This window comes from Lemur catta, chromosome 7 (assembly GCF_020740605.2).
Source record: "Lemur catta isolate mLemCat1 chromosome 7, mLemCat1.pri, whole genome shotgun sequence".
Lineage (NCBI taxonomy): Eukaryota > Metazoa > Chordata > Mammalia > Primates > Lemuridae > Lemur > Lemur catta.
In genome coordinates, this window is record NC_059134.1 from 91893963 (window position 1) to 92035831 (window position 141869).

A 141869-nucleotide genomic window follows, 5' to 3' on the forward strand; every position below is an offset into this window, starting at 1 on the left:
ACAAATGTGGGAGTCTCTGGGGCCATCAGCTACAAACTCAGAGATACCCACTGACCCCCTCAGGCTTGGTAATTCCCTAGAAGGACTCACAGAACCCAGTAAAGTACTATAATTACAATTACAGTTTTATTATAGCAAGAGGATACAAATCAGAAGAGATTCCTAGGGCAAAGTATGGGACGGTTCCAAATGGGAAGTCTCCACTGCTCTTGGGAACACGTTGCCCTCCTGGCACAAACGTATGACAGTACACAACGCGCATCACCAGCCACGGATATTTAGCAGTTTCAGTGCTCACGGCTTTTAGCGAGGCTTCACTGCGCAGGCGTGATCGTGACTCACTGACCACGTGACTGAACTCGATCTCCAATCCCCCTTCCTTCCCCGGAGTTGGGCTGGCATCACGTGGTTCAAAGCCCCAACCCTCTAATCACGTGGTGGGTCTTCCTGGCGTGGCCAGCCCCGTCCTGAGCAATCCCGTGAGCCCAGACCACCCAGGGCACCGCTGCGAGTCACCCTGCAGCATAAACTATCAGGCGTGGTCTGAGGGGCCGCCAAGAAGAGCAAAGACCCTCCTATCACTGGGGAAGTTCCAAGGATTTAGAGGTTCCTTCTCAGGAGCTGGAGACAAGGCCAGCCAAATTCATTATCACATAATATGTATGTGACGTAGAAAAAGGCAGGAAGAGAGATCCCGTCCCTCAAAACCTTTCACCAAAAAGTCCTCCTGCTGTGTGCTGGACCTTCGGTGGTTTCAGAGTCGCAGATTTAGGCCTGAGGCCAGTCCCCACCCCCACCTACTGGGGCCTCCCCAGGGCCTAGGGCCCCAAGGACCCCCTTCCTGAGGGTAAAGTTTCGATTTAATTTCAAAAAACCCTGCTGAGGACTCCCCCTTTCCCATTTTTCATTCATGAGGTAGCTGGCACTGGGCATAATTTTTATTGTCAATAAATATGGGATCCTTGGAGACCCAGCTTTGAGTTCAGCTTTTCTTGACAGGTAAGACATCACTCCCCAGGAGAATTGCAGCAGATGGTAACCGGTGGAACAGCCACCTGCTAAATGCTGCAACTATTCCTATCACCGCTGCGTAGAAGTATCTAACAAGCACCCAGCTTTCCAGCACCCCACGTTGCCACCGCTGGCCAGCCTCCTCCTGGTCTCCCTATAGTCCGGCCTCCCAGTACCAAGGTCTGGCCTCCACTGCAGGGCAGCGGCATCTGGTTCTGCTTTGCTTGGGAAAACAGCTTTGTTTACAAATATTTGGACTGTGGAGCTTCTCTCCCCACTCGGCCTCAGCTTGTGCCTGGAAATGAAGCCTTCCTGTAAGGGACCCGAGTTGGGGATGGAGGCTGGGAAGCAGAGAGGTCTCTGTCTAATTCTCAGCATCTTCCCTAACGGAAAGCACACCCCCAACCCAGCAGGGCTGTTAGTCGTCTGGGGCCCCGAGGTGGGCAGTGTTTCTGGGTAGCAGGCCTGAGCTGGCCGGGGCTCGCTGACTGCCTGGCACACTGAGACCCAGGGCCCCTCCAGTGGCACCTCCATGAAAGGGCCTTCGTCTCCCCTCCCCCGCCCCTCCCCGCCCAGGTCCTCCCTCCCTTGCTGCAGCACCAAGGCCCAGAAAGCAGATGACTTGGAATGAAGGGTCTGGCAGGAGGAGACCAGCAGGGTTCTTCCAGAGAGGAGTGCCAGGTGGAACCCGGGCAGAGCTGCATCTCAGCCAGGCACCTCCCCTGAGGATGCACAAGCAAGAGGCAGAGCAGTTCAAAGGCGCCAAAAAATGTGATTCATTCACTCACCAATTACTGAGTTCCTACTCAGTGCCAGCTCTGAGCTAAGACCGTGCTGAGACCAAGTGAACATAGCCCCTCCCTCCTAGCCCCTCCCTTCCTACTGGCCAGTTGACCTGATCCCAGGCACGTTGGTCCAGGGCTGCTGAGAGGCACTGTAGGGTTTTTCTGGGAGAGTGGCACTGCCCTGGTGCCTTAGTGGCCTGGAAAGCTGCCCATGAGCAGGCTGACACAGGCAAGGAGCCTCCACCCCCTACCATGTGGCTGATGGGCCCGAGAGCAATAGGTCAGGGCCAAAAACTGAAACCAATTTTCAAAAGAGAGAGAAAACTCCAACCATCCACCGCAGTGTAATGAAATTCGCATTTGAAAACCAGAGAACCTCCAGGGCTGGTCACACCAAGTCAGCGTCTGGTCTCTGCCCTGAAATTCATCTCCCGACTCTGTACTTGGAGCCCGCACAAAATGCACTGCCCTGAGGATCCAATATCCTGGGCTGCCTGGAAGGCTGAGAGTCCCTGACCTCCCAGGGTGGCCGAGTCAAAGGACATGCAAGAAGGCGGCAAATCCTGTGGTTAATCTGGGTTTGGGATTCAGAGCTTTGGGTAAAGAGCAGATTTATACCGAGTTAACCCCTATTACCGCAGTGGCTCTGGGCAACCAATTAGAGGGTTCAAATCCTGGCTCTACCAACTGAAAGCTATATGACCTTGGGCAAGTTGCTCTAGTGTTCTGTGCCTCAGTTTCTTCATCTGAGGATGGTAATGGTACCTACCTCAAAGGAATGTCTTGAGTATTGAATGAGAGAATATATGTAAAGTGCCCATGACAATTTCCAGCACACAGCTAGTGCTGCTTCAGTGTTTGCTTTTATTCATATTATTATCCTTTATAGACACTGATCGATTTCCCATAATACAGTGTCAGAGAGTAAATCATGATAATATCACATCTCAAGGAATTGAAGGTTTATGTTCCCCCATGGCCAGTTCAAAAGGCAATACTTCTAGATTCTTGTCAATTAACCTGAAAGTTTTGAATTCCAACATAGATTATTAGAAAGAAAAAATATTTGGTAATGATAGGCCAGTCGAAGCTCACACCATACTCTGCCTCCAACCTCTCCCATTCCAATATTTCCTGAAAAATAATCTTTCCATACACAGATCTGGGAGGCAAGAAGATTATTTTCCTCTATCTGGAAAGATAATTAAAAACTATTATAAGCAATAAGACAGCTTGGTATAGTGTCTAGCTATAAAATAAGTATACAAAAATTAGTAGCATTTTTATGTAGCAGCAATAACATTATAATGGAAATAAAGAGTCTGTTCACAAAGGCAACAAGAACAAAATAAAATATCTAGGAATAAGATTGATAAGAAATGTGCAGATTTAGGCCGGGCGTGGTGGCTCACACCTGTAATCCTAGCACTCTGGGAGGCCGAAGCCAGTGGATCGCTGGAGGTCAGGAGTTCCAGACCAGCCTGAACAAGAGCAAGACCCCGTCTCTACTAAAAATAGAAAGAAATTATCTGGCCAACTAAAAATATATATATAAAAAATTAGCCGGGCATGGTGGCACATGCCTGTAGTCCCAGCTACTTGGGAGGCTGAGGCAGTAGGATTGCTTAAACCCAGGTGTTTGAGGTTGCTGTGAGCTAGGCTGATGCCATGGCACTCACTCTAGCTCAGGCAACAGAGAGAGACTCTGTCTCAAAAAAAAAAAAAAAAAAAGTGCAGATTCCTATAAAAATTATATAACTCCCTTGAGTATAGAAAAAAGGACTTGCGCAAATAGAGATGTATCTTGTCCTTGTCTAGATGGACACAAAATTATACAAATGTCAATTCTTCTAAGACATATTTTAAAAAACCCAATCCCAGCCAAAATTACAGTGTGGTTACTTTTGGAGCTTGATGATATGGTCCTAAATTTTGTCTGGAATAATAAATAGGAGAGAATAAATATCTGAGAAAAAAAATAAGAAAAGGAGAAGTTGCACTAGCAGATGTTGAAACATACTACAAAGATAGAATAATTATGATGCTTTAATATGGGATGAAAAATAGGTCAATAGAATACAGCAGAAAGTCCAAATTAATATGGGAGATTAGTATGCTAGAAGACATATTTCTAATCAGAGGGGAGAAAGGTATTATTTAATAAATGGTATAGGGCAACTGGCTGGCCACTGGCAAAAAAAATAAATATGGATTCATACTTCTCCCACCCAAATAAATTCCAGATGGGATGAAATTTAAATATAAAAACCAAAACCATAAAAATATTTTTAAAAACTATGAATAATATTTTATAAGGATAAAGCCTTTATATGTGGCAAATGAAACCCAAAAACCGTAATGGAAAAGATAGGCAGTTTGAGGTTTTACAGATTTTATAGTAAAATACATTTCAAATAAAGGTGAAAGACAAGCTTCAATCAGGAAAAAATATAGCATGCATAAATTTACTATCCATAAGATAGAAAGAGCTCTTACAAATCAATGAGGCGAGACAAAGGGGAAAACTTGAATAACATTCATAAAGATGATCAACCTCTCTAATAATAAAAGAAATGAAAATTAGAACAAAGAAATATATTCCTCCCATATCTCATTGACAGTTTGCAAAGGTTGAATACTAAAAGTTGGCTAAGAGATTGGGAAATAGGCTTTTTTAAACATTGCTGATAATATCAATTGATTCAAGCTTTTTGGAGATACATTTGGCAATATCAATCAACATTTTAAATCTGTAAAACATGTAGAATACATTCTGTTCTTTTTGGACCCTTACACTTCTTTTCACGTGAGAACAAGCATGCTGTAGTGGATGCTGTGGTGTGTCACCCAGACCCCCTTCAGCTGCTAATAGAGTTGACAGCTGAGAGCTCACAGCTGGTACCACCCCCACCCTAACCACCCCAGGGATGGCTCTTGGTTTAAAAGAGACATCTTGCTCAAGGTCATGCCCGCTTCCTGGGACAGACCCCATCCAATGACTGGTTGATACAGGAGTATAAAGGCCCAACTGCCTTGCCCCAAGCTGGGGTAACACCATAGGGCTATTCCAGCTCCAGCTCCCTGTGGGCTTGGCTGAGGCTCTGTCTGTGTTGCAGCCCAGCTTCTCCCACCATGCTTCCTTCACTCTCTTGAAGATGCTAATGCTAAGAATGGCTGAGTCAGGAGACGACAGCCACCCCGTTATCAGCCACCCCAGTGCCTGTGTAACTGTCACTTGAATGGGGTAGCTATGGTGGCAGGGACGGGGGCTGTGCATGGGATCCCATCATCAATGCTGATCTAGCCGTTGCCACTGCCAAATATCCAACCTGCCAGTCGCTGGACCCATGCTGAGCCTCTTCCCTCAAGGAGACCGGGTAGCCACTCGGTGGCAAGCGATGACACTGGATTCCTTCCACCCTGAAACGAGCAGAGATTTATCTTGACTCAAATTGACATGTAGTCAAGGTATGAGTCTACCTTTTCTGCCCATAGGGCCTCGACCAAGGTCTACCAGTCTGTCTGTCCATCCACACAGGAGCTGACATCACATTGTGCAGGGCCCAGGGACCCCCTTTGGAGTAAAGGAGGTGCAGCCTCCTCCCTTCACCTCAGACTGCATCGTTCCAGCCTCTGCCTCCATTGTCCCATCTTCCCTCCGACTTGGACCCCTGCCTTCTTGCGGGTCTGTGTGATTGCCTTGGGCCCATCTAGATCATCCAAAATGACCTCCCCATCCCGAAATCCTTAACTTAATCATATCTTCAAATTCTCTTTTGCCAAAGTAACATACTCACAGGTTCTAGGGGATTCAGACATGGCCATCTTGTGGGGAGGGCTTTGTTCTGTCTACACAGTGATCGTGACAGCGGAGTATGAAGCCCTTCCTGTGGTTCTTCCACACACTAACGTTTGAAATCTGGCGAGCTGGCCGGGCTGGTCTGGGCTAGGACAGAGGGCAGAGGAAGCCTCGTCTGGTGTAGAGCTGCAGAAGGGCTAATGGTGTGGCGAGAGCTGCGGGGTGGTGATGGTGACGCCGGCAGAGAGAGGCTCAGGGTCCGCACAGGTGGGTGACGGCGCATGCGCAGTGCAGACTGGCGGGACCGCACCAACAGCCGGCCTTCAAGGGAGGGCTCAGAAATGGACCCCAGCCACCTTGCCAGCACACTTAGCAGGACGCAGGAGAAACCACGGCTTCTGAGGGCCAGAGCAGCAGCGAGGGGTCATCTCTCATCTCATCCTTGGCTGGAAAACGGGGATGATAAGAAGGATGCCTCCCTCTTAGAGTTGCCTTGAGCATCCATGAATGACGGTGGCAAGGGTGTCAGGCACGTGGTGTCAGGCATGTGGCCGGTGCTCAGGGAGTGCTGGCCATTGAGGCAGAGATGGCCATCTGTCTGCAAAGGAGTATGTTCCCCTGCACAGTCATTGCGGGCAAACAGCAGCCCAGCAGGGACTACATTTCCCAGCCCCCTTTGCGTCTGGGCGTGGTCACGCGACTGGTTCCGGTCAGCGGAATGTGGGCGGAAGTGATGAGCCACTTCCAGCTGCGTCCATTGATATCTCCTGTGCTCCTTCTATTGCTGGCTGATGCCCAGGGTGACCTTTGAAGCTAGAAGGGGAAGACGGCAGAGCCCCCATCAGCCTAGGTCCCTGAGCACACATAGCCAGCATCCCCGCAGGCCCCCACTGCCATTTAGATTTTATGGGAATGAGAAATCAACTTCTATTGTGTTCAACCACCAAGACCTTGGGATTTCCTACATCCATAACATCAGCTTGCTCTACCTGAACTGGTACAGTTGCCAGTGATTACTTAGCCGTCTGATTAGCCTGAGAGTACAGCCTAAGAAATAAAATCAGCCTGAGGCTCAGAGAAGAGCCTTAGAAAATCTGACAATGGAAGGACGGGACCGTGCATCAGCTATGACCTTGAGGTCCCAGGACTGACCCATATTGGGACAGTTTGGGGTATACAGGATAAATGTTGTGTCTGGGGAAAATGGACCTATTAATAATAACAGCTACAGATCATTAAGCACTTGCTATGGGCTGATCCTTCCTCTGCTTTATTTTGCTGAACCCTATGAGGCAGGTACCAAGTTTATTCCATTTTTCCAAGAAGGAGCTTCTGTAAAAGCCTCCCAGAAAGGTTCTGTGTTTGCTTGAGGTTGCACAGCTGCAGAACAGGGGAGCTGGGACTCAAGTCCAGGGTGCCTGACGCCAAGTCACGCTCTCGACCTTTGCCCAGACACCCTGCAGCCCGGTGGGAGTTAAGATTGCAGACGCATAAGGAGATTTCAGCGATGAAACATTACCCAGGATTTGGCCAAAGCCATCATATTCAGATGTTTTAGAAGCAGATCTGTATAATAAGCAGAGAAGGTCCTCAGGCCTAATTTATAATTCTGGGGTCAAGAAGTCTACAAGATTTGGGCTTGAAGACATATAAAGAGAGGTGACCTGGCCTCTCTTCCCCTCTCAATTTCTCTGTCTGGCCAACGTCGTTAATGTTTCTGGCATTTTTATTTCTGGCTCTTTACTTCCAACAAAACAAAACAACAAAGCTTATTTATTATATTTTAGATTTTGACATTTATGGGTGCACAGTTAAATAATTTTATGGAGATTAAGACGAGGGTGAACTCTCATTACAAATGTCAATGTCTTGGGTCCCACATCCCTTAGGAGCCATTGAGAAGAGCCTATATTTCGTGAGCAAGCATCACCAGTATCGCATGTTAATGTCTACAGCCGTTATCTCTCCCACAATAGTGCTGAATAACCACAAAGACTCAGAGACATAGGACAGTGAACATATATTTGGCTCAAAAGTCTGTGGCTTTCCGCTGATGTGGGCGGGACTGGGCTGACCTCGCTGGCCTCGCTCATGCATCTGCCATCAGCCACGGGGGCTCTGGTTGGCTCTGCTGATCTTGGCTGGGCTCACGCACGTGTCTGGAGTTGGCCAGCTCCCAGATGATCTGGGATGGCCTCGTCTGCGATGACTGGGCTGAAAGTCTGACCCTCCAGCAGGACAGCCTGGGAATATTCTCAAGGCAGGTGCAGGGGTGCAAGCGAGAAGTGGAAATGTGCAGGTGCTTTTTTTAAGCAGGTGCTCGTGTCACATCTGTTAACATCCCACTGGTAAAAAGCAAGCCACATGTCTGAGCCACAGCCAAGAAGGACACTAAAAAGTTATGTAACAGATGGCGAGGACACTGGAAGAGCAGAGAACTGGGGAGTGGGGACATTGACACAGTTGATCTACCCAGTATCTATCGTTTATTGTGCATTTACTGAGAGCCAGGTGCCGGGCCAGGTCCTTTCCGGCCAGCATCTTCAACACTCACAGGTATCTTCTTCCTGTTCTTGATTCAGAGCCTCAGAGAGCTTGCCAGAGGTCACACGGCTAGTGAACACCAAAGCTGACGTTAGAATTCAGTGCCTGCTGCTGCAGTAGGTTGTCTTTCCACACCAGCAAACAACTTGGATACAAATATTTTTATGGCTGATTTTGAGAATGTAGCATACTGTAACTGCCTAAATTTCTAACTTAAGCAGAAGATGAATGTAGTAGTTTCAGCGTTTGTTGCTTTGTCAGTGTAAACATTTTAAATATAAAATTTTAATACAAAATGATTATCCCCAAATAACAAGAGTAACAGTAACACAAACTTGTCAAGAACTTACCACACGACAAGCACCGTGTTATGAACTTTAACACATCCTATTCAGGTCTGACAACCACCTTATAAGGCAGGTATTTTTTGTCCCCCTATTTTACAGACAAGTTATAATAAAGAATCAGGTCTGGGCTCTAGCCCAGGAAGGATAACGCCAGAGCTTAGGCTTTGAACCATCTTGCTAATGGCCCCTTCTTTGTTATTAAATAGAACTTGACGTGTTTGGGGTCACTTTGGGGATGATCAGCTGTGTGCCTGTGAACCTCTCCCTTTCTGCTTTCATCTCTTCCTCTCGGGGGTCTGATCTCCCCAGGCAGGATTAGAGCAGGCCTGGGGCGGGGGCCTTGGGTGGAGGGTATGGCTGCGGCGGGAAATTGTGCCGGGGAGGGGGGCTGCTGGCCACAGGGACCTGGCTTCTTGGCAGTGCAGCCTCCAAGATGGATGGCCGTGGCCTTCAGGGCCGGACAACCACTTCTCGGGCCTTTGATGCTGAAAGCAGAACAAATGGGAGCCGGCGGCCTGGCCACAGCTGCCTCTCATTAGGGCCTGCTTCCTCCAGCCCCGGACAGGGTGGACCCGCGAGGTAAGCGGGGCAAACACCACATGTGTCCGCCCAGCTAGCTGCACAACCTTGCTCTTGACTTCTCGCCCCCAAACCCACCTCCCAGCCCCCACCCGATATTCCCCGGGTTCCTCAGGCCAGAATCTGAAGTCTGAATGGGTCTTCCCTTCCCATCCCCATGTCCCCCACATTCAAGACATCAGCAGATCCCATCGACTCTGCTTCCAGAATATATCTTCCATCTAAAATCTCTTTCCTTCTCCACCGACATCACCTAAGTCCACGCCACAGTCTATCCGGCCTGGGCAAGAGCAGTAGCCTCCTGTTATGGGTTGAATGGTGCCCCTCCAAGTTTATATGTTGAAATCCTGGCCCTCTAGGACCTCAGAGCGCAACCTGATTTGGAATAGGGTCATTGCAGATGTAATTGGTTAAGATGAGGTCAGACTGGAGCAGGGTGGTGTCCTTATTTAAACGGGAAATTTGGACACGGGCCGGGACACGGGAGAGTGCCGTGTGAAGGTGAGGGCGGAGATCGTGGTGATGCTTCTACACACCAGGGAATGCCACAGATTGTGAGCAAACTACCGGAAGCTAGAGGGTAGGTATGGAACAGATTCTCCCCGTCCCCCCCGCCCCCAGCCTTCAGAAGGAACCGACCCTGCCGACACCTTGATCTCAGACTTTTAACCTCCAGAACTGTGAGAGGATGATGAATTTCTGTTGTTTAAGCTGCCCAGTCGGTGGGACTTGGTTATGGCAGCCCTAGACAGTTGATGCACCACCCACCCGGATTCTCCACCTCCTCTCTTTCCTCCCTCCCCACCACGCACACTGTGCTCCACACACTGAAAATGCCGGTTTAGACCGTGGAATTCCCCTGCTTAGAGTTATGTGCAAGCTGATCATGGCCTGCCAGGCCCTGGAAGTTGCGGCTCCTGTCTTCCTCCTCCTCCCTTCCTTCCTACCCCATCCGCCTTGTCAGTCTTGAGCATGTCAACCCCGCCCAGCTAAGGGCCTTTGCACATGCTGAGCCCTCACCGCCCCCCCCCAGGTCTTTGCATGGTTACCTTGTCTAAAGAGCCAGGGAGACATTAGTGGGAGGAGGAAGGGGACAGTGGGGTGAGGAGGGAGGACCCGGATGGAAGGCTGACGGGCCTGGGCCCCGCTCATGGCTTCTGAGAGGAGAGGGCTGTTCACCAGGAATTTGAAGTTTTGATGTACAGACCTAGACCTTACGCTAGCTCTTCTCTAGGGATGTGCAGAACCTTAGACGAGTCTCTGGTGTAACGACGCAGACCTTGGTTTGCCTGTCTATAAAATGGATCCATATGTGACCTCATTTAATGTGCCCAACATCAGGGTGAGGCAGGTGTTGTCTCAACAATCGGTGCCATTTGTATCTTCATTTTTTTTTGGAGGGGGAAACTGAGGCTGGGATAGAGGAATTAACTTGCCCAAGATCAGTGTGAAAAATGGTAGAGCTGGGATTCGAACCTGAATCTCTCTGGCTGCAGAGTTCACATCTGTGCTATGGTGGCTCTGAGAAGCTGGGGCACTGTCCACATCTGTAAAATGGGCAAGTGTCTGCAGAGGTGAAGTTACCAGGCTTTGGGTGCATCTGTACGATGTAACTGCATGGAGCCTTTACATGGAGCCTTTCCAAAAGGCAAAGTCCACGCTGATGTGCTATGAGGTGACAAACATGCATGCACACACAATACAGGTAACGTGCACACTGAAGGCATTACGTGTCCTCTGCTCTGTGACTTCCGCAGGGCAGAAATTCCAAAGCCACACAAGACACCCAAGAGAAACCTCTGGGCTCTCCCCAAAGGCCATCTCAGCTGTTGCTGGGGAGAGGGAGAAGTGGCTGGGATGGCCTGTGGACTTCATCAATGTGGGATGTTCCAGCTTCGTACCAGCTCCGAGGGTAAGAGGAAGTAAGGAGGGTAACAGGCAATATTGCAAGATCAGTGTGATTTTAGTAAAGCCTTAACCAGCTGTAAATAAACTGCTGTGAAACATTCCTAGTGCAAGTTGAGTATTAGTAACGGGAAGTCCCCAAATACAGCTTACCTGTCACCTCCGAACAACAGCTACTGACCTATGTCCAGTCCAGCCTCTCGAGGGGGCCGGGCTCTGGGCCAAGATCCTTAGATGCTTACGCATCTGCTCTCGTTTAACCTTCAAATGACCCTCCGACGTAGATAGCGACATTCCCTCCCCTATTTTACAGGAAAGGAACCTGAGCTTCAGCAAGGGCAGTCACTGGCCAGCGTTGGCTGAGCTGGAGGTGCGGCCAGATCTGGGGACTGCGAAGCCCAGGCCATCAGTCACGCAGGGAGTGTGGCAGTCTGAGACAGGACCTCTTTATTAACATGTTTTTCCATAACTTTCTTAAGGCTTAGACGCTCCCCACCTTTCACCTGCAAATAACATGCCATTAGCTTTAAGGAGCCATGTGCCTTTGTCCTGGCCTGGAGTGGCGGGGACAGGTAGCATGGATCACAAGCAACTGAGAAAGAGCAGAGTCCCAAATTCAGCTGTAATTCTCTTCCGTTCAGGTGAAAAGCTGAGCAGTCTGGGAAGAGCGTTTCTTCAATGCGCTTGGAGAGGCAGAGCCGGGGAGGGAGCAGGAGACTGTCTCAGGGTGAGGTCTGCCTGGAGGAGGTGGCAGGAGTAGCAGCCCCTCACCTGGGGAGGTGGCCAAGCACAGGGTGCTCCCTCCCTCCCAGGAAAGCCCGGCGAGTGTCCAGAGCCAGCAGGGCTTGGAGCAGGAGCGCAGCGCCGGTCACGTGGGGTCCCCTGTGGCCCAGGGACACTGCCGCACAGGGAAGGACAGAAAGGCGCGGCCCAAAGCAGGGCCTGGTCAGCAGGGGAGGAGACCCCCTCCTGGGAGGAGCCCGGAAGCTGAGCCGCCTGCGCGGTTCCAGCCTGAGGGGCTGGCGGAGCACGGCACACGCCGCCGTCGTTGCCATCGTCATCGTGGAAAGGACCGAAGGCCCTGCCACGGCCCGGACCCGAGGACGCCCAGCCTCCCGCTCTGGCCCAGTGAAAGCTGAGAAAGTCACTGCAGTGACGCGACTAGGCGGGACCACACCAGCACAGGCGGCTCCAGAGAGAAGGGAGGTCCTCACAGGAAAGTAAAGAGGTTACCTTTGCGCGCCCAGGTGCATAGCCTGCAAAACGCAGCCCTGCTCCGTGCGCCCACACTGACCGGGCCTGCTGCAAGGGCAGCTGTGTGCACGCCACACGCCACACGCCACACGCCGCACGCCACACGCCACACGCCACACGCCACACGCCACACGCCACACGCCACACGCCACACGCACACTCTGAGGTTCAGCTGAGGAGGGTGTCTCTCGGACCCTGTGTGATCAGCACAATAACACGCCCCAACGTGTCTACATCCCAATCCCCAGAATCCGTGGTATGTTCTGCTACATGACAGGAGAGTTAAGGTCTGTCTTAGTCTGCTTGGGCTGCTGTGACAAAAATGGCATAGACCACTGGCTCACACAACAGACACTTATGTTTCTCACGGTTCCGGAGCCTGGGAGTCCGAGATCCAGGGCCAGCAGGGTCAGGGTGGGCGTCGGGGAGGGCTCGCTTCCTGGCTTGTGGACAGGAGCCTTCTCGCCGAGTCCGCACGTGTTGAGAGCAGAGAGCGGCCCCAGCTCCTTCCCTCTCATGAGGACACTAGTCTCAGGAAGGGTCCTTACAAGTGAAAGAGCGGAGGGGGAGAGTCAGTGTCAGCTGGAGAGAGATTTGAAGATGCAACTTTGCTGCCTTTGAAGACAGAGGAAGGAGCCACGAGCCAAGGAATGTGGGCGGCCTCTAGAAGCTGCCAAAGGCAAGGGAATGGATTCTCCCCAGGCACCTCCAGAAGGAAGGCAGCCCTACTGACACCTTGATTTTAGCCCAGCAAAACCCATTTTGGACTTAGACATCCCAAACCATAAGATGACAACTCTGTGCTGTTTGGGGCGACTGACTCCGTTGCAGCAGCTGTAGGAAACAGTACGTCCACTTGCTCAGGACAGCCCTTGCCCTCGCTGGCCCACTCTCTTCTGCTGTTCCCCCACCCGTCTCACCACCACGTCCCTTGCTTTCCCGGTCCCCCAAGGCAATCGCTCGCCCTTCTTGGACCTCCAAACCCAGGCCAGAGTTGGGGACATCCTGGGCTCTTTTTCACCGGTTTGGGGCCTGGCAATGAACAGCTGCCAAATTCCAGTTCCCAGGGCGCGGGGCAAGAGCAAGTGGCCTGGGACAGGGCCCTGGACCCTCCTAGACCCCCTCGGTCTTTTGTGAGGCAGGGCTGAGGGTGGGCGTGCAGGCCCGGGGTGGACGGGGAACAGGAAAGGGGGCGGAGGGGGCTGAGCAGGGTGGAGAAAGAGGTCGTCTCAAAGGTACCAGAGTGCATCGCACCTCGTAAAGCAGTGTGAACTGGAGCGTGCAGAGTTACTGCCGTGGGGACTTTCATCTCCTGTCAATAAAGCGCTATCAGCACTGAGCCGCGCTTTCGGCTCTTAATTCCAGATGTGGCCCACAGCCCACCCCCTGCAGGGCCTCCCGTTCCCTGCCTTCTTCCCACGCAGGCCACTCAGGGCAATGCTGGGCCAGATGACGGAGAAGGACTCCAGAGAAGCCTAAATCGGCATTTCAGGACTTGTCCTGGGGTCGCTGGAGCCAGGCAAGCCCAGCTGGGTTGGTGGGATGTCATGGACACAGTGACTCCTGCCCCGTGATGCAGACAGAGAGCTGGGAGTGGCTCCACCAAAGGTCTGGCTGTTCCTGCTGAGATGTGGGGAGGGGACACACCCTGGCCCAGTGCTGGGAGGCCTGGACCCTCACCCCAGGGCTGTCCTTGACCTGCATGGTGATCTCGGGCCAGTCGATTTTCTTTTCTGGCCTCAATAACCTTGGCAAAATGAGAAACTTGCTCTAGTTTCTTCTGATAATTAATCAGTGATTATGTGCTAAGCCAGTAGTGCATGCTGGTTCTTGTTTTAGTCTTGGGAGATGCAGGGTAGCCAAAGAGCAAGGCTCTCTGCTTTTGTAAAGCGTTCATTCTAGCAGGAAGAGGCAGACGAATCCCAAGTAAACATATGCAAAGGCCAAATAGCCACAGATGTGATCAATGCCGTGCAAGACAGGAAAGCAGATGATAAGATAGAGGGAAACTCTGGGGAAGGGTTTTCCTTAGGAAGGTGGGCAGGGAGCCTTCTCTGAAAGGAATGTTTGGGTTGAGCCAATTGGGAGGGCAGTCCCACAATCAGGGGTCAAATTTCCCTGTGTTAATTAGGACAAGGTCACATGCATATCAAAGAAGTCTAGAGGTATGCAGTTTGGGGCTGGAGCAACACTCCTTGGTGTCACATCCCCAGCCCCTTCCATGTTGCTATTCCACATCCTCAGCATGTGGCTCACTCTTCATGGTCCGAGATGGCTGCCTGAGCTCCAGACATCAAGTCCACTCTCCAGTTATACAGAAAAAGGAAGGAAAAGAGGAAGGCAACCTTTCTTCCTTTTGGGGTACTGCCCAGTAGTTGAACACAGCATTTCTGCATGCATCTTGTTAGCGAGAATACTGGGAGATATACTCTTTATCCCAGGTGGTTATATGCCCAGCTAAGAACCAGGGTTATATTACTGAGGGGATAGAGGAGAATAGGTTTTGGGGGAGACAGCTGGCAACTCTGCCACCCACCTACAGTGTCGGGAGTTCACATGCAGAATCTCCCAGCTGCCTCCACCATTCAAACCCACATCCAACGACAAGCTCATCAGTTATCCCCATAAACTTGGTCTTTCCCAGCTCACGAATTGGTCAATTGCCCAAGACAGAAATGTGACAACTCTCTGCACCTCCTGCAAAGACTCACATGCACCACATCACCAAGGCCTGCCCAGCCAACCCCCAAATATATGCTGAACTGTCCTCTCTGGCCATCTCCACTGCCACCACGCTCATCAAAGTCCTGTCTCTTTCTTCACCCACTGCAGTAGCCTCCAAGTTGGTCTCCCGCTTCCTGGCCATCAACGCTCCACAGAGCAGCCATCACCATCAGTCTAAAGGTTGTTCACTGGCTCGGCCACAATTCCTTCAAAAATACTGAAGTCCCAAACCTGTGACGCGGCCCTGCTATGACCAGGCCCTACTCTGTCCCTCCTGCATGGTCTCTAGCTCTCCATCTCTAGCTTTCTGTCTCTCTCGTCTCTCCCCTTCTGACACACCAGCCTTCTTTCAAGTCATCAAGTGCTTCACGCTCCTTCCAACCCCAGGGCCTTTGCACAGGCATGTCTGTCTGCCAGGAATGCTCTGCCCACCTCCTTGCTCACGGGACTAAATCCCATTTCAGAGGGCCTTCCTTGACCTACCACTCAACCCTAGACCGGGTTGAGTCTAGCCCTGTATATCTCACACACAGCAGGGGTCACAGCTGCAGCTCATCCATCGTTTAATGGCTTCTCCTGTCAGAATATCAGCTCCCTGGGGCAGGGAATGTATTATGCTCACTGATGGCTCCTGGACCCCAGCACAAGGGGGCGCCTAATAAATGATGGCTCGATGAATACATTTAACTTCTCTGCCAATCCCTGCACCCCCAGCCCTACACCAGCTGATGCCTCTTGATCCCAGAGAGGGAAACTCAGATATCTGGGAGGTGAGAAACTGTGCATGTCAATGGTGAGGCTGCATTCGTATGGGCTACACATGGTGTAATAAACATGCACATAAAGTCTGCTGAGTGTCAGCTGCATCACGTGGAACACGTGGCCTCCAAGGTCAAGAGGCAGGGGAGAGAAAGGCAAGGAAGGCACATTGGCTCTAACTGCCTTTGCCTGGAAGTGACACTCATAGTTTCCATTCAAGTCCGCTGGGCAAAGAAGTCACATGGCCCCACCCCAGCTGCAAGGGAGTCTGGGAGGTGAGAGGAACACTTGGAATATTTGGTGAGTCCCAGCTGTCTCTGACACATTCCATGACATGATGTTGGTGTGAGAAAAACCTCTACATTCACGTGCATTTGTTGCAACACACCAGCATCGAGTACCTTCCAGGTTTGTGCCCTGAAACTGGGCTTCATCTGGGCACTCTCCTTTGCTCACACTTGCATTGCAGCTGCCATGCAGAGACCCCAGCCTCTCCTCCACACCCACCACTCCTCAGCTGAGCAGCCAGCTCCCCGAAAACATCTGGAATCCCTCCTTCCCAGTGGGAGATACGGCACTAGCCACAGATGGTGTCTCGCCAACTGTGGGGCATCCTTGGTATGACTAAGGGGACATCTGGCCTCCCTTTGTCTTGAATACAGTCAAAGTGAGTGAAAGAGGAGATCGGTCTCTCAACCAAAAAGAAAACATTTGAAACATTTAACTGGCTACATCTGTCATTCATTCTCCTACTATACGGCCCCTGTGCCCATCCATTCAGTTATTCCACGGGTATTTCATGCCAGACAGGGATGAGACGTTGGGTGCAGAGCTCCTAAAACGTTCAGAGTAGTGTCAGGGCACAAGGAGTATGATTTAAGGATCTTGCCCTTGGGGCAAGTCTAACTGGCTTGCTGGGGCTGATACTAAGTGGGGAACCGTATGGTGAGGAGGATGCTGATGACAATGGTGACAGCTGCCATTACCTGAGTGGTTGTGATGTGCCAAGCCCTGGGCGCTGTGCTAGGTCTCTTACAGGTATGATTGCTTCTGATCCTCAAAACAATCCCAGTGGAGCAAGAACCATTATCCCCACTTTCTTGATAACTTGGCATCCCAAACCAGCCATGGTGTCCAGCTACAGCCAAGCTGCCTGTGCACCAGCCAGGTCTACTCAGGGATGCTGGTGACATCTCCACCAGGCCAGTTCTGCTGTGTGATCGAGGCATTGTTCCTCACTGTGCAGCCCCTAAGCCTGTTTTTCCAGCCCTGTGTGCTTAAATTAGTCACATTTGCTTTCTGTCGCCTACTGCAAGGAGCTCTGCACACTTGGTGTCAACCAGCAGGAAAATGTCCCGGCAAATGGAGGATAAATCCACCAATGCATCAACAGTGCCACCTTTCCCTTCCCCTCTGCCTCTGCCTGGGTTCAAGTCCACATCCACTCTCCCTGGATTATTAAAATTGTCGGTACGTGGCCTCCCTGTGTCCACGGCGGCTCCTCTAACCGCTATCCACACAGCCGCCAGAGGGCGCTCTCTGACGTGGAATTCTGACCCTCCGGCCAGACCTAAGTGTCTACAGCTCCTGGTGACCAGTGGGTCACCTCCTCCTCTACCAGGCCTGCCAGGCCCTTCAGGTCTGTCCCTGCCTGGCTGCAGCCACAGCTCCAATCATGCCCTCTTGGCCACCTCTGGACCGTTCTCCAGCCGTGCCCCCGACCCTCGAGCCTCTGGGCCTTTATTCGCATGGTTCCATCCAATAAACGGTTGTTGAATGTTGAGCCCTGTGTCTGTCCTGCCTGCATCCCTAGTGTCTAGCACAGGACCTGGCACATGTTGATTTCCCAATAAGTAGCTGTTGAATTAATTGAACTAAAATTAGATGGGACCTGAGTATTCATCTAATTCAGAGTCTCAAATGGGTTTTCCAAAGGCTGGATTCAGCCAGCATCATTTTATATCATTTTATTTTAGCAAGCTGTCAGCATTTTTGAAAGTGGAGATTCTGCATAGGAATGGGTCCAAGCTTCTGACTTCTCCTCAATAAGTAGAGAGCTGCCCCCACCCCCTTCCCAGCCCGCATTCTGCTCCGACAATAACCCCCATGATTGTAGCTGAGTGGTGGATGCTCCTCACGAACAGGCAAATGTTCTCCATTTTCCTACAGCTCTTACCCAGCTCACCTCTCTCATGTTGGCAAAATCTGTCTTGGTCCCTGACAAGCACTGAAATTTTCAGTCCCTGAACTGTTTGAAATCTTCTGCAAGTGGACAGAGATGCCTGCTAGGGATTTGTCTAAGGTCTCAGTGAGTGGCAAAGCTGGGACCGTGTCCCCAGGTCCTCGCTCTGCTCTGCCATCTGCCTCACGCTCCCCAGACGATGGAACTGGCCCGTGCACAACCCACACGTGCTCGGCATCTCCGTTTGGGATTTGCCTTAAGCTCATTTTGCTACAAGGTTGGGGATGTTTTAGAGCCTCCTAAGTCTACATAAACCCCTCCCTGTACCACCCCCAGCAAGATCGGCCAGTGCCCCCTAGCTCGGCGTCCAGAGCCACATCCATCACGGACACCGGGCTGTCAGCACGGCCACGTGCCCCTCTCAAAGGCCCGAATCCAGAATGGATTTATCCCGGGGGGAACCTTGTTATGCTTTTATGTCTTCCATTCATTAGACTTTCTGTCAGCAGCATAAATCTGCTCACGGGGGAGCAGGGAAGACACGCAGGGAACAGATAGAAAACTCACCGAGGGCCAAGCGCGGCAGACCGTGACTGTCCGCCTGCTGCCTCCTCCACCCCTGTATTTGTTTTTTCCTTTGTGCTTTTTTAACCAAAAATAGACCTGAGAGAGAACCTTGGAGGAGGAGGAGGAGTGGACAGGGAGGACGGACAGGGACACTGAGGTTGACAGTGTTGGTTTCCCCATAATCCTGTGAGATTGCCCTTAATTCACCCCAATCCCATAGTCCAAAAAGCTTTCCTATTATTCTGCTGTAGCACACCTAAGGGGACTTATTTTTTAAAAAATAAACCAAATCTTTTTAAACTCTTCAAGAGCTCCCCATTGCAATTAGAACAAAATACAAACTCCCTGCCAAGGTCTCCCAGGCCCCCGAAGGTCTGGCCCCTGCCTTCCCCTCCCATCTCATCTTGTACAACTCTCTTCCTTTGCTCAGTACGTCGCAAAAATGCTTTTCATTCATCAAACATGAGTTTAATGAGCATCTAGTAGGTTCCAGGTACTTTTACAGGCCCTTAGGATACAGTAGTAATAAGCAAACAGAGAAAATCCCTGCCCTTGGGAAGCTTACATTTTAGTGGAACAGAGGCAACATTATAAATGAACAAATCCATATATAATATATCAAATTGTGACAAGTGCTATTTAAAAAGGAACTAAGGGCTCACTTTTAATCCCAGCTACTTGGTAGGAGGATCGCTTGAGCCCAGGAGTTTGAAGCTAATCTAGGCAACATGGCAAGATCCCCTCTCTAAAAAAGAAAATTAAAAAAAAAAAAAAACAAGAAAAGAAAAAGAAGAAACTAGCGAGCGGGATGGAGAGTGAAAGGGGAGCTATTTCATTCGGGGTGTCTCAAGGAGGCCTCTCTCGGAAGGTATCCTTTGGGCAGAGACCAGAGTGGAGTGAGGGGTGAGCTGGGGAGATACAGAGGGAGGGGTGCACGTTCCAGGGAGAGAGAACAGCGAGCGCAAAGGGTGGGAGAGAGCAAGGTGTGTGCAAACAAGTGCAAGGAGGCCTCGGGTGTTTGCTGTTTGCCTGCACGCACACTGTGACATCACGTCTGTGCTACATTCTGACATCATCATTGCCTCCTCGAGCCATCCCTCTGCCCAGAAACCACCAGGGGCCTAGAATCTCACGCCAGACTCTGTCTCTGCTTCCCACATTGTTGTGCACATCTGAGGGGGCATTAGGTTCACACCACCATGAAGCTGGACTCAGTGTCATACTTGTCTAAGAATGGAGAGTGAAAGCAAAACAGTTTTGTTCCTTCTATCCCCAAACGCATTCCCATGTCAGGACCTTTGAAGCAGCCACCGCTTCTAGAACATGGACTCTTCTTCCACCCAGCACCTTCACCTTTCACCCTTCGCCCTTCACCCGGAGCCTCACTCTTCCATTAGAAGAATGAGCAGTGAGAGTGAGCAGTGAGTGAGAGAGAGTTAGAGCAGTGATGTGTCACCCCAAAGTTTGAATGTTGAATCCCTAATCCCCATGAGATTGTACTAGAAATAGGACTTTTAGGAGGTAATTAAGGATAAATGAGGTCATAAGGTGGAGTCCTAATCCAGTAGGATTGGTGGCCTTATAGGACGAGGATGAGATCTCTCTCTCTCTCTCTCCCTCTCTCCCCTCCCCCCTTCTCTCTGAAAAGGCCATGTGAGGACATAGCGAGGTGACTGTCTGCAAGCCAGGAAGAGGGCCTTCACCAGGAACCAAATCAGCCAACACCTTGATATTGGACTTTCCAGCTCCAGAAGGCTGAGAAATCAGTGTCTCTTGTTTAAGCCACCCAGTCAGTGTTTCTTACGGCAGCCCACGCAAAGACAAGGGTTTCCCGATGTTTTGATCACGCATCCCTCCCCAGCAGTAGAAACATGGCGCGTTCCCCAACTGTATGCACGGTTATTTGTAAATTTCATCCATATTCACACACTCTACCGTCAATCGATCCATATAGAAAACATCAGAGAAAGTTTTAGTACCTTATTTTTAAGACTGAGAAATAAAAACAAATAGAAGTTTTATTATTTTCTTCATGTAGCTCGCTGGATCCTCTCATGCACTCCACTCTGGAGGCGTCATTTTAGAACTCAACCTCTGTCCTTCAGGAAAGCCTTTTCTGAACTACAACTCATTCATTCATTCATTCATTTATTCATTCACTAAACAAACATTCATAAAGGACCAACTGGGGACTGTTTGTTGATGCATCATACACGGTTCTGCTCTGGAAGGCTACAACTCAGTGTTGGGGGGACTTGCTGGAAAGCAGTCTCCTCTGGAATTAGCTGTAATTAATTAAATGTTGAATAACCTGTTTACAAGACACCTACCTCACCTACCAGCTCTATGAGGACAGAGGCCTTCACCGCCTGTACCATTCACTGTTGCCTCTTGAGTGCTTGACACATAGTAGGCCTTTAATAAATAGGGAAGGAAGAAAGGAACAATAAGCGAATGATTGTGTTCACTCTCCCTTTTTTCTCCCCTTTCCTCGGGTCAGTTTTGCCATGAAAACATGCCGAAGTAGCTCGGGACCGGCAGGCGGGCCGGTGAGTGGGAGTGATGGCGGAGATTTGCGAGCAGGGGCCAGGTTAGCAGTGGTTTTATTACATCCCATTAAGCATATGGTCATGATTATAATAAGCACATGAGTTATGGCGAGTGACACATGTTTCTTAAAAAAAAAAAAAAAAGGAGGAAGAGAAAAAGAAACACTGCAAGCCCCCAGAAGTGGCCTGGCCGGCTGGGCCGGGTGTGGGCCTGCCCCGCCCCGGCTTTTTCACCTCTCCGCATCCTGGGCGTGGCCTGCGGCAGAGGGAGGGCGGCCAAGGCTGGGCTCCGGGCAGAACAGGGACTCCCGGGGACAGGGAGGATCTTGCCCACTTGTCTGGGAGCCACCACAGGACAGGAATGCGCCAGCTAGCTGGTGTCCCAGTCTTCCGGCTAGGACCTGGCCCAGAGCAGACATTTAGGGGGAGTGTATGTGGAGGGAAGAGTGGAAGAGGGAGAGGAGGAAGGAGAAAAGAGAAAAAAATGAAGAAAGGAAGGATGGTGGGAGTGAGGAAGGGAGGAGATTAAAACTTCTCAATGAACTTTCATTCATTCATTTATTCAACAACCAGGCCGTCTACGGCACGGTGTAGCAGGTGAGCCCTGGGCTGGAGTCAGGACACCTGCGTTGCTCCCTGGGCTTTGCCATGCACATCCTGTGTGGTCTTCGGTGAGTTGCTTTCCTTCTCTGTGCCTCATTTGTGAAAGGGGTGGCCACTCCAATCTCTCTTGGCTTGGACTTCATGGGGCTGCAACTCTGGTGGGAAGGGGCCCAGAGAAGTCTGCCTCCTTCAGGAGATGCATCAGGGAGGTCTACAGCGAACCTTCAGCCAGCAGGTTCCTAACAGTTCATCTAATCAAATTCCTTCCCACCCATTTTACAGGTGTGGACACAGAGGCCTGGGTGTCTGCGCTACCCTGCCATGAATTGGCATTATTCTTTTCTTTTCCTTATCCCACAGTTAAAAGGGATTATAGCCAGAGAATCAGACACAAACATCTTCAGCCCACCTTCTGTGGTCCAGGAGGTCTCCGCGTCTGGGAAGCAGCAGAAGACAAGGAACCCCATTCTGGGAAGCTCCACCCCACCCTGGCAGCCAGATCTGGGCCCCTAGAACAGGCATCAGCTGCTGCTGATGGAGGCTGTGGGAACTGAGGACCTTGGTCACCAGAACTGGGGTGTCAGGAGGAGCCAGACCCCCCCTCTCTGAAAATGTGCACCAGAGCCTCATCACCTACAGAACAGCTCATTCATTCATTCACTCATTCATTCATTCAACAACGAGGCTGTCTATGGCCGGATGTAGTGGATGAGACCCGGGCTGGGGTCAGGACACCGGGGTTGCTCCCTGGACTTCACCATGCATGTCCTGTGTTGTCTTGGGTGGCTCCCCCCTTGTGCCGGATGAGGAGATATGATTTGCTCAGAAGTCTCCCAGCAGCACACGGCAGGGCCAGGCTGGGACACGGGTCTGCCTGACTCCCAGGCCAGGACCACTTCCTGCACTGCCTCCTCAGGGGGGAGCCCGGCCTGGCCTCCGCAGCGTGACCACAGGCAAGTCAGGTCTCCTCTCTGATGCTCAGCCTCCTCCCCCGTACTGTGGGGACCGTCCTGTTTGCACAGCTTGGGGCCTGACCAAATTAGAGCTTCCCAGCCTTTTCCCCAAGGGAGGCAGCTTTTATTATCCTGTGTTTTGAAAGATTTTATCTCTTGAACAAACTTTGTTTTAAAGCAGTAATTAATTTCTTTCCCCCTTCTTACTCCTCAGAGATGGCCCTGCTCATCCCCGGAGATGACTGTTGTTTCCATACTGGGCCATCAGAATTCCATTCACCTCCAGACGGATCACTCTTACCCGGCCAGCACTCTGACCACGTCTGGTCTGGAAGGGCTGCTAAACTGTCGGGATGACGGGATTAAACCCACCACTGTCAGCCTTCTGAGGGCCCCAGACCAAGAGCCCTGAGAGCCTGACAGTGACAGTAACCACAGCCACTGGCCTCTATGGAGCTCACTGTCTGTGCCCCACGTGACTCCAAGAAGCTTGCATATGTGACCCCAAGGGCTTTAGTCCTTGTCCTCATCTGCAGAAGAGGAACCGAGACTCGCAGACATGACAACTCCCCCAAGTTGGGAGGTGGCAGAGTCAGGGCTCAGGCTCTGTCTGATTCCAGAATGACCCTCCTGTTTAGCTCACCTATAACCAAACTCCATAGGCTGATGGCTTAAATAACAGACATTTTATTGCTCACAGCTCTGGAGGCTGGAAGATCAAGATCAAAGCTCCAGCAGATTCTACTCCTGGTGAGGGCTCGGTTCCTGGCTGGCAGAGGACTGTCTTCTCACTATGTTCTCACAAGGCCGTGAGGCTGGGGCAGGGGAGAAAACACTCGTGTCTCTTCCTTTCATTACAAGGGCACTAATCCCATAATGGAAGCCCCACCCTCATGACCACTTCTCGACCTAACTACTTCTGAAAGGCCCTGCCTCCAAATACCACCACTTTGGGATTTAGGGCGTCAACATATGAATTTTGGAAGAACACAAGCATTCGATGCTTAACACCCACTAAACCCCAACACTGCGTCCCCTTCCCATGCCTGAGTCCAAAATGCTGTGACTGGGGCCTTGCCCTGGAGGACTTTGCAGTCTGGCAGAGGATGCCGGACATGAATGGATTTGACCACACCTGCAGGGTGGCCACGCAAAGGCTCCACGAGGCCTTGTATGATTTGGCCAAATATCAGCCTCTGGCGCCTGCATCAGAGCCAGGCAGCCAGGAGAGCCGTGAGCTGTCTGCTCTGTGCCTCAGTTTCCACCGCTATGGCGCACAGATACTAACGCCTCAACGGGCTGTTATAAGGCTTCCAAGAAATAGCAAAGGCTGAGCCGCCCAGCGGGCTGTGACTAAGAGGATCTGCCCGGCTGCAGGCCTTCTCCGAGCGCTGCCGGGTGGGGGCGGGAAAGGAAGCTGGAGGAGGATTGCATTCCGGGGACCTGTCCTGAGAACTGGGGCCGCCCCGCGAGGGCCGCGGGGGACGAACCTCCAGATAAATAAGAACAGTCCGCTCATCTTAACACTAAGCAGAGGGCCCTGGGCGGACTTGAAAGTCGGCGGCGGAGATGGATGGGCTGCTGCCGCGGCGGGGGCAGCTGTGCGCGGGGCGTGAGTGATGGGGTGTCGGGGCGCTCAGGCACCGCGGGCCAGAGATGCCGGCCTCTGTCCAGCCGCCGGGACATGTGCAGCGCCGCCGCCCCGCCCTGGTCCCGCCAGGGGATTTATGGCTTCGTTAAAGGCCAGCAGAGGGGCTGAGGCCAGGCCTGCGGTGGGAGGGTTTGATGTCCGCCTGGCTGCCCCTGCTGGGTTTCCGCCCCGCGCAATGGACGGAAAACCAGGCCGGGCCCTAGGGGGCAGTGGGGACTCGGGGGCGTGCAGAGGGACGGAGGGGGCTGGGAACCTCCCAGGGACTCTCTGTGTTGCCCCCGCCCTCAGCCAACAGGTAGCCCGGGTGCTTCTCTTGCTGTCTCCAGCCGCCTCGCCTCTACCCGGCCAGGTCCCTCTGCCTGGAGTGCCCGGTGCCCTGGGAGATGCCATGCGAGCTTGCAGCTTTGACGCCTGTGCCACCGCTGTTGGCTCTCTTTGGCACTCCTGCTCCCTCCAGGCAGTGTGGGGCTGCCTCTCAGGGCACTGCCCCCTTGTTGTCCCTACTAACCTCTTCCACAATCGTTTGGGATTTGTTCCCAAGTGACCGTGAGCTTGAGGCCCATGGAGGCGGGGAGCGCATTGTTCCTCACCTCGACAGCCCAGGAGATTTCTGTGTGATGTTAACTGAAGCATTTGCTGGGCTCTTACAATGTGTGGGGTGTGCTCGGTGTTTATCAATTCATTTCACAGACACGAAAACTGAGGCTCAAAGAGTCATCAGTTGGGATTGAACCACCGTCTGTCCGATTCCAAACACGAGGGTGCCTGGCTACTCAGTGAGGCCCCAGTCTGAGGGGAAATCGGCAAACACGGAACGAGTTTACTCTTCTTCCTCGCCCACCGTTTTTCTGAGTGTGCCCACCCTTTGTGTTGGTGCAATAATGTGGCTTCACCTGTGTTCTCCCATTGGTCCCCACAACAACTGTGTGAGGTCCGCATTATGGTGATCGCCGCATTTTACAGACCGAAAACACTAAGGCCCAGAGAGGGGACGTGCTCTGCTACAGTCACAGCAAGCAGGTGGCTGAGCCAGAGCTCTGGGATGTCCTGTCCTCGCTCCGTGGCCCTCAGCTGTTCCCACACCTCCTCCCTCTCGGCCTGTCTCGGCTCAGGAGGGTGGGCATCTGGGACGCTGAGACTCTGCAGGTGGAGTCCTGGCCCTTCCTGCTGGGGGAGCAGAGGGGCCTTCAGGCACGAAACTCCTGGGTCACCCTCAAGCCTCCCCAGGGCCCAGGCCCTTGCTAACTCTCCCCCTCCCGCCCAGGAGGGGTCCTTCCCTTTGGTAGAACGAAGCCCCTGTCAGCTAGGGAGCCCAGGCTGTCCTGGGCTGGGGATGCTCCGGAGCCACCCTGTCCTCCTGCCCACTGCATCCATCTGGGCTGGGGTTGGAGGTGCTGCCTGTCCAGACCTGCAGCTCTGGAGTCAGCACAGCTGCTAGGAAGCAGCCTTCTCCCTCCACCTCCGTCCCCAGATGCGGACCCTGCTTCAAACAGGGGTGTGGATCACGGCCCATAGAGGCTGTCTCGGGAGGGCTGGAGCGATGCAAGCTGGCTCCCTCTTCACCCTCGATGCTTGCTGGGTCTCTTAATCATCTGTTTTGGGTCCAGATAGTTAACAAGTTGGGATTCTTAACACCTGTCCCAAAAGACCAGTCGAGATCCCCATTCATTCCCTGTTTTGAAGGGAGGGAGGCTTTGAAGAGGAAATTGATGTGTCTACCTCACTTCAGGGCAGGACCAGGGCTAGCACTTGAGCCTGCAAAGATTCTCTGCTTCCATCATTCACTCATTCACCTACTGTGTGCAAGGCTCTGTTTGCTGAGCATCTACCACATGCAAGGTAATGTTCTAGACATTGGAATATCTTCATGAACAAGACTGGCAAATATTTTGTCTTTGTGGAGCCATAGCCCAGTAGGGAAGATGGACAATGGACAGAACTTCAGAGAATGATTCATTCATGCTGTGATACATCTCTTTGCTCACATCTTGGCCCAAATGTCACCTCTTCTGAGTGACCTTTCCCCATGTCTACAATCCACCCTGTAGATCTCCATCCCCTTTCCTGAATTTTTTTAAAAATAGCAGAATGAGTATTTGGTATGAGGTTATGTGCTTCCTGGTTTGTCTTCTGTCCTTCCCAGTAGAAGGGAGGCGCCATGCCCGTGGGCACTGTCACTCTCTGTGCTCCACCTCCAGCACTGGCGTGCTGCAGGCGCTCACTGGGTACTTGTGATTGAGACAGGCATGAATGAGTGAGTGACAGCTACGAAGAGGAACACGGGGCCTCTGAGAGGACAGACAGGGAAATCTAGCCTGGCCGGGGTCCCAGAGGAGGTACCCCACACAGCCGTAACTGACTTCAGGCTGAGCCCCAGGGCCGGGCAGAAGGAGAGTGGGAAAAGTGACAGGAAGAGCATTGCAGGCAGAGGAACAGCAGCATGTGCAGAGCCCAGGATGTCAAAGATCTGAAAAGGTCCCTGTTGATGTCCCCATAAAGGACAGTCACAGGCAGCTGCTTCAAGGGCACACAAGGAGTGGAGCCATCTTCCAGCAAGCCTTTGGTGGCACTTTGAAAGAGGTTCTCTATCCTTGGATTAAAATCCTGGCTCTGCTATGTGATCTGGGGCAAGTCCTTTTACCTCCTTTATCCTCAGCTTCCTCATCTGTAAAATGGGGATGAGTGTAGCACCTGCCTTGTGGGGTTACCGAGAGGACCAACAGAATGACAGCTTCAAGTTTTTTAAGACTAGAGCCTGACCCGTGGTGACCGTTTAAGAAATGCTGGCTATCGTAGCACAGGGCTGCTGCCCTCGCCCGTGGAAAATTAGGCCAAGGTATTCAGGCTGTCAAAGGCGCGGTTCTTGGCTGGCTTCAATCTAGAAATGGCGCGATGGAAAGTCCAAAGGGCTCCCAATCTCCCCCTCGAGCAAATCATCCCTTCTCAGCCTCAGTGTCCCCATCTGCTCAAGGAGGCCTCAGCCGGTTCCTCTGTGTGGCGGAGCTTCCCTCCCCCAGCCCATTCCCAGCCAAGCTCCTTGTTCCCTGAGGCTTTAACTTCCCGTCAGAGACCTCAGGGCCAGCACATCCAAGCCTTTGCCTCCTGCGTGAATATTTTGCACCTTCCCCCAGCCCAGATGTCCTGGAGTCTTGCCTCCCTCGCTCTCCTGGGGCCTGTTCTCTGTCCTGGCCTGGCCTCTCCCCGTCCCCCCAGCCCCTGTTGTAGGGGCCACTCTGCCCTGAAAAGCCCACAGGACCCCAAACACCCCCCAAACTCCTGCCTATCTGTGCCCTCTGCAGCAGGAGGTCACGCCCACATTGTGGTAACTGATTTTAGGGGGGTTGACTTGCAGTGCGGGTTGAGGGGCTCCCCTAGTCTTAAAGAGGACGCTGTTTGCCCCTCACCCCACAGCACAGGGGAGACGTGCCCCAGGTGAGCACGCGCTTACACACACCTACATGCGCGTGCACCCACACCTCTCAGGAGTGCTGGAAAAGCCTCCCCCGAGCCGGAGAGCGAGTTTCAGAAACTCAGGACATGGGAGGGGGTCACGGAGGGGGCAGGCGCTGGCAGCGGGCCCGGAGCTGTGGTTTCTGATGCTGCCTCAGCCGTGGGGTGGACGGAAGCTGGGAGGGGAGGAGGGAAGCACTGAGTCTGCAGCTGAGCAGCGACATGGAAAATGTGACAGGGCAGAGGCGGCCCCGGCATCCGCAGTGGGACAAGGTGACCTGGCTTCCCCTAGTTTGGTGGCCCTGGGGGAGTCACTGTCCTTCTCCAGGCTGATTTCCTCCTCTGCAGAATGTCGGTTCCAGCCAGTGGTCAGCATGGACCTGTGACAAAAAGAGCAGACAGACCTGGGTCCCAGTCACAGCCCGGGCTCCTCGGGCCGTGTGGCTTGTGGTTGAGGGCTTCCCCTTGCTGGGCCTTCATTTCCTCATCTATGAAATGGGGACGCTAGCCCTTACCTTGCAGGACCGCCACAAGGTCAAGAAATGGTGTGCAGGAAGCATCTAACACGCAGGCTGTGAAACACGTCCCTTCCTCTGGGTGCCCCCCCAGGCCCCCCCTGAGATCTAGCTCCCTTCGTAGGGTCTTTGCTCGCAGGCACCGTCCTTCCCAGCGCTGCGTGCTGCCTGTACTTCTGTACATCTTCGTGCAGTGATTTGATCGATGTCCTTTCCCCCTGGGTTATAAGCTCCCTGGAGGCAGGGATCTGACTGGGCACATAGCAGGGGCTGCTATTGGTCAAGATCGGCTTGGGAAAGCAGAACTCACGCCAGGTATTTCAACAGAGAGAATCTGATACAGGGAGCTAATTCGCAAGGGGCTGGAGGAGCTGCAGGGCCCAAACAGGATGGCGCACAGCCCAGGGACAAGCAGCAGCAGGAAGCTGTGACACCAGAGCCCAGGAGCCAGGCTCTGTGGGGCACCTGGGACCACAGGCAGGCAGGGGCTGCCCATAGGGGCTGGAGCCAAGTCAGTGACCCCAACACTGCCCAAGATGCCACCAAAACAGAGAGAGAAAGAAGGACCCTGGCTCCTCCCTCCCCCTGCCAGCTGATGTCTCCAAGGCTAACAGGAAGTCGGGTGGCCAGGCAGTTTGTAGTTTGGTGGGAGTCAGCCCTGAGATACTGAGGACAGATCTGAGAGGGGACAGAGGAACGGTGGGCACAGGGCTGAGCTTGTATACTCATTTACAGATACAAGTACCGCAGTGAGGAGGCACGGCAGTGACTCATTTAATAAGCATTTGTTGAATGAATGAACAGCAGGAGTTCTGTAAATAATACCTGTCCTTGTTGGTGGCGATGCTGTTGCTTTGGTTGTTAGACAAGCTCCAAGGGGCTCAGGCCTGCTGTGATTCCATGATTTTTCTGTCTCAGACCTCAAGATCCCCACCCCCACCCTGGCCTTCTTGGGCCCAGTGAGCCCAGATCCAGCCCCCACCCTCAGGGCCCCCCTTGCCGAGAGCAGGGGGGTGGGGAAGAGCAGAGGAGCAGCCCCTGGAGCCCGGGCCCCTGCAGAGCCCTCCATCTCTGCCCAGGGCTCCGCGGGGAGCCGGCGCTCCCTTCCCAGCCTGTCAGTCAAACCCTGCTGCTTGGAAGTTCAAGCGTGGCCAAAAGGAAGCAGATTTCAAAACACACCTCTGCCTGCCCCCCTCCCCTCCCCGCCCCTCGGCTGAGCTGATCTCGGCTCCCTGGGGACTCCCTTGCCCCTGGCCTGTCCCAGGCCGAGCTGACACTATATGGATCTGGGGCAGAGGTCAGGGGTGGGGTGTGGGAGCCGGAAGGTGGGGAGGACAACCAGCAAATGTCCGCCCCAGCAGGCTCAGCCCACCCGGTCTGGGGGCTATTCCTGGCGGGGGACAGGCACCCGAGGCAGCCCCAATGAGAAGGTGCCCCGGGGGTGGCAGAGAAAAGGGTTGTGACCCCTGAACATCAGTGAGGCTGGGGCCCGACTTCCAGTTTTCCACACTTGCTGCTTTTTTTATCAAGCCATCCCTGCACTAGCACAAGCCTTGGCTTCTAGAAAATTCTCCACAAGTATCTGTTGGATGGATGGATGAACGCATGAATTCCTGCTAGGGAGAAGCTGGCCCGACTTTGCCTCTGAAGGTGAAGGGGGATGCAGGGTGGGAGGGGCCGCTGACTGCTCGGCCAAGTGCAGACTGGGGGAGGGGGGCCTCCCCTCAGTCATCGCCTCCCTCCCCCTTCCTCTCAGCAAGGGGGTCGGGGTCAGAGCACTTGGGACCCCATCCTGACCCTGTCACCTTCTAGCTGTGTGACATTGGCCAAGCCAGTCCCTCTTCAAGCCTTCACTTTCCTCACCTATAAAATGGGAAGGGACCTCCCCACTCCATAGGGTGCCGTGAACCCCAACTTGAATGAGGCCCCTCAAATAAATCCCAGCACAGCTCCTGTGTGCAGGAAAAAAGGCCTCACAGGTATCAGTGACCTTTGGAAGGTAGAGAACTCACTGGAATGTCTCTCCACGGGCTTGTCACTGGGGTTAAAAGGACAGCCAAGGACAGTAACAACTAGGCATTGCTTCTTGCAGTTTCTTTGCAAAAGCAGACAGAAATGAGGCAGGGCCCAGTTGCGGAGGCCGATTTGAGAGACAGTGGGAGTTCGTCCTTCCGGGCTGGTTGCGAGTTTTTACTTGTCTGGCCTGGCGCCCCCTGCTCAAAGCCCAGCCATAAAAGCAGTGGCAGCCGGGACCACATCGCACTTTACTGAAGTGTTGTTTTCCATTTGCAAAGTCTCCCCCCAGAATGTGCTTGAAATTTTGAAGAGGTGAGTTAATATATTGATGATGTCTTTATTGTCAGGACACTTCCTGAATTAGAAATAAAAGGCTCTGCTGAACTCAATCAAGTGGCCTGGGGGAGAGGGTCCCTTTCCCAGGATGAAAGCCCCCCTTTCGGGGCCAGCTTCCAGGGGGCGGGGCCCAAATTTCCCGAGGCTCAGAGCTGAAGACTCCTCTAGTTTAGGAGCCTGTCTGACAGTCAGTGCTCGGTTTACCCCCAAAGGCAAAGGAGAAATCCCTGCCCTGCAGGGAGCAAAGAGCTAGGCGTGCGGGTGCCCAAGCTGTGGGCCATCCCTGGCCTCCTGGTCTTCCCAGCACCCCCAGGTCCCAGCCTGTTCCTTCCCCAGGATCCTCCTTCCTGAGAGTCACGCAGGAGCGTGGCACAGGCCCTCCCTCCGCACAGCCTGGCAGAGACGTGACCTCGGTGCCCCCTCCCACATGAGGGCCCCTCTTCTGCCCCAGGCCTCTCCCCTGCTGCCACCGCCTTCTTACTGTCCCGTTTGATGTCTCTGGCCTTTGGAGTCTCAAGTCTGTCTAGGGTTCATTAGAGGAGGCCGACAGCAGGGCAGACTGGAAAGCCCAAGGCCTTGGACTTGCACAGATCTGGACTTGAGTCTCCTTGGTCTCTTAGCTGCTGAGTGACCTTGAGCAAGTGACTTTGCCTCTCTGTGCCTCAGTCTCCTTACCAGTACATCCAGCACAGCACCTGGTAGCTGCTGTTGCTACTTAGTCACTTTGCTAAACTCTGTGACCACCGGGGAGGAGCCGGTGGGATCCTGGCAATGGACGATGCCAGGCAGCAGAAGTCTCCTTTCCGGTGGAAAGAAAGGACAGGGATGGCCATTTTAATAAACACCTATTGTGTGTCAGGCATACTGCAACCTCGTTCTACAGGCTCAGAGAGGTTGTTACTTGTCTAAGGTCACACAGCTGACAAAAGAGGTCCAGGTTTCTCCTGGGGCCACCAGACTTCAGTTCATGGTAAGTTTACTCTACTCTGAGAACCCCTCCCCACGGCCACGCACAGGAATGAATCTTGAAGGGTGGAACGAGGGCCCCGGAAACCGGTGGGGCAGAGGAAGTCCCTATGGTAGGAATCCTCAGGCCACCCCTGCTATGAAGGAGTGAAGGGTCGGAAGCTGAGGACAGAGACCCCACCGCAGTCCCTCCCTCTGGCCGCCGTTGTGGGACGTGATGGGAGGACCCACCTTCACTCGCAGCAGTCAGGCGCTGGGCAGTGCCCTGTTTCCCCAAGGCGGGGTGTCTCAGGGCCCCTCAGGACAATCGCCACTCCTTGTTCCCTGGCTGTCTGGAATATAGCCTGAGCTACTGAGGCCTGAGTCACCCCCTTGGTGCCCAGTCATGCCCAGTGCAGGGGGCCGAGAGCAGCCTCTGGTTTCAGGCTTGCTCTTTAAGTTGTTGTTGGCTTCGCGCACATAACTCTATGACTTTGTGCCTTGATTTCCCCATCTGAGCAATGAGTGTCCCTCCTCTCCACCACCCGCCTCTTGCACTGTCCCAGACCTTCAAAGGGGCCAGAATGGAGCAGGTTTCACGGCTGCTCCCTGATGGGGACAGCCAGCCCAGCTTGGAGTCCCCAGGGAGGACCAAGAGGCTGGGAGGAGGACGATGCGCTCGGCCCCTCCCGAACCCCGGACATCGCGGCGGGCACATCTGCAGCCCCATCTGGAGCAGCAGGCCCCGCCCACACACACAGTCTGCAGCCAGACCTCCAGCTTGTCCCCCACCCCATTGGCTGCCTTTCCTGCCGCCCCCGGATTTGTACCCATAATCTGCATATTTAGCAGTTCACCACGTTGCAGCCAAACCATAAATTCTTCTCAGGCGGGGCCCTGGGAAAGAGCTCCCCATGCCTCTGCGGAGCCCCAAGCCTGGCATCTGAGACCCCAGTCCCCAAGTCCTCCTGGCCTCCGGAGGCTGAGCCAGGCAGCCAAAGGAGCAGAACAGTCAGAATAATTATAAGAAGAATAAAAAGGAAACACAAACGATTTCATTTGACTTTCTGGACACTGAGTGAGCTGGGCTGAGCAATACTAGTTTACCCAGTTCACCCCTCCCCATTCTGCAGAGGGGTAAACTGAGGCTCAGGTTCAAGTGCAGAGTCATTTAGGGCCAACTCAGCAACAGTGCCAGGATGAGCTGTCACATCTGTCTCAAGGGCCAGGCCAATGCAAGTGAATTTCCAATTCTCGAGTCTGGAAGCAGCTAGGAGCAGGGGTAGGGGACCCACACACCTGGCCTCCACTCCCAGCTCTGCCCCCAACCAGTTGTGTAGTCATGGAGCAGTCATGTGCAGTTGACCCCTCAGAGACTTTGTTTCCACCTCCCCTTTACCCCTGGGCTCCCTTCAGCCTCCTGACTCAGCCTCTCAGCCTCCTACCTCCCCAGCCCCAGCCCCAAAGGACTGGGGCCTTTGTCACTGACTCTTCTCAAAAATGGAACTGGACGCCCTGAGAAGGCTGTTGCCAAGAAATGTGCAGAGCAGATGTCCCCGTGCCCTTAACCCATCCTTGAACCTGACCCCTACCCTGAAATACCAGCCATTCGCACTTTCCTGGCTCTGTCTACGGACCAGATGGTGCCCTCAGCAGTCTGTGGGGACTGTCTCATCTAGTCCTGACATCAGCCCTTTGGAGAGGGAGGAAGATGATGAAGATGACAACAGTGATGATGATAAAGAAGATGATGTCGGCGAGTGGCAGAGGCCAGGCTCAGAGCCAGAGCTGTCAGCTGCGGGGGCTGAGCCTTCGCTACCCTACGGCTCTGTACAGCCCGAGGCCACAGGCATCCTCAGGAAGAACGAGTCCTCCGCTGTCTGCTCCTCCTCCTCCCTGCAACCCAGTCAGCCCCTGGGGCCCACACCTCTCCCCAGATCCCAAAGGATGTGCCCCTCCCTGTTTGCCGCAGCACCACCTCCACTGTCCCTCTGTACTGGGGTGACCTCCCCAGCCCGACTGTGTGCTGTGGGGCTGGTCTTGTCTCCTCAGGGCAGAATTTGGGGTTCCAAGTCTCTTGTTCTTTCTTCTATTCATGCATTCAATATGGGTTTGTTGAGCTGCTGTCTTGTTTGAGGCATGGAGATAAAGCCGTTCAGGAAAAAAAAATGCCCTCGATCCTACCATCTTCAGCACAGCCTGGCACCAAGGCAGCCCCTTCCCCGAGTGTCCACTGATGGATGGAGCGGAGAATTGAGAAGGAAAACAGCAAAGCCACACCCAGAACAGGAGACCAGCGTGCAAATGCTCACCTTGCCATTAGCTTGCTGGTGACCTTGAACAAGTCGCTGCCCTCTGGGCTTCATCCTCCCCATCCGATAAATGGGCACCCAACACAGCCTGGGTTCCTGTCCCCACCGCCCTAATTTTTGCCATGTCCGTATGCCCGCCTGCAACCTTATTTATTAAATATTATTCTTTAAATAAATGTACTTTCTCCATTTAAATATATTTTAAAGGGAAACTTTGTATGACTCCTACAAATAAAAAAATCAGTATCGTTTGCCATAAGAAATAAAATGTAACAAGAAAAAGAAATACAATGAAAACAAACTACTGTTATTAACCTCACTGGAAACTGCTCCCTGCCCAAGGCTGTGGTTCCAGTGCCCAGCTGTCTCTTCTGATCATTCATCTAACAATGGTCACCAAGCTTCCTCTGTGTGCTCGGCACCGTCCTGGTGCTGGAGATAAAGCAATTAAAAAGAAACAGACAAAATCCCTGCTTAGCTGACACTCTCATACTAGGGGAGGAAGACAGAAAATAAGTGAAATACTGTATGATAGCGCACACACCTGGAAAAGTAAATGGGGGAGGGGCCCCCACCTACCCAGGATGGTCAGGGAAGGTCTTGATGTGAATCTGAGTATATGGAGGAAGGAAGTGAGGGAGCGAACCATGCAGGTATCTGAAAGCAGCATTCCGGGTGGAGAACACAGCAAGTGCAAAGGCACTGAGGCAGGAGTGTGCCAGCACGTCCTGGGAACAGGAGCTGAAATCGGAAGGGTAGCAGGGAGGCTGCCATTGGCAGGGAAAGTTTAGAGCGTTGAGAGCGGTTAAAGTCAGAGACGCAGCAAATTGAGATGTCCTCAGTGGCTTAATTAGAAGGAACAGAAAGGACTAAAGGGAGCAGCTCTTCGGCTTGGTGACTCGATGCTGAGTAGTGCTGGGTTTCTATGCTACTCTGGAGTCATCCTCGGAGCTGCAGGGGTGGCTCCAGGGCACACGTACTAACCTTCCGCTGAGCACGCTGTGGGGCTCTCTGGGCTTCTTTCCTGCTCTCGCGGTTCATGATCCTTCACACGCGAAGCTGGGCACAGAGGCATCCACAGCTGCTCGAGAAGGGTCTGAAGTGGTGATCGGGGCTGAGGTGGTACAGGCAGGATGGAGACAGGGTCAGATCAGGCACCCCCTTTGCATGAGGATTGATTGAAGTTTGGAATGGACCGGCTTGTGCCCCTGTGGGTGCATTACTGGGGAATCGGGGTGCCTCGAGGGCTGGACTGGGTTTTGGGCTACTGCGTCTTGTGTCCCCTTCAGAGGCTTGCACACCTGGTGGGTGTCTAAGAAGGTAACCGGATAGCCCGCAAGCCGACCCGAGCGCAGGTAATTCGCAAAGCGGCCGCAAGATGGCAGAACTCCATCGAATACGGGAGACGCCGGCAGGAGCCTCGCAGGGCAGGGAGCCCCACCCCGCACCCTGGGCGAGATAACGGGTGGTGCAACTCCAGGGGGCACCCCTGGTGGTGCATTCTGTGTGAACCGTACCTTCTGGGGTTGTGCAGTGCTCAGCCTGGCTGGAGACTACACCCCGCCCACGGCAGGAAGAGCTCAGGCGGGGCTGCGGCTGAAGGCCGGCTCGGCTAAGCACCCACTCTAGGATCTCAGACCGACTGCTTAATCGCTCCGTGCCTCAGTTTCCCCATTTTAGATGGGGAGGGTAATAGTACCCGCCTCATAGGGTTAGGTGGGCAGATTAAAAAAGCTAATATTTTAAAAAGTGCTCAGAATAGGGCTTGGATCACTGTCAGTCCTCTGTGAACAGTTAGCTTTTACAATGAGCGCTGTGGCCACTATTTCGTTCTTGGGCAAGTGAGCTGGGGAAGGAATTTGGCTCAGGAGGGACAAGGTGTGGTGGGGAACGGCAGGGATGCCCCCCGAGAGAGCGGACGGACACCTCCTGGGTGCCCGGCCCAGAGCTGGGCACGGTGAACACACACAGGAGGGAGGCTGGGCCCTGCTTGCAAAGCTTCACGGTCAAATGGGGGACACTCGGGCACAGAGACTGTCCCACCGCAGCAGGGGCAGCTGGGGGAGGAGGGCAGCCAATAGCAAGTGAGCCGGGAGGCCTCCTAGAGCAGGTGTGGTGGGGGAGCAGGGACGCCAGGCAAAGAAGAGGGAGGGACAGGGCCCCTGATTTGAATGGAGGTAGAGTGGTAGCTCAGGGACAGCAGAGGCAGAGGTGTCACAGCAGGGAAGAGCTGGGTGGTGGCTGGAACAGCTAAGGGGCCAGTACCTAGAAGAGAGGGGTCTGGTGAGGAGGGGGCGGAGTTTAGACAGAGGGCTGGGGCTAGACTCAATAGTTTCGAATGCTGAGAAAAGAAATTTCCATTTCTTCCACTGGGATCCCCTGAAAAAATAATAATAAAAGGCTTTAACAATAGCACATAATGTGCCAAATGCTTATGCATATTATCTCATTTAATATTCAGGACAACCTTTTATTATCAACAACTATTATTATACCTGCTAGGGATGAAGAGACTGAGGGTCAGAGAGGGGCAGTGATTTTCTCAAGGTCACTAGCTGGGAGGTGGTGGAAGCAGGAGCAGAACCGTGGTCCACCCCCCGGGGTTGCCCTCCACAGGTAGGGAGAGTGGCTGTGGTGGGCTCAGAATCAGGGCAGGTCTACTCTGGGCCCTGCCTCCGCTTTGATGTGTGACCTTGACTCAGAGCTTCTTGCTCCTTCTCTGCGGAATGAAAGGGCAGCTACAAGAGAGGTATCCGGAGGGGAGGTGTGAGAATGGGCTGGGGAGGAGAGGCAGGAGGAGAGGCAGGTAGGCCGGGTCGTGACCTCAGGGAACTGGGCAAGGTCCCAGCTCAGGAGCATCCTGGGAGCCCCCGCAGGCCTGGCCTGGAGTTAATTAGCCACTGGGAGGGGAGTGCAAGGGCGGTGACATTGCAGGGTTGGGCTGGCGTCCCGCTGGCCCCGACACCAGGCCCGGCACCCACAGACATCCGGCCCACTCTCACTGGGCCCTGGAAAAGAGGTTGTCTGTGAGGGTCAGAGGTGTGGAGCAGATTGGCAGAGAGGACCCAGCTCTGCCCTGAGAGTCACAGAACCTGGGACCAGTGTTCCCACCCATCCTGGTGATGGATGAAGCCAACGGCCCCTGCCATAGGCTCCCTTCCAAACCTCACATTCCCTGGGCCTGTGAGCGTGGGGAGAGGTCAAGGAGATGGCATATCCCCGGGGACTGGGGGCGGGGGTGGTTTGGGCTGTGAGAGGACAGCCGAGGTGAGCCGGGGAGAGGACTGCAGAGTCATCAGGACTTGCACTTGGCCTTGTTGAAGGCCCCTGGAGCCACTTAGGGTCCCTGCAGGGGAGGGGCGGTCAGAGGAGTGGAGGTCCTCATCTCGCCACCCCAGACTCTGACAGCTTGGTTTTTTCTGCTCCCACGTCCAACTTGTACACAATAAGTGGCTGAAGCAGGCTTTTCCTGCTAAAGGTCAGCCTGAAAATACCCAACATGGGCCTGCCCCACTTCTCAGAGAGAAAAAGGCCCAGAGAGAAGGGCCTGAGTCACCCACCCACGGAGGGTGAGGGGACAGAGATGAGAGCACCAGCCCCACCTCCCTTATCCCCTTAACTCTAGTGCATCTGCATCTCCAGGAAGAAAGATCTTCAGTCTACCCAAGATGTGCTCCTATAGGTGCAGAAGAGTCACCTAGAGGTGTGGTCCACCTGGGCCACAGGCTCTCCTGGCATCTTCTGTAGAAACCTACATAGTTCCATTTATTTTGCATGCCTGGCCCCTCTTCCCTCAGAATTCCAGGCTACTGGAATTTTCATTTTATTTCTACTCAGCCAGAATCTGTGATGTAGGGGAGGTCTGCAAATTCCCCTGGCCATTCCCAGCAAATGCAGAGGAAAGAACAACCTAAAAACAGACAAAGAAACAAAAAAGCAAATCAAACCCTTGTCGACTGTCAGATCAGGCCTGGCAACTTGCCTGTATCCCCATTTTGCAGGTGCGGACACTGAGGCTCAGAGAGGTGGATAGACCTTCCTGCTGTCCCCAGCCTGAGACCTGAAGACCTATGTGGCCTGCTATGGAGAGCTTTCCACACCTCTCCCAGCGCCGCCTCCTGGATGCAGAATAGCCCTGACCTGCTGGGCCGCCGGCATCCCCAGGTGTCATCTGCTCCTCCGCGGGCCTGGACCGCCGTGAGAGGGGCCCCACGACAAGTTTCAGAGACAAGAGCGACACCTGGTGGGGACTCATGAGCATGACATGCTGCTACCTGTTACCTGGAAGATGCCAGGGCACCTTCGCTCCCTTGCTTCCTTCCTCCCTCAGTGCATATTTATTGAAGGCCTACTATGTGCCAGGCAGGGTCTGAGGTGTCAGGGACACAAAACTAAACCTATTATTTTCCCTCAAGAAACTTTCAGCCTAGGATAGAATGTACAGAACAATAATTGCAATGTCGAGTATGAAAACCAACGGTCTTCCCATTTTTTCCTATTTATCAGAGGAAATGAATTCCTATGTGAAAATGTAATTTACAATAATAACCAACACTTAGTGGGCACTTACTGTGTGCTAGGCACAGTGGTAAGTGCTTTATCCAAATTAACTCATTTATTCCTCCCCACAAGCCTTAAGAGGCAGGTACTATCATTAGCTCCATTTTACAGGTGAAACTAATGATCAGAGAAGGTGAGTAACCTGGCCAGAGCACGTGCCTGGTAAAAAGCTGGGAGTTTTGTCCAGGATGGTAGGACACCATGGGAAAGTTTGGGGTGGAAACGGGAGAGGGTCTGATTTGCATGTTTGCCATACCCCTCCGACTGCAGGGTGGAGAATTATTATAGGTAGCGAGAATGGGCACAGGGGGTCCAGACGGGAGATGATTGTCTTCATCAGTGGGGAGATGATGGTGACTCGGAGTAGGGTGGATGTGGTAGACATCAAAAGAAACAGAAGGATTCCGGTGTATTTGAAGGGAGAGTCGTCTGGGCTCACCGAGGGGCAGGAAATGGGGGCGCATGGGAGAGGGAGGAACCGAGGATGTGTCCTGGAGTTTGGATTGTGGAGGAAGGGAGCTGTGATTTTCTGAGATGAGGACGGCAGGAGGAACCGGTGTGGGCCAGAGAGAGGGGGCTCTGCCAAGGAGGGCAAGAGTTCCAACTGTGGTTATTCAAGAAGAGATGAGATGTAAACAAATGGATGTGTGATTCCAGGAACTGTCGAACAGATCAGATCTGGAATTATAAACCTGGGTGTCATCTCATGAAGAAAAGGTGACCCGTGAACTGGGAGAGATTATTTACAGTTCTATATCCAGGCATATAAAGAACTCCCATCAGTATCACTATGAACACTAGCAACATCAACACCATCCTCACCTGACCATTACAGTCACCACCATCACCATCATCGCCAACACAACCGGCACCATCACCAACACCACCATGACAATCATCACCATCACATCACCACCTCCTCCTCATCACTGCAGCCTTCACCATCATCGTCACCATAGCAACGGCCATCACCATCATTGTCACCATAGCAACTGCCATCACCGTCATCATCCTATGCCATCAGCAGCAGCATCATTACCATTGCCATCATCATCACCACCTCTACCACCAGTGTCACTCATAGCACCAACACTGTCATTCTCATAACCCTTACAGCCACCACATCCCCCTCACCCCCAACTCCACCACCACCAGAACCTGCAGAATCTCCACCTCCATTACTGCCGTCATCATAACCATTACCATTTCCATCATCTTCATCATCATCTATTCTTGAATTTCATCCTTCTTGTAAAGTCTAAAGCCCTTGACCTGTGACCTCACTCATCTGCACTATTTCTCAGTGGCGTTGAACTCACTTTTCCTACTTTACAGATGGGGAGTAGCTCAAAGAGGGGGAGCACCTTGCCCCAAAACAGCCATGGAGTAAAAGATGGAGGATTTGGTTCGGGCAATGAGGACTAAAGTCGGGTGTCCCTAGAATTTGAAGATGACTTTAGGGAAATGGTCACTCTCAGAATCCATATAAACCAAATGAAACTAAGACAAACTGCAAGAATATAAACTCGTCTGCTGTTAACAAAAGACCCTAAATTCAGCGCTTCAGCAAGATGGAAATTTCTCTCTCTCTCAGGCCAGGCTGACATGGCTGCTCAACGTTGGCAAGGAGCCAGGCTTTCTACCTTGTCTCTCATCATCCTCAACATGCGGTTTCCATTCACAGTCCAAGAAATCTGTCTGCACTGCAGGCGTGGGAGCGGAGTGGCAGGAAGGAAAGGCATTCTCCATCGCCCCGTCTCTCCATCTCCTTTAAGGATGGGACTTGGAAGCTGCAGACATCACTTCTGCTCACACCCACTGGCCAGAGAGAGGGGGCTCTGCCAAGATAAGAGTTTGTATTTCATTATCTTCAATTATTATATTAGCAAAATCTGCTGTTTATTGGCTAACTACTAAATAGTAAGTTTTATGCCAAGAACTGCACACATACCATTTCCAATCTTGTGACACAGATACGACTGCTCCTTTCGTTGCCTTCATTTTACACATGAGAAAAAATGCTGCTCTAAGAAGTTAGGGCCAAGATACCTGTGAAGAGCTGTTTGGCTTTGCATGCAGACCCTCCCTGGGGGAGGCAGCAGGCTGGCAGTCAGACGTCGGTGCCATGCCTAGTCACCCCTTTATCCAGTCAAGGGTAACAGGACTCTGCACTCAGATTGCCTGGGTTCCAGTGTTACTCCTGCCACTTCTCAGCTGTGTGCCCTTGGGCAAGTGACTTAGACTCTATACTTCTCCATGCTTCAGTTTTCTTATCTGTAAAATGCAGTATTTGGGGATTAGATCTTAGCATGGCACACAGTAAGTGCTGAAAAAATATTAAGCACAGTCATCCCTCAGTATCCATGAGGAACTGGTTCCAGGACCCCACACACAGGTACCAAAATCCATGGGTGCTCAAGTCCCTTATGCTATAATCAATGGCATAGCAGTTGCACATAACCCTATGTACATCCTCCCGTATACTTTAAATCATCTCTAGATTACTTATAATTCCTAACAGGATGCCTATACATCACTTCATTCATGTGGATTCAAGGTAGCACTCAGCATGCAGCAAATTCAAGTTTTACTTTTTTGGAACTTTGTAGAATTTTTTCCTCCAAATATTTTCAGTCAGCAATTAGTTGACTCCAGGGATGCAGAGCCCACAGATACAGAGAGCTGGCTGTCATCATGCTAGCAACAATAGCAGTGGAGCGGCAGCAGCAGCAGCAACAGTAGCAGTGGTGGTGACTGTAGCAGGAGCAGCTGTGACAGTATCTCTTAGTGGACATCACTCCATGACTGGGAATGGCGGTGGTGATGCCCCTGCTTCTGCTCATGGTAAGGATGGTGCTGATGATGTAGACAGTGATGATGATGATGATGACGGTGATGATAAGGGCAATGGAGGTGGTTGTGGTGATTGTGAAGGTGGTGCTGGTGGATCGTAATGGTAATGTGAGAATGATGATGGTGTTGGTGGTAATGCCGATGCTGGTGGCTGATAATGATGATGGCAATGGTGGTGGTGGTGGTGATAGTGATGTTACTGCTGATGCCAATTTCTCTCTTATGTAAATGGTTAGGTTAGGGGGCCCTACAGAGTGTACGGGTGAAACCCTCTCTCTTGTCTTCTTTCCTCAGCCTCCTCAATGTGTAGCTGCTATCTTGAGGTCTAAGATGGCTGCGTCAGCTCCAGCCATCACACCTCTATTCTAGCCAGTGGGAATTCAGGGAAGAGGAGGAGCAAGAGGCACCCTCTAATTGTTTCAAGGGCATAACCTGGAAAGTTTTGAAATGGAGCTCAGATAAAATGTTTTTTTAATTACTTGCTATCATGAATAAAGTTCATCATACAGCCCAGTGTCCCTATACCTAAAGACCTACAAGCAAATTCCTCTTAGATCCAGGAAAAGGGTGTTCTGTCCTGGTGAACTGGGAGGTTTTTCTCCTTCTAGTTCTTTCTTCACTTCCAGCAAAGTGCCTGAGCAGCCCACAGGCTTCCTGGCTGGGCTGGTGTTGGTGGGGCCAGACTTGGATCTGTGACTGATACCGCAGACTTGGGGCCCTCCTAAGGAACAGGGAGGGGAGGCTTCTAGCAGGACGGAAGGGAGAGATCTTGGCAGATACTGTATGTTGCTTCTGCTTCTTAAAACCCGTTCCTAGTGGGCTGATATTAACATGTGATGTTACTATTTGTAATACTGGGGCTATGATGTGACTGTGTGTCCCCTCTAAAATCCATGTTGAAACGTAATCCCCCCTGTGGAGGGGGCGAGAGGCGGGCCTTGTGGGAAGTGACCGAGGCACGAGGGCTCCACCCTCATGAGTGGATTAGCGCCTTATAAAAAGGCTGGAGGGAACCAGCTTAGGCCCTATCTGCCCGTCCATCTCTTCTACCACGTGAGGACTCTAGATGATGCTATCTATGAGGAACAGGCCTTCATCAGATACCAAACCTGCCGGCACCTTGATCTTGGATTTCCCAGCATCCAGCACTGTGAGAAATAAATTTCTATTATTTACGGACTGCACCGTCTCGGGTATCCTGTGATAGCAGCACAAATGCATAAGGCACCTGGTTAAGGCAATGGAACGAGGAATCATAAAGAGATTGGCTCCAGCACAAACTGTTTTACAGCCTTAGGTGATTCTCTGGTTCTCACTTTTCTTTCTTTTCTTTTATTTCTGATAAAACTTAGAACGCACACTGGTGTATACAAAAATATACATGTCCACTTTAAGGACACTATTAAAAACAAACGTCTGTCTAGCCATTACCCTAGTCAAGAAATGTAACCTCTCTTCACCTCCCTCTGTAAACTAGCATTAATTATAAAAAGTGTATCTAACATATAAGCCGGTTTTAAGCACAAATAAATTACAACATATTAAAGGCTTAGCACAGTGCCTAGGACATGGGAAGTACTCATTAATATTAGATATTATTATGACCAAGTCTTTAATTTTTTATATACAGGTATGCTTCAGTATAAAATCTACTATGCCTGAAGTGTTAGATAATAAATTCTGCATAGTGAGGGACTATAGTCTCCTTTTTTATAAGTAGGAAAAATAATTCCTTCCTAATTGTTTTAGTCAGGTCAGGCTGCTATAACAAAATACTACAGAGACGGTGGCTGAAATAACAGAAATGTATCTCTTCATAGTACTGGAAGCCAAGACGTCCAAGGTCAAGGTGCAAGGTGCAAGGGTTGGTTTCTGGTGAGGGCTGTCCCCGTGGGTTGCAGATGGCTGCCTTCTCCTGTGTCCTCACTTGAGGGGAGTGGGGCTCACGCACACGTGCCCTGGTATCTCTTCCTATAAAGACACGAATCCTATCAGATCAGGGCCACAACCTCATTTAACTTTGGTTCCTTCCTCAGGGGCCCCATCTCCAAATACAGTCACACTACGGGTCAGAGCTTCAACATATGAATTTTAGAGTGACATAAGCTTTCAGTACGTAATACTAACCCATCCAAAACTCCCAATCAATTTCCCCAAATATCATGCAAACATATACAGTATAGCAATCCGCTAAGGACTTCCTCACAATAGAAAGCACCTAAAACACCAACTGCCTAATTAGTCAGCCCTAATGGAGTCGCTAGCGGGTTGGTTTGCCGGCTGGACACCCGCTGTGTGGACATGGTGCTCAGGGCGCTGGTGGGCGAGAGTGTCTGCTCACCGCTCAATCCGTTTCTCTGTTTTTCAAGACCACCTGTCATGCTCAGGAAATGCAGCGACGCTTTCCAGAATGAACAACCCTTCTGCAATCATTCTTTACTGCTTTATACATGAAAAAAAAACCTCACATGGTAGATGGAGCACACGCAGGGCCAAATGTGGGCTCCTCAGTGCATTTCTTGCATTACCCAGCTTTTCTACAAGCGATTAGATTTTCCAGGTCTCCTGGTTCATCTAGTAATACTTCCTCTGCAGGCTTTTCCTCTTTCTTTGTGTACACCTAATTACGTGGGGAAGCCGCTAGTGGTGCTAACACATTACGCTGGGAACACAGGACGCGGACCTCCCGGAAGAACTGCTGAGACACAACCGCCACTCACACACGTCTTCGCGGGAGACCCACCCACAGCATAGATGTTCTCACTGCCCTTTCTGTGTCCAGTCATTGGAGCAGGCTTTTTGTTCATCAGTCAGTGCTACAGTCTGAATGTTTGTGCACCCCCCATTCATATGTTGAAACCTAACCCTCAATGCGATGGTATTAAGAGTTGCCGCCTTTGGAGGTGATTAGATGGAGAGGGCTCCATCCTCATGAATGGTGATACGGTTTGGCTGTTTGGCTTCTCCAAATCTCATATTCAAATTTGATCCCCCGTGTTGGAGGTGGGACCCGGTGGGAGGTGTTTGCATCATGAGGGTGGATCCTGGTGGTGGTTTCCCGGGGCTTGCAACGTTGGCTTCCCGGGGCAGAGGGGTGTCAGATGGAGGACGGTGACAGCAAGGGTGGCCTCATTAGCCCAGTTCTGCAGTGCGGTTTGAAGCCTTATTCCTGGAAACTGATCTTGAGCCTGACTCTCCAGCCGACCCCACCCCCTGCTTGACAATGCAGGGGGCTTTGCAAGAGGCCCTTTAATAAATCTTACTGCACAAACAACTAGATTCCACTTGCCTGCTTATAACTAACGCATGTTGCAGTTAATATTATTTTATCACCGTTATAAATGAAGAGTCATCAGGTCCTCTAGGCCTCCCCTCCCAATAGGACTTCAGGCCAGCTAGCATTGGCTTGTGAATCCCACATCTCAAGTGTCCTTGCCTGAGCTGAGTGTCTGCAGTTGGAACCTGGTGTGCAGATCTAATTCCATGCCTGCCCTCACCTGGCCCTCCAGCCTGGGGAATTAACCTGAGACCATGAGGGATGGGAACTCCCTGCCCTCCCTGCCAGTCGGTCATCTCCATGTCTCTCTGCACGGCACTCTTGCAGTGGGCACCATGGACACCAGAGGGCGATAAACACTCATTTTTGGAGGGAAGAGCGATGCGAGTTTCTCTCTCTCCCCGCGCGCCAACCCTCCCCCCAGCCCCAATTTCTGTTGATGGAAAAAATGACTTTGACACAACTAACTAGTCCATTTTATAGCTCTAAAGTAGCAACTGTTGTGGGTGCATTGCCCACAGCTTACAGGTGAGTAAACAAGCCCAGAGAGGCAAAGGGACATGTGCAAGGTCACATGACCAGAAAGTTAGCAGAGCAGGGACCTGAGCCTAAGGCATGGCTCACAGAGGAGGGCTGGGCAAACACTGCAGCTTGCAGAGGGAGGGTCACCGAGAAAAGGGAAGAAGGGAGTGTGGTGTCCCTGTCTTCTTGCAAAGGTCTGTAGCACTGTGGCTACTCAGAATGCTCTCAATATGAATGTGAATTCAGCTAGGATTGGTTGATCCCTGGATTGCAAACTCAGTTGCCCACAGGAGCCAGGCAGGTCACAGAAGTGCAGGAAGCAGGCGAGTTGACAATAGGGAGTGGTGGGGACTGTGGCCAGCTGGAGGGTGTATGTTGCAACTGGAGGGGGCAGCCACAACTCAGGTCCGGCCGGCTACTGCCCTGTCAGAAGGCACCTCAAGATGTTTGGATGTTCCTATTTTTCAACAGAAGCTGTAACTATAAATGTCAACATGAAATTTCCCGATTTTCCAATTGTGGCAACCAATTCAAAAGTTTTTCAACTCAACTCTCTGAGCCTTGGCATTCTCAACTGTACAATGGGGAGAATGTCTACACCATTGGCTTCTTGGGCCACAAGAGTGTTCTTTCTAACCCTGGGCCTGATTCAGCGAAGGATCTCCCACTGATTTTGTGCAGCTCCCCCCAATAGCTGGTGTGAGAACTTCCCTCTCCACAGCGCCACCTCATCCGTCTCAGGGGCTCATGGGTACGAGTGTACCTCACTTGATTTCACTTCACTTGATTATGCTTTGTAGATACTGCGTTTTTTGCGAATTGAAGGTTTGTGGCAACCCTGCATTAAGCAAGTTCATTGGCATCATTTTTCCAACAGTATGTACTCACTTTGTGTCTCTGTGTCAGCATTTCTTAGCAATATATTTTAAGTAAGTTATGTACATTGTGTATTTTTAGACATAATGCTATTGCACACTTAATAGATTGCAGTATACTGTAAACATAACTTTTAAATGCACTGGGAAACAAAAAAAAAAGTATGTGACCCGCCTTATTGCAATATTCACTTTATTGTGGTGGTCTGGACTGAACCCTCAGTGTCTCCGGGGTGCACCTGTCTCTGGAGACTCTGAAAAAGGCTTATCCAGAGGATTCGTCTCTGTTTTCTGCTTTCTGTGCTATGGGCCCGGAAGCTGTGGTAGATGTTCTCCAACATGATCTCCTGGGGTTCAAGGACAAAATGGTAGGACTGCTTAATGTTTATTACACAGAGAGAGATAATATTTTTAGTAAAGACTTTGATCTTATCTTTTTAAATTTTGTTTTTGTGTATGGTTTATAATATGAAAAATGGCTAGGAAAATAGTCCCTACGTATCATTTATAAATAAATAACATATATTGGGGTGTGGGCTCATGACCGTTTGAGCCCACAATGGTGTTGAGCTGACGTCTGAAGGAAAGGGAACAATGGAGCAGTGAATTGTGGAAAGGGGGACATCATTTAATAGTTTCAAGCAGTTACCCAAGTGCCACAGTTGTAATCTAAATAAATAAGCTTCATAATATGTAAAGGACTGCACAAATGCTGGTTATCAAATTAGTTAAATAAAACTTAAATTAGTCGTTTTAAAAATGCCTGGCCCATGGTAACAGGTTACTTTTAAAACGGTGGCTGCCATTATTATTGTTGTGGTTGCTACGGCAACGTTGCAGTGTACATTCCCCACTGTGCCAAAACCCCCTGAGGCCAGGGCTGGGTGGGATTAACCCCGGGACCTTCAGATGTAGTAGGGGGCAGGGTGGGATCCGGACAGGGGACTAACCCATCTTTGTTAAATGACTGTGACAGGCACAAATCAGTGGCTCAGCCTCTTGGTGGGAACTTGGGCCCTTGCCCCAGCTACAACCCAGCTATAATGGGCTTAGAGTTCAGATCCCCATTAAGCGCTTTGGAGAAGAAAATAAAGGTCACTAGCCTGCTGAGCCCATTCAAATGCAGGCCTTAATGTGCTTAGAATAGAGAAAGAGAGAAAGAGAAAGAGAGAGTTGGAGAAACTGTTATTAACCACTTCCCAGCCTGAGACTCAGCAAGAGCATGGAGCACGGTGCAGAGTTATGCCAAGTGCTTGCTGGAGCTCAGCTCTCAGGGGCCAGCGCTCTTTCTGCCACCCGAGCAGGAAGCAGGGGCCCTTCAAGGCCCTGGGGAAGCTCTTTGACCCAGGGTGAGCCTTTAGGGTAGACCGTGAGCTGCTTAGAATCTGGGTACCTGGGTACTGTCCAACTTGGGCCTTTTCCTTAGGGCTCAATTTCTGCAACTGAAAATTGGGTTGGCTATAAACTGTCACTTCTCTTCCCTCCATCACTTATTAGTTGTGTGGCTTTAGGGAACTTACTTAGCATCTGAGTGTCTCCATTTCCACATCTTGGAAATGGGCATCAAAATAGTATGCACTTCATGCACTTTGTTGCTACGAGGATTAAGTGGGTTGTTGCTATGGGATTGAGTGGGTGCCATGGAAGCTTCTGACTTTAAGGAAACAGTGCAGATTGAGGAGAGGAAGTTGCTGCCTTTATTCTGAGAACTCCTGAAGAAAGAAGATCTTAATCCAAGCACTCAAGACTAATTGTCCATTGCTGGACTTATTCATTTGTGCACAAGTGCTTGTGCAAGACAAGTTTATACCTTTTTCTTTAAATCAATTGAATTCAGACTCTCAGCTCCCATCAGAGGAAATTCTATTCCAGCCATTCCAAGGGCCCACTTGGGGCAGATTGTATTTTCCTAAGGTGGCTGCAACAATATCTCCTGTCCCACAAGCTCTTCTAGACCTTTGCCACCCTCTCATCGAGAGAGAGAGAGAGAGAGAGAGAGAGAGAGGGAGAGAGAGAGACACTATGTACCCTCCCCTTGAATCAGGTGAGCCTTTGTGCCTGCCTCCACTAACAAAATGCAAAGGAAATGATGCTATATGACTTCCAAGGCTGGGTCACAAAATGCCACGTCCTTCTAAGTTGGTCTTTGTTCTTAACCCAGTAGCCCAGTTGTGAGGAAGCCCAAGCAACCAACTGGCGGAGCAGCCTCATAGAGAGGAACTGAGGCCTTTGGTTCACAGTGCTGGCTGTGCTCCCAGCTGACAGCTGGTGACAACTTGCCGTGTGAGCACGCCATCTTGAAAATGGCTCCTCTGAGTGGCCGGCATTGCACAGAGGAGAGAGAAGCCTTCACTGCTGCACCCACCCAGAACTGCAGATTTATGGGCTAAACAACGAGTGGGGTGGTTACATAACAATAAGAAACAGTTATACCCCTCACTCTCCCTCCTTTCCTCCACCAGAGTTGTGCAAAAGTCTTGGACGCCTTACTTAGGCCCAGGTACCTACAAGAAACTGACCCCATGTTCTCGCTAACAAGGACCTTGAGGTCTCCTGCCCCCTGCCCCTGGGCCACCTTTGGGGTGGGAGAATCTTCTGAGAGGCTGGGAAGCCCATGCCCATACCCCTTTGAGGTCTTGCCAAACTACTATCTCCTCCACCTCCAAGCTGGCCATTTGATATCTTCTCTCCAGGCTTGGTGGAGGGAGTCTTCTCTCCCTTTTCCCCACCTCCAGAACTCCTGGCTTCACTTCTGGAATGGACTAAAGAATTTCAAAAAGGTGGAGTCTCCCACTAGAAGCATCACTCTACTCTCTGCTCAGGGTGAGTCATGACAAAGCCATACTCCTACCACAAGAGAGGGAATGAAGACAGATCTGGGTGAGCCAACCCAGTGAGATATTCCAGTGAATGACTCTGCTATGGTTTGACTGTGTCCCCCAAATTTCATGTGTTGGAAACTTAATCCCCAAATTCATATGTTGATAGTATTTGAAGTCAGGGCCTTTGGGAGGTAATTAGAATTAGATAAGGTCATCAGGGTGGGGTCCTGATGATGGGACTGGTGGCTTTACCAGAGGAAGAGACCTGAGTTGACCACCCTTGCTATCTCATCATGTGATGCCCTCTACCGTGTTACGAGGCAGTAAGAAGGCTCTTACCAGACACAGCCTCTTGATCTTAGACTTCCCAGGCTCCAGAACTGTAAAAAATAAAAGTATTTTCTTTATAAATTACCCAGTGACATGGTTTGGATATTTGTCTCCTCCAAATCTCAAGTTGAAATTTTATCTCCAAGGTTGGAGGTGGGGCTGAGTGGGAGGTGCTTGGGTCCTGGGGGCGGGTCCTTCATGAATGGCTTGGTGCCCTCCCTGTGCTGATGGGCTCTCCCTCTATTAGTTCAAGAGAGAGCTGGTTGTTTAAAAGTGCCTGGTACCTCTTCCCTCTCTTACTCCTTCTTTCACCATGTGACACACCTGCTCCCCTTCACCTTCTGCCTTGACTGGAGGCTCCCTGAAGCCCTTACTAGAAGCAGATGCTGGCACCATGCTTCTGGTACAGCCTGCAGAACCAGGAGCCAATTAAACCTATTTTCTTTATGAATTACCCAGTATCAGATATTACTTTACAGTAATGCAAAATGAACTAAGACACCCAACCTGTGGCATTCTGTTACAGCAACAGAAAATGGACTAAGGCAGACTCAGATACACATCTACTCAACAACTGTCCATTAAACTTCCAGGTGCTGTTCTAGGTACTGGGGATACAAGGCCAAATGGCAGTGACACCACAAACCCAGAAAAGAACACACCTGTGTCCATCCACCCAGAGCCCACACCCCACCTTGATCATGCTTCAGGTACCTAAGAACCTGGAAAGCTCTGCCTAACTGGCCCAAGCCCACTTTTAAGACCAGCAAAGCCTCCCACCCAGGTCCATCCTCCTGAGGGTATATCCTGTCCCTGATGTGTGCACTTACATAGGGGTGACAAAGACATGGCTATAGGCAAAGTGTGTGGACAGAGTTTGGGCATGTGGACTGGGGTGTTCACATGCCAAAGTCATAGGCCACTTGTGACTCAGGACAGAGATGGGCCTAGGAAGAGGAGTGGGTGGGCTGAGGGCTGGAGTCAGGTTGACCCTCCCACACTACCATGTTTTTGCATAAAATTCCAAACAGTCCAAGAAGTCTAAATTTGAACACGATCTTCTTGGTCATTATAAAGAATATTTGTCAAGGTAGGATACATATATTTCATTTTATAGTCAGTTAAATGGTTAAATACAAGGTAGGTGGTCCTCCATTTGCATTCTTAACTTGGGCTGCCCTTGTTGGGGTAGGGCTACCCAACAGGACTAGGGCTCCAGGCTATGAGTCCTACAGGGAGACCCTACTCTATGGGACTCAGAGGATGGGGGGGCAGGTATGGCAGAGATTCCAGAAGCAGCCTACAGACTGCCTCCATGCTGCCACAGCTGCCTCCATCTCTAATCTGGAGTGGCAGAGACAGGAAGGGGTAGCAGATGGGACTAATGCAGGGAATGTCTGCATGGGGGGAAAGAGGGCTGACAGGATCCAGCTGTTTTGCCAATTGCCAGTCACCATCACAACCACCTCCAGCTTAGAGGGAGAGGGCATGAAGCAGGGTGGGGGAGGAGGGTATTTTATGCCCATTTTGCATGGGTTGGATAGGGTCAGGAGCTGGAACCCAGCTCATGTCAGAATAGCACAGTGCTTCTCAAAATGTGGACCCTGGACCAGAACCCACCTCATTTGGGATTTTATTAGGATCTTGACCTCTTGCAGGATAGATGGTGTCCCTCTGTGGGAAGGACAAGCAAATGGGACACTGTTGAGTTTAAAGCATTCCCCAGCCCCACTCCCCCAACTTGGTGTGGAGCTTCTGCGAAGGATACATTTCACTGGGAAGAGGACACTTCTTGAGCATGCACACATGCAAGCAGTGGGTCGCACCCGTCATGAACACTGTCACACTGAATCTTCAGCAGCCACCCTTAAGACTGGTATTATCGTTATGGCTGTTGTTATTATTCCCTGTTTAAGGGCTCATCCTAGAGAGGTTAAATACCTCGCCTCGCCCTGGGTTAAAAAGCTAGGAGGAGGCTAAGTCTGTGTGATTCTCAGACCACCCTAACTTCTTTACAGTTTGCTCAGCAGTGGTTCAAACTTGAGTGTGATTCACAATCACCCGGAGGCCTTATTAAACAAATTGCCCCACAGTTTCCCATTCAGTAGGACTGAGATGGGGCCTCAAAATACACAAGTTCCCAGATGACGCTGCTGCTGGTCTGAGGACCATGCTTTGAGAACTACTGTGCTGTGCTGGAATCCAGCTCCCTCCCCTGCTCCACCCAGGCAAAACGGTCATAATCATGCCCTCCCCACAATCTCCCCACAATGCTGCTCTTGTGAGATGCCAGTGAGATAATGGGAAGAAGGAAAGCGCTTTGTCAGCAGCACAGGTGAATGGGCCTGGTCATTAGCTGGTAACCTGCCGGAGGCTGGTCCCCTGAAGCCTGGGAGTGCAGAGGGCTGGGATGCAGGGCAGGACCCCACAGCCACCTAGAGATCTTTTGCAGCCCACTTTAATTCTGGGCCACTTCTTTAGGGGGAAAGCCAGCTTTGAGGGTGCAGGCCCGCAGCCCTTCCTGCCACCTCAACCAACCCCCATCCCCTCCCTCCCCCCAGGCAGCCTGCTGGGCACTGCCCCAACAGCAGCTGGCCTGGGCCACTTCCCCAGGGCCGGGCCAGGCAAGCCGGGGCAGCAGCACGCCTGTGATTCAGGACCTGGGGCCGGATCCCGCTCCCCACCGCCTCCCCCGTGAGAGTGAGAGCCTGGGACTCGTCTTCTCTAAGCTTTAAACTGGGCATCAGCAGAATGGGCGCAACATGAGTACCCGTGAGCTGTGGGAATTCAAGGGCCAGTACTTTTCACAGCGCTTGGCACAGAGCCTGGCCCTGGCAAGGGTTCAATCAATGAGAGCTGTTAGTATTTTCAAAAAGTGCCTGGGTCCAGGCTGCCTCCCGATAGAGGCCCCTGCTGGGAACGCAAACCGCTCCCACGCCGTTCCCCGCTTGCACCCGGATACCCCCGCCCTGGAAGACCAGTGTGGGGGCCCCCAGGGCTCCCTGCCCAGAGCTGGGGTTGGCGGGGCGCGACGGGGGAGGCGCGGAGGCCAGGCCAGGGCGGGGAGGGGGCGTGTCTGGGGCGTGGCCTCCCTGTGGAGGGCCGGGGGCGGGGAGGGGCGATGGGAGAGCCCAGGGGGCCGCCAGCCGCCGGGAGGAGACGGGGGCGAGGGCGGAGGGCCGCAGAGGGGCGGACCGTTAGGTAGGGCTGGGAGCGGGCAGGGCTCGGGCGGCCCGGAGGGCACCGAGTGCGGGAGGCGGCGGGGGCGGGGGCGGGTCTCACCCGCGAGTGGCCTGGGGGCGGGGCTGCCCGGGCTGGGGGCGGGGGGGCGCGGAGGCCGGGTGGGCGGGGCCTCGTCTGGCCCGACCCTCCTGCCTTCCCGCAGGGCTCGGGGGCGGGGCCGGCGGGCAGCCGAGGGGCGTGTCCTCCGGAGGGGCGGGGCCTGGCTGCGGCCGCTGCGTTCCCCAACCGCGTCCGGGAGGGGGACCGCAGAGGGACCGAGCCAAGCGCTGCGCAGTCGGACACTGACGGGGGAGCGAGCGGGCGACGCAGGGTTTGCAGCGCGGAGCAGAAACAGCCAGCAGGTAAGAAGAGGGGCAGGGGCCGGGGGAGGGGCCGGGGCAGGCCGGCCGGACAACCAGAAACAAAGTTAGTTTTCGCCCCCACTTCCGCAGCTGGCTCGGACAGCTTTCTCGCAAACAGTGAATGACAGGTCGGGGCAGCTGGTGGGGAGAAGGAACATTAGCCCGCGAGTCCTGAACCCCCAGTTCTCCGGCTCCCCCATGCACCAGCTCTGTGACCCCGGGTCTGTACCCAGACCTGGCTCTGGACCTCCGGTAGGTTCCAGTAGGAGGAAGTTGAACCAGGTGAACTCCACGCTCCCGTGGGGCCCTTTCTCGCTAAAACCCCGGAAGGACAGGCCTGGCAGGTGAGAGCAGGCTGCAGCTCAGCCACAGGTGTTCGCGCTGTCCAGTTCCTCTCCCTGCAAAATGGGACTGAGCGAAACGAATTGCTTTAAAGATCACACTGGTTCCTCGCATGGGACTCGAACCCACAAGTCCTGGGGAAGGGGAGCTCAAAGCAGGGAGGTTTCGATTCCCCCTTTACTCCCACCTCTCACCAATTCTGACATCTCAACTGAGCCAGGCTCTCTAAGACTTAAAGTCAGAAACTCAGCTGGTCAGCTGGGCTTTTCCAGGTGAGCTGGCCTGAGAGGCTGAGAGGGGGCGAAAACTGGGGCACAGTTCTTACCCTGGTGCGTGGGAAAAGACGGAAAAACAAACCTTGGGCCCAGCGTCAAGCCCTGGGCACCAGGGGCTCTTGCCGCATGCCCAGCGTTCATTTCTTGGGCTGGAGGGCTCTGTCCCTGGTGGTGGTGGGTGTCCTGTGCTGGCCACAGTAGCTGGGCAGCCTAGTTCAGTGGTCAAAGGCTTGGGGCTTTGGGACCAAACTGACTTGGATTCTACTGCCCCTCCAAACTTCAGTTTCCCTGTCTCTAAAATGGGGGTAATGACAGTATCCAACGGTAGTAGTGAGCACTAAATAGAATAATGTGTATACAGTGCTTGCCAAGCACCAGGCACCCAGCAAGGCCTCACTATGTGACAGCTGCCCTGATGTGGATGGGCAGGTGATGGGCTGGCTTCCTGCCAGGGAACAAACCCTTTTTGGGGGCGTGGAGGGGAAGGCTGGGGCTGGCTGCAGGCCCTCCTGACCTTGTGAGAGCCAGAAATTGCCACCTGCCAGCAACATCACTCTGTTCATTTGAGAGTTGGGGAGTGTGTCACCTGGAGCTGAGAGTGGCTGAGTTTTCTATATTGCATGAGATCGGAGAGTGTTTACTGCGTACCTACCATATACCAGACAGAGCTAGAGGATACAGAGGTGAACCAGCCAGACCTGGCTCCGTCCCCATCCTGAGTTGCTGACAATGAGGGCTGCCCCAGGCCCACCATGTCCTTGCAGGAGAGGATCACTCCCACCTAGGGCCCTGGGCCAGATGGGATTTCGTGGGTCTGTACTGCCCTGTGGCTGGAATCCAGCTATACCACTGCATGCTTGGCTTGGGGCTGAGGTGAGGGGCAGTGTGGGCACCTATTGTCTGTTTGAGCAGGGTCAGGCACCTGAAGAACACTGAGGGTGCTGCATGTTGGCTCCCTGCATCTTCCGTGGGGATAAGCTGTACACCGTGGAACCAGCTGGAAAATACTATGGGACAGAGTCTGATGGGAGGCTGCAGTGTGTGGAGGAGACAGTGCGTGTGTGCATGTAGGGCCAGGGGAAGTGTTCGGAAGAGGGGAGACACTTGAGAAACCAGGGTGGGGGTGGGGGAAGGAGATAAGGAGGATTCCTGGAGTTGGTGACACTTAAGCAGGACTGTCTCTTTGGGTTCCCAAGTCCTGGTTTGGCTTGCATCGACAGGGGGCCACAGACTCTCCAAGCATTTAAGTGGCAGAAGATTAGGGTTTGGTAAAGCGTGGACGGAGAGGGCCCGGTAGGTGGTGCCTATGGCGGGGAGGGGGCGATGTTCATTTCAGCAGTGCCCACCTAGTAAGCCTTTAACGGAAAGCCCTCCCAGCACCACCCCTGCCACACATGATGAGTGACAAGTGACCGTACAAGGCCCGCACCCTCAGGTTGCTTACCTTCTTAGGCAAGGGTCCCAGTGACTCTGACAGAAGATAAATGAAGAAAGGATTAAAGGGTCCTCAGGGCCGTAAGGATTGGGAGGGTTTCGGCAGCTAGAGTGAAGATGGTATCTTGGGCGGAGGAAAATGCCTAGGCAAAGGCGAGAAGGACAGCCTGTTCAGGGAATTCTTGAGAAACTACTGGGTTCTTCAGTCTGGCTGAAGTTTGGGACTGCAGCGATGTGTAGTGGGAGTGGTAGGTGGCATCAACTCGTGGAGGGCCTTGAATGCCAAGGTGAGAAGTTTGGGTTTAATTTGTAGAAAGTGGGAGCCCCTTTTGAGCAGGGAAGTAGCCCAACAAAGCGGTAGTTCAGGAAAGGCAGCCTGTGCCAGGAGTGCTGGGAGGAGGATCCAGCAGTGGTAATGAACCAGTGGCTGTGGTGACAGGGAAGAAGGAGTCTGGACGGTTTTGGGGACATCTGCAACTGGAAGTGAAAGAGGAGGCACCAGTCACAGAGAGAGCAAAGGCTCCGTCAGAGGATTGGGGGGTGTTCCTGCCTGCCTCTCTGTTCCCCTACCCTGCCTGGCCCCTGGTACACAGCAGGGGCTCAGGAAGGTGGCTGTATTGGGTGAGTGGGGGGCACTGGGGAAGGTCGTGAATGATCCAGAGGGGTAGGGAGGAGCCACCCAAGAAGGCCCTGTGTTCGCCCATGACCCATGACGGGGAGGCACCTGGGCCGAGTGGTGGAAGCCTGAGCCAGCTGGTAGGTCTGGGAGTGGGGTGGGAGGGAGAAGTGCCTCCCGGCCAGGCCTGGGGAGGACAAGGGTGAGAGGTTAGCCTTCTGCTGTATCTGGCAGGGGTGGCCAGTTAGGGCACAAGTTTCCCACAAGGGGGGCGGGGGTGGGATTCTGGTTTCTTTGGGCTCCTCTGAAGTTTCTGCCATGCAGGCAGCCCCCTCTTGAGGCCTGGAAGCCCTCGCTGGCCATCCCCCTCCACTCTGGGGACCCAACCCCTGTTCCCCTGAGGACTAGACTGTCCCTCCGAGCACACGGCTGAGCAGACCCAAGCCCCGAGCGTCCCTTCAGATTTGGAGCATCTGGGGCCAGCTGGCACCCCCTGGTTTTAACTTGGCCCCCTGCTCCAAACCGTTATACCCACTTCCTCCGCCCTACGGGAAGCTCAGAGGGGGGCGGTTATGATTTAATCAAGAGCATCAAACGGCCAGGAGTTGGCTCCGTGAGAGGCGGGAAGGGAGGGAAGAGCCAGGGCTGCTTGGCCGGGGCTCCTCCGAGGGACAGGACGGGGCCAGGGGTGGGGGGCCAGTTTAATCTCAGCAGGAACTGCCCTGCCCACCGCTTCCCCTCCTCTAAGCCTGGGGCCGAGGAGCTGGGAGGGAAGCCCAGAGGTAAACATGGTCCGCTGATGTGGGACGTGCCTCTCCCCTCCTCCCCTGGCCCGGCGCTGCCTGTGGAGAGCCGGCCAACCACAGGCCAGGGCCTCTGTGGCAGGCCCAGCCAGCGTCTCCCAGGGGCTGCGTGTTCCTGACTCACTCCCGGGGTTCCCCCTCCACTGTGGGTTTTCTGTCAGCAGCTGATTCACTCTGTGCTGACATGGAGGGGCAGCTGAGGGAGGAAAGAGGCCTGCATTGTGGTCCTTGGGGTTAGCTCTGCTCTTTGTGTGCTGTGTGACCTTAGGCAAGTTCCTTCTCCTCTCTGGGCTTCCTTCCCTGATCTGCTAATGGGGAGCTCTCGGGGTTCCGGGACCTGGGATCTATCCTTTGTAAAGTAGGGCACGTGTGTGCATGCCCAAATGTGCGTGCACACACCCCACAGCCTCAACGCGGTGGAGCTCGGCACCTCCCCTCAGATGGGTAGTACGTGGTCCCACCTCCCTGCCCTCCCTCCGTGGTTCCCCCACCCGCGGCGCCCTCACCTACCTTCTGCCCACCCACAGGTTAGGGACAGGGTACAGCATGGTGGCGAAGCGCTGGACTTTAGTGTTGCAGTCTTGGCCCTGCCAGTTCCTAGCTGTGGGACTCTTTCTGAGCCTCAGATTTTGAATCTGTAAAGGGGAATAATAATGGTAACTGCTTCCTAGGGTGGCCTGAGGAGAAAACAAAAACGTGCCGGTGAAAGACTTAGCATTTTTATACCTAGTACACACTCAGTGCTCGATAACCGAGAGCGCCGTTACTTTCTGTGTCTGGCTGCTCTTTCAAGGCTTGCGCCAGGCTCCCAGGGACATTCCCCGAGCACCTCCCTTCTGTCCAGGCCTCTGGCCTCTCCAGCATACATGTGTGCGTCACTTTCGGCCACGTGGTGCTCCCTGACTCTTGCTGGGGGTGGCTGGCGCTCCCCACTGTGACTCCCAGCTTGCTGAGGGGAAGTAGGTCCCTCCTCTACCTTCGCCCTCTCCTCTTGCTTGTCCGCACAGAGCCGGCACCTTCCACTTTGGTCCTGCTGTGTTGTAGCGTACAAAGTGTCTCCGTGAGCCCTGTTGGACAGGCACTGCCCTGTCCATCTCTATATCCTTGATTCCTGGCATGTGGCTTGGGAAATGATGGCTGAATTCTTGGTGGCGGGGGAGCAGGACCCAGCTCAGTGCCAGATACTTGGTGACACCTTGCCAAGGTGGAGCCAAGAAGCAGGGTCCACATGCCTCTGCCCTGCAGGCCTGTCCAGCCCACTCCTAGAACCTGGATCCAGGGAGATGGGAATGGGCCATGTAGCCTGGGATTGCTGGAGTTGGGACTTCCGCTTCCCTTGTGAGACCTGGCCTTTACCCTCCTGGGAGGGGAACAGCTCAACTTCCTCCAGCCCAGTGAGGGGCCACTCTGGCCTTCAGTGAACTCGAGCCAGAAAAGGCATCTCCGAGTCAGCAGTTGTTTGTGGAAGGTGCTAAGACCCTGTGGGGACTCTGGCTAGGCCCGGGGGAATGGGATGGTGCCGTTCAGGAAGTCCATCCCGGACCTCATCCGTGCAGACCTCCTGGTGTGTGGCTCTGGGAAGCACCACTCTCCCCTCTGACTTCTCGCCTTGCAGTGGAGGTTTCTGTCCCTTCTTTGGGCTCAACCCCTGACCTTCCCTGCTGTGTTGAAGGGTGATCGGCATGGGAGTTGCTCAGAATTCTGGGCCTGGGCTCTTAGGGCCGATGCGGAGAAGTGGACAAAACGCTGGAGGCTGGGCGTTAGGAAGCCTGAGCTCAAATCCTGGCTCTGCTGTGGAGCTGCAGAGTGATTGTGGCCAGGGAGGTGACCTGTGGACTGGTTCTCTTACTCTCAGGCAGCAAGTGCTCCAGAAGCCTGCTGGGGTCCCCGGGGCTGGTGCCCAGGGAAGTGGGAGAGAAACCCCAGGCAAGGTCACAGACTCCGGAATCAACCTGCCTGTGACGATTCCCACCTCTGCTACTTACCAGCTGAGTGTGACCTTGTGCAAGTGTCTTAACCCCTCTGTGCCCCAGTTACAGCATCTGTAAAATGGACCCAATAATAGTACTTACCTCGTAGGGTTGTTTGAGAAGGTTTTTGCTTACGATATTTAGAAAGCATTTAGGACAGTGCCTGGCACGTAGTGAGTGCCATGTATATTCCTGCTGGTTTGGGTAGTTTTACTAATAGGAAACAGATGTACGTCTTTGGGAGACAGGAGAGCCTGGGAATAGCTGAGTACGGGGATCAGGGGACCTGGGCTTTGCTCCCAGCTTCTCCTTTATTTGCCATGTGACCTTGGGCAAGTTATGGTCCTTCTTGGGCTACAAAACTATAACTATTATCCTGCACTTGCTATACTTGGCTTTTGTAAATGAGGCACATGTGATGCCACAGTGGGCAGCTGCCAGCTTTTATCCAGTGAATGGACTCCCGGGGGCCAGGCCCATTGTCCTGCATGGAGACAGCCTGGGGAAGAAGGCTGTAGAGGGGCAGGTCCCAGCGGTTGCAGATACTGAATAGCTGAGCCTACTCAACAAAGCCCAAATGGAGATGAATATATTTAAATACACTGAATATATAATTATGTAGATTACATTACAGACCTTTATTATCTTTTTATTTTTCCTACTTTCTGAGTCTTCTGCGGTGAGCCCATATTATTTTTATGCTCAAGAAAAAACACACTCATATGATAAAGCTATAAAGAACTTACCATACATATTTAAATAAAAGTGTATTATATGAACCTGAGATCACATTGAGGTTTGTGTTGTGAATAAACCATATTTTTCTTCATATTTTTTCAAAGGAGGGGTGGGGTGTCGGTTTGAAGTGAGTATCAATTTGTCAAGCCCCAAAAGACTTCGAGAGAGTGTCTTTGGACACCAGCCTCGCAGCCTGGGCGACTAGAGTCAGATAGGGATGGGAGTGTAATCCGGCCTCCCATGCGGCGGACACACCCCGAGTGTTAGGTGGTGTTTAGAAAGAAAGCTTTTCAACAGTAGTTGAGATCAACCGGCTTAATAAACTTTCTGAGCCTCAGCTTTCTCATCTGTGAGGATTAAATGAGCTAAACTCACGTGGAAGCTGGAACGCCAAAAGGAAGCTGACCAGAGAACATGGCTTTAGATCCGGGGCCCGGAGAGTTTGCTGACTGTCTGCCCTGGAACTGGCAGCGTTTATCAGTCCAGCCACAGGCAGTGCTAGAAGGAAGCCAGCGTCCCAGCAGGCCCAGGTGGCAGGAGCAGAGAGCAGCCCAGGTGGAAGGCTCCTTGCAGGTAACCTGGTTCAGCAAGGGGCGGGCCCAGCCCAGCACGACCTGTGTGTCTCCCAGACGGACTAATCAGATAAGCCACTCTTGAGTCCCGGGCTGGGAGTGAAGCCGAGGGGCGGGGCAAGGCCTGAGGTGTTTCCCGGGTAGAGGTCCCTTGATAAGGAAACAAATGGAGAGGGGAATATGTGTTCCTACTGATACGTACAAGGCGTTTCCGATGATACCCGGTGTGCAGTAAGCACTCAGTAAATGTTAACTTGTTGCTGATAATAATTACAATTAGTAATCACACTACTACAGTTGGAAAATCATCTCCCACTCACTGTCTTAGGAGATGGAACACTAGAACACTGTTGCAATGGGACCTGTGACGTGTCATCATTTGTAGAGGAAATAGAAACTTGGTGGGGGAGGATTGATCTGCAGGAAGTGGATGTCTAGATTTTGGGTCACCTTCGGTCATATGGATACTCCTCCTCCCTGACCCCTCACTTCTCTGAGCACACAGTGGCAGAGTCATTGAGGCAGGGAGATTGTGTCATCTACTCTGGCACTAGGCATTTACTGTCTATTCCAAAAGTCCCCTTTCTCTCTGGCCCACACTCTCTCCTGGTAGGGTCAGGCAGCAGGCTCCTCTTTTGCCAGGAGACAGGATAGGATGGTATCACGGTTCTCCAACTGTGTGTGTGTGTGTGTGTGTGTGTGTGTGTGTGTATCAAGAGTCCCTGGGGATTCCTGCAGGTTGCAAGTGGGGAACCCCTGGGGTTGTGTCTGCAGCTTAGAGGTTCCACTGGCCCCACAGGCACTGATGTTGGCCAGACCTAAGCATGGGCCAGCTCTGCCCTGCAGTGTCTGCTTGTGTCTGGGCAAATTTCTCAACCTCTCAGAGCCTTGCCTTCTGTGAGGATTAAATGAGATAATTCTGGTAAAGTGCTTATTGGCAGGCCTAGGGAAGAGTGCACTCTCGATAAAAGCCAGAGATTAAGAGTGATGATGGTGAACAAAGGCTGCTCTTGCCACTCCTTTGGGGGAAATGACAGGGAGTCCTCCTCCCCAGAGGCTGAGGTCCCTGATCTAGAGTGAGGGAGCTTTTCGGGGCTGCCTGGAGCTCTGGGGTAAGCAGGGGCCTTAGGCCTCTGTGGTCTTGATCCCAGTCAGACTCTCTGAGCCCAGCCTAGACCTGGGTGCTCTTGGCATAGAGTTGAGAGCAAAGGTAGGAGCTTGTGTCTAGAGTCACAGGATCTTGGTGTTGTGAGCAGCTCTATAGTTCACTGAATCAACCTACCTACCTAGTCTGATCCCATGGACAACACCCAGCCCTTGCTTGCACACTGCAAGGCTTGGAGAGCTCACGACCTTTCATCTCTAGGCAGATCTGACTCTTAGAAAAATGTGGCATAGAATTTGAGCAAACCCACACTCCCTTAGCTTCCACTTGTTGGTCCTGATCATGCTTGCTGAGACCATGTGGAATGTCGACATTCCCTGGTGGGACCAAATCTTGTACAGGGACCCCAGGCCAGCAATTCTGACATAGGAAAGAGACGTTTTTAAAAACTTTCATCTCCATTTGAACCAAATGGCCATAAAAAGTCCCCCTAAACTTTCTGATTATCGAAGAAAGAGTTTTTGTGGAAAATTTTGGAGGGTAAGGAACATATGTACAAAAGGAAATAACCACTCAGAGATAACCGCAGTGAACAGTGTGGTGTTTTGGCTTTTGGAAACCGCACACACACAAGATTGGGATTATACCACGTGAACCACTTCCTGTACTGCCATTTTTGGCTTAATATTGTATGGGGGGATTTCTCCGTGGGATTGAATGTTCTTCTGGAGCATTTCTCAGCCCTGCAGTATCGCACCCATGAATCCACGGTGACCTGGTTGAACGTTCCCCTGCTGTTGCACATTTAGGTCCCTTGAATTTTTCATTAGTATCCACATTGCTATAGTGACCACCTCGTCCGTGTGTATATTTTGTGCTCAAGCCAAATGAGCACCAAAGAGTGAATTCCTAGAAGCAGCTTTCCCGTCAGGTGGGTTTTAAACCCAAGGTCTGAAGACCAGAATCCTCCACCACAACATGGCCCCCAGTTTAGCTCCAGCCCCACTGTGGGGGAGGGGTGCTGGCTGTCCCTTGTGCTAGGTGGCAAACCCACAGAAGGAAGGGAGCAGACTCTCGGGTGTGCGTGTCTGTAAAAGAGACAGAGATGGACAGAGAAAGACAGATATGGGGGCAGTTTCTCTCTAATTACAGTCTCACTTTTGATCTCCCTCCTCTCTCCTCTCTGGGAGCCTGTGGTGTCATTAACTAATCATGGGCTCTCTTTACTATTTAATGACCTCTCCCCACGGTGACTCCTTCTTCCCCAGCAGCCTTCTGGAAACCAGGGAGTGGGCAGATGAGCCGGTGGGGGGGACTTTCCCCGGAATTGGAGGTGGGTAGTGGGAGTGGTTCTCACGCTGACACTTGGAGGGTTTGTGAAAGCCCAGGTCGCCGGGCCCCACCCCCAGAGTTTGATTCTGTTGATCCGGGGTGCAGCCTGAGAACGTGCATTTCTAGCATGTTCCCGGGAGACGCTGCAGCTGCTGGCCCCGGACCACACTTTGGGAAGCAGTGGAGCGGTGGAACGGGGCAGGGCGGGGCTCTGTGGTGAGTTTTAGCTCCGGGTGCTGCTGACAGGAGGAACCTTGTCCTGTTTAGTAAAGGCTCATCCTGTGAGGCCTGAACCCCCATTCCGCCTTCCATCTCCCCCACCCCCCCCACCCCACCCGCTACATCTCTAATATGTGTTTTGCATGTAGTGGGGACTTCATGTGCAGGAGGGCAAAATGATTATCACCATCCCCACTTCACAGGAAGGGCAACAGGCTCTGACAGGTGACCTGCTATGCCCAAGGATGCCCTGAAAGCTGGCAGGAGCTCTCATACCGGAACCCTGGCCCTGTCCCACCCCCCACCTGCACCCCACCCCGACTTCTCCCATGCACGTCTGGTGCAGAAGCAGAGATGCCTTCCCTGCCCACCACACCTGCCCAAGGAGACCCCAAGTGAGGGGCCCGGGGAGGCAGGTTCCCCCACACCGCCTCTGAGCCAGGGTCTTGCTCCACTTCTTACCCTCCCACTAACCATTCAGTAACGTGATCTTCTTCCAAGGTCTAGTGTTCTCCAGCCAGTTTAGGTTCCCAGTTATTGTTCTGGGCAGGTTTTCTGGGAAGCCGGAAACTTTCTCCTGCCAAGTCTGGGCTCTGCCTGGCGGGCACAGCGGAGGGAGGGGACAGAGCCCTCACCTGTTGAGCGTCTAGTGTGTGTGCCAGGCCCTGCCCTGGGCCCTTTGCAGCCTCTCCAGGCCGAGGTTATTATCAGTCCCTCCCTATTTTACAGATGAGGAATCAGAGGGTCCAGGAGCTGAAACAACTTGCCCAGGGTCACAGAGCTGAACAGGGCAACGCTGGGCTTTCAATACCAAACTCCAAGGCTGGGCCTGGCCTGGGGTGGCAGCAGGCCCTGGGCAGGAGGGAGCTGGGGTGTGGGGGAGGCAGCCTCTGCCCCACCTGCCATCCATGCAAACAGGGTCAGAGCTCTCTTGGGATTCAAGATCTCTCAGTGCAAGAGCCCTGGCCTAGTTATCGCGAGACCCAGTTCAAATTCTGCTCCACTGCTGTCTGGCTGTGTGACCTTGGGCAAGTCACTCCCCCTCTTGGGGCATCTGAGTCCTCATTTCCCATAATGATCCCTTCTGCTTTATGGTTGCTGGCAGTGGGAACTTTCTCACGTACTTCTCCCCTGAAGCCCTCCAGCGCCCTGTGAAATAGGCAGGGAGGGTGTCATTACTGAGCCCATTTTCGCAGACGATGACAGGGCAGTGAGTGAGCTGCCCAGAATCCTGCAGCGAAGGAGGTGCTCAGCCGGGACTCGAAGGTGCGTTGTCTTTGCGCCTCGTCCTGCCCCTGGCCCTCAGGGAGAGAGAGCTCTGGGCTCCTCTCTCTTCTCAGCCTTAAGGTTAAGGATCCCAGGGTTCTTAGCTGGGCTGGTGCAAGGGGCCCAGGACCCCAGGAAAGCTGGCTGGGGGTCCTCACTCTGGGCCAGGAACCCATGGGGAGGGGAGATAAGGTGGTCCAGGCTGTCCCTGTCACCGGCTCCTGCCCAGACCTTGCATTCAAGGCCCCTGGTGATGGGGAGAAGAGGGTCCAGCCCAGGTTCCCCCCTGGCTTCTCCTGGGGACTGCACCTCTCTTCCAAAGTGCACCATGCAGAACTTTCCAGACTCCCACACCTTGGTGCCGGGGCCCTGCGGCTCTGCCTGAATGCCATCACCTCCTCCCATCTCCTGACCTGAATCTTCCTCATTCTTCCAGGCCCGGCTCCAGCCACCTTCCTCCCTCGGGGAAGCCTTGGCTCTCTAGCCGAGCCAACTCAGCCGTCTCAGGTTCTGTCCTGGGGTGAGCTGGCTAACCAGTTTGGTTAACTCCCCGGCTAAGCCTGAGAGCAGGGACTGTGCTGGGTCCAAGCCCCTCCCGGGCCTGGCAGGGCTCAGGGTGGTTGAACCCGTGTGTGCTAGGGATGGGTCAGCCTCAGACCTGTGACTCTCAGGCTGTGACCTTGAGCAAGTCACTTGTCTTCTCTGAACCCTGGCTTCCTCCTTCTAGAAATATTCCTCACTGAACACTTGTGATGCTTGCGGGAGGTAAGTGCAGAACACGCAGCACTGACGTCTGGTGGGCTCCAGGTGCTCAGGAAGTGCCCATTCCCCTTCCCCGCAGTGGGCTCAGGCTACACGCTGCCTCCATCCGCCCCAGCCCCCTTGAGGCCTGGGTTAAGGCCCGAATAGTATCAGCTCTAGGTGGGGCAAGGATTGGGCAGAGGGTCGGAATCAGCTGCAAAAACAGAGGTCTTTAATCGGGCTCTGTCAGCTCCAAGTTGTGGCCCTGACTGGGCACAGCACCAACCTCCCTGAGCCTCAGTTTCCAGATCTGTAGAAGGCGAATGTTCATGTATCGCCTGGGTTGTCCTCGGGATCACACAAGGTCAGCGAACAGGAGACCAGGGGATGGGACCCAGGTGACAGAGGGCTCCCTCCCAGGAGCCTTGAGTCAGGCCAGTGGCTGCTCATTTACATACCCAGTTTCCTCCCGAGAAACAAGCAGTCCCGTTTTCCCCTGGACACCCGGAGGCCCTGCAGGCCTGTGCGCTCTTGGCTCTGGGCCTGGCTCGCTGGGTCGCCCTGGAGAAGCAGCGTCTCTCTTTGCTCCTTTCTTCTTGTGGGAGGTGAGCCCCAAAGCCAGCCCAGGTGTGAGGCCCTGTGTGACCACCTGAGACCACGGTGGTGTCACCGCATGTCCGTGCCTGGCCGCTGGGGACACAGCCCCTGTCCTGGAGCGCCTAGAACCTTTCCTTTCCATTTCGCTCTGTGTGTACCTCTGGGCCCCCTGCCCTTCCCAGCCCTTTGCAGACAGACCTCACAGCGCGATGATCATTGCGCTTCCCTTTACTGTGCTGCGGTGTGTAGGTCCTCGAACCCACACCTCCCTCTAAGACAGGAACGAGCTGTTTCCCAGAGAGGGAGATGAACTTGCCCACAGCCAGCACTCACTGCCCTCTCTGCCAGCTCTCGTGCTGCTCAGCTTCCTGGCTAAACTCCCAGAGGCCTGCCTCTCGCATCAGGAGTCGGAAGTGGGTAGGCCCCTGAGCGGAGGAGAGGGTGGCAGGGTGCTAGGTCTCCAGGACCCGGGGGGAGGGTCCCAGATGTCCAGCCTGCATTAGGAGCTGGCATGGGGACTGTCCCCACTGCACAGACAGGTAAGCTGAGGTTTAGGGAAGGGGAGTGATTGATTACAGGACAGAGCTGTCTGGGCTTGTTCCCTTTCTTTCTTCCTCCCCAGGCCCCCGAGGGCTGGAGTGGAGGGGGTTCCACGAGGCTAGTTGGGACCCGGGTGCTCGTTCTGACTTAGCTGCCGCTGGCAGAGGTCAAGTCCCTTCTCCTTGGCACAGTTTCCCTATGGGGCTCTGAGTGGCCTGGCTCTGAGAACGGCAGCGTGAGAACCAGGGGATAGGCGGGTCCCTCAAGGAGGCCACAGGGGAGGCAGGGCTCTTGGCTACCAGACAGGGTGAGGGGAGCACGCAGGGCAGCCTCGGGGGTGGCCCCACACGGGCCGGGCTGGCTCCGGTTAAGGCCTGAGCTGTGTCAGCTCTAGGTGGGGCAAGGACTGGGCAGAGGGACGGCATCAGCTCCTAACACAGAGGCCTTTAATCAGGCTCTGTCAGCTCCACAACTTGGCACTCATTAAAGGCCACTGGCTCCCGGGCTGGGGGCTGCCTGGATCGGCTGGCCTGGACTTCCCTGCAGGGACCAGAGAGGGCCTGGGGGTCCACAGGTTGGCGCTGTGGATGCAGGGGAGGCTCCATTCACCGGGGAGTCTCTCTCTGTCTCTCTCACTCTCCCCGCCCCTCCCCACCACCCCGGCAGACAAGCCAGAACATCTCTTGAGGCCCTGGCAGGTTGGCAGCCCACGGCCACCCTGGCTGAGCCCACCCGGAGCGGGCTAGAGGCTGCCCAGGCCACTCAGCGATCCCAGAGGAGAGGCCCAGGGCCGTGGGGAGGGGGCCCGACAGGCCGTGCTGGTTCCCTTTTGTTTCCAGCTTTCCTGCCGGAGCTGCCAAGTGTCTGGGCTGGTTGAATAGCCACTGCCCCGCCTGGGAACCAGGGGCCCACTGAGTGGGAGGCGCAGTCCTTCATTCTGTCCTCGGAGGGCCCAGGGCCCTGCAGTTGACTGTGGAAGTGGATTTCCCAGGTCACCCCTCGCCAGAGCTGGGCTCCTGGCATGGGCAGGGCTGGGGTCTGAGGCCTGTGCTGGCGACGTTGCCCTGGATACTCTGGGTGTTCCGGGGCTCTCAGGATGTAAAGGGAGAGACTTAGAAAGACGATAGCAGGAATAGGGAGAGAGGAGGCAGAGGGAGGGCCCAGGGGAAGCACAGACAGAGATGGGGACACCTGCAGAGTGAAGAGACAGGTGAGGGAGGAGAACTGGAGGAGAGAAAGGTGAGGCTCCAGAGAGCACGCCCTCTCCTCCTCCCCTGGGCTGGACTGCCGCTAGCTGGGTCTCAGCCAGGAGGACTCCTGCCCCCACCCCCACCCCCACCTGTCTGTGGCTTTACCCCAGGATCCGTGGAAAGAGCCTTGCACCGTGTGCAGCACTTTGCCTTCCCTGTGTCTCATCACCCCTCTCTCTGCCCGTCAGGTACCCCTAAAGCCCAAATGGCTCTCAGGCCTAGGAAGGTGCTGAGACCTTAGTCTGGGGAGGCAGGAAGCACTAGCCCATTTTACAGACTGAGGAACTGAGGCTCAGAAAAGTTAAGTGACAGGATGAGGTAGACAGAGCCAGGATCGCACCCATGTCTGTCTGACACCCACCTTAAATAATCAAGGTAATTAGGGCTGCCACATAGTGCTCCCTGAGGGTCTGTGCAGGAGAGTGTTCTGGGAAGGCTGCCTGGAGGAGGTGGCATTACAGCTGCCCTGTCCCTAGCTTCCTGAGCTCAGTGACTGAGGGGCCTGCCTGCTGTCATGTGGTGTTCCTGATTAGACTCCCCAGCCCTCTACCTAATCGCCCTGCTAAGGGGCCACACCCTTTTCTTAGCCACCTGCCTGGCTGGGCTCTAGGATGCTGACCGCTGGTGCCTCGTGTGGCCCCAGAGTGTCTCGGTTAGGTCTGGAGGCTTGGCTATAAAACCCAGTTAGCATACGTTGGGCCTTGGTGGGGTTATTTGAATTACTTGTCATTTGCAACTGTTTCTGCAGGCAGCATGGCGTGACAGTGGAGCATGGGCCAGACTGTCGGGGTTCAGGCCCCTGCTCTACCAGCTGCGTGACTCTGGGCAAGTCCTTTACCACCCCGAATCTCAATGTCTACAGCTGTACGATGGGGTTAAAAGCGGTGCTTGTCTCAGAGGGTCATCGCCAAGGATAAACCGAGCCACGTGAAGTGCTTAGCACAGTCTCTGGCAAGTAGTAACTGTGCAGAAGTGTTAGCTTTTAGTATTGCTAAACACCAAGACTGTTACAAAAAGCCTGTCTTCTCCCTCAGAGGGAGTGTTCCGAGGAGGTGGAGTTGCCGTGCTGCTCTGTGATTATGTTGGTGTGTAACTGCTCGTGTTCATGTCTGTGCCCCTGCCGGCCGGCTGCTCCCTGAGGGCAGGGATGGGCTGGAGTCGTTCACTTCCTGCGTCCAGCCCCGGCCCATCCTGGAGTGGGGATTCGCTGCATGCGGTGGGCAGTGGCTCAGGACGGAAGCTCTGAGCAGAGTGGCCACTTGGGAGCCCCCTGGCAGGGCAGGCCCTCTGGACTCATGAGCCATCTGTTGTTCTGGGGGGAAGGCATGCTGTCCCTTTTGAGGTCCCCTCTGAGGGCTAGGCCTGGTCTCATGTCCTGCTGTTTCAGCCTGGCCCTCTGTGTCTGCCTCCCGCATGGCTGGCCGGTGGAGGGTGAGGATTCTGGACTGCTGTGTGTCCGTTACGCCTGCACACCCCTGGCCGCACCCCTGGATGCGCCGGGACCCGGGCATCGCCCCTTTAACACCTGGCTTCAGTGGCGAAAGGCAGCATCACAAATTAGGTAGGACATCGGACTCCAGAGTCAAACCTCAGCTGTGCCACTGTCCGCTGTGTGACCAGGGCAAGTGCCAGCACCCCCTGAGCCCCAGTGATCCTGCTTGGGGCTCGGGGGGTTGAACAAGATTAGTGAAGCAATGTTCACATGGCAGGGGCTTTCATATATAAACGTGCCTTTTGCTTCTCAGTCTTCCCTCTGCCCAACCTCCATTTCGAGTTCTTAGGTGGTGGTGACTTCCCAGGGTGGTCTGCAGGACCCCGTGTCTGCCCATACCTCAAGGGACAACCTCTATGCAACCTCCTTGCTACGGGGCCTAAGAGGACCTCTTCCCAGAGTCCCCTGCCTCCGTCATGCTCGCATCCTAGGGTGAGCAAGCTGATTCTGCCTTCCTCCCAGACTTGCCTAGATAGCGTATTTTACAGATGGGAACACCAAGGCTCGGTGTGGGTAGGCGACTCGCCAAAGGTCACACTACCCCAAGAAATGAGATTGGAATTTAGGTCTCTCTCAAAGTCCATACTGTGATCTGGTGCATTATTCCGCCTCTAGCCATGGGGCCAGGAGAGGGTCTCTAAAGGTGTCTGACACCTGAGAGCCCACCTGGGGATCTGGGTTCTGATATTGTGGCCCCTGGAATCTGCGGCTTCTTGCAGCCTCTTGCATAGTCCCTGAATGTCCCTCTAAAGTAGAGCTTCCCAATCGATGAGCCCAAATGGGTTATAGGTGAGTTGAAATAGTTATCTCCTCAACCTTCAGGGACAGGGCCCTGGGCCAGTCACCTCAGGCCTGATGTAGTCCCATCTACTCTTCCTGGTGTGCTGAACAGATAGGTCTACTTCTCTACATGTATCCTGATGCGAAATAGATAGGGAAGCACGGCCTGTCCTAACCAATCCCCTCCTTACCCCCCAGCATACACACTGAACACACACTTTCCCCAGAAGGGCAGGGGTTCATTGTCTTCTCCGAGCCTCCGAGTCTTTTCATTTGAGAAATGGGGACTGAACTAGGTGATGTCAAAGGACTTTCTGGCAGTGTGAGTCTGAGTGTGTGAGCCTTGGAACCCAGCATTAGGAGGGAGTAGGGGCTGCATGGGGGCCAAGCAGCCTGCTAAGAAAAACAGTCAAGGAGGGAGCTGTGGAGAGCAAAAGGTCAGGGACTATGGCTCAGCCTCAACTTGAGTCTTTGGCTGCATGGGGGCCAGGTGGGAGAGCTGGAGGGCTCCAGGTGCCTGCTCTTCCCCCACTCTGTACCTTCCCATCAGAGTGCCCCCATTCTTCATGCAAAGGCCCTCTAATTTCATCGCTCCAGTTTCAAAGCAAAACCACATCTGTTGACCTCATCAGCTAAACTGAAGGAATGTCCTGGCCACAATCAGTGGAGCTGATCTTTTTCTTCCTGACAGGAAGCCAGAGAGTCAGGCCTTGGGGAGCTGGGGCAGGTTGTGGGGGCCAGGCCGCAGAGGTGCGGAAGGGTGGGGTGGGTGTGCTCCACCATCTACTTTGTTTACTTAGGCAGCAGGTGAGGAAGACGGAGCTCTGGCCTCAGTCAGACCTGAATTTTAATCATGGCTTAGCTTGTGTGGCTTAGGCTAGTCACTGAACATCTGAGCCTCAGTTTCTTCATCTGTTAAATGGGGATAATAATCTCTCAGTCAGGGGGATGTAGAAATTAAATGTGAAACAGTGAGTAATGGTATGACACAGACTATAAAGTGCTGTCACTCTTCTGCTGCAGTCTGCCCAGGGGTGGCCCGTGTTGCTCTCGAACTCCTGGCCTCCTTCCCCCAAATGTCAGGAGTCAGTCCCAGCTCCAAGTGTCAAGGTCCTCAGGAGAGTGGGAGCCTGTCACACTGGTTCATGGGATCATATGACAGGGGCTGTGCCCTAATCTCTAAGACAAACAAGGAGGCCTTTGGGCTCTAAAAGCCTGTGATTCCTGGGAGGGTCTGATGTGAGAGAGTTTCTTCCAGCCCTTGGTGGCGGGTTCAGCTCACTTGTGCTGTGAGTGGCGACAGTGCCCCCAAAGCTCTTTCCGCGCCTTATCTTAATCCTCCAACAGTCCTGCGAGGGGGGTCCCACCAGTGTCTGGGGTGAGGGGTGAGGGTGTTGGGGCTTAGGTTTAGGAACTCCCTTGCTCAAGGTCACACAGCGAACAGGAGGTAGAGCTGGGACTCAAAGCGAGGTCTTAAAGGAAACTCGAGACCCTGATCCTGCTCTGTGTTCTCACTAGTCTCTTGTTGCCTGGAGTAACAGCTTTTTTTGTTTGGTTTTAACAAGAACAACAACAAAGTAAGACCAGAGATTGAAAAATACGATAGTGGTGGGTCAAAGAGGCAGCTCCCAGAGTCAGCTGGGGTTTCAGGAAACAGATCACCTGTCAGACGTGAAAACAAACACAGCCATCCGTGCCCAGCCTCTTTCCAGGGGCGATCAGGACAAAGTCCAGGGAGCCCGAGGGCCAGGAGCCAAGCACCAGCCTGCAGGTGGAGCCTGCGGAAGGGCCGGCGGCCAGAGCAGAATGGCCAGGCCGGGCTGTCGCGCTCCACCTTCTGCCCAGCTGGGCAGGCTGAGCCCCACGGAGTGGTTGCCAGACTCACCAGACTGGCTGGGCCTCTGAGCCCCACGCAGGCCTGGGGGGCACAGCTCAGGGGCAGGGGGCAGAGGCCTCCTTCCTTAGGTGGCCCTGCCCCTGTCCAGGAGCAGTGGTGGTCGTCCTCTGGCACCGAGGCCTCTAGGCTGGGCGGACAGCTGGAGGCTGCATCAGGCCCTCGGAGGGCTTCTGAGTGTGGGTCAGGAAATCAACAACTTCCAGGTCATTGCCATCACCATAATTGGTAACATTTATTTGACACTTACCAGGTGCCAGGTGCTTTACAGGTAATATTAACTCCTGTAAGCCTCACTGTACCCCATTATTAAGTTCATTTTACAGGTGGGAAAGTTGAGGTACAGTGTGGAGTGATGGTCTAAGGCCACACGGCTGGCAAGATGTGGCAGGTGTGGCACCTTCAGGCAGGGAGAGCGGAGGAGAGGGCCAGGCAGCGGCGTGGATGGAGCCCTACTGTGCGCTAGCCCGGGTGGCGACTCCCCTGCATGCCTGTGTGGGGTGGGCGGGGTTGGCATCGCCATCCACTGACGGGGGAGCAGCTCTGCAGCGCTCCCCAAGGTCACGTGGCGGATGCGTGGTGGAGCCGGGGTGGGAGCCAAGGGCGGCTGTGTGATGGATCTAGGGCTTCTCACCCCTCTCAGGCGGGAGCCCCCGTGCACAGGGACGGGGCTGCGGGTAGAGACAGGAGCTCTGGAGCGGGGATCGCCAAGTCCCCACTCCGTGCTCAGCCCGAGCTGTGCCACCTGTGTTACCTGGCTGTCTGCAGGCTCCTCTGAAAAATGCCGTGATCACAAAGGTCTCCTGCACAGTGATGTTGCTCCGGGGTAAACGACCTGAGGGGAGTGAACCTGCAGGCAGGCAAGGGTGGGACAGGGTGCAGGGAGCTCCGTGTGCCGCTGTTTGCCAGACACCAGGGTGCCAGGCAGATTCTCCCAGCCAGGTGCTGCGGCACTGGAAAACCCAGGCCTGCCTGCGTCCCACTCGGGACAGAGGGACTGGGCTGTGCTAGGGACGGACAGCCCTGGGCCTCAGCACACTGGAATCCCCTGGAGAGCTTAACCCTGCCGCCCAGGCTGCACCCAGGGCAGCTCATCAGGATCTGTGCGGTGGGGGCCGCACATCTGCAACTTCTAGAGCTCCCGGGAGAATTCCAGTGTGCAGCCGAGGTGAGGGACGGGAGGGGGGAGATGGAGGAAGACAGAACCTCAGACAAGGTGGGCTTTCTGAGATGGGTGACCCCCAAAACTGGAAAGAGGTGTGTGCCTGCCCGTCTGCGTGTGTGTTTCTAGGGAGAGAAGTCCACAGCTCCTGTCTGCTTTTCTGACCCAAAGGAGGTTAAAATCCTATCCAGGGGGAAAACAACCTGCCCGTGCCGCAAGCCAGCGATGTCATCCTAGGGATCAGAAACCTCCAGTTGCAGGACCAAAGTTAGTCTGTCTTGTCTCCTCCAAGAAGCTTTTCCTGACCTCTCCAAGCCCCCCTTTCCCTTCCTCCCTCCCACAAATACACACCACTTACTATGTGTGAGTCACTGCTCTAGGCTCTGGGATGCGGGTGAGGGAGATGGGTCAGCCTCTCCCCTTATGGAGCCTCCGTTCTAGTGGGGGATGCCGGCACACTAGAGGACAGATAGGATAAGTGCAGTGAGGGCCCATGTGACAGACCCAGGTGTCAACCGTGGCTGCTGGCCCCATTCTGATGACTTGGTCTGGCTGGGGGACTGTGCCTTGTGGGCACAGGGTGATTCTAGCGTGCAGCTGGGGTTGAGGCCTGCTGCATAGATGGGGTGTTCAGGGAAGGCCTCCGGGAGGAGGGATCTCAGCCTTCTGAGCCAAGACCCGCAGGGGCATTTGGGAAAAAGGTGCTTCTGGCAGAGAAACAGCAAGTGCAAAGGCCCTGGGGTGGGTAAGGGCCTGGTGTACTGGGGCAATAGGAAAGAGGCCACGTGAGCCTGTGTGAGGGAGAAGGGTGACAGGCAGAGAGGACAGAGGAACAGCCAACCAGGCCGGGCCCCATGGCTACGTAAGGGGTCTGGACTTAGAGCAGATACATCATTGGCCACATCGCCGCTGGAGGGTTGCAGCAGGGGAGTGACAAGATCCGGGTTGCATTTTTCAAAGTGCCCTCCCTGCTGTGTGGACCACGCAGGGCTGACGGCAGGAGTGGGCCGTGAGCAGCCCGGAAGCTGCACTGGTCACGGTGAGAGGTGAGGCGTGGGCCAGGAGGAGGGGCTGTGGGGACGGGGGTGGGGAGGGAGACCCGAGCGAGCTGTCACATGTTCCATCTGAGCCACTTGGCGGGTGGAGGGGCTGTTTACTCCCCTTCTCTGGATCCTACAGCACTTAGAGTCCTGGAGTGCCGGCCCCGAAGGGACCTTCAAAAGCCTTGGGCTTGGCGTTTCCTAAGATGTGTTCCACATGGTGTTAAAAGCTGTTAAGTTTGGGAATGACTCAGTCGGCCGTGTTTATTGCCGGGCGTCTTGGGGACGTGGATGGGCTAATGTGCGGTGCCTCTTGAGGGGAGGCCTGGTGCTCCACAGACGTGGTGGCAGCAGAGCCTTTTGTTCTACACGATCTCCTAGGACTCGCGTTCTGAGAAATCACTCGGGAAAACGCGGCTGCATCCTCTACATGCGCAAACTTACGGAGCACCCAACACAGAGGAGGGGCTCTCTTGGAGGCACCAGCCTTCCCCTATCCCACCCCTGCAAGGGGCTCCGGGGGAAGGTGAGGGAGGCTTGGCAGCGGGTCCTGGCACTCAGAGCTGGCTCAGGGTGCTCACCCTACACATCCTGCACCGCACCCCACCCCTTGGGCCAGGACAGAAGGGTCTGAAAATATGATAGAGTCTCAGCTGACCAGGGGCAGTGGGTCTCACTCCCCTCAGGTTGCTGAGCACTTAAAAAGTCGTGGTGTTCTTTGTGGCAGTCCTTCCCCCCCCCCATCTGTCTGTCTATTCAGTTTGTCCACCCACCGGTCCGTCCCTCCATTCATCCTCCCATCCACCCATTCATCCATCTCTCCATCCATCCAGTCTTTCATTCGGCAACATTTGTTGGGAGCCTTCTTTGCTTTCATAAATAACACATAGTCTCCCCCTCCAAACGTCACAATCCGCTGGGGAGATGGACAGGTCAGGAGAAAATCATTATATAACATGATGAGTTATAGTAACTACCATTTATTGACAGCCCACCATGTGCCAGGCATTTTACCCACATTATCTAATTTAATGTCTAGACGAATCTGCAAAATGGGTTTTAGCTTCTCATTTCCTAGATGAGTAAAGTGAGGCTCAGAGAGGTTAAGTCACTTGTCCAAGGTCACACAGCTAGGAGGTGATACAACTGCTTTCAAACCCAGGCAGTCAGAAGCCAGAGCCAGAGTGCTACTGGCAGGAAGCGGAGAGAGAGTGCCCCTCACCGACATGTGTCTCGGGAGTCAGGGGGTGGCAGTGGTGACAAGGCTGGCTGGAATAGGGGGTTTCCTGGAGGAGGTGATGTCTGAGGTAAATATTAAAGGATGAGAATAAGTTGGTAAAATATTAGTATAATAATTTCATCGTTTATGTACCCCCATGATGAGCTGAAATAAAAAAAAAATATATAAAAAAAAAATTTCATCGTATAAATGGATTTGGCATAAAATGACATATTTGGTCAATTTAAATTGTAGTTGCTTAGAAATGGTCAATTTATCTGCTATGAAGTATAACTTTAAATCAGCATCTCTGTCCTGCTGTTCCTCAGCTCTCCGTGACTGTTCTGGAATTTTCCCATAAGATGTACTTGCATACCATTCCCTTGTGGTGTTAGTTTTTTTTAACACAGGAAAGCCTGGGCAGAACCTCCAATGTTTACAAAAAGTATACACAAGAAAGCATAACATTGGGGGACATTCTTCTTCTTTTTTTTTCCCAAGCGTGAACCGAAGTTTATTGAGGAAGGACAAAATAGGTTTACAGAGCAACATACATTCAACACGGAACGGCAAACAGACCCCTCTGTCATAACAAAAGGGCGAGGGACATTCTTTTTTGCTTAATTTCATCTGTAAATAAAATGCTCACCCCTTGTTGCTGCTGCAAATCCTGAGCCAATTGCTGACGACAGTAAACACACCGACCCCAGCTCCGGCTCCCTGGGCCCTGACTGTGCCAGGCACCGACCTCACTATCTCTTCCCGACAGGGGGTGCAGTTAGGAGCCCCACTCCCCAGGGAGGAGGATGAGGCCCAGGGAGTCCCTTCCCAGCAGCCACGCATCGGCAGAGCCAGCATTTGAAGTCTTGTCCAGGGACCACGAGTCTTCTCTCTGGGTAGCAAACCATCCTGCCAGCTGCTCCCTGCTTCTCCCTCCCCCACGATCCCAGGCTAAGGGCAGTCCTGACCCTGATGCCTCTCACAGACACACTAGCAGGTAATTCACACCCTTTGACCCCCTTTGCTAGGGCTGGCAAACTTTTTCTGTAAAGGGCCGGACGGTGGATGTTTTAGGCCAGCGGCATGGCTGTGTGCCAGTACAGCCTTGTGTGTGGACACAGAGATTTAAACTCCGTGTAACGTGCATGTGTTTAAGAAGGTTTGAAGAGGTGAAATCTGTCCTTGGCTTACAAAATACAGTCAGGGGCAGGATTTGGCCACAGGCTGCAGCTAGCCGACTCCTGCCCCCACCAACCCTTGTTTCTAGCTCACGACTGAGAGGTGGAGGCTCGGCATGGGAGGGCAGAGCCGATAAACCCCCAGAGCCTCCGAATCCAGCTTCCAGGTCTCCTTGGGGTTTGGTGGTGGTTGTGGGCTCCCTGGAGTTGACGCCACACCCTGTCGTGGGGCGACCTGGGTGTGTCCCCAGCCTGACCTGAGCCGACCTCCTGCCCTTCGTGGAACCACCCATCTCCTGCCAAGTGCAGAGAATGTTCTTCACCCCCGCTGTGGCTGTGAGGTGGAAATGCTGCACTTGCAGGGCAGAAAAACTTGGTATTCTGGATCTTGGCCACCGTGCACCGGGGCTGCCCATCCCAGGTTCCAGTTCCTGGCACCTTCTTCTCCCCCAGGCAATGCCCAGGTAGCCTCTAGGTCCTTCCTGATTGGCTGAGTGGCCTGTCAGTTAAGGGCTGCCAGGCTCTTGCCTCAGTGTCTAACCCCCCCAGCTGCCTCCTGCGTGAGAGGGAGCAGATGGGTGGACAGGTGGCCTAAGGGGCCAGGCGGCCTGGGCCCTGTCCTTGCTGGCCCACCTACTGGTGACCTTGGCACGTTCCTTCACCCCTCTCTGCCTCCATTTGCTCACAGGGTACGGAAGGGCTTAGCCCAGTGCCTGATACAATTTACATGTGTGGCCGAGGGACCAGCCAAGGTTGCGCAGGGTCTGGGACATCAGGGGGATTCCAGCCCAGCTGCGTCCGCCGCGGCAGGGGCCTGAGGCTGCTGAGCCTGGGCCTTGGCAACACGTTTCCAGCCATCTTCTTGCCCACCAAGCCAGAGCACCTTTGAGCAGCCACTTTGTCCTCACACCTGTCTGGATAAAGGAATCCAGGCCACCCCCGGAGATCCCTTTATAGTCCTGGCCACCGCCCAGAAGGGAGCACTTCCCGGTGGAAATACCCTGGACCCTGGAACCCACCGCCATTTGTGAGCTGTGGGACCTGGGCGAGTTACTCGAGCCGTCTGAGCCCCGGGTTCACCGAGGATGGGAATACCCAGCTCCAGGGTGTGCAGATCACAGGGGCTTCTCCCTCAGCAGACCCCACAGCCACTGTTTTCTAAAAGCTGCCCTTTGCTGGACGTCCCCCACAGCCCCTTCCCAGGCTGCCCTGGAGACCCAGCCTGCCCAGAGGACGCATGAGCCGGAAAGTATAGAAACCCTTTCCCGAACGTTCTGAAACTGCACGACAGAGAGGGTCTGATGCAGGGTTACCAAAGAGCTCTTTGCGCATCTCTCCAATTTCACAAGGACACAAACGGCCCCGTCACTCAGGACACGTGGCTGCCCGACTGCGGTCGGATGAAGTTCTGCGGGCGAAGGGGAGGCTTGTCTCTGCTGCCTGGGCGCCGAGCCTGGCTTGGGCCCCTGCCGCCGGCCCCGTGTCGTTTGCTGGGAGGAGACCCAGCCAGGCTGAAGCAAAGCGGGTCTGTGGTAGGAAAGAAAAACACGCCTCGCTCTGGGAGAGACCCTCTCTCCTCTTGCTGTTGTGTTTGAGCGCCTGTGGCACGTCAGGCGCTCTGCTGGGAGGCGAGGGGAGGGACAATAGCCCTCCTTGATGTGGGGCGTCCCCCAGCAGGCCTTCCTCCAGCCAGGCCTGGCTTTGGGATCTCAGATCCCTGGCTCTCCTGACCCGGGGGGAGTCATGTTTTCTCCTCTCTAGGTCTGGGGGAGGCCCCAGGGGGGTGTTGCTGAGACCGGACTTCCCCGCTTCCTGAGTCACCACCGTCTCTGCGATTCTCAGACCCAGGCCTTGGACCCTGCTAGACCGGAAGAGCCATTTAGTCTAATCTCCCCATGTAGCACTTGAATCCCCCATAAGTCTTTGTTTCAGACTTTGCTTCCATGCCACATATGACGGGGAACTCACTACCACTTGGGCAGCCTTTTCCTTCTGTGGGCAGCTTTGCTTCATATTGTGCCCAAATCTGCCCTTTAGAAAGGCAGTTAAGGAAAACTCCCTCTATATCAAAGCTGCCAGGAAACTGAACTGGACCCCCTGGGAGGGCATGAGCCCTCCCTGTTAACCACCTCCCCCATCACTGGAGGTGTATAAAGTGGAAGCTGAGCTCCCATTTGACGAGGATGATAGAAGATTGTGGATTGTTGGTGTGTCCAGAAAAGGATGGGGGTGGGGGGGTGTCTACGTGTAGACTAGGAAATCTGCAAGACTCTGGGACAGCCTTTCACACGGTACACAGGAGGACGGCGTGAAGCCCAGGCCTTCCCTTCCTCTCTCTGTGGCCTGCTCCTCCTCCTCCACTGGCAGGGGGAACACAACCACGCCTAGTGCCTTCCCTCCAGCCCCCAGCCCAGCTCTGCCCATGCAGCTGTTCCAGGCCAGCTGTCCTGGTCCCAGCTGCCTGGTGGCGCTGGCTCCCTTCGCCCTGCAGGGCCTGAGAGCTGGCAATTGTCATTCCTGGACTGTCTGGTCTCAGAGGGGGTGAGGGCAGCCACCTCCCAGCTCTCCTCTTCCTCCATGAGTCTTCCCCTCTCCTGGGATCTTTCGGAGTGGAGGGGGGGGCAGCATGCTCAAGCCTGGTTTATATCATTTCAGAAGCACAACTTATGTCACCCAGGGTGACTACGAAAACTTGGAAACAACCTGTGTGTCCAATCTTAGAGTATTGGTTAAATGCTTTGTGGTATGGCTGTATCTGGGACTTCAACCTGGGCCTATCGGGCTTCCAGAGTGGGTTTTGTGGAGTCTGTGAACCCCCAGAAATTATTTGCAAAATGTTACCTATACACGAATTTTCTGGGGGAGTCTGTGACTCCCAAAATGTTAAGCACTGATTCATCGGATGGAATCTTATGCAACATGTAAAATTATGTTGTAGAAGAACATTTTATCAGCATTCAGAGATTGTATATAGTAGAATGAAAAAGGCAGGCTCCAAACACTCGATATAAGACCAGCCCAATTTTGTTTAAACCCATTTGTTATATATACACACACATTGGAAGTATAACTATTAAAATGATGACCATGTTTACCTCTGGGCTGACATAAACATTTTTGTTTGATTTCTATTTTTCTGTATTTGTTGGGTGTTCTACCGTGCACGTGCATTCTCTTTGTAATGAATACTCAGTCTGTTTTCTGAGAAGCCTCTGCAACCCACCCTCCCAGCCCCCAGACCTATGGAACAGGCATAGGTCTCACCTCCGGGTCCCTGACTTCCATCCGGGAGAGTCTCAGAGCCGAGGGGTGTGGAGGTGAGGGCTTCGCTGTGTGACTTCCCTCTCTCCGGCCGCAGCCCCTAACTGCCAAGCATCCAGCGGCCGAGGCTTCTCACAGGACCACACTTCCTGGCTGCGTGGCTTTTGGCTACTCATTCCGTAAAGCAGGAACAGTGTTAGTACCTACCTTGTGGGGTTGCCGTGAGGGCGACCCGAGATGACCTGGGGCCGGGGTCCCGGTGCCGCCAGCGTTGGCTCCCCTCCTTGCTGACCTGCCCTCTCTCTTCTCCCCAGGGAGCTCCAGGACCGGCGGGATGGGGTCAGCCTGCATCAAAATCACCAAATACTTTCTCTTCCTCTTCAACCTGCTGTTCTTTGTAAGTACGGCCAGTGCCGCCCCGACCGCCCCCAGCAGAGTGTCCTCCAGGGGCCTCCAGCCTGAGCCCCTCCAGGGCGGGGGGCACTGGTGATGGGGTGCGGCTGGTGGGGGCTGAGGACAGACTGTCCCGAGTGGAAGTGGGTGGGGGCAGCGAGGTTCCTGGCATTCCCAGTTGGCTCTTTGGCAAAGTACTGGGTTCCTGTCCTGGAGCACCCGGAGGCTGGGCCAGGCAGGGTGGGAGGTGGGAGTGGGGAGAGGAGAGCCCCCCGGGCATCCCCCTAGCTCATTAGCAGGCGAGTTGGAAGAAGCGTCTTGGCATGTCCAGTCCTGACCGCCCCCACCCCTATGCGGAGAACTTACCCGTGACAGTTCCAGGCCCCAACTGCCCCCAGGACCCCCCACACCTGTTGTGGGGAGTAGCTCCCTGAGCTCCCACAGGGTGAGCAAGAGGAGGCCAGGCTGCGGGTCGTGGAGGGGCACATGCCCGTTCCCCAGCCCCACCCAGGCAGGCCTCCCCAGGTCTCCCAGCCACCGGCTGCCCAGATACAAGCTCCGCGGCACATCTGGAGCCGGGTTTCCTGGGGCCTCAGTTGGTTGCCAGGGGGGCGGTGTGAGTGTGTGAGTGAGTGTGGCCTTCCTAGCCCCAGAGTGGTGGCGGGGGCTGTGGCTTTTCCATGTTTTCTGTTCACTCTATACTGCTAAAAAGTCCGTTTATACAATAGGGTATTTGTTATGATCCAATTTTATTTTTAAAAATGTGTATGTTCCTAAAAACATGAATATTTTTGAGAGGAGAAGAAAATCCCTATGAATGTTAATTTTGGGATTCCTGGGAATTTTTATTTTATTCTTTGTGCTTCTCTGTACTTTCCAAATTTTCTACGTAGATATGAGTTACTTGTGGTGAGGGAGAGTTTTACATTACAAGTTACTTAGGATCATAGGAAGTCTGGAAAATAAAGAATCATTCTGACTTGATGGTACAACGTACACTATTTGGGTGATGGTCACACGAACAGCCCAGACTTCACCACTATGCAGTATGTTCATGTAACAAAACTGCTCTTGTACCCCTTAAAATTATACAAATAAATTTTTTTTAAATCTAAAAAAAAAAGAAAAGAATCCTCTAAATCCCCGTTCATAACTTTAACCCGATGCACAGATATGTACACGTGTGGTCCTGGCACGTGCACACACACGTGCATACACACACACACACACACACACACACACACACACACACACACACACGACAGCCCTGGTGCTGCCTGCCTTGTTGTTTGTCCACCCTGGCTCTGGCCCCAGCTCCCTCCTCGAGGACGGTGCTCAGGCCCCACGGTGGCTGCGGCTGCGGCAGTCTGCTCAGGGCAGCCAGGCCTGGAACCCACCCCGGGCAGGGCCTGGGCGTCCCTGGCGTGGCAGGCAGGTCCCTCCCAACTGGCCCAGGACCTTGGGAAGCAGCTGCTCGTGCAGGCGAAGCCGAGCCTTCCCAGGCAGGCACTTGGCGTCTGGACCGAGACCCAGAGTAAAGGGCCAACGGGCGGGACTGGGGGAGGGGGCAAACCTAGAGAGAGGGATCTGGGCGCTGGCCTAGGAGGCAGCGGGGCTTGAGTTTCAGGGGTATGGAAACTGTCTTCCACGCGGCGGTGGGCACGGGGTGGTGGGGTGGGACAGCGAGACCTACTAGAGAAAGGGGGTGGGGTGGATGGTTTTGGCCACGGTGTCCCTTCCTGTCCCGCTCCCAGGCTGCCCCACAGAACCAGAGACTGGAAAATCTTCTCTCTGGCCAGAGCTCTGGGAGCTGGTCGGGGGCCATCTAGGCCTCGGCCCCCTTCCCGCTCCTCCTGGGGGCTGGCGGGAGTCACGCTTAACTGTCTGTGTGCCGGGCCCAGGGCAACCCTCGGGACGTGGAGTAGAGGGGAGCGCAGGAAGAGGGTTGGAGGAGGCAGTGCATGTTTGTTCATTTACTCATCACTCCAGCAAACGTGTGTCCGACACCTCTGTGTGTTCCAATATTCGCAGGCAGAAGAGCCCTGGTTGTACACTTACAGGGCTTGTGTCCCAGGGGTGGTGGGCTTCAGTCCAGTAACTACTCAAGTGGGTGATACATTGCAGTTGTGGGGTGCTAGGATGGGCCCTAGCAAACTGGGTGACGAGGCACTGGCCTGGTCTGGACGTGACCAAGGGCTTCCTGGGGTTCTGAGTGTGGCTGGGCCAGAGGGGTCCCAGGGGCGGGGCAGGGGCAGTGTGCGCCTCCGGGCACAGACCCTGCGGCCTGCCTCGGGCGGCTTCTGGCCTGTGTTTCATGCAACTGGAAAGGGGTTACGTGATCGGATTTGTGGTTTGGAAAGATTGCTGTCTGCCGTGTGTGCTGGCGCCGGCCCGCGTGTGCTCGTGTTCGTCCTTGCCTGCGCCCTCCCGACCCCACGTTCCCTGGCAAATCGCCCCGTCCACTCTTCCCAGGTTCAAAGACATCCAGAGGCAGCTGGTGCTGTGGGGGGGGAAGGGCGCTCGCAGCCTAACCCCAGCGAGGGTCCTGGAGCCTGGCTGAGCCCCTCTGGAGGTTGCAGTGAGGCTGGGGGTGGTTAATGTGGGGGCCACCCCAGGCCCCACTCTTGGCTCACAGAGAAAGGGGAGCATGGTGCCTTGCCCATGCTGGCAGGCCACGGCCCAGCGGCTGGTCCAGCCACGCTGTGGTCATCAGACCCACAGGGGACTGAACAGGCAGCGCCAGGGACCTCGCGCTCTGGGTCCCTGTTGACGAGCTGAAGAGCTAGCTGGGCAGTCTGGGATTTTGATCTGCTTGGGGTTGTGTTTGCCCAGAAGGAATTTTCTGCCCCACCCCCACTCCCTTTTTGGAGGGGCTGTCCTCGCTCCCGGCCCACCCCGTGAATGAGGCAGGGGGCTCTGCCCACATGGTCTGAGGACTGGGGTGGGCAGGGCTGCAGGAGTCTTTGGGAGCCAAACTCCAGGTCCTGGAAAGCTCCCCTTCCTCCCAGCTGTGCAGACTCAGGGGGCCCCACCCTCAAGGGGACCCCTCCCTTCCCAGTGTCTCAGCTGCTTTCCTGTCCCCAGCGATGGGCTCTTTGGGCTAAGGCCCAGGATAGATCCCAAACATCCCTGCACTCACCTGCCACCTTCGGGCTTCCAGTTCCTGAAGCGTGAAATCAGGGCCTCAGTTTCCCCGTGTATAAAATGAGGACAGTTACAGGGCCCAACTCACTAGGAGAGAGGAGAGGACGCTTGCTGCCTTAATGATGAGTGGGGAAGGTGGAGAACAAATATGGGGAGGTCACCACGCCTTTATGGCCATGGTCTGGTCCCCAGCTGCGGTGGTCTTCAAGGTGGCCGGGCTGAGGGTGTAGCGGAGAGGCGGCACCCCACCCAGCCACGCTGGGGCCTGGGATAAAAGGAAAATCGGTAGTGCCAGTCCGGTCAAAATTTGATTTCAAAGTTTAATAGTTCATGGTGGATTTTGTTGCCTTAATTTTATTTTTGCAGTATTACTGCAAAATATTATTTATCTTGATTACTGAGCTTTTGGTGCCTCTCACATGTTGCAGCCGAGGCAGGTGCCTCATGCCTTGCTGTGGTCCTGGCACTCGTCTTTAATAACAACAGGACAAGGCTGCGAGACCCGGGGCCATGCTAGCCCCAGGCTGAGGGCTCAGTGGCAGCTGCTGGCCTTGGACCTGGGATGACAGGATGGTGGCTGGTGATGGTGGGACCCTCAAGGTGTGTTATCCACCAGGTGGGCCCAGTCCTGGCCCCAGGTGACATCTAGCCTTGTGGAGTGACACAGGACCACCCGCAAAGGGAACCTGGGGCTTTGCCCAGACCACAGACACTTCCCCGCTTAGCCAGCTTTGCAGGATGGTGGATCTTGGCTGGGACTCCACCTGGGGAAGTAAGCTCAGGTTGTGGGCCCCGCCCAGAGGGAGGGAGGAAGGCAGGAAATCCCTGGGCCTGGGGCCCTCATTTGTCACCCTCAGTCACCCCTCATTCATTTTCCTTTCTAACCTGCGTCTGGAGAGTTTGGTTCCTGAGCTCCTTCCTTCCCTCAGCGGCCCAGCACCTAGTGCCGTAGGACTGCCGGGGTGCATTCCTGTCCCCCGCAGCTCACAGTTGAGCCAGAGAAACCAACACAGCAGAGAGATGGGAGGAATGGCTGTCAGGAAGGATCAGGCAGTGGTTGCCACAGAATGGGGGCAGGCACCTTCGTCTGCCCGGGGAAGTCAGGGAAGTCTCCTGGGGAAGGTGGCCCCATCACGGAGACCTGAAGTCAAGTTGGGCTTTGATGTTCAAGTCCACGGAGAGTCTTCCCCAGACCCCGGCTTCTTAGAGAAGCTTCTGGGCCCTGAGCTGGGCTGGAGTGGAGGAGTAGGCACGGGAAGGGCGCCCTGGCAGGAGGCTGCACCAGGAGACCTGGTAGAACGATGAGTTTGTGGGGGTGGGGGAGGCAGGAGGGATCCCTTACACAGGGTCCTGTGGCTGGATTGCTGGGGTTTGGGCCCTGAGGACATCTTGACATCACTGGGCTGGAGAAGAAGGGGGTGGCTCCCTCTATGTCCCCCTAGCCCTTCCCTCCCTGGCCTGGGCCACAGGGGTAATTGGGGAGGGGGGCTCTCACACAGCCTGCTCTTGGCCCCCCCATTAACTGCCCCCTTCTCCTTCCAGATCCTGGGTGCGGTGATCCTGGGCTTTGGGGTGTGGATCCTGGCCGACAGGAGCAGTTTCATCTCTGTCCTGCGTAAGGACCCCTCTGCTTCCCCGGACCCCAGCCCGCGGTGGGGGGAGGGCCAGGGCTGCAGGCAGAGCTGTCCCACAACTACTTTAGCTCCAGTGCCTGTCGCTTTTCCACCTCAGGGACTTGGCCAGGTTCTCTGGCTGACCACTGCACCTTGGGTCCCAAGGCAGGAGTTTCCAGAAGAAATTTTCTCTTCTTCCCCAAACAAAGCTGCTGTTGTCTGGAGAACACTGGGGGATGAGGGAGGCTTGTTTTCCCTTCCTGGCCCCTTCCCTTGGCCGTGACCTTGGGAAAGCCTCTTGCATTCTCTGTCCCTCCACTTTCCCGTTCAGCAGAATGTGGGCAGCAACCCCTTTCTCCCCATTTCAGAGAGCTGTGGGGAGGAGCCAGGGAAGGTGGGGTGTTATGTTAGGTGTTGCCCAAGCACCTGCTACGAGCCAGGCAGCGCTAGGAAGGTCGGGCACTGCACCACGAGGGTGCCAGGCACAGCTGCATTTTATCTTGCTCATCATGTGCCAGGCACTTGCGTGTATCAACTGTCCTAATCCCGCAACAGCCCTGGGAGGCAGATAATATTCTATTCCTGCCTTATCAGTGAAGAAACAGAGGCTCGGAGAAGTTCAGTCACGTGAGCCAAAGTGTGGAAGCCCCTTCTCTCACTCCTTAGGGCAGGAGGCGAGGAGCCATGGTGTTCCTGCATGGATAACAGCCCCTCCGGGTCTGCTGGGCCTCCTCCAGGAAGCCTTTGGGGCTTGCTATCCTGACCCACAGGAGCTCCTGCGGTGGGGGGAGGCCCAGCAGAGGCTCTGGGGAGCACAGCCAGGGAGCACGGCCATGCCCACTCACTGAGTGCAGCCTTGGCACACTTCCCCGCCCAGCAGCTGCCCAGGGCGGCTGGTTTGGACTCTGGCCCATGACAGCTGCTTGATTTGAATAAAACGGAACCTGGCTAGGATGTGGTGATAGAGGGGCCACATCTGTCACTCTGGCCCCCAGGGGCTAGGCCTCCCCTCCACGAGATGGGAAGCAAGGATGATCCACCCTCTAGCCACATCCGATGTGCCCCAGGGCTATCAGTTCCTGCCTCTTCTGGGGTTAGGTTGTGGGGGGCCCACGCTCCCCATGCCCTCCCAACGTGGGACACACCCTCCTCAGCCCTGATCAGGTCTAGGCTCCCCCTTCCTGGGCCACGGCCCACACCCAGCAGGCTCTGCGCCCCAGGGCAAAGTCTAAAGGCGCAGCCGCCCACCCGCATTTCTCATTTCTGCCCTCTGCACCCTGCCTGGGGACTGGGGGCGGGGGAGTGTCCCCGTGCAACCCCAGCCTCCTCCCTGTTGGGTCTGAGAATCTTGAGCTGGCCAGGCCTCAGAGGCTTACGGGATGCAGCAGGGGTGCTTCTTACAAATACCGTGAGCCCCACCCACCCCAGGAATCTGACTCCATGGGCACAGGTGGGGCCCTGAGCACTGGCGTTTGTCAGACGTTCCCGATCCCCAGGGTTCAGAGACACTGGTTTGTGAGCCCAGTCACTATGCACTTGGGTAAACTGAGGCTGGAGGTGGAGAACGACTTGCTAAGAGTCACACAGCCAGCGAGGGTCAGAGGCGGGAACCAGGGGTGTGTGACACAGCGTTTTCCTTACCCAGCGAGTCCTCACCGTGAGTCCACGGGGCTGGGCATTCCTGTCACCGTGTTTCAGAGGAGGCGAAGCACATTGTCCAGGGGCACACAGCCAGCAGGCGGGGGAGCTGGGTGCAGACTAGGTGGCCTGGCACCTCAGCCCATGCCTTGAACCCCCGTGCCCACGGCCCTGCTGGCTGCCACTGGTTAGTGCCTCGGTGAAGGGCAGACTCGAGCCAGACTGCCGGCTCCAGCCATGGCCATGTTGGCGGCCAGCTCTGTGACCCTGAGCACGTTACCTCACCGCTCTGTGCCTGCTCACCTGTACAATAGCGACAACCATAGGATGTACCTTGTAAGGTAATCGCGGGAAATTCAGTCAGCCATTTCTATCTGGAAAGAGTTTAGAACCACTCCCAGTGAATGGTGAACCCTACATAAGTGACTGTTTAAGTTTTAAAATACAAATTTAATCCTTATAATATCTTTAAGAAGCAGGACTTAGTCACGTTTTATAGAGAAAGGAATAGAAAAGGGCTTGCCCAGGTCGGAGCACGTTAGTGACAGAGCTGGGGAGAGAACCCTTCTCTTGGCCCCCAGCCCCTTCCACGTGGCCCGCTTCCTTCCCACCTCCCTAGTCCCTGCCAGGCCCGGGGAGATTAAAGAGTTGTTCTATCGTGCACAGCGGATGGGCTACCCCAGGATAGGCCCCTGCCCCCTTCCTAAGTCAGCTTGCCCAGATTCGGAGTGGACCGGGGCCCTGGATGAGGACAGAGACTGGAGTCAGGGGACTGTTCTGAGATACAGGACCCCGAGGCTCAGCTGGCCTCCCAGGCGAGGGCCTGAGCTGGGGTCTTGCCCAGGCCTCTCCTGCTGGGCACCTCCGGGTCCCACAGCCTCTCTGAGCCTCGGGTCCTTGCAGAAAGTCAGGATGTGAGCGCAGCCTCACTCACATGACACTGAGCAGGATGACTGGATGAAGGGCCTTGTTCGGGGCTGGCACACAGTGGCTTTTTGGGCAGTGCCAGTTGCTTTTTTCTGGGAGTAGTCACTGGGAGGAATTGTTTGAAGGCAAACTCAGGATGTTTAGGAAAAATGGAATAGACGGCCTCTCCCTGCCCACGCTGACTGCTGCGGCCCGGCGGGCGGGAAGGGCCTTGCAGGGGGGGCTGGGCTCAGCTCCAGGGGCCCCCCACACTCACACTGAGGGGCTCCGCCCAGCTTCCTGGGGGCTCTTGCAGGGAGCTGGGTGGGGGCAGCGTGAGAGTGGGGCACTTCCTGAGCTCCAGAACATGCTGTGACCAGGAAGTGGAGCTGGATCAGGAAGCCACCTGCCCCCCCCACCGCAACTTGGTAGTTATACCTTAGGGTGCTAACACCCAAGGGGGCCACACAGCCTCTCCAAGGTCCCCGGGGGTCATGGCCTGCCAGGCCTGTGTTCTCCCTGGAACGGTCAGTGGTCAGCCCTGGCTGTGCCTCAGTCCTTAGGGGAGTGGTTTAAAAATGCAGATTCTTGGCCCTCTGCTGAGAGAGGCTTTGTCTGGCTGTGGTGGACGTGGGCATCGTATCCCTGAGAACTTCCTCTGATGCACACTGCTCTCTAGCCTTCTGGAAACTATGCCCAGCCTCCCGGAGCACCTGGGGCTGTGGCAGGAGCTGTCTGCAGCCACCTGCCTGTCTGGGAGTCTCCACCTGGCCCCCCAGGGGTATCACGGGGGTAGAGTGTCCCCCAAGCCGAGGAGGGGGCTGGACACAACATGGGCTTTTCCCTGAGCGATGGGTTGGGCTTCTCAGGAAATACTGGTCAAGTGGTCTGACCTCCACCCACCGGGTGGGCTCTGTCCACCGACGGCTCTGAAGGGGGTCTCGGCCATCAGGCCCTCCCTGTGTGCCCCAGGCACCACTGCCTGCTGGACTGCCGTCACTCACCCTTGGCGCATTCGTTCTCGCCTTCTTTCTGCTCTTCACGTACACCCAGCTTACCCTTCCTCAGCCCTTCGCCCCCGCTGTTCCTGCTGCCTGGAGTGCTTTTCCCTCCGTCTTCACTTGCCGACTTCTCCATTCACATCTCGGCCGACAGCACCTGCTCAGGCCGCCTTTCCTGCCACCCCACCCTCTCCCTGCCCTGCACGCTCTGCGCCGTCGGCAGCCTCCGTACCTTCAGGGCCCCTGACACAACCAGAAATCCTGTATGTGCACGTATCCCCTACCCCACGCCGAATGTCAGACCTGGCCGGCCTCACTGCTGCCTCCCCAGACAGCAGCACCGTGCCCGGCACGCGTGGGCACCCGGTGAGTATCTGCCGGCTGATGAGTGGGCAAGCATCACGCCTGTACCAGTGCACATGCCCACGCGTCAGGGGACACAGCGTGGCTTGGAGGGCTGCGTATTTCCAAATCCCAGCTCTGGCCTCTGCCCATGCACCTCTCTGAGCCTCAGCTTCCTCCTCTGGGAAATGGCCATGCTGGTGCCTGCAAGGTAGGGCTATGTCAGGGTTGGGGATGGCATGTGTGAACCCCCGAGGCACAGTGAGTAGCAAGAAAGGCTGGTGTTTATTTTATGGATGAGAAGGCAGGAAGAACAGAAATCAGCCTGGAATCTTAAGGGCCCATCATCGGTCAGTTCTGCAGATATTCAGGGCGTGCGGCGCCTCACTGGGCCAGGCACGGTTCTGATTGGCCCTCTGATTTTGTACTTGACGATTCTGTATTTGGTGAGTGGATGCTTCCTCCTTCCCCCTAGAAACCTCCTCCAGCTCACTCAGCATGGGGGGCTACATCTTCATCGGCGTGGGGGCAGTCACCATGCTCATGGGCTTCCTGGGCTGCATCGGCGCCGTCAACGAGGTCCGCTGCCTGCTGGGCCTGGTGAGTACAGCCCCCCTGCCCCCCACGCCCACGCCCTGCCCACCTGGCCCCCTCACCTAGCCACGCGGGGCCTGAGCACTGCGCTTGCCCAAACTCTGGGTGGAGAGCGTCCCCCGAGGCGAGTGGGATGGGTGAGGCTGGTGGGGCCGCAGCTGACTCCAGGCCTGCTCTGTGTCCCCAGTACTTTGCCTTCCTCCTCCTCATCCTCATCGTCCAGGTGACTGCCGGGGTTCTCTTCTACCTCAACGTGGGCAAGGTAAGCTCCCTCCCTCTCCCCGCCCCTCACTGGGCTGGAGTGGTCACATGGGGGGACAGACCCTGGCTGTGGGGATGGACAAGAAGCCTCTCCATTGTCACAGACAGTCCCACCAGGTGCCAGGGACAGCCCCCTTGACCACCGGTTCCTCGGGCCAGAACATCAGAGGAGGAGGAGGCAGGTGTGGGCAGGCTCACTGCTGGGCCTGAATCTCAGCCACCACTTTCCAGCTGTGCAGCCCTGGGTGGGTTGCTTGCCTCTGTGTGCCTGTTGCACCATCTGTAAAATGGGACAACAGTAACACTTCCCTCTTGGGGTGGTTGCAAGGACTCTGCGAGATCGTCTTAGTAAAACACTTAGCACAGTGCGGCACCATAAGCACTCAATAAATGTTGGTCGTCGTTGTTATTAAGACACCTTAGCAAGTGTTAAATCCATGCCACCCATCGCAGATGAGGCCCAGAAGGAGACTATTAATAAAAAGCATCAGTCCTGTGTCAGAGGGAGGTGTTCAGCTTTCAGAAGTAGAAAATCAGACTTCCTGTGGCTTTAACTCTAAGGGCGTTTGTTGTTGACTTAGCCAGAGTCTGGTTTGGAAGCGCAGAGACCCTGGTCCCGGCTATCTGTCCAGCATCCTCACTGTGATGGCTTTTCTGCATCACGCACCCTCACCTCATGGCTACATGATGGCTGCCATAGCACCAGGCACGACATCTCCACTGCCGTGGCCAGAAAAGAAGTGGGCAATGCCAGCCATGACCATCTTTTTTATCAGAAAAGCAAGCCCTCCAACAGACCTCCCCAGACTGGGGTACAAAGGCCCCTCTGGCTGCAAGGGAGGCTGAGAAAGCGAGCGTCCTGCTCTCAGACTCTGAAGACAGAGGCAGGAGAGAGGGAGGAGCCAGGACTGGCTGTTGGGTAAGCCAGTCAATTGTGACCATCACAGTTAGCACACGTGGAGCACCTACTGTGTGCACATGGTATCTTCCAGAAGCTTTATGTACATTATCTTGTCCTCGCAACAGCTCTGCAGGTTAAGTTTTATGTTGACAGATGGAGAAGCAGGTGTTCAGGGGTGAATCGTAAGAACGACATCAGTAACAGTGACGGTGAGCCCCACTGTCCCTACAGTTGATATGGTGCTCACCATGCACCAAGCACGGCGTTGGCTGCTTCACGTTCATTCTCTCACTGACCCCGCTGGGCCCTTGCAGGGTGGAGAGAGAATCTCCATCCTGCAGACGAAGGGGTGAGGCAGCCCAGGCTCTCTGGCTCTGCTGCATGTGGCCCATGGCCCAGCTGAGCCCTGGGGCCCTGCTTCTCTCCAGCGCTACCAGCTCCTGTCCGGTGGTGAAGGTGCCACAGCCAGAAGCCAGACGGACTCCTGCATTTTACCACTTGGAGGTCAAGTTGTCTCAGATCCCTCCTGGAAGGAAGCTGAGAGAACATTACACCAACATCACCAACTAACACTTAATAGAACTTAGAACAAGCCTAGTGCTAAGTGCTCTGCACATCCTGCATTTAAGTTTTCCTTCCAATAATCCTATGGGATTGTGGGTATCGGTACTCTCAGGCACAGAGAGATCAAGCAACTTTCCCAAGCTCCCATAGCTATAAGGGGCAGAGCCAGGATTGGAACCCACACAACCTGGCTTCAGAGTTCATGCTGGGGAAACTTCCACTGTGGTAGTTCCTACCTGGAACTGTTTTACCTATTTATAATCCACACCCAGCTTGTTTCCCAGGAAAATCAAAATATGAGAGAGAGAGAGGGGTGGGGGAGAGAGAGAGAGAGACAGACAGACAGACAGACAGACAGCATGGGCAGAACCTACACTGAGAGAGGAAGACCATTGTTTCTGCAACCAGAGGCTGAGATACTCTTGGCAGCTGAGGGCTAACTTGAGTGGTGCTGAGCTTCCTGGAAGTCAAGGCAAAAGGGGAAATAGTGGATTCAGTAGATGAAAGGAAACTTATTTGGCTATGAAACAGGAAGCCAGTGGTTAGGGGAGGGAAATTTCTTTCCTAGCAAAAGGGTTGTAGGGTCAGGTCTTATTTCTGCCCCACAGCACCTGGGGCTGGGTCAGGGGGATCAAAACCAGGCCCCAGTGAGCTGGTTCCTGTGACTCAGAAGCTGGTTGCCTCTGTAGGGGTCTCAGGCAGTCCACCGTCTCCCCCATGCGATTTACCATCTCACAGTAATGAAGATGGCAGTGACCACGTGCCAGGAGCTGAGCTAGTGATATGAGCTGAAGCACACATTTCAATTGCACAAACGTTTTCCATTTTAAGAAACTGAGGCCCAGGAAAGCAGAGTGACTTTTGGCCACAGTCACACACAACTCTGATGCATCGGAATGGGATGTCCTTCCAGATCCCTCTGACCCAGGGCCAGTGCCCCCCTCCACACCATGCTGCCTCCCCAGCGGCTGGTAAAATCTCTGCTTGGCTGACAATGAGCTGAGCCTCAGAGCGTCCCCCCAGCCCCAGAACACGGCTTGCTTGCAGAATCGGGCCCCCTGACTCCAGTCTAGACTCTGTGCGTTGTACCCTACTGTCCCCTCCCCTCCCATATCACTCCCATCCCTCTCCCCAGGCTCCACACCTCACCCCCACACCCCTTGTCCCAGCCTGCCTGGAAATTTCCCGGCTTTCCTGGGGAAGTTCTGGTGCCGCCATATCAGCTGAGTTGGAATGAATGATTTATTTTTTTCTTTCCTAGCACATTGTAAATTTCAGTGGAAGACTAAACATACCCTTGGTGGTGTTTATTCCTGCAGATGGGCCCAGCTGGGGAGGTGGGACTTGTTTGAGCCTAGAGGATAAAGGCCCTTTGAAAGGAGATGGACCCCATGGTTTCCCGTGGGCCTCCTGGCAGGTGGGTGGGCGTGGGCCTCGGGGCTGCAGTCTGTCCTTCCTGCCCCTGCTCCCAGAAGCCACTGTTCCCAGAGCAGCGATGGGGAGGCTGGAGGCCTCCGGCAGGGCACGTAGCCTCTCGAGCCTTGGGTTCCACTTCTGTAAATTGACCCCCGACCCCTGCCCAGGGTTGAAGGGGGAACAGAGACTGTGACACATTTATAACATACAGAGTGGTGGCCAAGGGCTTCGACTCCAGAACCACTGCTCTGAGATCCTGGCCAAGTTACGCAGCCTCCCTCTGCCTCAGTTTCCTCATTGGTCAGGTGGTAGTAATGACACAGGCCCACTGCCCCTTATCTGCAATTCTGAAATCCAAAAAAATACTTTGAAAACCAAAAGTAGAGTTTGCAGCTCATTTGGTGGCAACATAGAACCTGAACGAACAGCAGCGGGGCTGTTCCTGGTCTGGGCTTACCCCCTTCAGGTGTTCCTCAGGGAAGTATGAATGGAGTCACTGCAGGGGGCGGCCCCAGACCCCGCTGGGGTGTGACGTGTCCCTGCACCCCCTTTCTAAAATCTGAGCCTTTCTCAGCGCTGGGGCCCAGGGGCGGCCTCGTGGCTGTGGCAGAGATGAAGTGCTGACGTGGGAAGGGCCTGGCGCAGCCCCCGGCCCAGGGCAGACGTCGCTGGCGTCGTTGCGAGTGTTTATTAGTATCCCCACCATTGTCAGCTTCGTCAGAGCCTGGTGAGGGCTCAGTAAACGGCAGCTGTCCTCTGTCCCTGTTGGCGTCAGTGCTGAGAGCAGGGCTGTGGGGACCAGGGCCTGGGTGTGAAGCTGAGAGGCCTCTGGCTGTGTCTTCCTCCAACTGTGTTTCCGGCCGCTGTTTAGTGGGCAGAGCCCAGGTCTGGGATTCGGGGGAGGCTCTGCCACTGATTGCCGTGTGGCTTTGGATGAGTTGCCTCGCCTCTCTGAGCCACGTGTGACCTCTTGGGCCATTCCCAGCTCTGGCACTCTGGGATTCTGACTTGTTTGTTCCAAACAGTGGAGGGTTGATGGGGGTCACAGGGAAGGAAGCGAAGGTCACCTGTTTCCTGTGACGTGCTGGGCGCTGGGCCCAGTGTGCTCAGGTAGGCCACACCGCTAACCCGGCGACCTGTGCAGGGGAGGCCGCTGGGGCTCCGAGAGCTTACGATCGGGGGCTTGAGCAGAAGGCCTGGGGGCTGAGAGCTTGGACAGGAAGGGGCTCGCTTGGCCTGGCCGGAGGTGGGGACAGTGACGGTGGCTGGGCCGGCCTGCTCCCTAGAGAGGTTGGTCGGAGAACAGTGATTCCCTTTCTCCTCCTCCCCTCTCTCACCCAGGAGGCCCCAAATCACCAGTGCACACGTGCCCTCCTGGCACAGGCGGTAAGACGGGTTCCTCGTGGCCAACGTGGTTCTCTGTGAGTGGTCTGCCTGCTGGATTGGAACTCCTGGCCCTCTGGCCCAGGTTTCTATGGGCGGGCGGACGGGCTATGGGGGTACAGGGAGAGATGACCTTTCTCTTCCCTGTTAGGAAAGGAAAAGGGGGTGTCCAGGGTGCCCCTCCTGGAAGGGATTATGGAGAGAAACTTGAACAGAGTCTCCCACGCACGTGCTGGGTGCTGGCTCTGAACTCTGGGGTGGCTGACCATGTGGGGTGCAGCCGGGCCTTCAGGAAAGACCCAGTGTTCATGGAGAGTAAACTCCTCCACCCTCGCCGTGGCAAAGGGTCCTGGTTCCCCACCAGGAAAAAGCCTCAGAGCTGGCATATCTGCGTCCCAGCAAAGCATTTGGCGGCATCTCCCGTGGGAAACCTGGAGAGAGGATGGGAGAATGGGGGTCCTTTACGTTGCAGTCGGGGTGCCTCATTGTGAGGGGCGACTTGACACATTAGAGTAAAGAGCATGGGAGAGGCTTGCACACCAACCCCAGGAACAGGCACAGGAGCCTGGAAAGTTCTCCCAGAAAGAGCGAGTAAAGTTACCCTGGAGACCGGTCTCCAAAATCTGACTGATATTTGTCCTGGGAGAGAGAGATTTGATTTGTTCTATGTTGTCCCAGCTGGGACTTACGGGGTTGGGGGAATATGCAAACTGATACAAGTGTGTAGAAATCATTTGGGCACAATGACAAAAAATGAGTCCTCTGCCACCTCTGTTGTGTGAGGTGCTGAGTTCCCCATCACAGGGAGCATTGAAGTAGAGCCCGGAACAGTATGGGAGGACTCGCACCTTTGAATGATGGGCTGGACTCAAAGTTCTCTTCTGTTGCTGACTCTGTGAAAAGTCACACTACACGGTGAAATAAAAGCACAGTGTCACCGTGGGGAGAGAGTAGAGTCACCAGAGGGCAGCGGGACCTCCGGCCAGGTGGAGGCGGTGGATGGCTCGCTGTGTTGAGATCTCAGGACCCGGAGCTGCGCGGATCAGGGTCACGGTCACGTCTCTGCTGCTTGCGAGCCGTGCGATCTTGGGCTTTGTGCCAACTCTGAGCCACAGTTTTCTCTCCTGGGAAATGGGGAGGGGTGGAGGGCAGGACCAGGGCTGGCTTCCTCGGCATGCGGCCTATGGGATCACACCGCGTCCCACGCTTCGAAGGGCTCTGTGCTCCCTTTCATGCTCTGCTGTTGCTGTCTTGAAATTCTTAATCATTTTTAAACAAGGGGCCCTGCGTTTTCATTTTGCACTGGGTGTGACATACGCAGCCGGTCCTGGGCAGGACTCCTCACTGCATGCGCCGAAGCGGCCAGAGCTGGCCGCGGGCTCAGCGGGGCCCAGGTTTCCAAAGGCTGCTGCCAGGACTCAGCCCCTGTCTGTCCCTTCGCCCGGCTCTCCTCTGTTGGCGCCCTTCTCGGGCAGGGCTGTCCCCAGTGGAGCCTGGGGTGAGCTCGGGTCCTCATCCCACCGCAGTAGCAGAAGGGCCATGTGTGTGACCTCGGGTCTCCAGCCCATCCCTGAACCACTCACCACACCCAGGGTGTGGGCAGCCCGTGACGGCAGGGCCTCCCCAGCCGTGGAGTGATGGAGGGTGGTCACCCCTCAGTCTTCGGGAAGAAGGGAGAATGGGTGCAGGGCGGGCAGAAACAGCGAGCGGCCCCCACGGGGATGCAGTGAGATCATGAACATCCGCTCACCCCACCTCCGGGCTCTTTTTGTCTCAGTAGCTACCTGCTTGCCAGGGTGACCTCCCTGGGCTCCCGGCACAGGAGTCCTGGGCACTGGGGTCCCAAGGCATCCGTTCCGAGCTGAACCAGCCCCAGAGGCCCACCTGTGTCCCTCAGCCACATTCTGGCCTGGCAAATGATGTGGTGTTTCCACGGAAACCACCCAGTCTCGGTGGAAACCACCCAGCTTCCGTCACCCTCTCATTTCAGGGGAGGGAAACAGGGAAGTCCAGGCTGCAGTGACAACCGCACTGGGGTATAAATAGAGCCTGAGGGCGGCGTGTCGTGCGGGAGCGCAGCGGGTGGGGGAGGATGTGGGAGAGGTGGCTCTCTGCACAGATGCTTCTGGGGACCCCCTCCTTCCACGCGGAGGGGGTGGGGCTCGTTCGCCTACTGGGACTAGCAGCGGAGCCGAGGTGTTGGGGCAGAAAGACCTGTGACCTGCAGGTAGACGGTCCCGGCTGTGTGACACAAGCAAATCACTTAGCTTCTCTGAGCCCCGGTTAAAACTGCTCTGACCTGCTTCAGCCATGACCATGTGATTTGAATACGGATAAAGCTCAGTGGGTAAAAACTTGGGCTCTGGAATCAGACAAGGCTGGGTCCAAACCTCAGTTCTTCCACACGTTGTCTGTGTGACCTTGGGCAAGTTAATTAACCTTTCTGGGCTTGTTTTCTGTATGTCTGTCATGAGGGATCGGGGTCAATACCTAGGCCATAGATCTGCTGTGAGGATTAAATTGAGATACTACGTTAAAAGTGCTTACCACAACACCTGGTACGTAACCAGCATTTGACAAAAGCTAAGCCACTATTAGTGTTATGATTAATTACTGACAGGAAAGCTTTGTCAATTGCAGAACTCTATATGAGGTATTTTGAGGGGGGTGGTTGTTTGCTTGTATTTTGTTTTTAAAAAGCATCCTGCTAAGAGCGCCACTGCATGGCAGAGGTGCAGGCAGCAGCAGCCCAGGGGCTGGTTTCCCAGTGTTTGCCGAGGGGCGCAGGGAGCCAGGGCCACAGGTCCAGCTGCCCTCGCAGCTTCCCTCCCCTCGGGCTCTGGGATCCCCGCATGGAAGCACCTGTTCCTTTTTCAGGAACCGAGGGGGACAGGTATGTGTCCTTCCCCTTGGCGTCCCTGCCCTCTCGGGTGCCTCACCCTGGGGCTCCCTGCGGCAACCACAGGGGACTGTGACCAGCCCGTCCGTGCTGTGTGCCTGGGAAGGCCTCCGGGCCGGGTCCCCGGGAGAGGCCAGGCGTCCTGCCCGAGGGAGGCCCGTCCTCGGCCCGAGAGGCTGGTTCCAGGTTCGCCTCCCTTTGCGCAGCTGCCCTGGTCCTGAAAAGCTGTCGCCGCAAGGTCAGGTTCTCCGATGAGAGGACTTTGGGGCTGAGTCCTTTTCCCTGAACCCCTCCTCGGCCTCCTTTGTACATCAGTGTTTTCTCTGTGCGGTTAGACGGGTGCCTCACTCCACCACCTCGTGGGCCCCTGAATTCCTGGGCGGGTGGGGGAGCAGCACAGTCAAGGGGTAGATTTTACGGAGCCGGGGGACCAGCAGCCGGGTCACAGAGAGGCAGGACCTGCGCTCCAGGTGTTGCTGCGGGCTGAGGGGGTGGGCGGGGGAGGGAGGGCCGTGTGATCAGCAGGGGAGCTGAGGGCCAGGCCCATCGGGCCCCTACTCCGTGCGAGGCGTGAGGCGTACCTGGAAGAGCGCGTGAGTGTGGCTTTGGTGCCATACACGCATGCATCGCTCTGTGCTCTGCACACCCTCTCCGTGCCGGGCTTCCCACTAGCCCCTGGGGACCTGGTGTATCTGTCTCGCTCTGTGGCAAGCAAGCCAGATACTGTCCCTGCCCCCACGGAGCTGACACGCTAGTGGAGGAAACATGATAAACCCTGAAAACCGGCGAGCATGTAACGTCAGTGCTGTGAAGAAATACACAGCATGCTCACCCTTGCAGGGTTAGGGCAGCCTGGGAAGGGGTGGTAGAGGGGCCGTCGGGGAGGGGATAGAGAGGGCAGATATTTTGTGGAGGAAGGCCTTTCTGAGGAGGTGACAGGTGAGCAGAGCACTGAAGGAAGCAGAGGAGTGAGCTGTGTTAAGATCTAGGGGAAGAGCATTCCAGGCAGAGGGAACAGCAAGTGCAAAGGCCCTGGGGCAGGAACATGCCTAGCACAGAGATACCAAGACCTGTGCAATTGAAGCAGAGGGAGCCAGAACAGAGGAAACGGGGCCTGGGAAGAGCAGGGACAAAAGGAGTAGGGCCTCGCAGGCCATTTGGAGGACATTGGCATTTTTCCTGAGAGTGGTGGAGGGCCACTAGAAGGTTTTCAGCAGTGGAAAAATTGGTGTTTATGGGGCCGGGGGCTGCTGAGTGCAGAATAGACTGGGGGAGGAGTGGTTGGCACTGACTGCATTGGGCACCCAGGGAGCTCCAGGAAAGAGGTTGGAGCCGTAATCATGTCCCCAAGGACAGGCAATCGAAGTGGGGTGACCAGAGGTGGGGCACGGGTTTCGGGAACTCACCCTGATCCTCGCCTCCCCTGCAGCTGAAGCAGGAGATGGGCAGCATCGTGACCGAGCTCATCCGGAACTACAACAGCAGCCACGAGGACAGCCTGCAGGAGGCCTGGGACTACGTGCAGGCCCAGGTGAGGCCGGGAGGGACAGCGTGGGGCTCTCTGGGCTGGGTGTCCCGGGTGTCTGAGACTGGTGTCTGTGGTCCCTGAGTGTGCCCGACAGAGAGAGTGTGTTGGGGGCAGGGAATGCCTGAGCAGCCCCCCCTCCCAAAACCCCAGCCAACACCATGGTCCCTGCTCAGGGGGCCCAGAGACTCGGAGGCGGCTCCACGGCTCACAGCGATCCCGTTTGTGGCCCAGGGTGGGGGTGTGGGGGCAGCTGTCAACCCTCTCATTCATCTCAAGCCAGCCCTGGGGGGTGCTGGGAGCTCCACCCCAGGCGTTTGGAAACGGGGTGCCAAAGCTGATGTGCAGAGAGAAGTCTGAGTAGAGGCTGCCTCTGGGGAGGCCCCAAGGGAACCTTCCAGGGTGAAAGGAATGTTCTATCCAAATCTTGATCTGGATGGTGGTTGCGCCAGTATGGGCACATACGTAACAATTCACCGAGCTGAATCTGTGCACATTAGTGTATGTGTGTTACACCTTAATTAAAGTGAGGTGGACAGACGGACAGATGGATGGATGGACTGACGGACTGACCAACGGATGGGGTTCCCAGCCTGACTCCAGGGTTGAATCAATGGCACACACACAAATGGACTTCAGTGACCAAGTCCTGGCCCCCCTTTCTTGTGGTCCCAGATGCTGTGTGTGCCTGTGGCCGGGGCCCACCCTCTCTGGGCTGCAGCCTCCTCTGTGCTGGGAGGGCACTGGACACAGTGGTCACTTAGGGTCTGCGGGCACCTTGGTGGGGGCTGTGGGGAGGGAGGGGCAGGGTCGGGGCAGCAGGAGGAAGCCCAGCTCCACAACACCAGGAGACTCTGGGGTTTGGAGACAGGACGCTCTGTCCAGGCATTCTCCGAGCTGAGAAAGGGGAGGGTGATGTTTTCTGGCCCCGACAGAGATCAGGTGTGGGGACCCTGGCAGCCAGCAGCTCATTGCATTCAGGGAGACATTTTGGTCACATCTGTAGTTTGACCCCAAATTGTTAAGACTTTGCTAAGATTAGAGGGAGACGATGTCTCAGGCCCAACCAGTGCCACCCTGCAAAGCTCTTGGGGGAGAGGAGGATCCTTTGGGAGGTGGTCAGTGGCCCACCATGGGTTCCTGCATCAGGCCTTCTAGATTATTCTGATGCTGCCTGTGATAGTGTTCCAGAAAGCAGGCTGTGAGTCAGGCTCCCAAGGGCTGGAGTATTAACTCTGCCACTTCCTAGCTAGACCTTTGCTGAGCCTCAGTTTCCTTATCTGTAGAATGGGACTATTGATCCATGCTCGTGGGAGATGCATTGGTAAAGCCTGTGGCACTTGGGCAGTGCTTATTACGTGGCACGTTGGTGGTGACATCTTACTCACCGTGCACCACTGCTGAGACACAGGCAGGAGGTGGCACTTGTTGCTGGGGGCAGGGTGCAGCAGGGGTCAGGGCAAGGGGACCCGGGAAAGGAGGGCTCTGCCCGGTGCCGTAGACGGGCCAAGGAGAGCTGCCTCATTTTGTTCAGGTGCGGGAGAGCCTGCGGGTGCCCCAGCCCTGCAGACCTGTGTGTCCCCCAGAGGTGCCGGCCTCTTCCGCCAGAGGAGGCAGCCGGGCCGCTAGAAGTGAAACCTGGATTAGAAACTGCCTGGAGCCCGAGCACTGCTGAGTGCCTGACACGCCCCCTGCTGGCCACTGGCCGCTGGCCTGGGACGTAACCCTGAGATGGGAAGGAAGCAGTTCCCAAACTGACCCGGGCTGGGTGCCACTGCTGTCCCATTTAATCCTCCCAGGGACAGTAGCTAGTAGCCCACAGAGCCCGGAAAGGCCTTCTTCCCTCTGGAATTAGAGCATTTTCTCCTTTAAAACAGCAGAATTGACCATGTCTCCTTTTTCACTTTGGCCACTGGGAAGTTCAGTCTCAACTCTGCACACTTCAGCACCTGAAATTAGAACTGACGTTTTCTGAGCTCTCACTGTGCTCTCCCGACCTGCGCTGGGTACTTCACCTGCTCGTCCCACTCTGTCCTCCCAGCAGCCCTGCGAGTTAGGAACCTTTGCGACCCCATTTTACAGATGAGGAAACTGAGGCCCGTCCCTTGTCCAAGGTTGCTGAGCTAGTAGGTGGCAGAGCTGGGATTTGAACCCAGTAGCCTGACTTTAAACCCCACATTCTCAGCCGTGTGCCGTTTGCTCTCCTGTGTCCTGCACACCTATGTTCTTTCAACTTGAGCTTCCCTCCTGCTCTGTTCTGTATTTTTGCTGGTCCTGGTGTTTGCTTCTACCGTGTTTGTAGTGTCTGGTATGTTTCCTGAAAGCAACTTGAAATCCCTCGTGGCTCGCAGAAGCCAAAATAAAACCTCAACGCTAACCCCTGGCAGTTTGGCTGGGGCCGGGAGGCTGGGGGTGGTGGGTCTGAGCCTCTGCCTGGAGGTGTCCTGCCTGCGGTGGGCAGTGGGAAGAAGCCACCTGTCCCCCGCCCTGCCCAGGTGAAGTGCTGCGGCTGGGTCAGCTACTACAACTGGACGGAAAACGCCGACCTCATGAGTCGCACCGAGGTCACCTACCCCTGTTCCTGCGAAGACAAGGGGGAGGAGGATGACAGCCTCTTCCTGAGGAAGGGCTTCTGCGAGGCAACTGACAACAGTACCCAGAGCGGCAACAGCCCCGAGGACTGGCCTGTGTACAAGGAGGTGCGTGGGGGCTGCGGGGCTGGGTGGGCCACTGCTCCGTCCTTCCTTCATTCGGTTTCTTCCCTTGATCGATTTGTTCATTTGCACCTTTGTCTACTCACCCGTGAGCGCGTTCATTCAGGGAACACACGCAGAGCCCTCTCTGCGGGCCTCTGAGCCGGGGGGTCCTCTGGATGGTTCCACGAGTTGGGGGGCCCAGTGTGGGGTGACGTGGCCGTGTGCTCCCCTTGCAGGGCTGCATGGAGAAGGTGCAGGCGTGGCTGCAGGAGAACCTGGGCATCATCCTCGGCGTGTGTGGGGGCGTCGCTGTCATTGAGGTTTGGGTCCCTCCCCTCCCACCCTTCCGCACGCTCTGTCCTCCCGGGTTGTCTCTGCTCTGCTGATGTCCTCGGGGAGGCACGGCCCACGGGGCAAGCACCCCCTCGGCTTGCAGAGGCCCTCTGGCCCGAGCACCGTCCAGCTCTGTGACCTCGGACAAGGCACTGTCCCTCTCTTGGCCTCCCTCTGCTGCCTGTGTCACAGGGTGCTGTGGGGTTGTCGCTGACAATCTGCGAATCCTGATCTAAACCCGGGGAGCCAGGCTGGGGCCTCCCTCTCACGCTCCATCTCTCCCCCGACAGCTCCTGGGGATGCTGCTGTCCATCTGCTTGTGCCGGCACGTCCATTCCGAAGACTACAGCAAGGTCCCCAAGTACTGAGGCCCCACCTCCCCATCCCCCAACCTCAGGGCTCCCAGGGGTCCCCCTGGCCCCCTGCTCCAGGCCCGCCTCCCACCTCGCTGCCAAGGCCCCTTGCCCGCCTGTGCTGACGGGCCATGGGGGGCGTTCTGGGGCCCGGCCTCCGTCCCTGCCTTTCTGCCGCCAGCCTCAGCTCCTGGCTGCTCTGCGGCACCCCCGCCCGCTGCTTGCCGGGGTTCTCTCGACGCCCCTACGGCGTCCCTACGCAGGCGGGCTGGACTTGACCTGCCCTTGAGGCCATGTGTATTGTACAGGGGAACGTGTATTAAAAATTGAGGGGGGGTATCAGAGGACTACCCACTGGGTGGGTCAACTTTTCCCACTATGACACTTATGTCTGTGTTTTTACATTTTTATCGAAGGTGGTGGGACGGGGTGGGCCCCACCTGACACTGGGGGCAGCACCCCTCCCCAGCCTGACTTGGCCCCATCCAGGCAGCTCAGATAATCCGGGGCCACGCCGTGGGGGCAGCACCCGGGCGAGCTGGGCCAAAGAGGGTGTGCCCCGTGAGGGCATCTGGCCTGGCCCCAGGGGTGTGGCACAGAGCTGGCCCCGCCTTCTCCACGATCCTGAGCTCCCCAAGGAAGGGGACGAGGAGGATGCCTTCTCTGGGAGAAGCTGGGTTGGCCTCTGGCAGCAGACTGTCCTCTGGCCCCCGGCAGTGGGTGGGTGAGGCTGTGCCTTGGGGGGGAGGGGGCGGGGGTCTGTGTGCACAGTTCTGTAAAACATATTCAGGATGCTAAGACTGACTATTAAAGAGGATTTGTAACCATCCGGCCTGAAATGGTGGGAGTGCTACTTCCTGGGGCAGGGGAGGACCAGGCGGAGAAGGGTCTGCTGGAGAGACCGCTGGGCACCTCGCTGCTGCCCCCCAGGGATCTCGGCTCCCTCTTCAGCCTGATACACGAGGAACGTGATGGGCCGGGCTCTGCAGCCTGCCTGGCTGCTGGGGTCCCCGGGGGTTGATTTTTATGTTAACATGGGTGTAGATCAGACATCTCGGTTACTACTTCTGAGACTGCAGTACAGGTGGCCCCAGAAGGTGCACAAAGGTGGGCTGGTCATGGGGGGGCAGTGACACCACAGGATAACTTTGCCCCTTACCTCTCTTTCTAGAACGTCTGTTTTTGCAAAGATTTGTAAAAGGAAACATTTTCACACTAAAGAAATATGATAGAGTAACACGCACAATTCAGGGGACTTTTCAAGATGAAATACTAGACGCTCTTCCTTGTGCATGGCTCCTACAGCTGAGCCCTGGCACACCCTGCATCCAGCGTCATGAAACTCAGAGGGCCCTTGCCCTTGTCTTCTCTCACTTCTCCGGGTCCCTGGTGGAAGAGGGGGTGGGGGGATGGGGGGACTCTTGCTCCCCAGTGGGGCCGGCCAGGCCCTGGACAGGTGGTGTTTCTGCAGGACCCACCAGGTGGCGCTGCTGCCCCAGCCTAGGAGCCCGGCAGAGCCTGAACACCAGCCCCAGGCCTGGGGGTCTCTCCCTCCAGCAGGAATGCTTGGGGAAATGCAAATTCCGGGGCTCGAGCATTCTGATGCAGCAAATCTGGGATGAGGACGAGGAATCTGCATTTTTCGCAGCCCTCTGAGTTGATTCCCGAATCACGTTGCTTTATGATTCTCAGACCCTGCTAGGGTGTAGCCACAGACTGAGATGGGAGGACCCAGGTCAGAAAGCCTTGACCTCAGCAAGGAGCAGGTACACTTTAGGAAGGGTCCAACTCCTGATCTGAACCTAATTAATTCCTTGCAAGAGCTTTCTGTGGCTGAGATCCAGGACACAGCCACTTTCAGCCCTGTGGCAGGTGCCAGGGCTGACGTAGGCTTAGGGTCTGCGGGGGCTGTTCCCTGCGGCAACCAGAGACTCTGTCTGAGGCTGCTTATCGTGCTGGACAGCTGGGGGCTCTGAGTGAAGCCAGTCCAGTTCTCTGTATATACCACTTGCCTCATTTCACAAAGGAAGTGCATATGATATAAAACATAACAGGGAAAATGTAAATGTATGAGGAAGTGTAGGCTTGGGTGAAATAAACACAGCTGAGTTGCCCATAAGGTTATTACCTCGAGATGGCTGTGCACATAGTATGCTTTCTATAGCCGTACTCACAGCAGACATCACTAACTGATCACCGTCCTCATTTTCTTAGCTTGGATGCACCCTGGCCATGCTTATGGCCAACATCACTCACTGCAGCCTCAGACCCCTCAACTCAGCACCATCAGTGAATCTAGTTGGAATGCAAAATAGAAGCACTTGCCATCCTTGAGCTCTCATTGTTATGTTCAACAATATATAATTTTGCCTGTGAGCTTCCTGGTGGCCAAAGCAAAAAAAGGGAAGCTTTGTCAGTTATATAGCTCTGATTTCCCAAGGTGTACACACACTTAGATACTAGAAAAAATGTGGCTGGCTGGAATCTAGAATTCAAGACCATCCCAAACACACCAACCTTGATAGCCCTTCGTGATGGAAACAAGAGAAGTCACTGGGCCAAAAAGCAAAAATGAGCCCATTGTGTGCTCAACCATGTGCTGGTTGTCAGCAGTGGGCACAGACGCTGTGCTGTTTGCCAGGGAGGGGCTGGGAAGGCCTGGTGAATGCACGGAAGGCAGCTGGGCAACAGTTTTACATAGTAGTCGGTGCTTAGATAGCACGTGCTCTGTACTAGCATGACTGACACTGCTGTGAGGTGCCTGGTCACCAGTGTCCCCATTTTACAGATAAGGACAGTGAAGAACAAGAGGTGAAATAATTCCCCCCACATTCTGCTGTTGCTAAGACAGGAGCTGGGTGTCACTCCCTGGCCATCTGGTTGCAGAGTCCATGCTACCAGCCCCTACACCACGCTACAGGCAAAAGCAATGCTGCCACCACCTTCTTCCCCTGCAGAGGGCAGAGACCCCCAGCTGTCATGCTTCCTCAGGGAGAAGTGTGGCTGTTCCCCGGGGTCCTCAGCACTTGTGGGCTAAAGTTTGTTCATTCGTTCATTCATTTATTCATTGCATGCATACTTAACGGGCACACACACTTTGCCAAGCACAGTTTTAGACCCCTAAGAATGCGCAGTGAACGAGCACAATGCCCCTGCCACGCGGCGCCTGTGTCTCATGAATGCAGAGAACCCTGGACACGCCGACCCCCAGGACGCATGCGCACACGCGGTACACACGGGTACACCGGCACACCCTCCCCTCCGTGCGCAGGTCCGCGCCAGCACACGGTTGCCAACTGCTGACAGCACAGTCTAAGCTGAACGTGGCTGGGGACCCCTGGGGCCCGCCTGAGGCCCCGTCCTGTGGAAGGAAGTAGAAGAATGAACAGCGAGTGGGACAAACAGGAAAGGGGGGGCGCTCATCACGCAGCCGGGCCCCCTGGCCTCGCTGTGCAGGAATCAGACATCCCCCTGGCAACCCCTTCCCTCCCGAAATCGGTCACCCAAGCAGCTCCTGCGCGCCGGGGTGGCAGGGCTGGTGCCCTCCCCTCCCGCGGTCTCTTCTGGAGAACCGGCCGTGATTCCCAACGCCCAGGCGGGAACCTGGAACCTCCAGGGCAGGGAGGGCCGGTGGGTCCCAGAGGCTGAGACTGGACAGACTGGGCAGGGACAGTCTGCGCCCCGCCTCCTGCACGGTGGGAAGGTGCAGATGTCCCCTGTCCCCAGCTGCCCTCTCTGACGTCATTTCCCCAGCACCTGCCTTCTGGGCTGGGGGGAGGGCAGGCCCAGGGCCAAGCCCCTCCCCCCTTCACCTCAGATGCCCAGAGCAGCACCTCTGGGGACAGGAGCGGGCTTCCTGCAGGATGCTGGAAGTGCAGAGGGCTCGGTGGGGAGGTGGGGGGTGGAAGGCGGGAGCTCAGGAGGCCCCTGGCAGCCTCCTGGGGCTGTGTGGGTGGGAGGGGTGCTGGTGGCAGCTGGTGGGAGTGAGGGGTCCACCCTCCGCCCCAGCCTCACACTCGCTGGGATCCCAGCAGCCACTCCTCTCAGTCCTGGGCCTTGGAGGGCTCCGGCCCTGGGGGTGGCATCCAAACTCCTTCACGGGGGGGACGTCGAGGAACCCACCTGGTGGGTAGGTGGGGGACTGGTAGGGTGGAAGGAGAGAGGCCCTTCCCCAGAGGGGCAGGCTCCACACCCAAGGGCGCCCACAGAGAGGAGGGACAGAGAGCTGGAGCGAGGACAATGTGGTGGACAAGACCCCAGCAGGGGAGCTGGGGGTGGGAGCTGGGCCACCCCTGCAGGGAGGCAGCAGGGCCACTGCAGAGGGTATGGTGGTCCCCAGCAGGCATGGGGCAGGTACATCATCCCGGCACCCTTTCGTCTTCCCAATCATAATCATCATCACAGCAGCCACCATTTACTTAAAGCTAACCTTTAACCCTGACACCCCAACAAAGTAGACACCCCCCTACAGTGTGGAAACCAAAACTTGGAAAAGCTAAGTTGCCTGCTGCCCCACTGCACAAACCCAGGAGTCATTCACATTGTAGTCTAAATAAATGACTTCCCTTGGAGTTGGCAGTGAGCAACCTGTAGGACCGCACACGACAGCTTCACATCCACAGTCACACGGTTAGTGGAGACACTGGGGCCTGGGGCCCTGACTCTACATCCAGTGTCTTTTAGGCCTCAAGGCCAATGGGATGCAGACTCCCGGTTCAGAGAAGGGGTGGAGGAAGTGGGCCCCTTCTGAGGAGGCACAACTCAATTAAATCCAACCTTTTACCTGTCAATTCATGCAATAACTATTTATTGGGCATGCATTCTATGCCAGGCATTGTGGAAGGAATTGAGGATCACCAAGATGAACTAGGTCCCCAGTGTCATGGGGTTTACAGTCTAGTGAGGGGCACAGGCAATGAACACAAACATAAACCAGAAAAGCACCCCCTGTCGGGGACAGAGAGGGCAGCAAAGGTGATCATGGCCCTGCCTCTACCTGCCAGCGAGAGCACAGGAGGAGACAAAGAGGCCTGTCACCAGACCAGCTGTCATTACCTGAGTGAGGTCCTCACTGCCTGGGACACCGTGGAGGCTGCCACTGCACCAGAATGCAGGGCACAAGCTGGCCGGCCCAGAGTTCAAGAGGTCGCACAGGAACCAAAGTGTGAACACAAATGAGAACCGGGCATCCCCCAGCCCCTGCAATGGGAACTGCTCTGGGCCTCCTTCTATTCAATGTGGGCAGGAAAACCCTTTCCGGGAGGCCAAAGGAAACTACCTGCAGCTTGGGATGGTCTAAAACCCCTCTTCAGGAATAGTTTGATGAGTTTACTTAGCAGGGCCTGAGGGGCTGTCCAGGTGAGCAGCGTATATTTCCTTCCTCTGAAGACTGAGAGAACAGGGACTCCACCCTGGGTCTATCCATGGGGCATGCAGGCCATAGGATGCATGTGCCCAGCCCTGTATGGAGTCTGGTTTCCATCTCTTTCGGGGAAAGAAACTTGAAGGTGGCAGCTTGGCTCTGGGGATGGAGAGCGGAGTGGAGAAGCCATCTGGGAGGGTAGCAGCTTTCCTGCTGGTGTCGCAGGCCAGAGTGGGCAGCTGGGGTGGTTTTCACTGCACTGGGAGGCGAGACACCTGGCTCCTGCCCCAGGTGTCCCCTAATTAGTTGCACCATGGTCAGCTGTTTGCAAAAATAGTCACTTATCCCCCTTCCTGTATCTATGCTTTCTGCAACATGACTATGCAGCTAGCACCTCCCTGAATCTTGGCTGGTCTTGTGACTTGCTTTGGCCAACAGAATGTGCAAGAAGGGATGGTGTGCCAATTCTGAGCCTAAGTCTCAAGAGGTCTTGCACACTTCCTCCTTTCTCTCCCTCTTCTCTCTCCTTTCTCTCTCTCTCCAAACTCTACCACTGCATGTGAAGAAGCTCAGGTTAGCCTGCTGGAGGATGAGAGGCAAGTGGGCCAGTACCCCATCATCCCAGACACCAGCCAACCCACACTCAGAAGCAGAACCACTGGCTCATCTGAAGCCAACCACAGATGCAAGAGAAGACCAGATGAACCACCCAGCTGAGCCCAATCTGAACCACTGACATGCAAATTCATGAGATGAACAAATGGTGGTGGTTTCGGGCCCTAGATTTGGGGGTAGTTCATTACACAGCAATAGCTAGCTGATAGGATGATGACTTAGATAATAACAATGACAGCTGCCATTTGTGGAGGGCCCTCTGTATGCCTCGTTCAGTTCCAAGTACTCGGGATGGAGTATCAACCTCATTTAACCCTCACAGTAGCTCTGAGAGTTGCTATTTATTTGGATCCTCACTTTACAGACAAGAAAACAGAGGCTCAGAGAAGACACGGGTCTGGTCTAAGGCTGCTGAACAGTAGAGGCAGAAATGAGATGAGGACCTAAAGTCTGTCTTCACAGACTCAGTTTCTGAGTCTCCTTCCCAGACCAGTCTTAGTGTCAGAGAGAACCAGCAGCCCTTGAGAGCCTGTAATGTATTCTGCACACGGGAGCTGACATCACTGAGAATGTTGTCAGCCTCTGTTCCCCGAGAATTATGCCCTATCTCGCCCTGTTCTTCTTGCCCCCAGCCAATGCCTCTAACTCCTTTGGCCTTGTGGAAAGAAAGGCAAAAGGCACAGATGTTAGAATAATTTCTTTCTTTTTGATCCCACTTCCCATGTAATAGGCAAATATTTACTGAGGGACTGTTACATGCTCATTTCTAGAGTGTTCTTTCTTTCATGACCCATTTTCTGGGTCCCCATTGTATGCCAGGCCCTCACTCAGTCCAGGTAACGCTTACACAGGGTTAGGACCATCCCCACTTTACAGGTGAGAAAACGGAGGTTCCAGGGAGGTCAAGTGGCTGCCTTGAGGTCACGTAACTAGCCAGTGACCAGGACAGGACTTGGTTCCAGGTGTGGCTGAATTCAGGCAGGGTCTCCTCTTGCTCCATCACCACAGCTGTGGCTTTTTTTAAAGGGGGATTTTGACACTCCCCCTGGGCTGTGTGTATGGATGACTCTGTGTAAGGCAGGCCCGGGGCTGCAAGGCTGAGAGCAGGAAGGAAGGGCAGCGGGGCTGCTGGACAACGTCCCCAACCCTCAGAGCTGGCTGGCTCCGGTCTCGATGCTCAGGCCCTGAGTGGTGCTGTGGGTGGCAGCCAGCCAAGCAGGACAAGAGGAAGTGGCATGTGCTGGCGGGGGAGAAATATCCACAGGCTCCAGCCTCCTCTCCTGTGACAATCACAGCCATCCTTCATCCCAACCCACCCCGCCCACCCCTGTGCTCAGCGGCTGGACTGCTGCCACCTTCCACCACCAGGCACTGGGCACGGGGCCCTTCCCCTCCCTGGCTGAACTGTTCACAAATGGGAAACTCAGGGAGAGTCCGGGCTGTCTTCTCCCGGGGCAATCACATCCCTGGTGAGACGGCTGGTCCCAGGCCTCCAAGGGTCCCAGAGCCCAGCCCCCGCAAGGGTGTCACCTTTAGGCAGGAAGCAGGCCCCCACCCAGGAGCCCTGGGGGACCAGAGTCTAGCAGCAAGGGGCCTTCAGCAGTGTGTGGGAGGAGGGGGGACAGACGGGAGAGGCTGGGAGGCCTGAGGGTCTTCTAGGCTAGGAGGCGACCCCATGTCCCACGACCGCTCATGGTAGCTTTCCCCTGAGGCAACTCTGATGCTGGAAAGATCCCTGCCCGGGAGGCCCTTTCCGGCTGAGAAACCTTAGACTGGTCACTCTGCCTTTCTGGACCTCCAGAAGCTGGACAGAACATCCTCAGGGCTACCGGCCACACCGGACGCCGATAACTAACGCTGGGTAAGCGCGGCACTTGCACACATTCTCTTAGCTATTCCCACAACGGCCCTAAGAAAGCTCTCAGGATTCTTAGCATCATCCCCATTTTACAGATGAGAAAACCGAGGGGACTCGGCGAGGTTGAGTAGCTTGCACCGCTGACGAGTGAGTGGCCGCAGAGGGTGTGGACTCGGCCACCTGACTCCCAGCCCGGCGGCTCAGCCTCAGGCCGGCAGCCTCCCTGCTCCGGGCGGGTAACTCTTGCCCGCGAGTGGACGCCCTGCCGGACTCCCGGGCTGCGGGGCAGGTCGTGCCTCCACACTGGCTGGCCCCGTGTCCTGGACTAGGCTGCGGGTCCCCAAACTCCCCTAGCGCCTTGAACGCCTCTGCCCTAATATCCCCGCCACGAATGAGCCGTGCTCCTCCAGCCCCTGGGACAACCTCTCTCTGATCCCCTCCTAACTCCTGCTCCCCCTTCACATCCGCCCTCAGGAGCTCCCTGGACCACACCCCTCATGACAGAGGTGGCCTTGCTGTGCCCTCCCATGGCCCTCTCTAAGAGGAGCACCTCCTGCCGACATGGGTTCAAATCCAGACTCCTCCCTTCCTTTTAGTCCCTTCTCTCGAAAATAAGCATAATACTGGGTCCGACCCGGTAGGGCTGTTGCCAGGACTAACCGAGTCAGCACGTGAACGGCTTGGAAATGCTGCCAGGCCGTTTTTCCCTCTCCTAGGGTGGTGTCCAGAGGTGGGTGCTCAGAGTGGCCCAGCGTCCGACATGCCATCGTGGGCTTTCCTACAGTCCAGCCTCCAACACAACCAGGCTGCATGGAACCCTGGCTGTACAATTGTTTACCTTGACACCCGGAAGGCTGAGAACGCACGGAGTCTGCACGCGGCGCGTGCCCAGGCCGACTTCGAGACGTTCGCGCTGTGAGCCTGAAAGTTCTTATGAGGTTGCCTGAAATAAAAAAAAACCGTGTCAGCGGGGCCCGGGGTGGCTCCCTGTGCGCTAAATGTGTCTGTGACAAGATCAAGCGTTCTTTCTTTATCGAGAAGCAAAGTCCTCGTGGAAGTGTCGAAGGCACCAGTGCAGAGGCAGAGAGCTAAATTTAAAAAGACAGCTTTTCTTTGAGTAATTTTTAAAAAATAAAAAAAGAAGCACTGTCTGATACAGAGCAAACTCTTGATGCCTGACTGGCACCGAGCCCCTGTGGGAGTTCTCCTAACAGTGAGCTGCAATTGCCGGGTAAAGTTTGTAGGACTCACCCGGAGCCTTCCGAGAGCTCCAGCTCCAGCAGGACACGGCTTGCAGAGCCTTGGAGTCGGCTGTTGGAGAGGCAGGATCTGCAGGCAGGAGAGGAGAGACACCTGGGCGGCTGGGGGTGGGGAGAAAGGCAGAGGGAGGGAGCAGGTGCCAAGGCTTAGGGTGCTCCGCCAGGGACTGGCTGGGGCAGTGGGCACAGAGCAGGGAGAGAGGAGGGTAGGAGGTGAGTTGGGGGCAAGGAATGGAGGCTGAGGGGTGGCGGTGGTTGGAGGGGAGGGACAGGGCTGTACAGGCGTCTTTAAAGGGGCACTCTGGCTGCTGTGTGCAGAGCAGGCTGAAGGGCTTGAGTCGGGGCAGGGAGCCCAGTAGGAGGCCGGTTGTATGAACAAGAGGTTCCAGCCACCTGGGCCTGTCGCATCAGGGGAGACCGAGCCAGTGTCCAGCCATCCTGCTCTGCCGGGGACTGAGGGATTTCCTGGGACTCAAGATTGGGAAGGTCTGGGCAAGTGGGATGAGTTGCCCAGCCTAGGATGGACCAGTCCACAGAGCGAGGGGGGCCCTGGGGTTAAAAAGCAAGGGTCAGAGAAGACTCCCAGGTACAGCTGGAGCAGCTGAGGATGCTGAAGCCCCTTTCCTGGGCTTGGGGACCCGGGGGAGCAGCGCAACCGGGGGCAGACGAGGGGTCCTCATGGAACAAGAGCCACAGTGGAAGCTTGGGCCAAGAGCAGGTTAATGACCTGTGTTGAGGGTATAAAAGGGTCAGGTGGCTGGAGAGCAGGAGAGAAATTGTGTCAAAAGGATTTCCTGGGAGGGAGGTCTGGGGATGCTTAGATTTCCAGCCCCGTGACCAGAAGCCTTGGGAGCACCTGCCCCTCCCTTGGGCCTGGTCGGGGGCCTCCCTGTGGACCACGAGAAGGTGGTAACTTGTTCTCCAGCAGGTCGGGGACAGAGCCTGGACATAGTAGGCTCCCACCAGGGAAATCTAAAAGGGCCAGAAAAGGGCTGCTGGCTGCTGGGGATGCGTGGAGGGAGACGGGTCTGAGGTGGGATGCAAGGGGACCCCCAGAGCTGGTCAGAGTGGAGGACACGTGTGTGTTTTCTGTGTCCAAACATGGGCCTGGGCTGCCAAGGAGTTTCACAAGACACTGCTCCTCTTCCTCCTCCTCCTCCTCCTCCTCTTCATCCGGGTTATGTGGTAAAGTAAATTTTGGGAACAATTCAACAGAGAGTCTGTGCTTGGTGGACAAGGAAAGCCAGAGGTGGGAGGACCAGCCCCTGGAGGAGGCACCCAGCCCACGGTGTGGGAAGAAGGGGTGGGGGCGTCCTGAGGAACCCCAGAGTCGGTGCTGCCCTCCGCCGGCCCCGTGGGCAGAAGCCGTCTCTCGACAGGACCACTCAAGTAACCCTTCCTTCCCCGACGTCTCTCCCTCCCTGGCTATGGCCCGGCAGCCTCTGGAACTGCCAATCCAAGTCGAGTATCCATTCTCCAAAGTGCCTGGAGTAGAAGTGTTTCAGATTTCAGATTTTTTTGGATTTTGGAATATTTGGACATGCATAAACAGATATCTTGGGGGATGGGATCCAAGTCTAAACGCAAAATTTATTTATGTTTCATATATACCTTGTACACATAGCCTGAAGCTACTTGTATACAATGTCTTTAATACTTTTGTGCATGAAGCAAAGTCTGTGTACATTGAACCATCGGACAGCACAGGTCAGGTGTGGAATTTTTCACTTAAAGCATCATGACGGGACTCAAAAGGTTTGGATTTTGCATTTTGGACTTTGGATTTTTGCATTAGAGACACTCAACCTGTAGCAACACGGGGAAAGAGGAGGGTGGAGCGAGGACCCGTGCAGGGGAGAAAGGAGGTCAAACCCCTTCTCCAGCTTGCTGCCTGCCAGTGGCAGAAAGGAGTATGTGTTTTAACCCAAGTTCAAAGGTGCGACTCTTACCTGGGACCAGACACCTGTGATGTTAACCTGACTCTGTGTTTGCAATTTAAAGTGACCTTAGAATTTTTATCATCGGAAAACTTGCGAGACTGCTTGAGTTTTTATCCGGGAGTGAGGGAGAACTTCCTCCTGTGAACGAATTGTAAAGAGACGTTGGGAGACAAGAATGAAGTTGCTCCCCGCTTCCCCCGTGAGTCCAGCTTATTCAGTGCTCTGGTTCCAGTCATCATGGGTGTGACTCTGTCTCCCCGACTAGAACGTGCGCTCCCTGAGGGCAGGTCCTGGTCAGATTTGGCTGTGTCCCTCTGGCACCTGGCACGAGGGTGGGTATTGATGTTAATTTCCTCCCTCCTTCCACCTGACCCTGGTGTTCAGAAGAGGTGCCAGCAGGTTCAGAGCGTAGCCCAGAGTCTCATGATGTGGACAGGGATTCAGCGTGTCGTTCCTGGCATCTCCAAGTGTCAGTCACGTAAATCAGTCAGACAGCCCATCAGCCATGGAAGGGAATAAACGGTCAGGTGGCCAGACAGTCGGGCATCGATCAGGCGATGGCTGGCCGCCAGCCTTGCCGGTCAGACTGACTGACAGACGGTGCGATGACCGGCTGGCCCTAGATCTGATATGCACTCCGCTTTCCAGAGTCCCCTCCCAGGACAGCAAGAGTGTCTCTCCTCTCCTGGAGGCCCCCCTGCCCAGGAGGCCTGGTCTGGGGTGCTCCTGGCATGGTGCCCACCCTGATCACAGACTTGGCAGCCTCCTCGCTGCTGGCTCCAGCACCGCCACTCCTGCTCCCTCTCCCTCCCAAGGTGGGAGCTTCAGGCTCTGCCAAAGCATTACTAAGCGCTGCGGTGACGTCACCCTCCTGGTCCCACCCCGCCCCCGGCCCGCTTACCCTTCACCCTTGGCTGCCCCCGTGAAGATGACACATCCTGGGTGGGGGAGGGGCCTGTCCCCTGGGACAGACGTGAAGGTCCTCAGCCCAGGCTCAGCACACTCAGCCTGCGTCCTCGGTGGTCTGACGCGTCCCCCAGCTGGAGGCTGCTGGGCTCAGGCAGTCGTGGTCCTGGAGGCTGAGCTGGACAGATCCAAGTGCACACCGAGGCTTCTCCACTCACCAGCCGGGTGGCCCTGGACAAGTGACTTTATCTCCTTGAGCTTCAGTTTAAGGAGGACAATAATAGGACCTGCCTAGGTGGGTGGGTGTGAGGCTTAAAAAAGAAGATGTACATCAGTCCCCAGCCCCATTTACAGGGAGACTCCAGCCCGTCTTGGCTGCCTGTGCGATGTTCATTCCTGATTCCTCAAGGTCCATTTCAAAGTTAAAGGCTGGTCCTTTGCTGCCATGGTTAGATGAGGACAGTGACTCTTCACCGATGCTCCCAAGCTACCAGGTCAACACCCGCTTCCTGGGACCACTGCAGCCATCTCCCAGTGTGGGCGCAGCGTGGGAGTGGGCCCCAGGTGTGCCACCCTTGGAAATTCCCAGTACCGCTCCCTGCTTGGCTTGCAGGGATTTTCCGTATGGCCAAAGGCCACAGTTCCAACTCCCAGCGCTGGCTCTTCTCTCTTCCTCCCAAGGGGCTCGCACCTCCCAGACAAATAGCCGAATGGGGGTTTTAGTCATGAGCAGCCTTGAAATACAACCGGGCTGTTAATCCCCATCCCCCTGGCACCTGGGGTCTGGAACCCCTGAGCGCCGAGTGCAGAAGGCTGGCTTGCTGGGCATGGGGAGAGGAAAAGCCTTGCTCGCCATCCCAGCAGGGAGACCAGAACACGGCTGAGCACCTGCAGTGATCGCTCTGCCCACGACCCCTGTCTGACCAGTGGACGGTCACTCGGGCTGCCCCAGCAAGTGCCAGCGAGCCAACACTTCTCAGGTGTGTCCCCCAGAACATTAGTCTTGCAAGGCCTTTCACAAGACGTACACCTACACACACGACCACCCCTTAAAATGGTATAATATTAATGAGGGTTATGTGGCTTGCTCGAGGTGGAGGGTCTGTAGGAGACCTTCTCAGGGAGCTGGAATCTCACAGGACTCAACCCTTAGTGTAAGGTAAATAATGAACAACTCCACTGCACAGAGGGGAAGCAAAGAAATATGTCTGCCTTAAGCATGACATCATGTGGAAAGGGAAAAATATCTACACAGAGACTTCATAAGCATAGGCCAGCCCTAACGTGAGTTTGCACCTTGAGCTGGTGCTACCCATATGGGTCAATAAACTTCAAGAAGAGATTTGAGTTTAATGCGGTCCTGGGTTGGTAAGGCTCAAACGTGATGTGCAGGATCAAATATAAACTCTCTCTGGAGGAATGTAGCTTTAAAGAGCCTCACAGTTAATGTTCCAAGAAATAAGAGATCCCAGTAAAAAAAAATTATAAAGCACACAAAGAAACAAAAGAAGAGTCAGCAGAAGCAACAGACAGCAGAATCAGATCTGGAAAGATGTGTGACATTGGAATTAAATGTGAAATATAGAATGTTTCAAAAAATAAAAGAGACTTGAAAGTATAAGCAAGTAACAAGAGCCTACGCAAACTACATGCGTTTAAAGCTAATCAAGTGAAACTTCTAGAAATGAAAAATATAACCCTTGAAATTGAAGAATTTAAGATATGGGTCAAATAAGAGATTATATAAAGGTGAAGACAGGATTAGTAATATGTAAGATAGAATTGCAGAAATTACCCTGAATATAGTTCAAAGAGAAAAAAAATTGGAAAATATAAAAAAGAAGTAAAGACGTGGAGGATAGAGTCAGATCTAACATGTTTACTCTAGTGAAAGAGAGGAGAATATTTCAAGAATTGTTGAAAGACGGCTGGGCATGGTGGCTCATGCCTGTAATCCTAGCACTCTGGGAGGCAGGAGGATTACTTGAGGTCATGAGTTCAAAACCAGCCTGAGCAAGAGCAAGACACTGTCTCTACCAAAAATAGAAAAATCAGCCAGGCATCATGACCTGCCTGCGCCTGTAGTCCCAGCTACTTGGGAGGCTGAGACAGGAGGATCTCTTGAGTCCAGAAGTTGGAGGTTGCAGTGAGCTATGATGACACCACTGTACTCTACCCGGGGGAACAGAGTGAGACTCTATCTCAAAAAAAAAAAAAAAAAAGAATTGTTCAAAGACATCAAAACTTAGACTCAGAAAACCCAATAACTCCTAAGCACTAGAAGTGAAAAGAAATCTGCACCTATACACATTAAAGCGAAATAGCAGAATTAAGAACGAGAGATCATCACTCATATGTGGACTCTAAAAAAGTTGATCTTGTGGAAGTAGAGAGTAGAACAGTGGTTACCAGAGGCAGGAGAGTGGGTGGGAGGGATGGAGGGAGGTTGGTCAATGGGTACAAAGTTAGATAGGAAGAATAAGTTCTGGTGTTCTACTGCAAAGTAGGGTGACTATAGTTACCAATAATGTATTGTATATTTCAAAATATCTGGAAGAGAAGATTTTGAATGTTCTAACCACAAAGAAATTGTAACTACTTTAAGCTACAGATTTGCCAATTACCCCTATTTGATCATTATGCTATGTATACATGTATCAAAACATCACATTATACCCCATAAATAGGTACAATTATGTGTCAATTAAAAACACATTTTTTTTTGAGACAGAGTCTTGCTCTGTCCCTCTGGGTAGAGTACAGTGGTGTCATCATAGCTCACTGCAACCTCCAACTCCTGGGCTCAAGCGATCCTCCTAACTGGGACTACAGGTGCAGTCCATCATGCCCGGCTAATTTTTCTATTTTTAGTACAGATGGGGGTCTCACTCTTGCTCAGGCTGGTCTCGAACTCCTGAGCTCAGGTAATCCTACCGCCTCTGCCTCCCAGAGTGCTGGAATTACAGGTGTGAGCCACTGCACCTGGTCGATTAAAAAGAAATTGAACTGAAAAAGAGAGAGAGATCATAAAAGCAACCAGAGAGACCAAAAAACAAACAAATAAAAACACCACGTGAAATAGACTTCTCAGCAGCAGCAATTCAATCTAGAAGACATTGAAATAATATTTTTAGTGTATTTGAAATTTATATTGCTAAAATAAAATCGTTGTTAACTGAGAATTCTCTATCTAGTGAATCCACATGTCAAGAACAAAGATGTAATAACACTGAGGATTACCACCATGGACCCCACTGAAGGACATTCTAAAGCATGTACGTTATTAGCACTAAGGTCAAGAACAGATAAGGATGTCTGCTGTCACCAGGTCTATTTAACATCATACTGGAGGTTCTAGCCAGGGCAATTAGGCAAGAAAAAGAAATAAAAGGCATCCAGATTGGAAAGGAAGAAATAAAATTGTCTTTATCTGCAGATGGCATGTTCTTATATATAGAAAATCCTAAGGCATCAACTAAAGAACTGTTAGAACTAATAAATAGGTTCAGCAAGGTTGGAGGATACAAAACCAATGTACAAAAATAAGCTGGGCACAGTGGCTCATGCCACTAGTCCTACCCACTCAGGAGGGTGAGACAGGAGGATCGCTCAAGGCTGCAGTGTACTAGAATCACACCTGTGAATAGCCACTGCACTCCAGCCAACCTGGGAAACATAGAGAGACCTTGTCTCCAAAATAATATAATAATAACAATAATAATTGTATTTCTATGCACCAGCAATGAATAATCCAAAAATGGATTTAAGAAAACAATTCCACTTATAATAGCATCACGAGGAATAAAGCACTTAAGAATACATTTAACAGAAGAAGGGTAATACTTGCACACTAAAACCCACAAAATATTGTTGCAATAAATTAAGGGAGACAAATAAATGCAAAGATTTCTCCTGTGTATAGATTGAAAGATTTAATATTGTTAAGATGGCAATACATTCCAATTTACAAACTCAATGCAACCCCTATCAAAATCCTAGCTGGCTGTTTTACAGAAATCGACAAGCTGATCCTAAATTTCATATGGAAATTTAAGGGACCAAGAATAGCTAAAACTAATTTGAAAAAGAACAAAGTTGGAGGACTCATACTTTCTGATCTTAAAATTTAACACAAAGCTGAAATAATTAAGACAGTGTGGTAGTGGCAGAAAAAAATAGACATGTAGATCAATGGAACAGAATTGAGAATCCAGAAATAAAACCGTACATTTATGGAAAAGGGTGCCAAGACAATTCAATGGGGAAAGAATATTCTTTTCAACAAATGGTACTAGAACAACTGGATATCCATATGCAAAAGAATGAAATTGGATCCTTTTCTTACACCATACACTAAAATTAACTTACAATGAATCATAAAGCCTAAATGAGAGAGCTAAAACTATAAAACTCCCCTAAAACATAGGAGCGTGAGTATAAATCTTGGTGACCCTGGTTTAGGTAAAACCTTCTTGGATATAACACCAAAAGCACAAGCAACAAAAAACTAAAAAAATTGAACTTAATCAAAATTAAAAACATTTGTGCTTCAAAAGACACTATTAAGAAAGTGAAAAACAACCATAGAATGGGAAATATATTTGCAAATCATATATCTGATAAAGGACTAGTATCCAGAATATATAGGGAACTCTTGCAACTCAATGTTAAAAAGACAAATAATCCAGTTGAAAAATAGGCAAAGTACTTGAATAGATATTTCTCTAAACAACATATATAAATGGTAATAAGCACATAAAAACATCCCCAACATCATTAGCCATCAGGGAAATGCAAATCAAAACTATAAGATACAACTTCATACCCACTAGGATGGTGATAATTTTTTTAAAAAGAAGAAAATATAAAGTGTTGTCAGGGATGTCAAGAAATTGGAACCTTCACATATTGCTTGTGGGAATGTAAGATAGTGAAGCCACTTTGGAAAATAGTTTGACAATTTCTCAAAATATTAAACACAGTGTTACCATATGACCCAGCAATTACTTCTAGATATACATCCAAGAAAACTGAACACATACATCCATATAAAAATCTATACAGTAATGCTCATAGCAGCATTATTAGTAATAGCCAAAAAGTGGGAACATCTCAAATATCCTTTGGCTGAAGAATGCATACATAAAATGTGGTATGTTCACACACTGGAATACTACCATTCATACACTGGAATACTATACTGTACATGCTGCAACACGATGAGTCTTGAAGATATTATGCTAAGTGAAAGAAGCCAGACACAAAAGACCACATATGTATGATTCTATTTATGGGAAATGTCTAAAATATAGAAATCCACAGAGACAAAAAGTAGATTAGTGGTTGTCTAGGGCTGGGGGACTTGGAAAGAAATGTGGAGTGACTACTAATGATTATGGGGTTTCTTGTTGGGGTGACAAAAATGTTCTAAAGTTGATTGTGGTGATGGTTGCACAACTCTGTGAATATACTAAAAACCACTGAATCGTACAATTTAAATGAATGTGTTATATGTATGGTATGCAAATTATATCTCAACAAACCTGGCTTTTTTTTTTTTTTTAATGTACTCTAGGCAGAAAGGAAAATATCTCAGAGTTGGAAGTCCTGAGATACAGCAAAGAAATATGAGCAGGTCAGGCACATTGGCTCATGCCTGTAATCCCAGCACTTTGGGAGGCTGAGGCAGGAGGATTGCTTGAGGCCAGGAGTTTGAGACCAGCTTGGACAACATAATGAGACCCGATCTCTACAAAAAATGATTTTTTAACGCGGTGGCTCACGCCTGTAATCCTAGCACTCTGGGAGGCCGAGGTAGGTGGCTTGTTTGAGTTCAGGAGTTCAAGACCAGCCTGAGCAAGAGCAACACCCTGTCTCTACTAAAAATAGAAAGAAATTATATGGACAGCTAAAAATTAGAAATATAGAAAATATAGAAAAATTAGCCGGGCATGGTGGCACATGCCTGTAGTCCCAGCTACTCAGGAGGCTGAGGCAGGAGGATCACTTGAGCCTGGGAGGTTGAGGTTGCTGTGAACTATGAGGTGTGGTGTTAAATTAAAAACATAATGACTATATATACAATAGTAATAATGCCTAATTGTTTGGGGTGGCTAATATAACAAGATGGAATTAAAACACTAGACAATAATAGCAAGTATGTGGAAGGAGAGTGGATGGAATTAAAGTGTTAAGAGATCATTGTATTGTTTGGGAGGAGAGTAAAATTATATTGACTTTACTTTTGTTCTTTTAAGTAAGAATGTTAAAATATTAAGGATAACAATTAAAAGGACATATAGTCATGTGCCACATAACAATGTTAGGCCAACAACAGACCCCATACATGACAGTGGTCCCATAAGATCATAATGGAGCTGAAAAATTCCTATCACCCAGTGACAACATAGCCATGAGTCATCCTAACATCGTAGGGCAATGTATTACCTTTTCTATGTTTAAATATGTTTAGAGGCTGGGCGCGGTGGCTCACGCCTGTAATCCTACCACTCTGGGAGGCCGAGGCGGGTGGGTCGCTCGAGGTCAGGAGTTCAAGACCAGCCTGAGCAAGAGCAAGACCCCGTCTCTACCAAAAATAGAAAGAAATGATTTGGACAGCTAAAAATCTATATAGAAAAAATTAGCCGGGCATGGTGGCGCACGCCTGTAGTCCCAGCTACTCAGGAGGCTGAGGCAGTAGGATCGCTTAAGCCCAGGAGTTTGAGGTTGCTGTGAGCTAGGCTGATGCCACGGCACTCACTCTAGCCCGGGCAACAAAGCAAGACTCTGTCTCAATAAATAAATAAATAAATAAGTAAGTAAATAAATAAATAAATAAATATGTTTAGATACATAAATACCACTGTGCTACAGTTGTCTACAGTATTCAGTACAGTAACATGCTGTACAGGTTCGAAGCTTAGGAGCAATAGGCTATACCATGTGGCCTAGGTGTGTAGCAGGCCATACCATCTAGGTTTATATAAGTGCACCCTACAATGTTTGCATGAAGAAATCACCTAATGACACATTCCCTAGAATGTATCCCCATTGTTAAGTGACACATAACTGTAAATAGGAAATAAAACTACTTAACAGTAGAGGGGGAAATGGAATTCAATACATATACAAAACTGGGCCTTGTTTTATGATTGGCCATGTAAGCAGATCACAGAGGAGCTGCGCTTGTGGACAGAGTCCCACAGAGAGGGCAAAGCTCAAAACAGACATTTCAAGTGCTAGGTTTTGGGACATTTGTGAGTAACATTAGTTTTTGTTCCTATTGTTTGTTTTCTCCTTTTAATACGTTTTTCAGTGAGGTTCAAATCCATTTTAATTCAAGGTGAGTCATGAAAGAGAAGAAACAGTAAAAGCTATACAAATAGCACAAAATAAGATGGAGGAAATAAAATCAAATATATCAGTAATCACAATAAATATAAATGGACTAAATATTCTGGTTAAAAGACAAATTTTTCAGATTAAAATTTAGCTCTAAGCTAGTTATTTTTTTCATTGAGCCCATATGTTTGTATATTTGTTTCTTTTTTAAAATAACAGCTTTATTGAGATATAATTCACATACCACACAATTCACCAATTTAAAGTATACAATTCCATGGTTTTTAGAATATTCACAGATCTGTGCAACCATCAATTTTAGAACATTTCCAATTGCCCCCAGCTTACTGTATTGAGAGTTTCCAGACCGTGACACAGGGCAGGGGAGTCCTGGGGGAGCCAGACAGCTTCTTGAGTTCAGGTGGTAGAACTTGGAGTTGCAGGAGGCCAAAACTCCTGGAGTTCACAGGAAAGAGTCCCAGGGCAGAGAGAGCTGCACAGACAGAGAATTCTGCAGGTAGGAGATTCCCCCTGGGTATTCAATGAATATGCATTAGTGCATGCATGTGAGCAACATACCCAAGTCTGGCGAAAGAACCAGTTGACAAAATTAGAGTTCTCACAGGCCTGGGAATAGTTGCTTTTAGCACCAGCCAGGATTTAAAAAGTCAGGATTTATGGGTCATGGGTAGAATAGCCAAAAAGAATTGTTTCAATGTTGGAGAAAAATTAGCCCTAGATTAAGGGCTAATCTTTAGCTTTGGTCCCACCTAATAAAGTATAAAAGCAAGACCTAAAAGAATCCATCTGTCTCCAAGTATCTTAACTGTATTCCAAAACAATGCTCAAGAATGGTTATAGAAATACCCACACATCCAGCACCCCACAAGGTAAAATTCATAAGGTGTGACATTCAATGAAAAATTATCAGGAAAGTAGATAAAAACTACAACATCTGAGATGAAAAATATGCCAGATTAAACACTGTAAAAGAAAGATCAGTGAACTTGAAGTCATTGCAACAGAAATTACTTAAAAAAAAAAAACATGGATATAAAAGAGACCAAAAAATAATAATAATAATGAGTACAGTATCAGTGACATGTGAGAACAACTTCCAGAAGCCTAATAGATATGCAATTGGAGTCCTTAAAGGAAGAGAGAAGTGAGAAATAAATACTTGAAGAAATAATGACCAACATTTTTTCAAATCTGATGACATAAATACGCACAGAAAATATAAAGAAAATGCCACCAAGCCACCATAATAATCAAATTGTTTAAAACCAATGATAAAGAAAAATCTTAAGAGCATCCAGAGAGAAAAGACATTCTGCATCATGACCAAGTGGAGTTTTATGACAGAAACCTAAGCTCAGCTTAATATTTGACAATCAATCAATATAATTCCCTATATTAACAGACTGAAGGAGAAGAGCCATCTGGTCATCCGAATGAATGCAGTAAAAGTATTTCTAAAATCCAACATCCATTCCTTATAAACATTCTCAGCAATAGATCACAAGAGAGGAGAAGAGAGGGAACCTCCCCAATCTGATAAAGGGTGATTACAGAAAACCTACAACTAACACCACACTTCGTGATAAATGCTTTTCTCCTAAGACGAGGAGCAAGGCAAGGATGTCCCATCGCCACTTCTATTCAACACTGTGCTGGAGGTTCTGGCCGGTGCACTCAGACAAGGAAAAGAGATAAAAGTCATGCGGATCACAAAGAAATAAAACTGCCTTTATTTTGCAGATGACATGATGATTTTTGCAACAAATCCTATGGAATCTACAAAAATACTCTTATAAATAAATAATAAGTGAGTTAAGTAAGGTGGCAGGATGTAAGACCAATGTATAAAAATCAATTGTATTTCTGGGTACTAGTCCCAAAAGGAAATTGAAACCAAAAATACCATTTGCAATCATATCCAAAATATGCAATATTTAGGGATAACTCTAACAAAAGATGTGAAAAACCTATACACTAAAAACAGAAAAACATTGCTGAGAGGAGTTAAAAAAGACTTAAATAAATGGAGAGATATACCATGCTAATGGATTGGAAGACAGAATATTGTTAAGGTATCAGTTCTTCCCAGATTGATCTACAGATTCAACTCTATCCCAATCAAAATGCTTCTAGCTATTTGGTAGAAATTAACAAGCCGATTCAAAATTTCGCTTGGACATGCAAAGGCCTTGGAATAGCTAAGTTGGAGGACTTATATTACCTCACTTCAAGTCTTTGCACAAAGCTACAGTAATCAAAACAGTGTGGTAATGGCATCAAAATAGACAGATTAATGGAACAAATAAATGGGCTATAACTAGACCCACTCATATTGGGTTAATTGGTTTTGAACAAAGGTACAAAGGCAATTCAGTGAAGAAGGGATAGTCTTACCAACATGTGGGCTGCAGTAATTAATTGCATGTCCATATTAAGAAAAAACTTGATCCATATCTTACATCATATACAAAACTGAACTCAAAATGGGTCATAGACTTAAATGTAAAACTTAAAGTTATAAAACTTCTGGACGAAAATGTAAGAGAAGAAATTTGTGAGCTTGGGCCATTAAAGAAAAAAATGAAAAACTGGACTTCATCAAAATTAAGAACTTTCACTTTTCAAAATACATTGCTAAGAGAATGAAATGTAAGTCACAAACAGGTAGAAACTGTGAATCACTCATCTGGTAAAAGACTTGCATCCAGAATACATAAAGAACTCTTAAAATTCAACAAATAAAAATTATAAATGGACAAAAAACTTGAGCAAATACTTCACCAAGGAAAATATGCAATACATGATGAGAGAAATCAAAATTATATTATTTTATTAAAATATTAATTATTAAAATAATTAAAATTTTAATAAAATTAGTTTTAAATTGCATAACTTTAAAAATAAACTAAATTTACTTAAATTGTAATATTATTTAAACAATTTTAAATAATGTAATTATTTAAATTAACTTTTACTTTTAATTAAAAAGACTGACCATACCAAATGTTGGCAAGGATGTGGAACAGTTAAAACTTTTATACACTGCTAGTGGAAATGTCAAATGGTACAACTACTTTGAAATACAGTGTGGCAGTTTCTTAAAAAGTAAGCATATATCTCCCATAGGACTCAGCTATTGAACCTCTCTTTAACTGCTAGAAATGAAAGCCTATGTTCATTTAAAGATTTGTACACCAATATTCATGGCAGTTTTATTTATAGTAGCCAAATCTGTAAACAACCCAAACGTCCATTGAAAGATGAAAAGATAAACAAATTGTTATATAGCCATACAGTAAAACATTACTCAGCAATAAAAACTATTGATATCCACAGAACTTAGATGAACCTCAAAATAATTATGCTGAATGAAAGAAGCCACACAAAATAGAGTACTATTTTATGATTCCATTTTATAAAATTCTAGAAAATGCAACCAAGTGTATAAGGACATAAAACAGATCAGTTGTTGCGTGGAGGGAAGGTGGGAGAGGGGAAGGGAGGAAGTTCCCAGGGACATGAGGAAATTTGTGGGGCTGATAGACACATGTTCACTACCTTGAGGGTGTTGATGCTTCTGCAAGTGTATACGTAGGGGACAAAAGATTCCTCATCCATGGCAAGGTTTATGGCTGAGGCCCCTATAATAAAAAACAGAGTAACAAGAGAAAAGCATACAAACTTATTTAATATAATTTTTATGTAACTTGAGAGCCTTGAGAAACTAAGATCCAAAGAAATGGGGAAAACTGTGCATTTTTATGGATAGTTGTATGGACGTATGATTGGACAAAAGGAGGTATTATCCAGTTATAAACTGGGGGGAACTTAGCAAGGACTGTCTGTTCAGATTCTTGCCCTCTCTGTGTCTTCAAGGATAAGGACATTGCTTTCCTCTGGGTATAGGGTGGGCTTCTCTGGAACGAGGGTCTTAAGACCTATTTCCAATGATGGTCAGAGAGTTTGTTTATGGGCTGCTTCAGCGAGGAAGGGTGAGAGAAGGTCAGAGAGACCTTCCTGCTTCTGCTGTTTTTCAAGTGCCAAGGTGCCACATTTTGCGGTAGTGTGTCCTGAATCCCATCATATACATATGTCAAAACTCATCAAACGGTATGCTTTGTATATGTAAAGTTAATTTATGACAATTATACCACAATTAAGTTATTAAAATAATCAGAGGATATTATGAACTTTAATCCAAATACACTTTTTTAAAGCACGTGACATGAATGAATTCTTAGAAAAATAAAACTTAAAAGTTGACACCAAAAGCAATATGATGTAAAACAGTGTCCTCTAAGGTGGTGCAGCATGGGAAGGAACCTTGATCTCAGTACTCCCAGAACTAAATCCGAAGTTTCAAACTTTCTGCGATGAAAACATCAGGCTCAGACAGCTTTACAGACAAACTCTACCAAACATGCAAGTGTCAGATAATCCCAATTCTACACAAAATATTCCAGAAGTCAGAAAAAAAAAGAGGATATCCCTCAGTTCATTTTTATGAGGCTGGTATAACCTTGACACCCAAGCCAGACACAATACAATGGAAAAAGAAACTTCCTCACTCTTGGACAGAGATACAAAACTCTAGACAAAGCGTTACCAAACCCAATCTTGTAATGAATGAAAACCGTAACAACTCATGGCCATGCTTAATTTATCCCAGGAATGCAAAGCTGGTTTGACTTTGGGAAACAGATTAATGTAATTGACGTTAGACAAGTCAAAGGATAGATGCTACATAATTATTTCAACAGATGCAGAAAAAGAGTGCAACAAATTTCAACATCCATTCATGACAAAAAAAACTCCTAGAAAACTGGGAAGAGAAAAAAATTTTCTTTAACCTAATAAGTGCTATCTACATTAACCTTAGAGCAAGCATTATAAAGTATGAGGAAAGACTGAAAACGTTCCCTTTAGAGTCAGGCAGAGGACCAGGATGCCCACCCATGCAGCTTCTATGTGCTATTGTATTGGTGGTCTCAGCCAGCACAGTAAGAGAGAAAATAAGATAAAGTAAAATTTTTTAAAAATTAAAGGATATAAAGATTGGAATAAAAGCAAAAAAAAAAAAAACCTGCTTGCAAATGATGCAATTGTTTACACAGACAGCCCAAAAGAATTCATAGCTGTACTATTAGTATTAAGAAGAGAATTTAGCGAGATTGCTGGGTACAAAATCAACATAGAAAAATCCATGCTATTTCTAGATCCCAGTGCAAACAATTAGAAAATGTAAATAATAAAAACGATAGTGTTTACAATAGTTGCCGCATCTGTGAAATGTGGACGGCAGGGCCTGCTTCACCGTGTTTATGTGAGGATTAAATGAGACACATAAGTCAGGTATGAGCAAGTGCAAAGTTACTGAGTCAGTAAATGTCAGGCCCTCTTCCTCCACCCTGGCCTGGGCTAGGCACTCCCTAGAGGCCGCTTGGTGGACTTAGCCCACCTTGGCCTCAGGAGTTCCAGGAAGGCAGGCATGACCCTCACCCAAGTATCCACCATAAAAGGCAGAAAATGACCAGGGCCACAGAGACAAGGCACCATGAGGCCGGGCGATGGTGAGAGATGCTTTCCGTCTGGAAGCACTTTATCAGGGGCCTTGAGAGGGGGCAGAATGTAGACACTCAGAGATAGAGGGTACTCCAGGTGGGGGGACAGTGTGGACAATAGCTAGAAATGGAAACACGGACAATAGCTAGAAATGGAAACAAGAGAGGGGTTGGTGTTGGCTGTGGCTAAGCATGGGTAGAGAGGCATCGTGTGCGCTGAGAGAGGAAAGTCACTAATGGTGGGACTTGGGGCATCATGCAGATGCCACCCACAGAAGACACACAGGCAAGGAGACCCGGGTACAGCGACACCGTGGTCTCTGACCTCCTCCCACGCTCTTTCCAACGCTTGCCTCTGAGCTCAACAGGGTCGTCCATTCCGTTCCCTGCTCCACCCAGCCCTGGTGGCTCCCCGAGAGCTGGTGGCCTTCTTGCCCCTGCGGTTTGAGAGGAGCCCCCTGTCCGTGGGAGGAAAGCTCTGCAAGGTGTTTACTGCAGGGACACAGGGAGCCAGGGTGGCCTCGAGCCAAGCCTGAGTGCTGACCGGGGATTTTGCGAGGAAGAAGGAAGGGGGCCTGGATGTTTGAACAGCTGGGGTGGATCAGCGGCTGCCATCACCCGTCCCCCTCACCCCTCCCCTGCTTCCGGGCTCTTATGCCCAGTGCTACCTGGGCTTTTGGCTGTTGAACGGCCCATTAGTGGAGCTCTATGGCTGGAGGGCATTTTGCCCTCAACCAGGTACATGGTGGAAGGAAAGTGTTTTGTGTTTTCTCCTAGGTGAGTTTGATGGTAGGGAGCCCATGAGTGTGTACAGGCAGAATTGGGCCGTGGAGCTCCACAGAGGACAGGTTGGAGACCCTGCTAAAACCAAACACGCTGATTCATAAATCTGTCAAAAGTTACAGCTAACTGGGGAGGTACCAACGATACCTTCCCGGCAAAGGATACAGGGGACATCAGGCGGGGGGAGCCGAGCCTCCCAGTTCCCCATTTCCTCCTAGAGACAGACCTGGGCGTGTGGCAGTGCGGCCTGGAGACAGTGGGGGGCCCTGAGTGAGAGCTGCCCTGCCCCACACTCCAATCACATCCAGGAAACAGCAGCCTGAATTCTCTTGCCTGGCTGCAAAAACACCCTTTACCAGCCGCGTCTCCTGAATCTGCCGTCCCCGGTACGTACCTCTTCATACAGGCCTTCCTGCTCGTCCTCCTTGGGGTGTATAATAAGGACTGGATGTCCCCAGGGACGGTCACCGTGCAGCCACCAGCCAGTGACCGTGGGCCTGAGTTCTTTCCCACGTTACGAGGCCTGGGAGGGGCTGGACCTGTGACATTCTGCTCAGGCCATCGCGCTGTCCACGCAAAACCACACCCTGGGGATCCTCTGCAGCCACCGGGGTCACAGTGAGACCACTCAAATGCTGTGAAATGGGGACTAGCCAGCAAATCCACTCAGCCCCTCCTGGGCAAAGAGCTTCCTCTTAGGCAGCCCAGAGCACATGGCAGTATCACCGGGAAAGCAAGGGACAGAGAGCACCTTGCACCCCCCCCCCCAGTTGGGTGGGCCAGCTCTGAAGGAAGGTACGTTCAAGCCAGGTCCTGAGCTGTGTCATCTCCCTGATCCTCAGACTTTCAGTCTGTAAAAGGGGGCAGTGATGCCCACCCATGGGTTATTGTGAAGATGGAATGAGACATAAAGGGCTTGTCACATAATGGGTTTGCCAAATGCTACTGTCCCTCTGTCCCCACTGCAGGATGGTGTTGGGTGAGGAGCAGCCCTGGAAACCCCCCTAACCCTGGGTCCTGGCCTGGGAGCCCATCTCTCCTGCCTCCTGGCAGATGGCCTCCCTGCCACTGTTTTTCCAGCACTTTCCAAGCTCGATAACTGTGTGTGGCCCTGGGGCGTGGGGCAGGGAATGGGGTGGATTTTGCTGACTTTGCCTTTCTGCTCCTGCTCCATCAAAGCGGCAGAGGTGTGAAGGAAGGAAAAAGGCTCCGTTTGCAGCCAGCCTCGTCCAGGGGCAGAAACTGCCTGGAGGCTGTGGAACAGGAGAGGCCAGGGGAGCACAGGGCTGGCACTCCAGGGTCAGGTCGGGTTTCTCGGGCCCCAAGAAGGACCCGGAAAGCTGGGCTGTCTCGGGTCTCTTCTCGTTGCTGCCCCCCTCTCCGCCCCCAACAGCAGCTTCTTGCAGGCGAACTCACGCTCTGGTGCCCGCTGGGGGCAGGCCCTGGGCACAGGGAGCCGGGCAAGCTGGGGCTCCTAACTTGTTCCTGCCCTCCCAGGGAGGGGGGCCCCAGAAGGGTGTCAAGGAACTGGGGATGAGGGAGGATGGAGACAGGGCAGGTTAGCTGGATGAAGGGCAGAGAGGTGGAATGATGGGTGGAGGGAGGGGGATGAGAAGGGAATGGGTGAAGGAATGGAGAGATGGATGGAGGAAGGGATGGAAGGGCGGAAAGTGCATGGAACAGTGGAGGGATGGAGAGATTCAGGGAGGGGTGGAGAAGTGGGTGGATGGATGAATGGGAGGATGGGTGGACAGATGGGTGATGGGGTAGAAGGAGGGAGGGCTGATGATGGATGAGGGGCAAAGGAGGTGGAGGGATGGGTGGAAGAAGAAATGGCAGGAAGGATGGACGGTGGATGGAGAAATGGAGAGATGGATGGAGGAAGGGATGGAAAGGTGGAAGTAGATGGAGTAATGGAGGGATGGAGAGATTCAGGGAGGGGTGGAGAGGTGGGTGGATGGGTAACGGTGTGGAGGGAAGGAGGAAAATATGGACGCCTGGCTGATGAAGGGATAAAGGGGTGCAGGGATGGGTGGATGTGGGAGGGGTGGCAGGAAGAATACATGGAGGACTAGAGAGAGGTGGATGGAGAGACTGAAAGGTGGAGGGATGAGGAATAAAGAGAACAGGGAGAGTGAGGAAGGGATGGAGAGACAGAAGGAGAGAGGGAGAGACGAATAGAGGAAGGACAGATGGAGAAGGGGAGGGATGAATGGAGGGATGGATGAAAGGGTGGAGAGATGAGGGCTCACTGTCCCCTGAGGGGCTCACCTTTACCTGTCCCTGCAGTTCCTGAAGCAGGGCACGTGCCTGTTTGCTTCTGTCTGATTTCAGGTATGTGCGTCTGTCGAACTGGAACCAGTGCATGCGGACATGCTGGGGGAAGTAGGGGCCCTGCAAACGCTGAAACATTCTGTTTCGTCTCCTCCTTGCTTGGGAGTGGGAGGTCCTTTGGGGAGGACAAAGAGGAGAGAGGCAGGGAAGTCTCTGCTGGGGAGGGAGGGGGAGGAGAGGCTGGCTCAGCTGTTCCGTATGAACTCCCCACCCTGGTGGCATATGGGGAACATGTGGCCCCCTCCCTCCTGGCACCCGAGCAACGTCATGCCAGGGCTGCTGGCAGCCAAGGGCACAGAGCGTTCCCAGAGGGAACTGGCAGGCAGGCAGGAGGCAAGCGTTTGAAGCTGCAGCCTGGGGCCTGGCTCTGGGTGGGCCCGAGGGACTGGGAAAAGCTGAGAGGAGGTGGCCCTCGCTCCCCTACTCCCCTGGGGGTATCTGCCACCCTTCCAGACTTCTGCTGAGAAGCAGAGTCCTGGGGCCACCAGCAGGGACCAGCCCTCCACCCCTCACAGGGCCTCCTCTGCCCACTTCCGGCTCCAGGAATCAGCATCGGAGACAGAGCCCTGAGCTTGGAGCCTGCAGATCTGACCTCTGACCCCACTCTGCCAGTCACCTACTGTGCAGGCTCCACTTTCCCTTCTTCCTGGGCTTCCCTCAGTTTCCTCACTGTTCCAGACACCGCCCTGCCCACAGGGGCTAGTCGAGGATGAAGTTTCATCACAAGTAAGTGAAACAAGCACTGCCTATTGGGCGTTACAAAAAGCCAGGTGTTTTCCGTGTGCAGAACGGTCCTCCATCGTGAGACCATGCCCACCTTCCTCTTACGTTGCTGGCGTGGAAGAGTGCCACTTCTTTTATGAAATGAGGGCAAAGAGATGAAATCTTATCAGACACCTCCCCCCTTTATTTTTGTAATTTTTGACTGGTGCATAAAACCCAAAATTGTGAACCACTTAGATAAGACAATTCCTAAAGGGCCTTGCCAGAGCTAGGTAGGATTCTCTGTTTTCTAAACATGCCCCTGGAATGGGTCCCCCTTCTCGATCAGAGCTCTAATTTGGGACCATCATTCACGCCTACAACTTCCCTCCTGAACCCTCACCCGTGCCCGTGGAGGTTCAGGGGCAGGCAGACTTCCCTGAGGGGCCGGCACTGGGCCTCGTCCGTCCACATGCCATCGCAGCCCCCAGCTCGCCGGGAGCTGTCCACTTTCCCAGTGATCTTGTGACCAGACCCTGGAGAGGCACCCAGGACAACTCCAGACAGGACAAGTGTGGGCCGATGATTGCTCCCTGTGAACTGTGCTACATCTGGAGAGAATCAAGTTCAAGTTCAGCAGCGAAGCAGCCCAGTTGGGCTGGGTGGGCCAGGATGCAGAAGACAGGATTGGAGGCTTGCGAGCGTCAGCACATGTGGACGAGCTGGGCTGGCCCCTGAGTGCTTGCAGGCCCACCAGACAGGGTGTGGGGAGTCCATCAGAGGCCGTGGGAGCCTGGGGCCAGGCACATTCCCAGGCCAGGCTACAGCAAAGCCTCAGAGCTCCCCCTTTACTCTCTCCTCCTCCTGGACACCCCCTTCCCCAGTGCCAGCTCTTCCAGTCGTGGCAACTAGCAAAAGAAGCGTCACCACCCGCCCCAGTGAGACCTGCCAGCTCGGCAGTTTCCCCCTGCCCCAGCCCGAGCTTGGGCCATCCTCCCAGTCGGAGCAGACTGCAGGGAGCTCGGGAGGCGGGGAGGCTGCAGACAGGCAGGGCCCAGCCCGGCTCCCTGGTTTCCTGGATCTGAGAGTTTGCATTCATTTATTATTTAGCAAATGTCTTAATCACTGGCTGAGGGATGTGTAAAGCGGCCAAGAGGGCAGGGTGGGCGGTGTGTGCAGGCATGTACGTCTGTGTGTGTCTCCATGTGTGTCTGTGTGTGATTGGGTATGTCTGCGTGTGTGTCTGTGTATTTGTGAATGTGGTCTGTGCGTCCAGTGTGTGTGGGCATGTCTGCAAGTCGGTGGGGTTTCTGAGACGGGCCAAGGAGCGCCTCTGTGCTGCAGGGCACCTGGTGCAGCAGGTGCGTACGTGGGGGAGGCAGGCGCACCCCCGCCCACAGGAGCGAACGTGGAGGGTGATGGTGAAGGCTCTGCTGTGTGTCAGGCCCTGAGATGTCACCAGCAACAGGCCCAGGGATAAAGTCAGAAGCCTCCACTTTCCTAGGCAGACTCTTGCAGTTCTTGGAAGAGGAGAAAATGTGGCAAGGCTCACATTTAAACTTTTTTTAATTTATTCTTTTAATTAGTACTACACACAGTTTCAAAGGTTTAGATAATTTGAAAGGGTATCAGCGAAAAGTCAGCTCTCACCCTCTTGCCCTCCCCCCTCCAGAGTCACAGGCTGCCCTGAAACTGCATTCGTGGGACAGTGAGATGCAGAGAGGTGACTGGCTGGGGACCCATCTCATTGCCAAGGCAGGTGAGGGGCAGGCAGGGCTGGAGACCAGAGCTGCTGACGGCCACCCAGCAAGCTTCTCCTGGGCACACTGCCTCCCGGCTGCAACCCGGGGGCAGGTGGGACCCCTGAAAGTCCTTCAGACACAGTCAGTCCCGGGGCCCTCCCCAGACGGGAGCCACATACTTAACGAGACTTCTGATGGCCGAAGGCCTCCCGGGGTCTGTGCCGAGGTAGGGGCCCATGGCTGGGCCCCCAGGTGGGGAGACGCCGGGTGCTGTGGGACCCCTGCTTCCTTCTCCCTCTCCACCTCGGACCAGACGCCCAGGGGGTGGGGACTGAGCCCGGGCTTCACTCCGCCTGGCTTGTCACTGCTGGCCAAGTGTCACAGCCTCTCTGGGCGGCCTCCATATTGTCATTCACAAGGCTGAGATAATCAGCCACTTGCAGGCCAGAGGTGAGGATGAAGTGAGATAAAGCCTGTAGGTGCTTAGTGCCCGATGCACTTCTTAATATGGGGATGAAGGTAAATATCTGATTCCCGTGACTATTACCCCTGCCTTCTCCCTGGCCTTGTTTTTCTCCACAGCTCGTCACTATCTGAAATTCTGTATATTTCACTCATTTCTTTATCATCTCTCTCCATGAGAGATGTTCCATGAGGGCAGGGATTTTTAATTGTTTTTTTTTTTTTTCACTACAAATTTCTAGCACCCAGAGCAGTGCCTAGCACAGATGGGGTGCTCTGTGAGTATTTGTTGAATGAATGAACTGAATGTAGTGTTAGGTTTGTTCCGGGTGGGAATCCGAAAAATATCATAAAGCCAGCAAAGTCGTGAGTCTGGAGAGTCATAGGTTGTAAGGTTGTAAATCTAACTTCAACCACAGACAGCTGCAGCCACACGATGCTACCCTCTCCCCTGTCTCTGCAGGTGTTGCTCACTTCCCCAGAAAAACCCTCTATAAAACCCAAGGCTTTCCCCTCCCCTCCACCCATCTGCACCCAGATGCTCAAAATCAACGGCATTTTGCTACACGTGAGGCTTCGTGTATCTCTCTCTCAGCTCCGGACCTAACAGTAGCCTTTGAGCTTTGAGCTTGAACACCCCACAGGGGCTCGGTGAAGAGCTGTGGACTGAATGAAGGATGGACATGAGCTTGGCCTTGAAGAATGTTGGGGTCATCAAGAAGTTCTCAGCTGCATCAAGGATGACAGGGACCCACCAGGACCAGAATGAGGAAAGGCCAGAGGAGCCGGAGGGAGGGGCTCCCATGTCTGGCTGGGCTGACACTGGGGATGTGGCTGCCCTCCAGGACATCGCCTGGGGGTGACGACAGGCCCCAGCGTTCCCCTACCCAGACTGTGCCAGCCCTGGGAGGGCCGTCTGCCCACATCCCCTCGGCCATGCTCCGTGGTCCCTGTGCTTCTGGCTGTCCCAGCGTTTGCTCCCACTCCCGTTACCACAGACTGCTCAGCTGTGGGTCACTGCTTCCCCTGGGGGGGACCAGGGCTGACTGGTCATCATTGGCCCAGCCCCTAGCCCAGGGCTGGGGCACACAGGAACACAGGGGACGCTGGAGGTGTGGCTGAAGGAGCAGAGAAGTAAATGTGAGTGAACGGGTGGGGAGTGAGGGAGAGAAGGCATGGGTGAATGAATGAATGAGTGAGTGAATGAATGAGTCAGTGAAAGCATGAATGAGCCAGCTAGCCAGCTGGCCAGGTGGGGGGGAGCTGAGAGTGGCCCCCCAGCCCAGGCTGGCAGCCCCGGCACCCGCGGCACCCACCCAGCCTGCTGTCTGCCTGGGTGACTTGGCGCCTGCTCCCTCCATGGCAGCCTCACCAACGCCCATCTGTGAGCGCAGGTCTTCTCGCCTCTCGTCCCCCTCCCCACCCGGGATGGCGCAGCCCCTCTCCCTTCACCTCCCATTAAAATAAACATTCATTTACCAGGATTTCCTCGGGCGCCTCCCCACGCCCAGGCAGCCCCCACCCTGGCCTGTAAAACCGCCTCCTCTCCTCAGAATTTCCTTCTAATTGTCCTTTTCCTCCTACTTGCTGGGGCTGGGGTGGGGGTGGAGGGAGAGGGGGAGCACACAGCTGGGCTGGTCCAGCTGTTTCCCCAGAAGCCTGGAGCTGCTTTCGGAAATGAGGTGAGGCGGGCTCCCCCCAGCCGGGCAAGGATTAAGTTAACTGGCTGCCAAAAGTTCTGGGGCAGCCACCCCTGGTCCCTGGGCCAGCTCCCTCCTTGCAGCCTGGAGGGGGCAGGGCGGGGGGAGAGGAGGGGAGGCCCCCACACCAGCTGGGCGCTAACATACCACAGAGCGAGAATTCTGGGGTTTCCTCCCAGCCACCCCCTCCTCTTTCCCTTCATCTTGCCGCAGCTTCAGTCACCAGGACTGGTCTGCTGTGTGGCTTGGGGCAGTCTTCTAACCTCTCTGGCCTCCCATTTTACCTTCTGGTAGGTGGGGCAGAAACGATGGGGCTGAGAGGGTTTTGGACCACCTCCCCCCACCCCAGCCCCCAGCCCCTGCCAAAGCCCTTTGGACTCTGAGGTCCACCATCAAGCCCTGCACCCACGCACCGGTTCATTTAGCCTGGCAATGTGCCAGACCCGGAGCCGGGGACCTAGCAAAGTCCAAAGCACAGGGAAGAGACAATGCGAGTTCTGTGTGACAAGGGCTCTTGGCAAAGGGGTGCTGGAAGGTCAGGGAAGGCTGAAATGTGAAAGACAATCAGCAGTAGTGCAGTCCCCATCAAGACCCTAAACTGCCACCTATGACCAGGATTGCCAATGCAGCTTGTCACTAGAGTCCCCTTCCCGGTTTCCGTCCTGCCTGGTGAGCTATTTCCATCACAACCATCCCCCACTTCACTGGAGTACGGAGTGCCCTAAACTATTTCCTTCCCTTCTAGTAACCATCTTTCACCTTCCCTCTTGTCTGTACCCAGTTAGAATCCTCAGTGGTCCCCCTCTTCAGTAACACTCTTGCCAATCCCTGACTCTCTTCTCCCAACTTTTGCACCCACCTGTGAAATGCCAGCCTTGAAATGACTTAATTCTCAACTTCTTTACCTGCACCAGGAGGGGTGGAGAAAACCACCCCCTAGGGCACACTGGCTTGACTGGGAATGCAGGAGTCTCAGTGGGCTTAAAACTACATTTATTTAACTCACACATCTGTGCTTTGGATGAGGCTCATCTCTGTTCCAGGTAGCACGGCTGGCACAGCTGAGCTGGAGGCTGGGAGAGCCGCTCTCAAGGGGCCTGGGGGATCGGTGCTGTTCCATCAGCTGGGAACTCAGAGGGAGAACTGTGAGGGGGTGTGTGTGTGTGTGTGTGCATGTGTGTTGGGGCCAGGAGGGAAGGAGAGAGGAAAGGAGGGAGAGAAACATAAAGTAGATGGGGGTAAAATGTTTATGATAAATGAATCTGGGTAAGAAGTACATGAGTGGTCTTTGTACTATTTTTATTTTTGCGATGTTTTTGGTAAATTTAAAATTATTTCCAAATAAAAAATTAATAAAATAGAAGCATATTGTAAACATTCTAAATATTTGAAAATTTTGTAGTTAATTTTGTAGTTTTCACAGTAGTCAAAAACCAAACCATCCTATTATTTCAATCTTTTGAAGTTTGTTGAAACTTATTTTATGATCGGGCAGAATTGTTTTGGCAATTGTCCTTGAATAATTCTGCCAATTCTGTTTGATGGATTTTTCTTTATCCCTCAGGTACTGCTTGTTAATCATGTTATTCATATCATCTATATACTTACTGATTTTATTTTTTTGGTCAATTTGCTCTATGAATTACTGGGAAAGGTATGATAAAATCTTCCACTCTGGCTGGGCATGGTGGCTCACGCCTGTAATAATAGCACTTTGGGAGGCCGAGGCAGGAGTCTAGGAGTTCAAGACCAACTTAGGCAACATAGTGAGACCAAAAAATTTAAAAATTAGCAGGATGTGATGGTGTGCACCTATAGTCCCAGCTACTCAGGAGGCTGAGGCAGGAGGAGCACTTGAGCCCAGGAGTTCGAGGCTGCAGTGAGCTGTGATCGTGCCACTGCACTCCAGCCTGGGCAAAAGAGTGAGACCCTGCCTCTAAAAAAAAAAAAATGACCTCTATGCCACAAAATCCAATAGGAATTTTCTCCCTTAGCAGTATCCACCTGTTGACCATTTCCTCCCTTATTTTAGAGAACACTTTATTGTTTTCTGTATAAACAATATACACTTATAAAAATTAATAACAGAATATGGACCTGAATAATGTAAAAATCACCCCAAATCCCATCACTCAGAAGCAACTGTTATTAACATTTGATTAATGCAGTTCCAGCTATCTCTCTATACATGCACACAGACAGAAGGATGCATAAATAGACAATAGGAAAAGTAGAGAGGTGTATCTTAATAATATGGGATAATAAATATTCTGTTTCAAATTCAAAGTATTGCCTTTAATTTTATTTGACTTTTTAATAGCATAAAAAGCCAAGTTCAGTGGGGAATAAGGAGGTGACCTAAATAACTGTTGGAAAATAGTGTTTTGACCGGCTACTGTAAGGTTAAAGAGAAAAAGAACTACACACAAACACTATCGGCATTAATTTGTTTGGGGGGGGGGACATGGGGGGGCTCCAGATCGGCAATCCTAAAACTACTTTGCTTTTCATACTAGCAAATAAATAAGTACACATATTGTAAATGACTAGAGCCAGGTTTTCCACTTTCAGAGAAAGAAGTGACAAATAAGTAACGGGGGAGAATAGAATGAATGCGGTGATGCTGGGTTAGAGTCAGGATGACAGTATGAACTCATGCTAATTTTGATATTTTACAGACAGAAGCAGAAATAAATATAGTTATGTGTGGATGAATATGTGTCCTAGCTCTGTCCTCTGAGATGGCCGAGAAGCAGTACCACCCCAGCAACAATAAGCATCCAGATCTTGACTACTAAACAACATTCTCCAGTAAAGAAGCCTGGCTGCCTGGAGAGATGGCTGCTTTAGGGCTGAAACAGAAAATATATATAACATAAGCCCGGAGTATCTTGTAATCTTACAGTGCCAGAAAGTAAGAAAGAGCTTACAAAAAAAAATAGAGGCATGTCAAAAGGACACAGGATACTCAACATCATAATTTATTAATTTTAGGGAGCTGCAAAATAAAACAAGATACCACCATACACCTATTAGAATGGCTAAAATCTAAAACACCAACAGTGCCAAGCGCTGGTGAGGATGTGGCACTCTCATTCATTGCTGGTGGGAATGCAAAATAGTACAGCCACTTTGGAAGACAATTTGGCAGTTTCTTATAAAACTAAGCACACTCTTACCATACGATCTGGCAATTGTGCACTTTGGTATCTACCCAAATGAGTTGAAATCTTAGGGCCACTCAAAAACCTACACACGAATGTTTGCAGCAGCTTTATTCACAATTGCCAAAACTTGAAAGCAACCAAGATGTCCTGCAATAGGTGGAGAGACAAACTGGAGTATATCCAGACAATGGAACATCATTCAGAGATAAAAAGAAATGAGCTGTCAACCCAGGAAAAGACATGGAGGAAGCTTAAACGCATAATGCTAAGTGAAAGAAGCCCATCTGAAAAGACTGCTGCTTGATTCTGCCGTAGGATTCCAGCTATATGACATTCTGAAAAAAGCAAAACTGTGGAGATAACCTTATATCAATGTTAGGGTTGTAGTCTGGACGAATGGTTATGTGAGATGTTAACATTTGGGAAGCTGAGTGAAGGGAAGACTTTGCAGATTTTCTGTACATCTAAAATTATTTCAAAATAAAAAGCTAAAAAAAGTTAGTAAATTGAAACTGAAGAAACTGCTTAATTTTAGATGAATGCTTTTTTTTTTTTTTTTTTTTTTTTAACCACAAATGATATGAGTTCCTATCAGGCTCTTTAAAGTGAAGAAACATAACTATGTAAAATATTGTGAGACTATAATAATTATGCTATTTTTAAAATGATAGTTTCCAACTTTATTCCTTATCGATTGACTCTTTCTGTGAAGACTGAGGAAATTAGCACACTGACACTTCCTCCCACTTTCCCTCCTTCATTGTCAAATTCTCCTTAGTTATATTATTATTACTTTTATTGTTGATGTTTATGACACTTGCACTGTGTTCTATATTCCAAATTCACAGATATTTTTATTTTTATATTTAAATGAATTCAGAGCTTATGGCCAACAAGTTCACCCTGGCTTCTCCCTCCTGAGCTGTTTAGTTTGATAAATCCCTTTGTTGACTAAACTCCATTGCCCCATAGTTTGTTTGTTTCAAGAACTAAGGCACTCATTCCCTACGTTCTCGGATGCTCGGGATGTCTGTCTGTGGCCTTTCTGTGTCAAGGAAACATCTGAGTATACATTTCTCGGGTCACACTTCCCATCCGTCGGGACCTGGTCCATGTTGCCCCCCAGATTCCGGCGCAGTGTGTTTCTAGAGAGAGGTCCGCAGCCAGCGCCACTTCCCCCTTCCTGCTGCTTAGCAGTTTTGCCTGGGTGCCATGATTCTTTCTCTAGCCTTGAAGTTCAACACCTGTATTAGAATATAATGCTGGATGCTGATGGTCCACATCAATTTATCGCCACATTCAAATCAGGTATTTTCCGTTATGTCTGAATATTTTTTATTGTTTCATTTGTTCTGTTTTTCTTTCAGGAACCTTTATTGTGCAAACGTGTCTCTCTCCTTCGGTCCTCCACGTCTCTTAGTCTTTCCTGTAACTGTTTGTTAGGGGATAAGTAGGGTCCCCCCAAAAAAGATGTGCTGAAGTCCTGGTGCCCAGACCCTCCGAATGTGACCTCACTGGGTCACAAATAGGGTCGTTGCAGATATAATTAATTAAGATGAGATCACACCGGATGAGAGGGGCCCTTAAGCCCGTGTGACAGGTGTCCTCTTGTAAGAGCAGAAGAACCACAGACACAGAGAGAGAATGGCGTGGATCGACCAGGGCAGAGAGTGGGGTGTTGCAGCTGGAAGCCAAAGGACAGCAAGGATCGCCCGTCATCCCCAGAAGCCAGGAGAGCTGGGGGGCAGAGTCTCCCTCGGGGCGGTCAGAATGTGCTACAGCTGCTACCCCGTGGATTTCAGAGTTCAAACCTCCAGAACGGGAAGAGAATAAATTTGTCTTGTTTGAAGCCGCCCAATCTGTGCTACTTTGTTCCAGCAGCCCTAGAACACTAACGTACTGTTTTTATATTAATATATTTGTTTGTCCCTTTATATGTCTGTGTATGTTTTCTCCATATGTTCCCTGCGTGACCCTACCCACTCCATCTCTCTGCGTATCCTGCGAGTTGTTTTCTTCTTTTCAACATGTCTTTTTAGTTTCAGAATGTCTTTATCTGTTGCTTCCGTTCCTTTCCTGGGAGCTGCTAACTGGCTGTCTTTCCGGCTGGTGCCCTGCAAGTGCTTTACGGAACCCTTGACCTCTTTTAATTCATGAGCGGAGGTCAGATTCCCTGCAAACTCTTACAGTCCCTGGAGCACGGTGTGTCTGGCTCTCCCTCTGATTTTTGCTTTTCATAAGCCCTCTTGCGATGTAAGCTCTTTGGCTTATGGTCCTTACCGCCATTTCCTATGTTTCTTTTTTTTAGTCCTTTTATGGTTCCTTTGTGATTATTATTCATCTTGGAACAGGGCCAGCCGTTTGTTGCAGGAGGACGTTGAAGAGCAGGGTAGGTAATCCGGAGAGTGACTAGGGTGCATGCTCTCAAACACGCTCTTCCTAAATCTGTCATTGTCTCTCACTGGACACACATCACCCCCCACGTCAGCACCGAGGGTGACGGGTGGCCAGACTCTCACAAAGGCGTCCCGGCTGCGGGGCGGCCTCCCCCTGCGACCCGCCCAGCATTCCCCACTCCCCTCCTGCCGGCAGGAGCTGGGAGCTGGGCAGGGAGAGACAGCTGGTTAGCTCCTCAGTGATCATTCACAATGGAAAGACATTTTCCTACAGTAAGGTTTTGGTTCTTGGGCCACTGTTTCTCAAAGCAGGGTCTGGGGACCCCAGGGGTCCCCAAGACATGTTTTTCTCCTGTCAAGGGGGACTGCTACTCAAGTGGAATAAGAAACACAGGTCTGGGCCCCTGAAGAGCGGGGAATGTGGGCTCTGACACCGCTCAGCCCTGCTGTCACGGCTTCCCTTCAGCGGGGGGGACTTGCTTTTTCCTGAGTTTGGAGGCGGCCTTGGAAACACACGTACCTTTCCCAGGAAAATGAGTCCCTGGGGAGGCCTCCGTGCCTGCAGGCTCGCTGCAGCACCTGTGTTCTGTAACACAGCCCTAATTGAAATCACATTAACATTATGATTCCATTACGGGGAACAAGAGGCCGGCTGCAGGAATGCGCCCCACGGGGCCTAATCAGCTGGACCGGATCGTTTATAAAGGGCCGCGCATCTGCCTGGAGCGTCAGTGTTAAGTAAGGCAGACAGGGGCCTATTCATTATTAACAAGGCTTTCTGCGTTTGGCTGGGCAGGAGGACAGAGCCGGCTCCAAGCAGAGTCTGAGGGAGGCAGCATCAAGGTGCTGACAGCAAGGCAAGCGCTGTCCACCTTGCCGATTGGAACACTCTGAGAGGCAGATGACTCTGCCCGGGTAGAGGGGACTTCCTTTTCCCAAAGCCTTGACTGGGGCAAGCCCTCGTGCCTGAGGTCCCATAACTAATGAGTAGAGTAATTAGAATCTGAATCCAGGCAAGCTGGGTCCATAGCCCACGTGCTCAGCCAACTTGGCGAACGCAGTCCACCCCTTGGCAGTCTCTCCTGAGATGTGCCCTGGTACCACTCAGTGTTCCAAAAACGGGAGCTCTTTGAGGATGTGATGTAAAGGAAAACGCGATGAAAATCAGCAAAGGAAATCAGAAAACATGGTCGGGGGCTTAGCTCTTCCATTCATTTATTTGATTCATAGCTCTAGGTGCCAGTGCAGTGCCAGGCACGATGCTAGGTGCCACTGCTAAACAGGAATGAGACCCAGTCCTTGCTCTCTAGGAGTCAGTAACTACGGGGTGCCTCCCTGCTCTGCGGGAAGTGTGCACCCTGAGCCCTGGGCATACGTGGTCTTGTTGAATCCTTAACACAACGAATGACCCCTTCGTTGTTATGTAATGCGTAAGACTCATGAATAGAGAAATCAGCGAACGGTGAGTATTCCATTATAAAATATAATTCTATGTAATTGAATACTAATTTAATTACATATGATTGGAGGTGGCAGCGTTTGACAGTTCGGAGCACAGGCTCTGGAATCCCATGGCCTCGGTTCTAACCCTGACTTGTTGCATATCAGAGCATTGTCCTCGATCATGTCACGTCAGTCTCTGTGTCTGCCTCTGCCCCTCCCTTGTCCTGGTCATGGAGGAGGAGGTGGAAGGAGGCCAGCAGGATGAGCGGCATGGACATCTTGGCTTTGGGGTCAGGAAGAAACTGAGGGCAGAGGAATGTGTTGAGACCAGGGGCTCTGGAGGCAGGACGGGCCTGGCCCTGAACCACAGCTGTTCCGACGGCTGTACAACCCCAGGCAAGTCGCTCTGCATGAGGACTCTCACTTCCTACACCTGCCAGGTGGGGACAGTAGCAGCACTTAACTTACCAGCTGTTATGAGGAATAAATGAGATGACAGAAACACAGCACACAGAATGTGGTCTGAGACATAGTAAACAGTACAAAAAAAAAAAAAAAAAGAAACAACCCAAAAACAAAAACCAAAAGCAAACAGCCTTCACTTATCATTTTAAAGGAATCTCCAATATCCAAGGTGAGCCCCCTGGTCCATGGAGACCCCTGGTCCATTGGAGCCTGTAAAATGGGCAGGTAAGACCGATTCTGCAGGAATTGAGAGTTGATAATAGGTGTGGATATGCTTGCAAACAGTTAACACAATGCATGCATGTGCAATTCTCCTTATTGAGCACCGACTGTATGCCAGGCCAGGCCTCAGATGGGGGGGGGGGACGGGAATGGGAGACAGAAGATCTGGTCTCCCAGCCTCTGGGAGTGTCCAGTTGGCTGGGGGAGGGCTTGGGTAACTCCGATGGCACCACGTGTGTGCTGTCAACTAGGAAATGCAGGCCCTTAGGGGGCAGCGGCTGAGGTGTCACTCACCGGCTCCTCCCTGCCCAGGCTGCTTGGCGTTTCTGGGGCAGTCTGTTCACTGGGCATAAGCACGAACCCTCATGTGTCTTCTCCCCTGATTCAGGCGGGATACTTTGGTTCCCTTCCCTCCAGGGCACCGGGGACCTTAATCCCATCCAAAGAATACTTTCTAAAGAATGATCACCTTGTATTATGATGCAGACCCTACGTCCGTTACATTCATCCATAACAGCTGAGGAAACTGAGGCTCAGGGAGGTGCAATGTCCCAGGTCTCACAGCTGGTAGGAGTGGCCTCTCTGACGCCCAGGCTCCAGCTCTGTTCACGGTGCTCACTGACCCGCGCCCTGCCCTGCCCCAGGGATGCATGCCGTGACCGTGAGGGGCATCTTCCCATGTCGCTTCTTGCTCTGGTAGTGAAAGCTGGACTTGGGTACGGGGGCTCCAGCCTAAACAGCTGCCTCCCCAGCTCAGACCCCAGCCCACGGTAGTGACTTCGGGTTATTTGCTCTTTCATCCCAATCTTGTTATGAAATAACAACAACAAGAACAACAGCACAACCACACAGCTACCTTCTGTCTGGTGCTCACGATAGGTTGGATCATCTCTCTTGATCCTCACGTTAACTGCGGAAGGCAGACAGTTCAACACACATATTTTACAGATGAGGAAGCTAAAGTTTAGAGAGAAAAAGCAGAGCCAGGATTTGAACCCAGGCAGCCTTACCTGCAGAATTTCAGCTCACTACTCACCTTTCATTGTGCACTTCCTCTCTGTAGGAACTGTGCATGCGGAGAACTGCATGCAACGTATCCCAGCAAGGTAGGTACTGCTGTTACCCCATTTCACAGATGAGGCGATTGAGGAGATTAAGTGACTTGCCCCCAAATATGTAACTAAAGTGGTAGC

At 53.0% G+C, this 141869-nt stretch overlaps 1 protein-coding gene and 1 long non-coding RNA gene across 3 annotated transcripts; one reads left to right on the plus strand and one right to left on the minus strand.

The window, feature by feature from the left end:
- Positions 1 to 49061: 49061 nt before the first annotated feature.
- On the minus strand, positions 49062 to 56709 carry LOC123642625. The gene is made up of 3 exons (XR_006736497.1): positions 56590 to 56709; positions 54671 to 54696; positions 49062 to 49075 (listed from the first exon to the last, which is right to left on the minus strand). It is a non-coding gene; the product is annotated as an uncharacterized LOC123642625 (long non-coding RNA).
- On the plus strand, positions 52473 to 101224 carry CD82 (CD82 molecule). 2 transcript variants are annotated; one of them, XM_045557868.1, is made up of 9 exons: positions 52473 to 52609; positions 78750 to 78832; positions 83515 to 83587; positions 87948 to 88072; positions 88254 to 88328; positions 96920 to 97021; positions 99511 to 99714; positions 99948 to 100031; positions 100335 to 101224. In XM_045557868.1, the coding sequence occupies exons 2-9, from the start codon at positions 78770 to 78772 to the stop codon at positions 100410 to 100412; spliced, it is 804 nt and encodes a 267-aa protein (XP_045413824.1). In that variant the 5' UTR covers positions 52473 to 52609; positions 78750 to 78769; the 3' UTR covers positions 100413 to 101224. The 2 variants fall into 2 exon arrangements, with proteins under 2 accessions (XP_045413824.1, XP_045413825.1); XM_045557869.1 differs by lacking the exon at positions 52473 to 52609 and adding an exon at positions 55261 to 55281.
- Positions 101225 to 141869: the final 40645 nt, after the last annotated feature.

What these genes read in the sequence shown, in the direction of transcription:
- CD82 (XM_045557868.1), top strand. Translation starts at nt 78,770, where the DNA reads ATGGGGTCAGCCTGCATCAAAATCACCAAATACTTTCTCTTCCTCTTC. An exon ending in GGGACTACGTGCAGGCCCAG is followed by an intron (nt 97,022 to 99,510) that starts GTGAGGCCGGGA and finishes CGCCCTGCCCAG; the next exon opens with GTGAAGTGCTGCGGCTGGGT. An exon ending in ACTGGCCTGTGTACAAGGAG is followed by an intron (nt 99,715 to 99,947) that starts GTGCGTGGGGGC and finishes CTCCCCTTGCAG; the next exon opens with GGCTGCATGGAGAAGGTGCA.